Genomic DNA, 108,665 nt, shown 5'->3' with positions numbered 1-108,665 from the left:
CTCCATGACGAGGGTTGTTCCCGAGGGTTCACCTTGCAGGTGACACATCGGGAGCATCCGTTCATGCGGTGACAATGCTGGGGGAGCGGGACGGGGGGGATCCCAGCAGAGGAAGTTTCACCTCTCTGCCGAGCGTGGGAGAGTGAAAACGAGCACAGAGCTTTGCACATGGCCAGGAACCGCAAACCTCTGGCTGAGGTTTTACCTCAGCCCCTTCTCGAGCGAGAACGGAAACGTGATACTGGAGCATTGCCCCGTCAGGCAGGGAAGGCTCTGCCTCTGTGTCCTCTGAGCTCAGCACAGGCATCTGGGGTGCAAAAAGTCCTTGTCCAGCGCCTTTGGGAGCTGACAGCTCGGGAGGGAGCAGGGCTGCCCAGCTGCAGGCTGCTTTGGGGCTGAACAGTCAACTGAACAGTGGGAAAAGCCCACCCCAAGGTGTGGGGTCCCTGCATCTGCCCCAATAGTCCCAAGTGAAACCCTCCCAAAAGTCCCAGCTGAGACAGTCAGAAGAGTTCCAAGCAAAATCAACCTTTGCTTGAAGTCTCCCACGTAGCTACAGCCCCAACGTGGAGTGAATAATGCCCAGAGAAGCAGATAGTCGGGAATGCAATTACTCAAGCGTGTTTCCTGATCTCTTTGGATCAGAGCCATGGTGATTTTTGTACTTGGCTCTCACAAAGTCAATGTTGCCCTCCCCAGTTCTCTCCCCAGGTACTTGTGGTAGCGTGGAGCTGGCCAGGGCACCTGCTGGTGGTCAATCCGGCTTGACTATTAGCCAGAATCCATTAGCACCTAATGGGAAAAGCCTCAGGAACACGGCCTCAATAAACCTTGACATATTTGAGGTCAATATAATCCTTAGGAAAATTTGCCCAGGTAATTAAAGCCAGACAAGGAGTTGCCTGTCCCAGAAATATTTACCAAGCTTTACCAAAGGCAATAAAATGAAGGCAGGGAGTTTTATAACCAATCCATGCCAGTCTCCCTTGTTGTGTTTAGTGCTGCTCCTCGCTGTGCTGTCCATTTGGCTGCTCAGCAAGTGGGTGCCACAGGGGAAGGCAAAGCTCCCTCGCGGGAGGTCAAATCCAGAGGTTGAGGCCGTGCTGTCCAACCTCCAGGCCCGAGTTTGGGGTGCTCGTGTGTCCCCAAACTGATGTGGCCAAAGTGCAGCACCCACCGTTTTCCTGGTTTCCCCTCGCAGCCCCTGCGGTGAGGCTGACGCCGTGCGGCACCAGCCACAGCTGGTTTTTGCAAAAGGATGTGTCCTTCTGTCTGGGAGAGGAGATGGAAAGAGGATCTGAAGGCAGCAAAGAAACAGAACTCAAGCGACTTTCAAGCCCATGTTGTAATTTTTTTAAAAGTTTGGTGGAGTCAACTCTGACAAACTCACTCCTTGGTTCCCTTTAGCTTCCCTGGTCCCCTTTGTTTCCCCTGTCCTTTTTCACTCCCTGGTTCCCTTTTCCCTCCCTTGTCTCCTTTTGAACCCCGGGTCCCTTTTCTCTCTCCGATCTCCTTTTCTCTCCCTGGTCCCCTTTTTCACTGCCTGGTCCCATTTTCCCTCCCGGCTCCTCCTCTCTCTCCCTGCTGCTCTCACTGCCCTGCTCCTGCTCCTTCTCCCGTTGGATCCGGGATGTCGGGAACCAGACCTCAGCCTCGGTGGGCTCTGCCTCCCCCTGCCTTTGCGGAGAGATGCCTCAGGTACCTGCCAGGTGCACTGGGCGCTCTCCCGTTCCCATTCCCTGCCTTGCCATGGGGATGCCGGCGCCGCTCCTGCCTCGGGCACATCCCTCTCTGGGCGACGGGGGGGGCGCAGCGCCGCTTCCCCGCGTCCGGGCCGTTCTTAGAAAAGGGAAGGCGTCCTCAGGAAAGGGGAAGCGATCGTGTTTCGCAAGGCCGGCCAGGGGCACGCCGAGGGCCGCGGGTCCGTCCCGGGGGCGGCGGGGCCAGCGCGGCCCCCGCGTTCCCATGGCGACCGCGCCCCGCCCCGCCCCGCCCTCACCAACCATGGCCGCCGCGCCGCCCTCACGCCGCCGCGCTGCGCATGCGCCGCTCGGCGCCGCTAATCAGCGCCGGCCACACCCCGGCGGAGGGGGCGTGGCCTGGCGCGAGGGGGGGCCGGCGGCCAATCAGCGCCGGCGAGGAGGGCGGGGCTTCGCTGGAACCGGGCGCCGCCGCCGCCGCCGCCACCGCCCACGGCCGCCGCCGCCGCCGCCCTGCCCGGCCCGGCCCGGCCCGGAGCGCCCTCAGCCCGGTCCCCTCCAGGGCCGCGGCCCCGGTGCCGGACGGGCCCCGCGGGCCGGCTGTGGGCGCCCCCATGTCGGCGCCGCTGAAGAAGGGCCCCGGCGGGCTCATCGGGCTGATGAAGGACGCGTTCCAGCCGCACCACCACCACCTCGGGCCGCACCAGCCCGGCGCCGTGGACAAGAAGATGGTGGAGAAGTGCTGGAAGCTCATGGATAAGGTGGGGAGGGCGGTGGGATGGAAGCGGCCGTGGGAGGCTGGGGTGGCTGTGGGCTAGAGGTGGCCCGGGGGGTTTGGGGACTCTGGGATCCGAGGGGATGTGGGATGAGCCTGGAGCTGTGGGGCCGGCGGGGACAGAGAGGGGTCTGTGGCTCCAGGGGAAAGACTCGGGGGCTGAGGGGTGTGCGGGCACAGGATGGGGTACAGCGCTGTGGGGGAAGGATGTGGTGAGCATGGAGTGACAGGACCACGGGGAACGGCTTCACACTGATGGAAGGCAGGGTTAGATGGGATATTGGGAAGGAATTGTTCCCTGGGAGGGTGGGCAGGCCCTGGCACAGGGTACCCAGAGAAGCTGTGGCTGCCCCTGGATCCCTGGAAGTGTCCAAGGCCAGGTTGGACAGGGCTTGGAGCAGCCTGGGACAGTGGGAGATGTCCCTGCCAGGGATTGGGACAAGATGGACTTTAAGGTCTTTCCAACCCCAACCATTCTGTGATTCCATGTGGAATTTGGTGGGGAGGTGAATGGTGGAGGAGAGACCAGAGGCAGGAATGGGATGCAAAGATGGGAAGGTATAAAGGCAGATCAGCAGCTCTGCAAAGAACAGGGGGTAGAAAGAGGGGACAGTTTGGAATGGAGGATTTAGGATTGCCTTAGGGGATCTGGGATGTTTCCCCAGGCCAGTGGTCACAGCCCTAAGGCTGCCAGAGCTCAGCACTTGGACAACACTCTCAGGAACAGGGTGGGATTGTTGGGCTGTCCTGTGCAAGGCCAGGAGTTGCACTGGATGATCCTTGTGGGTCCCCTCCAAGCCAGGATATTCTGTGATATCTGTATTAATCATATAGATGTAGAGATAATGCCAATCCTGTAGGTGCTGGGAATGGGTAGGGGCCGGTGGGGAGCTGCAGGTGGTGACAGCAGCGGGATAAGGGAGAAATCTGGGATTTGCTCCTTGGAAGGTGTGCCTTGGCCTGTGCTAGAGCCTGGTGTGTGGGTAGTGGCTGGTGAAGCTTCGTGGCAGGTCAGGCTATTCCTTTTGGAATGAACAGGAACGTGTTGCTGCGCTCAGGGCAAAACCTTTTCCTTGAAACTGGGAGCTGAGGAAAAAACTCTAAAAGCCTGGACAAACCCTTTTGCAATAAGTACGTGTAGTTACAGAAAGATAAAGTATCAAGTGATGTTAAACAAGAAAAACTTGTGGCGTGGGAGTCGGAAAGGCCTTTTTCCAGTCCCACACCTTTAGGAGGGGCACGGCTCTCTGGGGTCATTAAGACTCTCCTCTCCTCCTCCTCCTCCTTTTAAAATGCCGGGAAATGGCTCTTGCTGGGGGCAGGACACCAGACCTTTTGGCCTGTTGCTGTGATGGGATATTTGATTTACTGGCCTGGCTAGGTGTGCTGGTCAGTGCAGTGTTTTCAGAGATCACAGGGAGTTGTCAGGGAATGATCAAGAGAGCGAGTGCAGGCACACAGAAATAGGCACATAATAAAAATCCACCATTTTTGTGGAGTTTTCATTGATAATTGCTGTTCAACCCTCAAGTCAAGGCTACGCTTGGCCTGTTGCAGTCTGAAATGTGCAGGGCATTTTGTGACACTGAGTTGAGGGCCCTGAAAATAGTGCAGGGTCAGAGCATCACCCAGGTTGCCCCCAGGCCTTGGGGACTTTCACCTGGCCACCTCCTTCCCCTCTGGGAGCAGAGCAGGCAGGGATTTGGGGCATCCCTCATCCGATTGCCCCTCAGGCTGGTGCATTTTCCTTCTCTTTCCCCTGCATTGTTTATCCATGCAGTGTCTGAACCTCCTGCAGTAAGTGCTAAAAGCAGGCAGAGCGAATGACTTCTTTAAAGGCGTATTAAATTATATTCCTGCCAAGAAATCACTCTGTGTTGGCTGGCTCAACAAAAGCCACGGTTTATAGTTGTGCCTTGCTGTGCCTGTGATGAGCTTGGATCACCTACAGCGAGGCTGGGGCGAAGGAAAAAAACCCTTTTGGGAAGTGCCATTGGCTCTGTTACAGACACTGAGGGCCAGGCACAAGTGCTGATGTGGGAAAGGCACTTTGGGCATGGAAACAGGAGCCTAAATCAGTGTGACCTGTAAGAATGCACACCTTCATGTGTAGGATATGTTGATCTGGATGGCAACTTGTGTTTGGCCTCATTACCTGCTCTGTTTGAGGGAAAAGGCTAGCCTAGGAAAAAGCTGGTGATCACAGCGTTTTAAAATGCAGCGGGACGTTTCTTGGGGGGAAATTTCACAGCTTTAGGTCTTTGTAACAGGTTGGATGTGTTCTCTCTCCACTGACAGAAAAGCCAAGGCTGCTGCTGTATTTGTCACAAGTTACATCAACCTCTTTTGACTCCAGGTTTACTCACAGGCAGCATCCAGAAGCTCTCAGGCTTGAAGTCTTGCTCAGTCTGATTGGTACAAACAGAGAGATCTGGCTCTGAAAAGCCTTTCAGATTTCAGTTAGATTTCAGCTGTACTTATGCACCCTCAAGAGAACACATCTGAATTAAAATCTTTTTAGTGGCGTGGCAAAAACCCAGAGAGGCTCACGGTGAGAAGAGCTAAAGGAAGGGAAGGTGCTGAGAATGGGTTAGATTTCTGGGCCAAGAACATGAAATTCCAGGTGCAGATAAAAAACCTGCCTGTGTGCATGTTTAATAGATGATGTTTTTGCCTCTCAGAGCTGCGTGCTGTGTCTGTGTGGGTACACTCCACTCACGACCTCGTTTGTTAGTCTGCATAATTAGCTGGTGTTGTCAAAGCATCTCTGCTTTCGGATGTGACTGATGAATTTCCTATGCAAGTTGATTCTTGTCCAAATATTTTCCCTGTAATGCTCTCCATAAGCTGCCTGACATATTTATATCTTTCAGATTCTTTCATTTGAAGCCCCAAATTGTTGTTTTTTGGGTTTTTTTTTTTTTGTCAGTGCCATTCCTCCCGCAGCTACACGTGGTCACCCAGAGCATGGACATTAAACAGCCCTTTCCATCCCCGTTGGATGTTCCCCTTCAGCTGAACGAGGTGATATTTATGCATTTCTCTGCAGGCCAGAGCTGAAATGCAGCCCCCTGGAGTTCACTGCTGTGGGTGGTATTTGAGGAATAGGTGGGTTAGTCATGAGCTGCTTGGGATGGAGCAGAGCAGAATAAATGTGGGAAGGCACAGAGGAGGAAGAGGAGCTTTGAGATAAAGCTTCTCTAAAGGGTTTCCTGATACCATTCAGTTCCTAGAACTGATAGAGGGAAGTGCCACTGCAGGTCACCTTCATTGTGGGTAGAAGAAAAGCCAAACACAAATTTAGCAGGAGATAAGAGATGTTTGAGTAGGTTTTGTTTGGCTGTTGGCTTATGCTGGAATGGGGTGTGATATCAGTACAGCTGGCTGTTCAGCTGCTAAAGGAAGGAAAAAAAAGAGTTTTCAGAACTGCCCTGAGAGGGAAAATCTTACCTGGGAGTAACCCCTGGATGCTCATCAGGCCTGGGACTCTTAAATCCAGAATTAGTCAAGGCAAGCTGCAGATTGTTGAGGGGGAAGATTCAATTCCAGGCCTCGAAGATCTAGAGGAGATGATTTTTCCTGGAATGAGTAGATAACAGATTCTTTCCTTAAAACTCAGTTGGGGAAACTGGTTTTTGATTATTTTCTCCTCTTGCATTTGGAAAATGGATATGGATGAAGTCACTTTTCAGGTTCTTCACCAGGCCTACCTCTCTTCATGTTGAACTTTATTGCTGTGTCTAAAAACCCAAAAATGTCTCCCTAAAAGGTTTGTTCCTCCGAGAACACAACATAAACCAGGCAAACTTCTGGAAGATAATTTAAAACCACGGATTGCTTCTCTTTGTTGTCATCACACCTAAACAACGACAGCAAAAAAATACATTTTTCTGCTTTTTGCTCAATTTCCTTCCCCGTTGCTGGTCCCTGTGGAAAGCTGCTGAGGGGCAGCTGTTCCCAGGGCTGGGAACATTCCTTTGGATGTTGTCATGATGCTGCAAGTGCACACTTAGAGAAACAAGGAAAATGCCACTGCTTTTGTTGCTGCTGTGTTATAAAAGCACCGAGGAGGCAGCAGTTCCTGGTTATGCAGTGTTGTTTGACTGCTCATTTTAGCTAATTTTGGTCTGCTTGGTAAATAAAGAAGCTGATTTGATAATAAAATATCAGCAGTTTTGACCTCTCCGTTAACTGTTTGAGGTTCCTGCTTCTTGGGAAGCATTTTACAGGGGCTCTGAGAATGAGCAGTTTGCAGAACTCTCTGCTGCTGGGGGGGAATTGTTCTAATTGATATCGAAGGCTGAAATGCAGCAGGTCTGCTGCTCCCGTGGCTGGGTGTTTTCAAAGGGTAAGAGTCAAATTGTTCTCTATTTCCAGCTGGCTGAGGGAAGTGCAGACTCTGCTTGCTTAATGTGGCTTCCTCCTCAGAGCTGACTGCGTTTGTTAAGGTTTTAAACCCACTGGATAATAAACAATTTCTGCTGAAGAAAAGGTTTTGCTGCCCGGAGCACAGCTCAGCTGGGTCTGAGGAGCATATTTAGAACCTATTCATGCTCATAGTGAAACTATTTTATTTTTTTTTTTTTATTTCTGGGGAACAAATGTGTTGACTCAATTTGTTGGTGTGGTTCACTGTACAATGTTCACAGGCTCCAAGGAAGCAGCAGTTGAGGCATCAGCATCAATTGTCTGCCCATCCATCTCTTTATCTGAACACCTTGGCAGCCTCCTCAAGATGGAGGGAAAGCTCTGGTAGTTTGTTTTGGTAGTTTGTTTTCCCCATGAATTCTTGCAGAGGCTTTTTTAGGTGTTTATTTTTATTTTATTTTATTTTTTTTTTCTGACAGCAGTCTGATTTTTTTTTTTTTCTGGCTTGAGTTTTGATACACTGTGTGCATTTCTCTTGGCCGAAATTGAACCTTGCTCAGGTCAGCTCTCGGTACAGGCACTGCTCTTAGTCAGATAAAATTGGAGGTGTCACTTCTCAAGGTTGCTTTTTTTGCACGTACCCTAAATGGCAAAGTGAAGTGCTAAAGCACTGTGTTCAGAAGGAATGACTCTGTTTACCGTCCATGTTTAAGGGAAGTAGGTATTTAAGTGTGCACTGGAGGGAACTGCTCAATTCCTCTTGAAGGTTTCACAAGGTTTTGTGGAAATGAGGTACTGCAAAAGGATGTTAAATTGTTCTTTTGCTTTTTCTTGTGCACTTTACTTGCATTCTGCATTTTTTTGCCATCTGTAATTCCCTCATACCTGGCAGTGTCATGAGTTTAGACCTCATTTATATGCTGGGTGTTGAGCAGCCAGATAATATTAATTATAGGGAAGAGCTTTAGGGAAGTGAAGCTACATTTTGTGCTCGAGTTTGCTGGAAATCACAGAATATAGCAGGGTTAGACTGCTGCTTCTTACCTTGTAAACTTGATCTAAAACTCACCTCACAACTCTAATTCCAGCCTTTTCTCTAACTGGAAGTTCACTGCTCAATTTTTCAAATGGTTGCTTTGCCATCAACTCTCCCTTTAATTCTCTCAGTTTAGATAATGGAAAAAATTGGCTATGTTGGATGGTGGAGTGGCTTCCTTTCCCCTCCCCTGTCACAGAAATTTATTATCATGAGTTTCATCAGTCCACATGCACTTCAGCCCAGACATTGCATTCTTTTATGGTGGCTGGGCTCACTATCTGGAGAAAATAGCCTGGAGAAAAGGAGGCTCAGGGGAGACCTTATCACTCTAAAACTCCCTGAAAGAAAGTTGTAGTGAGCTGGGGGTTGGGCTGTGCTCCCAGGCAAGCAGTGACAGGACAAGAGGAAATGACCTCAAGCAGCACCAGGGAAGGTTCAGGTGAGACATCAGGAGGAGTTTTTCCATGGAAGGGATGGTCAGGCTTTGGAAGGTGGTGGAGGTGTCCAAGGAACTCCTGGATGTGACAGTCAGTGCTCTGGTCTGATTGGTGAGGTGGGGACCAGGCTGAGCTCCATCTCAGAGGTCTTTTCCAGCCTCAGTGATTCTGGGATTCCACCAGGACTTGACCACCAGATGGGATTTATCGCGACGAGCGTTTCTTGCGCTTTGAACCCCTTGTCGCGCTCCTCTCCTTGAGTTTTCACCAAACTGCTTTTCTCCATGACCCACAGGTGGTACGTCTGTGTCAAAACCCCAAACTGGCCCTGAAGAACAGCCCTCCCTACATCCTGGACCTGCTGCCTGACACCTACCAGCACCTGCGCACCATCCTGTCCCGCTACGAGGGCAAGATGGAGACCCTGGGCGAGAACGAGTATTTCCGGGTCTTCATGGAGAACCTGATGAAAAAAACCAAGCAGACCATCAGCCTCTTCAAGGAAGGGAAGGAAAGGATGTACGAGGAGAACTCCCAGCCTAGGTAATGGGGAGAGATGCTTTCTGGTGTTTGTTGCAGGAATTAAACCAGTCGGAAGGTTTGTGTTGAAGGTGGATCGGTTGTTAGCTCGTCTTTCGTTTTCTGAGGTCAAGGGATGTCTTCAAGGGGAGCAGCACTTAAAAAAAGGATAGGTGGAGGGAGAAACTGCATTTTGCTGAATGTAAGGCTCTCTTGAGCAAAATAGTATGAATTTAATATACCTTGAGAAGGTGTTTCCTCATCCAGCTTTAAGGAAAGGAAAGACAAAGTGATTTCAGTGTAAACTCTTGGAAAGATGAATCTTACACGTTTGTGCAAGGTTTGACAGGCAGAGATGTACAAGGCATACTAAACACTAAACTCATTTCACGTTTTTGAAGTAGATGTTGAATTAAAAAAAAAAAAAAAAAAAAATGGAAAAAAACCCTGAAAACCGCCCAGTGGCTGAACATAATTGCCCTGGGGAGAATGTGGTTAACAGCCTGGCAGCAGTTGGAGTTACTGGAGGGGGGAGAAGTGCTGGCACATGTTTCTGGTTTAATACTGAACTCTGTGTAGCATATCCCATGATATTGAGCTCCAATCAAAGGCTGTGACAGTGGCTCCAGGAGGGATTGCTGGTGCTGCTTGTGGCTGTGTTGAAGAATGGATTAAGAAATGGAAGTTTCTTTCTGGAGTGTTGTTAACTGTGTGGGGCATCAATCTGGAACATCTGATGAGTAGAGTGTCAGTCATGAATCCAAAATCCCACCTCCAGTGCCTTGGTCTTTCAGAGAGGAGCAAAGAGGAGTAATTCCAGGGAGTTAATCAGCCTAGTTGGTTTGTAATCCAACTAATTGACTGGAGGGAGCAGGGGAAATCCAGATTGATAGATGTGAATGTCAGGACTGCAGCAGAGGCTGCTGTTCTCACAGCAGGCATGGCAGTCCTGGGGGAATTGCTAATTGTCCCATTTATGAATAAACAGCTTTAGCAGGGAAGGAACTGTGGGGAGATTTGTGTTAAACACAAGCATTAAACCAACATCACATCCTGACCACTCTCATGGCATCTTCCTCTGCCTCTGCACAGCCCAGGAAACAGCAGGGACTGTTTGGTCCTAAAGGGGTGACACCAGAGAGCCTTTTCCTGGTGCTGCTGCTGCTGAGCCTGGCAGCATTCTCAGCTCTTTAATTTGTCACAAAAGAGGATGAGATTAGAGCACTCAGACCGTGTGATTCCTGCAGCAGTTCGAGAGATGCCTACACAAAGAATGAGGGTTTTGGGGTTGGGGAATTCTGTTAAATCTGACCAGTGTCAGATTCCATGGTTGTGGGAGCTCTTGGAACCCACTCACTTCAGTGCTATTTGTTAATTAAATTAAGTGAATTTCTGCTAGAAATGCACCTATAGATATAAATTATGCATACTAATCTAAGGTGAAGAAACTGAAATTTCCTCACCTTGCTAGGAGCTGAAGAAAAATACTGATCTTTTTTAGTAAGAAGTAATAAATCAATACATTCGAAATTTGTTATAATTTATAATAATTTATTCATAGATTAATAAATTCAGATTCTCCAAGGTAGGAGAGGCTTTCTGGAAGATGGTCAGCAGTCTGTAAAGCAAACAAATAGAACCTAAATCTAGTATTCACTGGGAATGAACTCATGGCAGTGTGTATATGTGCACACACACATATATATATATATAAAATCCAGTTTGCTCTTGATCTCATGCAGGTTTGTGGCCATTAATCTGCAGTGTTTTGAGAGCAGGACTTCAGAAGTTTAATAAATGTCTTGTTTTGACTTTTCTGACTTTTTTGTTTCCCTGTTGTTCTTGAAGCTTTCTTCCTCCTCTCTTCCAGCCTTCACATTCATTTTGCTTCCTGTTGTGTGTGACCTTTATTTTCTCCCCCAAATGGCTCCTGGTGTAGAGCAAAAGGCACAATTCTGACATTTGCAGGAGCAGTGTGAAAGCTGCAGTTTGCTCCTACAGACCAGTCATGAAAAACGACTGAAGTGGGATCACAACTGCCCTGATCATCTAAGCATCACCCTTCTATTCTTATTATTTCCAGTTTTCTCTCTGTTTGTTTCCTCTCAGACGTTTGGGAGGTCTCTGGAGCTCTGTGGTTGTGGCTCAGACTATAAATACATAAATTAACCATGGTCATACCTCTCCTGCCTTAAACTCACGCTGTGATTTTTGTGAGGAGAACTCACTTGTTTTGTTAGGGGAGCTTTCAAGGTGCTATTTCAATTCTGCTTTAGCTCCCTTCCATGTCTGTTTAAAAATTCATGCTGCTTTTAAAGCTCTGTGTGCACTTCCTGACTGATAGGTACGAGCAGCAACTGTTTAAAACTGAATTTTAGGGAGCAGATCAGATGCAACTTGGTGATTTTTTATTAGAGATTCTGTGTTGCTCCTCTGAGTTTTGATACTAAAAGTCACATCTGCAGGCTTGGCATCAAATAGCATTTCCGGGGTTAATAATTTTGGATATTTTGTTGCATGTTTGTAATAAGGTAAAGGCAAATCATCCAGGGATTGGTTGGCTGTGGGCAGTAATCAGGAATTCTTGAGGCTGAGCACATTTCCAGAGGTGCTGCTTCCTTTCCTTTATAGATCCAGGGGTAAATAAGTGACTTCTCTATTGTGAACTTCTTGACTTCCCTTTTTTACAATAAAAAAGGATGAAATAAGCATATTTTTCCCTGCAGTGTGATGGTTCTGCTGCATAACAGTGCCATTCTTACTCTGAACACGCTGAACCTGCCTCAGATCTCGATTTCAGTTTCATTTAGAGGCTTGGTGGTTTTGCTGGACTTTTTTTTTTTTTTCTGTTTCCATTGCAGAAATGTTTTACTTGTCAGCCCTCTTGCTTGCACAGAGGAGCTGTAATTTGTCAGCTTTCCACACTACATAAATTACTTCTTGCAGCAGTGGTTTTGCAGTTGTGTAAATAGATTATACTTGACATGGCAGGAGTGAAAAATAACTTGCTGATCAGGAGACAGGTAGAGGAATTGTCTGTTCCTTGGGAAGGGATTAATTAGGCTGAAGAATCCATTTTTCACCAAAGAATCAAATTTACTAATCGTTTTAAAGCAGTCTATAACGAGGGAAAATTCAGAGAGGTTATTTTCTAAATAAAATCAGAGCACTGCAAATGTTTCCACATTAGAACGCAGCTATGGGAGCTGCAGGGTGAGTGAGGAGGAATAATTTTTCAGGATGTCGACGGGATGTTTAAGGAATAGAGCAAGTTATTTTTCTAGTTCAAATGTGGGAAACAAACTGTTAACAAAGCCAGTTAAAAAAAACCAAATATATCTGCAGAGAAAATGGGGTTAAGCAGGGAATATAATAAACTTTTTCCATAGAGCATGGAGGTGAAAAAAAGCTTTGGGAAGCTGATCCATGTTTAATTGTTCTTTTGACAACAGCTTAGGGGATGCTGGCTCAGCAGGATTTCAGATTCTTCTCCAGCTCCAATGTTAAGACTCACTAATTTCCACAGGAAAACGCTAGCAGTGTTTAATGTCTCCTGGAAATGAGCGTGCAGATCTCTGAAGGGGAAGGAAGTGCATGAAGAATGACTTGAAGGAAAAAATAAATTAAAAAAAAAAATAAAAATAGGTTGGAATTTAAAGAGGAAAAAGTTGGAGAACGCTTGTGTTAAAGCCTGAAGCAGAAAACCCTCTGGGAGGAGGGGGGTTGGTGCTCTCATCTCATCTTTGAGACCTCTTGCACACATCCCTGCCCAGGGAAAACGAGATAGTGCAAAATGTGGAACTCAGAATGGAGTGTGTGAGTCCTCTTTCTGTCACTTCCTTCTAACACAGCAGCACTTTTTTTTTTCTTTCTTTCCTTTTTTTTTTTTTTTTTTTTTAAAAAAAACCCACTAGTGTGAAGTCTACATCTGCATTTAAATTAGAACATCTTAAAGAAAAGAACAGGCTCCAAAGCTGCCCACAAGAAAGGTTTCCTTGCCAGGCTCCAGCATATGAACACTAACTAACTGCTTATTACCCAAGAAGAAATTCATTATCATGTAAATGTTGTTGGAGGGGAGGAATGTCAATTATTTCTTCCTAATTCGGTTTTAAATTGCAGTTTAGGTGATAGTTTTGGAACTTAAGTAACACTTAGCATAATTGGCTTAAGCTTGCATTCATTACAGTTTTCTTTCTGTCTAAAATTGGACCACTGTCTTGAAAATCAATTTGTGGACAAATGCAAGATTTGAGACGATTGCATAATAAGGAAGGAAGATTTTTATCCTTCTTTCCTCTCAGAGCCTATAAAATTGGGGAGTTTTACGAGAGCCTGTGGACTTGCTGTTGTGGGTGGAATTACAAGCATCTTGGTTCATTTGTAGCAATTATCGTTGGGAATGTGATGGATTTCTCCATGCTGGCAAAAATGTGCTGCTGCTGCTGCTACTTGGCAAAGTGTCTCGTGTCTCTGGGGTGCTTGGCTGGGGTGTTCAGGGCTGGCATGGCACGTTTGGGATTTTTAGGGTTGGATTTTTGCCCGTCCCACCTCCTGCCATGGGTGGGGACATCCTGCTGCTGTCCCAGGTTGTTCCAGCTTGGCTTTGGGCATTCCCAGGGATGGAGCAGCCACAGCTTCCCTGGGCAGCTCTGCCAGGGCCTGCCCACCCTTACGATAAAGAACTTTTTTAATACCTACCCTGAACCTGCACTTTGTCATTCCCATTTGGTATCCAAGACAGTTTTGAGGTGGCTGAAGAGGGATCACGAAATGTGGGATCTTCCTTGAGTTGGAGATGCCTTTTGTGATCTGTTTTTAAATATTGCAAATAGCCCCTGAAATGCAAATTTTGATTCCAGTGCAGAGAGGCCCAAATTAGGTATAATGAGAAGTGTCCTGAGCAATATGTTTGTTGTGTAATCCCCTGGAATCTGGTAAAATTAATTAATCCGTTACCTAAGTGAGAGTTTTATCCTTTACCTTGTCAGTCCTCTGAATATCTGTTGAGCCCTTTAAAGGCCATTAATAATATCAAATGTATTCCTCTCTTTAAAGCATTTTCTCTAGAACTTAAAATTTAAAAGTGGATTTTCAGCTTCTTAACAGTGAAAAAAAAAATGTAACATCAACACTTGTGCCTAAAGCAACAAGTCCAGATCCTTTAAAGGTCAGTTGGTTTGGTCCTTGTGGTCAGCACAGTGGCCTGATGTCCTTTCTGCTTCCCATCACTCACAGCCATTTGCATACTGACAGGAATATGTAACATTTTGGGGTGATTTGTGGCCTGCAGTGTATTTTGTGTGACCTTTTGAAGTGCTGGCCAGGCTCTGCTCACAAAACTCAAGGTGTAAAAACATATTTATGTCACCTGAAAATTGCCAGGGCTCAGCAGAGCGTAAGGAAACCGCCCTGCAATACCTAAAGCACTGAAAAAAAAGGAGCTGATGGTGAAAAATTCTACAGAACAAGCAACAAATTTCATATTAATCTATTCTTTTAGTTACTCTGAGGAAATCCTGTAGCTGTTACAGAGCCTGACTGTGTAAGGTGCCTGCTGTTGAGCCAGCAATAGTTAAGTGGAATTTCATTCACTTCCTGTGTTGCAAGTTTTGTTGAAAGTAGTTCCGCTGTTTCTATTTTTAACCCCCATCTCCGCGTGGAGAGGACGCCTCAGGGTTACAAAAGACAGCTCAGGATCACCTCGAGCATTTCCACTCCCTGCTCCTGTGACCATGGACACACTGAAAACTGCTTTTTTTTGAAGCCAGGCACATCAAACTCTCTGCTGAAATCCAAGTGCTCGTGCCTGGTGCATCTGGAAGCCCCTGTGACATGAAAACCTCAGAGCTCTGTGGTTTCTGAAAGGTGCATTTGACTTGTTGGAGTCGTTAAAAGAACTGTTTGGTTGGAGGTTTTTTTTCTTTTTTTTTTTTTTTCTTTTTTTTAGCTCTTCAAGTATAAAATTGTGAGATGTAGTTACAGGAAAAAAGAAAAAAAAACAACAACCAAAAACCTGTGGGTTTGTGGTTTGTGTTTTCATAAGTAGTGGAGCTTGCACTTACATCCAGTGGATGCTAACCCTGAACAGAATCTGGTGGTGAGAGTGTAAGAATAAGAAATAAGGACACTAATTACAGAGGAATGAAGCATTTTGAGGTTTGGTTCCTTGTGCTGCAGCTCATCATCCCTCTGTGTTTGTGACATGCCTTCAGCAGGATGAGCTTTACAGACACGCCAGTGTGTGCACGTCAAATGATGGCATGTGAGCACAATATTGTGACTAAAGCAGCCTGTGCAGCTGATCCTTGCTACGTGTGAGGAGCTAAATTATACCGTGTCAGCTGGGTGGCTCTGAAGGAGGTGAGAAATGCTGGAAGAAAAATGAAAAAAATCGTAGCTGGCAGTGGCAGAAATGGTTGTGCCACGTTAATATTGCCTTGAGGGGAAAAGGCATTTAGTCAGGAAACGCATTAATTTAACTAATTGTGTCAACGTGGCTGAGAGAGACATCCCTGATTAAACCATCCTCTGCCCTTAATGGCTTTCCAAGACAGAGCCCGTGCACTGGAAAAACACTTTGGTCCAGGAAACTGGGAATGAAAAATCTGCTGAGGGTCTGGGGGGGACCTCAGCACCCCCAGCTGGGGCTGGCACTGGGGACCTGCACCTGGAAGTTTCTCCTCAGCCCCTTGAATTCCCCAGAAACGTGTGGAGCAAACCCACCCTGAGACAGGCAGGAAGGAGCAGAGCCTCAGTGGAGGGAGCTGAGAGCAGGAATAGGGGGAACCTGGCCTTGGGCACGGGGTAAACTGGGGAAACACTCTGCCTTCGTGCTGGTTTCGGTTCCCCAAAATTGTGTTTGACAGCAAGAACTGTGTCTGGGTTGGTACAGAAACAATTCTCAGCTCACTCTCTGTGCACAAAGACTGATCCCTCCACGCTCCAGCTGCACTGTTCCTCACGAGCGAAACACTTGGTTACTGTATACAGTGAAAAAACAAAATATATTTGGCTTTTTACCTTTTTGCTCGTAGCTGCTTCATTGTTTCTCACCGGTTTAAACCGAAAGCTTTGCACACATGGGTGTGAAAGCTCAGGGAGGTGAAACCCCACCTCAGCTGTTGCAGTGAGCACAGAACACAACTGTGGTTCTTTGAAGCTGGCCCAGGTGTTGCCTGCAGCTGCCTGCACACGCTGGGGACACTCCACTGATGTGGCCTCAGCTCCTGGGGAACGTTTTCAGCTTTTGGGGGGCAGCTGGTTCAAACTCCCCAGCAGCAGGAGTTAGGTGCTGCAGTCAGCTCTTCCCAAACTGGCCTTGGCATTTCGTTCTTGAACTCGTAAGGTTTAGTTTTCATTAATTCTTGTGGAAGATTTCGTTTTAACTTGTAAGATTGAGTTGTTTAACTTGTCTCTGGTGGAGCCCTTGGTGGTGGTTTTGTGTGGATTACTGTGTTTAGGTAAAATTATGGAAAATGGCCATCATGGGACATTTTTGTAGGCTAAAACTGTTTGGGATTCTCCAGTCTAAGACCCATAAATGTTCTTTAAATATATATTCCCCTTTCTCTGCAAATCCATTCCCATCTGTTTAGTTGAAGCAATAAGGACAATAAGGACAATAAGGACAATAAGGACAGTTCTGATGTTACTAAAAATAAGACACAATCCTCAGTAAGCTTTGATATCCCAATAAAAATATTCTCTATAATTGCAAATGTTTATTTGGTCTATATAAATTTACAAAGATGTAAATTGTTAAAAAAAAAGAAAATATTTGTCCTTTTAGCATAGGATTGGTAACTGCTGAATGTAAAAGCCACCAACACAAACTATTCTGCAGTTTGCTGTGTGTTCACTTCCTGTGGTTTTTCCTGTTATTTATCTACAATATAGCTGAATATTTATCAAAAACGATGATAACCTTGAGAATTTAAAATGGTTTGGGAAACTGAGTCCTTCAACGTGTGTGTGTGTGTAAAACCATGTGTTTATCCATCCTTAAGCCTGAGGAAGTTCTTACTTCTCTCATTAACTGCTGTGCTCAGCTGAGTGCAAGCACTTCCTGGAGCTCAGCTAAGGCAGAAGAGATAAACAGCTGCCCACAGGAATATTCCCTGGCTTCTTGAAGTGTTTTGTTTAAGCCACGCACTTGTCCAGGGTCAGAAATGCATCAAAGTGCTCGTCTCTCGTACCCAGATTTCCCCACGTTGTGCTGGGCAGCGATAGGAGAGTACAAAAGCATCAGCAGGTTTATTAAAGCCTCTCCTTTTATAAAGTCAGTTAAAAAAAAAAGCCCCTGATTTTTGGCTTGGGCTGTAGATGGATTAAATGATTGATTACAGCCTGGTGTTTGCTTTTTTTGTCTTGAGTTAACACAAACTGTCCTTTTTTTTTTTCTTTTTTTTTGCCATTTTAGGAGAGTGAAAGCTTTCAGAAGCCCACAGCTCCCAACCTCTGATTTGCAATTTTTCTAGTGTTTATCAGACATTGCAGGGGCACAGTGGGAATCTCCATGAGGAAGGGATGTGAATTCCCACCAGGGTGTGAATTTACAGTTAAATCATCTTCCCTGTACCACGAGCTCCGAATCTGAGCCTTCCCCTTGACGATGCAAAGAGAAATTCAGGGCTTTGAACAACTCAATGTGCCAAAGCCAATCCATAGAACTGCTTGAAAATGCCCAGTTTGAGTGTGTAGCACATCCAGAGGCAGCTGGGGAATGGGACAGCTCATGGAGGAGCAGCTGGAGGCTTCTCCTGGGGTTAATCCCAAGCACCTGCTGTTGTTGGACACGTATAAAATACCAAAATCCAGAATTCCGTGTGTAGATTTGGGTGGTTTTCGTCGCTGCACACAAATTAAAATGTAGCTGAATAAAGAAGGTGGAAGAGAGAACTGCTGTCAGAGAAAATTTATGAGTTTTTTGGGTCCTTCTCATCTACCCAGACTGTCAGGGTATGGGGAGAGAGCTCGTGAGGGATGAGTAAATGCTAGAATATGATGTCAAGCAATGTGGTCCCTTTTAATAGAGTCTAGACCCCGTGAAAATATGGGAAATGTCCCAAATGTCCAGGGAATTTGTGTGGAAAGGCTGGGGGTCAGTTCTGCAATCAGGCCCATTGACAGGGTGAGTCCTTCAGGTAGGAACAGCATGTTTGGAGCAAGTGGTGTCAGAAAAACATCCAGGATGAAGTGAACGGGAGCCAATCCAAGCAGAACACCAGAACCTGGTGAAAAGCTGGAGCCTGGGGGAGTGCAGTTTGCTGCCAAACACAAATGTCTCCTGCAACAGCAGCAGACTCAGGGAGAGAGATGGGAAAAACAAGAAAATCCAATGTGGCTGGGGCTGTTCCCTCACTCTGGGGCTGAATATTAAATAATCAGTGCCATAAGTGAGTCTGTGCCGTGCCTGGGGTGGTGGATGCAGTTTTCTGACCAGCTCTCCTGGGCTGGGCACAGCTCACAAGTTGTTCTTTCCCACATGATGCCAGTTCCTTTTACCTTCAAGCACATGATGTGAGGGGTGAAATAAAACCCCTCTGGCCTAGAAATATCCCTGTCTCTTTTCAGGAAGTTTTCCTAGCTGTGGAGTGAAGAGAGGCATCCTTTATTTGGATAAAGGAGTGAAAGAAAGAGGTGCCACTGGTGAATAGAATAGCAGAAAATATCTATTCTCTTCTCCAGCTTAAAGAAGGGCATATCCTGTGGGACAGAGCACTCCTGATGTCTCAGTGTCATCAGGCACAGAAGGGACTTGAGGAACCAGCTGTAATTCAAATTGGATAATTAAACACAATATATTTGAGAGCCCTGACCATGGAGCTTTTGTGTGTAAGCTGTTACCATTTCAGGAAAAACCTGCAGGTGTTTTTTGCATTCCCTTGGGCCTGTTATGATCAGTCAGATATTCCCTGAGCAAATCTATTGTGTTGGGAGCCTCTGGAGAGCTGGGAAGACGTTCAGCTTCCATTGTCTGGGGCAGGAGTAGTTTTATGTGCTCTCAGAAGGAGTTTTCAGACTCAAAGCTGATGAGGTTTTGTCTGCAATACTCACTAGGTGAGGTCTGAGTAGTGGTTTTGCACCTTTTTTGTGAATGTGTTTTTTTTCCATGGGAGGATTTTTTGCCTGCCCACCTTTAAGAGATCTCATACAGAGTTTGTCATTGTGGAAAATGTCTTGACAAACACAGATCTTGCTGGTAGTTCCCATGTTTGGGGTGTTCTGAATGCTGAGGAAACACCTGAAAGAGAGCCCCAAATAAGAGCTCTGCACACTGGGATCATTCTTGAATTGTGCTGCTTCTACTTTGCTCACAGTGCTAAACTCTTTTTTTTTTTTTTTTTTTCCCTGAAATAAACAGTTTTTGTCATCCTTTGCAGGAGGAACCTGACCAAATTGTCCCTTATATTCAGCCACATGCTGGCAGAACTCAAAGGGATTTTCCCCAGTGGCCTCTTCCAGGGGGACACGTTCCGGATCACCAAGGCAGATGCTGCAGAATTTTGGAGAAAAGCTTTTGGTGAAAAGTAAGTTTCTAACTGTGCTTAGAAATGGAGGTGTGGGAGCTAACTGCACACAGTGGTCTTTTTAAGAATTCAGTTTGGTTATTCAGAAAAGACTTTGTCAGGTTAAAGTAAATGATGGGAGAGACCTGCTGGTCATTTGATCCATCTCTGGGCTGAGGAATTATTAATATTATATTAATATATGAGGAAATATTAATATATAATAATAAGGAATTATTCCTACATTAAATTTCCCAGGTTTTGTCCTCTCTGGTTTTAAATGTGTCAAGTGATGAATCTTTCCCCAGTTTCCCCAGGAGACTCTTGTATTGTCACAGAGTTTCCCTTGATTATTCAGCTGAAATTTTCCTCTCCTTGGTTTAATTCTTTAACTTGTAAGTAAGCTCTACAAGCTGTGCAAAATAATCCTTTCTTCTTCCAAAGGTTACCTTGCCCCCAACGTGGGTTGTTCTTTAGCTAAGCCATAATATTATATTCTTTTCATCTTCCCTCCAATTAGTCTTTCCAATCATTTACTCACCTCTCTTCTTCTCCGAATTTCTGTTTGCAAAATGGCTTTGCTAAGAGTGAAGGGGGCAAGGGGAAATGCAACAGTCTCTGTGTGCAGGCTGCTGCAATGTCAGGTTTAATTTCTGTATCTAATGAAACACTGGCTAAATGAACCGTGGAGGTGTTCACAGCAATGTTTGGGGATTAAAGTTAATGGATTGGGTGCTGCTTTCAAACTGAGGGAACTGAGGTACTTCACCTAAAGAGGTTAATTAGTAGCTGTCAGGACAAAAAGCCATAATGTATTTACTCATGAATAGCACAGTTGTCTGAAGTGAGGCATTTTCTTTCTGTGTTTCTCTGCCACTTGATATATTGGAAAAAGGAAAATATTCCTTTAAACAGGAGCCTGTGTTTTGGCTTCTGATTATCTTCCTTCTCCAGTTAATCCCTCTTCAGAGAATTGTTTGCAGCTTTTTTTTGAACCATCTAGAGTTCTTCTCTACCAGCTGCAACATCGTGAAATTATTATCAAGTGAGGCTGTGGTAGGACTGCAGAAAGAGGGAAAAGAGAAACCAGAGGACTCCTAATTCCAAAATTCTGCATGTGCATAGAAAATAGTCTTAAATTCATTTGGCTGCCAGTTTCCTGCAGCACCCAGCAATCTGTGTTGGTGTGACGTGACTGAATCTCCTGTGGCTGGTTTTGATTTTCCTCTGTTCTGTTACCACACCGTGGCTGCTCACAGGGGTAACGTGGAGGTGTGGGCGTGCTGGTGGTGTTCCTCAGCTGCTGGTGGTGTTCCTCAGCCCTTTCCCATTCCCTGCTTTTCCCCAGGACCATTGTTCCTTGGAAAAGCTTCCGCCAGGCCCTGCACGAGGTGCATCCCATCAGCTCGGGGCTGGAGGCCATGGCCCTCAAGTCAACCATCGACCTGACCTGCAACGACTACATTTCAGTGTTTGAGTTTGACATCTTCACACGCCTCTTCCAGGTAAGGATTGAGTCACTTGAAGTGTCTCTGTGCTTCAGGTTTTACCTTTTTTTTTTTTTTTTAACCAAGCCAATATTTTATATGCATTATTTCTATGGGATTTGCTTGTCTTGTCCTCCATCCCTTAAGGAGTAATGCTTAAGACCCCCACGTTTACTTTTTATTGCAGTAGAAGTGGGTGATATTTCTGGCTGTAGAATTAAAAAAAAAAAAATCCCAAAATACACATTGCAACTCCCAGGCACATTCAGCATCCTGCCATGAATCAGGTTTTCTCTTTCAAAGGTCACTTTGAGACTGAAGCTCTGACACAGCTTCTGCAAGCCAGGAAATGTGAAGCTCAGTTTATCACTCCGTCTTCCCTCATCCCTTTCTTTATTGTCAGATTTGTTTTCCATGGAAGGGGGGGGGTTGGTTGTTCAGGATGGAGCTCAAGCATGGAAATTTGGGCTTCCTATCTTTTGAACTGACCCAGGCAGGATGTTGTGAACGTGTCTGTGTGTGTGAGAAATCTCTGTATCACTGAAGGGATATTAATAGTAGGTAAAGTCCTTCCCCACAGTCTCTAATAGTGCCAAACTCAAAAACACGGCTTCTGATGGCACAATTGGGTATTTACAAGAACAATCACTTACTTCTTTGGCTCTGACTTGCCTTTTCCCATGTGATGGGGTGGGTTGTAATTAAGATATGACTAGATGAAAAATTCCCATGTTTGGTGTTGCAATGTAGCTGATCTCATTCAGCACTTTTCCCAAGTGTTGTACAGAAAGAGCAAGTCAAGAGCTGCTGCAGATTCCAGGGGATGCAGAGTTCTTAGGGAATGCTGATACCTTCTTAGATGGGTTAAGAAATGTGAAAAAATCAGGTGAGATTTACACACCCAAGCCCTTCACAGGGTTGAGAGATCTCAGATGGTTGTTATGACTTTTGGGGCATCATTTTAAGCCATGTTTGAGATGTGTGTGCTGAGTTCTTTATTCAGACCTGAGACCAGCCACACCCCGGTGAGGTTGGGCTGGTGAGGAAGAGTCACAAGTTACAGACAGTGAAACTGAGGCACAGAGGGGAGGTCACTGTCCCCAGGCCATGCAGGAAGCTGGAGAGCAGACCAGTCATGGTTCCTGGGCCTGTGCATAATCAGGGATCTCATTAAACTCCTGCCTTTATCCCTGTCTGGGGAATGAGTCATTTTCTCTGCAGAAGCAGCACAGTTGATGGCTATTCTTAAGCTGTGACCTCAGTGACTTCTTTTTGTATTTATTAAAGGAGTTTTGATTAAGGTCTGTCTTAGGTGATGTTTTTATCCCCAACAAGCGAGAAACTCAAATGCCGAGCGCTGCGTGGGAATGAAGGTTTTGCTTTCTCTGCTGGATTTGTGGTGGAACAGAAACAGGTTTCTCTCCAAGTGAAGAACCCTTTGATTCAGGAATATTGATCCTCTGCAGAAGTGTGTGGTTAATTTGTTTCTTTGGTGCTTCCCCAGCCCTGGTCGTCTTTGCTGAGGAACTGGAACAGCCTGGCCGTGACTCACCCCGGGTATATGGCATTCCTCACCTATGACGAGGTGAAGGCCCGGCTTCAGAAATTCATTCACAAACCTGGCAGGTGAGAGGGAGCTCAGCCAGCAGGGCCCTGCTGGCAGCTTCTGGCTGCCACCACTGACTGCAGCAGGCCTGACACATGAGCTGTGTTCCTTTCTGCAGCTGGTGGGGTTGCTTCTGGGCTGCTTTTAAACCTGGAAACCTCCCGTGGTCTCTTCGTTTGTTGGCTTTTGTGAAAGTTGGTTCGGGACAAATGATTTTAAGGATGTTAACTTCTCCTGCTCTGGATTCTGGGTTTAATTTCACCTGGAGGCCAGTGCTTGGATCCTTCTCTCATTTTGTATCATATTGCAAAGTTCCCCTTTGAACTGCCTGGGGGTCGATTGAGGAAAGCTGCTACAAATCATCAAATTCTTCCTACTAATTTCATTTGCTGTCTCGATATGGGCAGACAAAGGCTGCCTACTTGTCATTTAATCTTTTCTGTCTGTCCCAAGCTGAAGTTTCTTTTCCTTTGTGTGTTTTCAGTTACATTTTCCGACTGAGCTGTACCCGCCTGGGTCAGTGGGCCATCGGCTACGTCACTGCAGATGGGAACATTCTCCAGACAATCCCCCACAACAAACCCCTTTTCCAAGCACTGATTGATGGCTTCAGGGAAGGCTTGTAAGTGACTTTATAAAAATCAGGACAACAAAGCAGTTAAATTTCGAGCATTCAGATTTTGAATAGTCCCATTGCTGTCAGTGGAATAACTCACTGCTGAACTATTTTGGCACTCAGGAGTTACTGACAGCTGTCTGTGCACTGGACAGCTGTGCAGTAGCAGATGATAAATGTGCCCCAGTGTTTCCCTTCTCATAAATCTTTTTTTTTTTTTGTCAAACCCTTAATTTGAACCAATACTTTTAAAAATAACGCGTTTAATTTTGGTCCAATCATAAAATTCTTCCAGAATTTAGAATACCTTAAATTCCCACCCCTTGCTTCTCACCTTCATTCTTTTTTCCTTTCCCACCTCCAAAAGAAACCTTAGCTATGTGTGTGTGTGTACAGGCACATCTTGAGATTTTTTTTTTTTTCCCCAATTTCTCCCAGTTATTTATTTCCCGATGGCCGGAATCAGAATCCTGACTTGACTGGCTTGTGTGAGCCCACACCTCAGGACCACATTAAAGTTACACAGGTGGGTAAAATATCCCACTCCATCAAACTCTCTGCCTTTTTCTCCCTGATTTCTACCCTCCTTAGCTGTTCACCCACTTCTGTCACACGTGGTATTCCCAAGCCTTGTTTTCAGGCCTGCAGTATTTTACAGGAATTAAAGAAATGTCTGCAGGATAAGGATGGGCAGATGAGATTGCAAGGACAGATTTTAAGGGTTTGTTTTTAGAATATTCTGCCAACTTTGATGCTTTTGTGCCATACAACATGTCTTGAACTCTGCTTTTCTTGGCACGCTTAAATGAAAGTTATTGTATAATTTGAATTCCACCTTTTTCAGAGCTTGATAGATGCATCTAGCACGTAAAATGATAGTGAAATCATTGGATATTTCTGTTCCCTCTGTGATTTCTGCTGTCTTTCCCTCAGGAACAATATGAGCTGTACTGTGAGATGGGCTCCACCTTCCAGCTGTGTAAAATCTGTGCTGAGAACGACAAGGACGTGAAGATTGAACCTTGTGGGCACCTGATGTGCACCTCCTGTCTCACAGCCTGGCAGGTGAGCCTCGGCCTCTCCTTTATCTCTCTCTGAGGGCAGCTGCTTCATCTTTGACAGATCTCCTCAGAACTGTTCAGGTGTGGAGAGAAGGTAGCAGAAACATTTTCTCACAGTGTCACTGCATCAGAAGCTCTTTAGACGCCTCATCTCTTCATATGGAATAAGGAATAAACTGTGAAAGCTTCCTGAAGTGCTGTTTTTCCTACTTCAAGGAGAAAATATCCCACATTTCTAACCCAGTTTGCCTTTGTCTTCCTCTCAGCTGAAAGCTGCCTGCCAAAAAAGCAGGTTAAAAGCTGATCGTTCCTGAAGCGGGTGATAATTTGTGCAGCCCGAGGGCTGCAGTGACAGGTCTCTTGTGTCCCCTGCAGGAATCAGAAGGCCAAGGTTGTCCTTTCTGCCGCTGTGAGATCAAAGGCACCGAGCCCATCGTGGTGGATCCCTTTGATCCCCGAGGAGGAGGAGGATTGTCCAGGCAAGGGGCAGAAGGAACCCCCTCTCCCAATTACGACGATGATGACGATGACAAAGCCGACGATTCCCTCTTCATGATGAAAGAACTCGCTGGTACCAAAGTAAGGTCACTGGGGTGGCTGCTGGGAAACGTGGCACTGCTTTTTCCTCCAGCAGTTTTCTCTCAGTGCTTTGTGCCCCTGAGGGTTGTCAGACTGTGTCACAGTAAAGATCCTGCTCCCGATGGAAAACAGGGATTTAGGTCCAGTTTTGTGAGCTCGATTCACACTGTCAGCTTGGGATCACACTTCAAAGCCTTTCATCTTTTGTTTGTTGTCTTGGAGGAATCCCCAGAGGGGTGGAAAAGCTGGCCTGACCTGTTGGAATGGATGATCTGGGTTTGGAGCACTCCTCTGTGTGTTAGATTTTGATTTCCTAGCCAGAATTCACCCAGATGAGCAGAAATTCATCCGTTTTTTTCCCCAGTGATGGATACAGGCAGGCAGGTACAGCCTTCCCAAGGTCCTGATGAGTAACAGGGTAGAGGGCAGGCTGTTCTGCTGAGGAACTCATGTTGCCTGTCATCTTTTGACATGGTGGCTGATAAATCTGTCTAATAAAGGTGTGATAACTCTGCCTTTAGTGCTGCTTCCCTCCAGGAGCTGTGTACAGGCATTCCTTGTGGATCCCTGCGTGGCTTTTTCACCTCATTTTCATTTCTCATTTCAAAATCTGATTGCTGCTCTTGCATTTTTTTTAACTGCATAGGGAAGTGGGTTTGAATTTGGCTAATTTTTAATAGCTGAATCAGGTAAAATAAGCTGCATTTCCTGGTCAGAAAGAATCTTCACCTCTGGTTTACCTGGAGTCTTATTTCCCTTTATCTTCCAATGTACTAATCAGTAAACACAATTCCTGGAGGGCTTTTTATACATATTTTGGGGCAGCAAAGCAATTTTCTTGGTGTGACATCCTGTCAGTGCTGGTATTTTGTTGGCTTTGGTGAGCTCAAACATACATGAAGCTTTTCAAAATTAAACAGCACTAGCTTTGATTGTAAAAAAAGAGAAAATAAAGAGAATAACAGGCACTGTGCTGCTTTGTTAAGTGGAAAACCAGCTTTCCAGAGACAAAAAATGGAGGGTTTGGTGCACACCAGTGCTCTGTAGTGAAAGCAGTGTGCACAGGGAACAGGAGGCTTTGCAGCAGATCGTGCCCTCTGGCGTTGAAAAGCTTGAAAAAGCACTTTTTAAATCTGTCCCTGCTCAGGGCCCGCTGAGGCAGGTTTGTTGCTCCATCAGAAGAGCTCTGTGTTTCTAGGTGTGCATTTCATTGGCGTCTCCCAGCTCAGCCTGGATCTCTCCACGGCTCCATCCCTGGAGGATAGCTGTTACTCACTGCGATTTGTCACAGCTGGAGAACCTCTGCAGAGGCCAGGAGCCGTGTGGGTTGAGCCCTGTGCTGATTGTGCTGATGTTGTCCCCTCCCCTGGCAGGTGGAACGTCCTCCCTCGCCGTTCTCGGTGGCTCCTCAGGCCGCGCTCCCTCCCGTGCCGCCCCGCCTGGACCTGCTGCAGCAGCGAGTGGCCAACCCTCCCGGGGCCTCCAGCCCGGGCACCTCCTCCAAGGTCAGACACTCCTCCTTCCCCTCCTGCTCTGGTCTGCGTGGGGCAGAACCATTTGGCACCGCAACACGTTCTCTCTGACATCCCCAAGTGCTTCATTCCTTTTCTGTCTGGCCTCCTGAGCCGCCAAGTTATTGTTTCTGCCATCACGTTCTTTGGTTTGCAGCTTCAATCCCTGCTCCCTTTAGATTTTCATTTTGTTCTAGATGGTAGAAAAGGTGTCACGTTCCTCTCCCAACTTTTCTGCGCTCATTTTTATGTCAAGCATTTGTTTTTGATAAAAATGAAAAAAAAGAATTCAATGTGTGTGACTGGGAGAAATGAACTGGCTTTCTGACTGATGAGCAGAAGGCAGTAGGATGATCTTGGTGGAGTTAAATTAATGGTTCTTGAGATGCAGCAGCAGTTCTTCATCTGGTTTGGATGAAATAATAATATTAGGAAAGTTCAGGCAGAAGAAAATACCCGTTTCTGTGAATACTCATCACTGACTGATAAATGTTAACTTGTACAAATAACCCACAATCGAATCATTTTTTTAAATGGTGGGGAGGCTCTGTTTGGAATCCGAGCTAAGGCTGCTCTAAGCTCATGTTTTCCCTCCAGAAGAGGAATCTGGGTGTTCAGAGCCTGGCTGGAGTGCACGTAGCTCCTGTGTTATCTCCTCAAGCCTGTGCAGAGGGCGTGGAGACATCTCCGAATTCTCGGAGATAATCCCTTATAAAAACAGCTAAAACCACCCCAAAACTCTGCCTGCCGCCCTCACCTCCCTCCTGTTTATCTTTCCCTGGCTGAGCTGCCTGTGTTTCAAGCCTTGTTTTGCATTCCTCCTCCCCGCAGGCCGCCCCCGGTGCTCTGCACAAGGACAAACCTCTGCCGATCCCACCCACGCTCCGGGACCTGCCGCCGCCTCCTCCCCCGGACCGCCCGCACTCACTGGGCACCGAGAGCCGCCCGCAGCGCCGGCCCCTGCCCTGCACCCCGGGCGATTGTCCCAGCAGGGACAAGCCACCCCCGCTGCCCTCCAGCCGGCAGGGTGACCTGTGGCCGGCCAGAGCCGTCCCCAAAGCGCCGGGCGTGGCTGTGAGCGCCGAGCCCTGGGCTGGCAGGGAGCTCTCCAACCGGCACTCGCTGCCCTTCTCGCTGCCCTCCCAGGTGGAATCCAGGGCTGAGAGCCTGAGGCTCGGCAGCACGCTCAGCCTGGACAACCCCGGGGTGAGTAGCTGGGGAAAGCTGGGAGATGAGGCAGCCACTTCTCGTACTGAGAGATGGGATGTTGTCCTGGGAAAAATGGAAAGAAACTGGTGGATTCTCCAAGCGAGGGAAATGGTTTCATTCCTCTCGGGAATAAGGTTGAAATCCCAGTTGCAGCAGTCATGAGCTACTAATTGGCTGATCGTTGTTCACCTTTCCTTGTTCACCTTTCCTTGTACACCTTTCCTTGTACACCTTTCCTTGTTCACCTTTCCTTATACACCTTTCCTTGTACACCTTTCAGTGTTGAAAAGCTGAGAATTCTGAGTTTTCTCAGTTTTTTACTGAAGAGCTGAGTTTTGTGTTGTCGTCTGAAAAAGTCTGGTTTGCTCTGCTGGCTTTTCAGCCCTGAGAAAACCTGTACACATCAGCTGTGAGGAGTTTGACTGAGTAAAATCTGAGTTCTATTTGGCTCTGTTCACCTGCAGGACACAGTTACCAGTGAACTGAGTAGTCCAACGTTTTGTTCTCCAAAAGAAACTGCAGGCAGTTTTGCTTTCCTTGATTCCATTTCCTTCATTTTTCCTTCTAATGCTTCCAGCTTTCTAAAATTAAAAGCAAGCACATTTTTAGCCAGATTTTCTAAGAAAATGGCACGTGCATTGTTGTCATCATGTCTCCAAATGTGTGTGCTTGTCTGCATCCTTTTCCTCTTGGCTCCCATTTTGGCCCGTTTCAGCTGAATTTCTCAAGGCCATTGGAATCTCAAAGCATTTGAAGTTCTTCCTGCAGGAAAACCCCTGCAATGTCCTCACTGTGGGAAAGCTCTCAGAGAATTCCTAGATTTCTGAGGTGTGAGTAAATTCTGTGCCATAAATGAGGGTTCTTCATTCCCACGGAGGCTGTTGAATGAGTGGCTTTGCAGCTACACTGGGACACGCGTTGTTTCTGATTCCTGGTTTGGAATTTTGTCTTCCAGAGCTCCACCAGTGGTCCAGCAGCAACCTCAGAGTGTGAACACCCCAAAATCAAACCCTCCTCGTCTGCCAATGCCATCTACTCCCTAGCTGCCAGGTCTGTTGGGATGTTTTATACCTTCCAGAGTGGGAATTGCAGGGTGCTGGTGCCACGGGCAGAGCTGGTACAACTCTTCCAGTCTTAGTTTTAAACTCTGTGAGATTCAAAACACAATTTGGAGAAAGCAGCTGAAATCAGCTTCCCAAAGAGCTGTGGGCAGTGGTGGGAGCTCCCCTGGGCTGTGGCAGCAGGAATCAGGCTCCAGTTGCCACCAGCTCTTGAATAAATTCACTTTTGAGTGGGGCTTTGTGTGATGTCGATGTGCATGATGTTGTCACTTCCTTTTGCATCACGACCTTGTGCTGGTGTGACCTTGTGGGCTGCATCCTGAAAACCAAATGATTTCTTTAGCCAGTCTTGCTGTGAAGTGACTGTGGATTTTAAAGGGCACCTTGGTATTAATTAGATCTGCTGTAAATGTTTTATATCTTCTTCCTCCTGCCTCCAGACCACTGCCTGTACCAAAACTGCCTCCTGGGGAGCAGTCTGAGAGCGATGAGGACACTGAATACATGTCACCATCCTCTCTGCCTGTGGTGCCTCCAGGTCCTGCTGTGCAAAAACCAGAGCTCAAAATGCCTTTGGAAATGACTCAGAGTTTACGGTGAGATTCTGCCTGGTTCTGCACTTCCTCCTCCCACCTCTGGGGCAGCACATTTGGGACAGCAGGGTGGGAATTTTGCTTGCTCAGATTTCTGAATTCCCCCAGTGATATTCATCAGATATTTATTTGACTAAAATAGCAATGAAGGAAATGTGACCATTGCTCTTGTGCAGAGTCCTTGTACAGTATTAAAGGACTCAGATATCTCCTTCTTCCTGCTCTCTCTGCCAAGAACCTTTTGAGAGCAGAAACAAATTTTGAAATACAAAACTCCTGTTAAAATGTCATTTTTGGTGGTATCAGTTTCTGTGGTATCATTTTAACTCTTTTAAGCTGGAGTGCTGAACTGCCGTAAACACTCATAGAGCGTTTTCTAGAACAAATACTGCACAGAGCAGTGGTGATTTCACCTTGAAACAAGAAGCTGTGCACAAACTCTGTCACAGAGGCAGGGTGGTCACCTGTGTGAAGGGGAATGTGTTCTCTCCCTCAGAGTTTTGGACTGTGACCAGCAGCCCGAGGGCTCCATGTATGAAGCAATGTACAACATTCACTCCCAAGCAGCATCCTCTGCTTTCGAGGCTGTCAGCACTTCTGGTGAGTGGGTGTGCTAAAAAGCAGCTGAGGAGCTGGGGTACAATGAATTGCTCCCAGTGGAACAGCATTTTAGGCTGATAAAAAGGAATTGCATTTGGTTTTGTTGTTAAAATAACTGGGATGTATGTAGAAGTATGAGTCTGTGCGTGCACACTGCATCTATCAAGTATTTTTAACCTAATCTTCCCTTCTGGCAAGAGCTGCCATTCAGTGTGAGGTTTTAGCAGCAAAAACTTTAGTTGTGTGTCCTGTCAGTGCTTGGAAGAGGGGGTGTAGGGATGCATTTCCACCACCCAGCAAGTGTTTTCCATACAGGGAAAAGTTTAAGGCTCACCCCTAAAGGTAAAGAACCCAGAAACTTCCATACCCTGCTGACAGCCAGCACAGGGGCATGGATTGGGCTCTGAGATTTGTGTTTGGATTTATATCTCAAAGCCTGTTAATTTAATTGGCAGCAGGCCAGGTTGTCCCTCCTAAAACATTCAGTGTTTAGGAAGGAGCAGAAAAGAAAAGAGAGGCTTTTTGGAGTGTTTTTAGCAGAGTGCCTGAGGTTTTCTCGGACACCCGCAGGCGGCTTATCTTTTATTTTCTGTAACCTTTGTTACTTTGTTATTTCTCCTGATAAATAACTAAATCTTTTACTTTTCAAAACACCTCTGAAGAGGAGTCTGGCTGATTAAAGTAACCACTTCTTTGCCAAGGCTGGACCCTCAGAAATTGATATTTTTACACTCGGTTCATTACACTGTGAGCAGATGCTAACCTGTATCAATGTGGGAGCAGAGTCTGCCTTGAGACACAGCTCAGTCCCAGAGCTCAGAACATGCCTCCTCTTGCAGATGAAGGGAACCTGGCAGCAGCCCCTGCCAGCAATGGCCCTGAGGAGCCAGAGAATGAAGAGGATGGTTACGATGTCCCCAAGCCGCCAGTCCCCGTTGCCAACGCTCGTCGCACACTGTCTGATATCTCCAATGCCACTCCTGCCTTCAGCCGAATGTCCTTGGAAAACGACCCTGTCACAGGTCAGAGAGCTCCTGTGCCTCCTCTCAGTGCTGCTGCCTGCCTCTGCAGCTTTGAAACTTGTGTCACTCGATGAACGTTTTGGATGTAAGGTGTAAAATCAGAGTTAGGAGGCAGAATTGCACTGGTACTTAGGTGTTGGGTTTGTTTTAGCTGGTGTTTGATTTATAGCTTGGAATGTGCTGCCTTGGTCATTTAATCCCTGAGCTTGCAAATCACAGTTAGGAAAAGCTTTATTTCAGCTTGAAGTATATTCCTTAAACCATTGTTTCCTACAGGGCATAGAATATTTTTATACCAGGATGTACCGGGGTGTGAGACAGGATTTCCCATTCCTGAAAGGGACCAAACCAGCTTGGATTTGAGGTTGGAGCGCCCTGAGATAATGGGAAGTGTGGAAAGGGAGTGGAAGGAGATGAGCTTTGGGGTCCCTTCCAACCCAAACCGTTCAGGGGTTGTGTCCCTGTTGCAGGTGGAAGAGGCAGGGCAGGCCTGGCAGGGTTTGTGGCTCTGCCAGAGCCTGCAGATGGCACAAGTGTTCTGCTGGATGCTCTCAGCTCCTCTGAGCAGGCACCAGTGCCTCAGCAAGGTCAGCTTTTTGTCCCTGGGGAATAGAGGACGTCATGTCCTTCTGGCTGCAAGGCACATTCTCTGAGGGGAAAAACTAAAGCCTCGTGTCTCCAAGAGCCTTTCTGAATAATGATTGACTTATTCCCTGCTCAGCAGCTCTTAAGGGAGCTCTGGAACTCTTCCTGTGGGGGGTTTTCAGGCTGAATGTGCTGGGGATTTGCCAAGGAGAAGGAATGAATTTCTTATTCCTTCTAGAGACAGAACCTGCTGTACCCAGAACCCCTTCCCCCAGTGAGCCTTCTCTTTTCCTGCTTCACCATTCCACTTCCCTGACCTTCTTTAGCACAGGGAAGAGTTTCCTAGTGCAGAAAAGTTCATTCTTTTTGCCCCACCTCCCTGTTTCACTTTTTAAATCTGTCCCTGTGTCTGTAGAATTTGGCTGAACGGGATGAAAAAGGAGCAGAGCGAGTCCCACCCCCTCTCCCAGATGAAGTACTGAGCTTAATCATTGACACTTTGTTTCTGCAGCCCTGAAATAACACTGCTGTTGTCCTGCTTTAGGGGTAGGAAAATGGAAAATGTGGAAAAAGCTGATTGTTGCTGCTGTGGGAAGCAAGGCACTGGTGCAGGCAAGCCAGACTGCTGTGGGATTCATCTTGGCAGATTTATGCTCTCAGGAGCTGGAGCCTGCAGTTTTAATTAATGATTTACCAAAATAACTGTCTTAGTAGTTGTCCTTTCAGACTGACCCATGGTCTCTGAAACTTGATCCAGCTCAGGCTGAAACAGCTATTCCAGAAGGCACTTTGGGGCAGAGGAGTGGGCAGACCTTTCTCTCACACGTACAAAAAGCTTTTTATGTGTGAGAAAGTTGAATTCTGAAGATGAGGGAGCTGGACTGAGCTGTGGTCACTGAGGAAGCTTCAGGGGATCTGATTCCTGAAGAGCCTTCTCTGTCTTAGGGCTTTTGGTGCAAGTTTTTCAGAAAGGCCCCACAATGCTGCTTCTCTGAGCAGGCTGCAGTGCTCACTCTTAAAAAGGAATTGTGTGGACATGATTTGTCTCCTGTACTCCGGTTCTGCTGCCAGAAAACTCTGTGGAGTGCCCTGAGGACTTTTTCCAGGAGACAAATAAATCTTTCTTTAAGGTGATGTCAAACATCCACGCAGAAAAGTTTCCTGTGATTGGCAAGAAATGCTTTCTGCGATGATACAGGAGGTTAAAACTCAGAAATGATCAGATGCTGGATGAGCACATTGAACAATGTGTTTTTTTCCTTGGAGAATTTGGTGACTTGTTTGGTTTACTGGCTATTGTTTCCTCTTCCCAGCAGTGCATGATGTGGCTGCAGGGCAGTGTCACATCAGAATGACTCAGGGAAAAGCAGAACAGGCTGAGCTTTATTGATCTGCCATTAGGCAGGGAGAGCTTCAGCAGAGGAAGAGGAGAACATAATTCAGTTGCTGACCCTTCAGAGAGCATAATTCAGCTGCTGAAGCAGTTGTGGTGGCTGAGCTGGGACTGAGTCTGTGCACACAGAGAGCAGGGAGCAGCCTCTGGGCAGTTAAACTGGGGGGTTCTGTCTGCTTCTGGGAGGAAGTGGGATGTCTGGCGAATTGAATATTCACTGTGTCATTTTTTTCTGCTTCCAAGGCTGATACCTGAGCTCTGCTTACACACATAGATCCTATGTCGGTTTTTATATGGTTTTATCATAATAATTGAGCCTGATGAGCCCTGCTAATTAAGAAAAACCTCCACAGCTGTTTTTGCACACAGGTGGGGAAGCTGAGAGGGTTGGGAAGGAGGATAAAAGGCTTGGAGAAAACGGCAGAGCTCAGCGACAGCTTTTTGAAGTGCCATTTATCCCCCAGATGTCACCTCAGCTTTCTTCCAAGCAAAATTTCCACATCTTTCCCGTCGAAGTGATGCACTTGTTTCTCCTCCTTGCAGGTTTTCAGGACAGCTCCCAAGTCCCCGAGCGGCCGCCCAAGCCGCTGCCCCGGCGGATAAATTCCGAGCGGAAAGCCGGGAGCTGCCAAGCAGGAGGAGCCAGCAGCGGGGCCAGCTCCTCCCTGCAGCTCTCCAGCGAGATCGAGAACCTCATGAGCCAAGGCTACTCATATCAGGACATTCAGAAAGCTCTGGTCATTGCACATAACAATATTGAGATGGCCAAGAATATTCTGCGGGAGTTCGTGTCCATCTCCTCCCCGGCGCACGTGGCCACATAGCACACGAGCACCTCCACACCTGAGCTGCTGTGGACCAACTGCCTGGGCAGCTGCTGCCCAGCTGTGCACCAAAGGGGAAGGGGGTTCCTTTAGAGACTTCGTGCTGAGGTCAGTCCTGCCTCTTTAAAGAGAATCAGTTATCAGGTTTTCGTGGTTCCAGATTTCAAAGCAGTGGGATGAAACGGAGCGGAGCGGTGTTTTATACAGTGTATGTCTTGGAGTCCTTTACCCCTACCTCTTGTCTGAGAGAACAGATTTATTGCCAGGGTGTTGGTAGAGAAAGGTATCGTGACAAGGGATCCCCGAGCCGATGCCCTGGAGGCTGGGGGGAGTTGTTTTGTGCTGTGAATTTTAAGTGGATGCTCGGAGAAACAAAGTCTCGAGGTCGGTGTGGTGTGTCCTGTGGTTCATGGTACTAGGTTTGGATCTGTTCGCTGCTGTGTGTCTGGCTCAGGCTTTTTAGAGAAGCTGGGAGGTCACTTTATGCTGGGAGACCTTGGAAGAATCATTTGGTTGCTTCCTGTTGGCCGTGGTGTGTCCCTCTCACCTGTAATAATAGCAGTTATTGCTTCTGACTCCAGTCCTCCCTTGCTGCCTGGAGACAGCAGGACGAGCTCCTGTCAGGGATTTTGATCCTGGCAGTGCTGGCAGTTGGATTTCTCTCCTGTGTGTGTGTGCTCTTGCACTGGCAGCCCCAGATTCCAGCAGTTTGGGGAGCTTGGTGAGGTTTTGAGGGGTTGGAGAGGGGGCAAGGAATTCGAGCAGGAGCAAAGAACTGGGGCTGCAGCTTCTCCTCTCTTAGCCTTGAGCATTTTGTGCTTCAGTGCTCAAATTTGATTTGTGGCCCTGCTGGGCTGGAGCAGCCGTCGCTGGACGCTCCCATTGCTCTTCCCTAGGAATGTTGCACCTGGTAAATAGGATGTTTTATTTCTCTTCATTGCATGGTGGCTGTTGCAGACTAGTGGCCTTCACACACATTCCTCCAGGGAGCTTTGGCAGGAGCCATCGTCGTGCCCAGGGTGTTTTGTGGAATTGGTAGATGCAGCTGATGTGTTTGTGGGAGTCTCACCTGCTTTGCAGTCACAGAAGTGCAGCAGCTCTCTGCATGGCTGTCCAAACATGAGGGCTCTCCCTTCCATTCCCATTTCTCTAAGGTATCGCCAGGTCTGGTGTTAAAACTGCCCTGGGGAGCAAATTCTGTATTTGTGAAGTGATCACGTAGTTTTAAAGGTCAGAACTCAGCTGTTGCATTGGAAGAACCTGACTTGCCTACTCAGCTACTTAACTCTGTTCCTACTGGAGGAGTGGATGGTTCCTTTGGAGAGGATTTAGATCCAGAAGGCACAGACAGATCACAGCCTGACAGCTTGAGAGGCTCTTGGCCTTTGGAGCATGTCCAGCATTATTTGCACCTCCCTGAGGTCAGCAGAGGTCACCAGGCTAAGGGCTGCAGCTCGGAATATTGCTGGAGTGATTCTGGCAGCGAGGTGCAGTTTGGCCTTTTGAGGAATCCAGAGGCTGGGCCAGATGGCTGCAGTTGGCAGAGAGGCCTTCCCGAGTGTTAGCAGAGCAGAAAGTTGACTTTTTAATTAAAGCAGAGGTTTCTCTCTAGAACCTGCAGCTTTCTGAATTGTTGCAGTGGCTTCCATGAATTCTCTCTTTACTCCCCTCCTTTCTGTAGTGGAGGAAAAGCTCTCAGACAGCGTGGGGAGATCTCCCACCCTGTGCTGTCGGGGTCAGGGCAGGGGGCTCTGCAGGGGCTCAGCCCAGCCCTGGGGAAGGTGAGCTCAGTGCCTGGGGGCAGAAAAAGGGGAAGAAGAGCTGCTCTTTGTCCTGTGGCCCTCCTGAGCCTCGGGAGGAGCAAGGCCAGCGCTGGTGCTGCTGAGGCAGGAGCAGGGGACAGCTGTGAGGAGCCTGAGCAGCCAAACAGCCCCTTATCCTGCAGATCCAGGTGCAAACCCTTTAGTGAGGGGTTCGTGTCCCTGTTTTTCACACTCCCCCTCGGCTCTGTGTTGGTTTGGAGCCCTTGGTGTCTGCCCTGCTGTGTGAGCTCAGTGTGTCCAGCCTGACTCCTGCCGTGGCTGAGCCAGGCCTGAGTCCAGCCTTAACTCTTGTCCTGCCCAGTGTGTGTGACCAGAGCAGTGACCCCTGTCCCCTCCAGGCCCCTCAGGGCAGGCTGGCTGTCATTTCCATGAAATCCTGCTTGGCAGAGCTGTTCCAGGCCTGTCTTTGGGGTCTATGTGCCAAGAGATGTTCCTGTGGGTGTTGTTCCGGGTATTAGAGATTAGAGAGAGCAATCTTTGTGGCATGTATCACTGATTTCTCTGCATGTGTCCTTTCTGTGCACTTGTTTATGTCTCAAACTGATTTAAGAAACTTTAAGTCTTGCCTTTTTCTTCCTTAGACACGTTAAGAATTTGCTGGTGCCACTGAGGGCAGCAGAGTGCTGGCCATGTCTTGTGGCTGTGCTCTGCCAGCTCAGTCCAGGCACTGCCCAGTGGATATTCCTTGTTCTTTCTGAGCCCAAGATTGACTGTTCTTCTTTCCCTTCACCTCCCTCTTCTTTATTCTTAAGAAAATTTACTTTCTGATGCTACTTTGAAAAGGAAGAACAACCCAAATGCCTAGTGCCTTTCTGAAGGGGATGCTGCATGGCCAGGCTGGATCCGAGAATCCCCTCTGGGAAAAGGAGCAGAGCTGGACAAGCAGCACCAAAACTGCTTTGGGAAGGGGTGAAAAGGAGGAGCAGGAGACATGGGGCAGTGCTCCCTTGGACTCTGACACTGTGTTCTGTAGCATTTCAGCCGTGGAGCTGCCGGGCCCGGGCTGCTGTTGTGCCCACGAGTCAGGACCCTGGGGCCATGGGGTAAAACTGTGCTGGGCTTGTCCTCCAGCTGTCCCCAAAGGAGCAGAAAACACTCCCCAAAAGGAGTGGGAAACATTCCCAAAAGGATTTGGAAACACTTCCTTAAAGGAGTGGGAAACATTCCCAAAAAGAGTGGGAAACACTCCCTTAAAGGAATGGGAAACACTCCCTTAAAGGAATGGGAAACACTCCCTTAAAGGAGTGGGAAACATTCCCAAAAGGAGTGGGAAACACTCCCCTAAAGGAGTGGGACACACTCCCTTAAAGGAATGGGAAACACTCCCCAAAGGAGCAGAGCTGCGGGAAGCAGGATCCAGGTGATTTCCTGTGTCCAGCACCACCAGAGCCCGGCAGGAATCCCGAATTTTCCCCTTTTTTTGTGCATGTCCCTGCCCCAGCCCTGCCCCGGGGCCAGGCAGGGCCCAGCATGTGGCCTCCTGCCCCAGCCTGGTGACTTTACTGTAGCTAATCCCGAGGCAGGCTCCTTACTGTAAATGTGGTTTGATTGGTTGGTTTGTTGAGATTTTGTTGGTTTTTTTGGGGTTTGGTTTTTTTTTTTTAATTTTATTTTTTTTTCAGTTGAGCAAGAAAAAATGCAACTCCCAGGGCAACCTCCTCAAAGGTGCCACTTTAAAGATTAGCGGGGAATAAGGACATTTATTTTTAAAGTTCCTCCTAGAAATCTTTTTTTGTTTGGAATTCCCAGTGGAGGGAGAACTGCTGTTACTGTCGTTCTTCCTCACGGATGACAAATACCGATTTGTAAAATATCAGTGTTAAAAAAAAAAAAAAAGTTGAGATTTTCACGAGATATTTTAAAAGAAAAAAAAATAAGTATAATAGTGTCATTAATATAAAATTATAATAGCAGTATTTAATCCTTTCAGATCTGTAAAGAATAAGGAAAAAAAAAACAGAAGGTAAATATTCTTACAGAGAGTAGCTGAGCTTTAAGGTTCACTTGGTTTAAAGTCCTCATTTTGTTTGCAGATGCATTGTTAATGTTTAGAGGTTATACTAATGTTATTTATTAATTGTTTCCATCCTTGTATGCTGCCCACTAAGAGCTTCTTTGTTTGGGATTTCATTCACCTGTGTCAGTAAGAAAGAAAACAAAACAAAGTTTTATTTTTAAATAAAATTTTCCTTTGTTGTAGCAGATGGTGTGTGTGTGTGTCGTGGTGCTTCTGTGAGTGCTGGGAAAAGAATCTTGGAGGATTTCGATCTCCTGGATCCTTTACAGATTGACTTTGGAGTTATTTTATAATTATTGCCACAATTATCTGTTAAATTCAGATTTACATTCTAGCCCCTGACAGAGGCCAGGAAAGATTTATATAAAGATTATAATAATTAAAGATATTCTGAGAAACTCAATGAATGAAGGCTCTAATCCACCAGGACCAAGAAGGACGTGAAGTTCCCACCCAAGAGGAGAATCCAAGGGAATCCATGGGAATATTCTGCAGACTTTTAAAGTTCGTGCATCGAAATTATAAAAATAAATAACGAAATCTCTCACACAAATCTAGAATTACATGTATCTGTATCACTCTTCTGGAATTATTAGAATATATTATGTATTAGTAATAGAGACAGGAAAATCGATTCTATATCTTGGAATGTATTAATTGAACACTAATTGATATCTGTTCATGTGTCTCAATACAGGAATATTTTCCATGTTGAGTAGATAGAATAAATCCAGGTTCTGCCACACTCCAACAGTCCAGAGCCAGGAGTGGCCCAGGAATGAACAGAGACACGCGGGGGGACATTTGGGGGACAGCTCTGGGGACAAAGGGGGAGCCACAAACTGCTCAGTGAGGGTGACGTGGGGATAGGGGGACTTGGGGGACAACTGGCACTGTGCAGTCAGGGTGGGAAATGAGGACACGGGGTTACTTGGGGTCGTCTGAGTCTCTGTTCGGGGTTATTTCAGGTCATTGGGGTCGTTCGAGGTCATTTGAGACCCTGCTCGGGGTTACTTTAGGTCATAGAGGTCATTTGAGGTCATTTGAGACCCTGCTCGGGGTTACTTTAGGTCATAGAGGTCATTTGACTCGGGTTACTTTAGGTCATAGGGGTCATTTGAGGTCATTTGAGACCCTGCTGGGGGTTACTTTAGGTCATAGAGGTCATTTGAGGTCATTTCAGGCTCTGATCCAGAATACTTCAAGTCATGGGGTTACTTTAGGTCATTTGAGACCCTGTTTGGGGTTACTTTAGGTCATTTGAGACCCTGTTCGGGGTTACTTTAGGTCATAGGGGTCATTTGAGGTCATTTGAGGGCCTGCTCGGGGTTACTTTAGGTCATAGGGGTCATTTGAGGTCATTTGAGGGTCTGCTCAGGGTTACTTTAGGTCATAGGGGTCATTTGAGGTCATTTGAGGGCCTCCTCGGGGTTATCTTAGGTCATAGGGGTCATTAGAGGCTCTGATTTGGGTTGCTCTAGGTTATTGCTATTAGCCATAATTATCAATATATTCTAATATTAACTTCTACTGACAATAGTATCTTTAAGTGGTACAACCACCTATTACAGCCTGAAACTAGGATTCTTCATTAACAGATTTATTAGCACTGGGAGAAATCAGTGTCTCATTAGCAGCCACAGGGGCATAAACGGGTCCTGTTGGATTAATCTGTGGGATTATGGACTGCCCTTCCCACCCTTCTCGCTTTGGGAACAAACTCCAACCACTCAGCTTTGAATCCGTACTTTATTTTCACATACATATATATATATAAAAAAAAAACAAACAAAAAAACCTTGCAAGTATCGGACAGAAAAATAAACAAAACCCAAAAAAAAAAGAAAAAAAAAATCAATAAACCAAAACTCCTGGAAATGTACACACAATCCAACAAAAATATATATATAAACCAAAGCTTTTTGCTCGGACACCACGTGTAGCAGGCGGGGACGGCTCCCCTCTGGTCAGGGCTGGGGACAAAGGGGACAAAGTGGCCAGCAGAGCTCAGAGGATGTGATTTGTCGGCGGCAGGAGGGGCTAATCCCTCTGGGCTGAGGCAGGGGAGGGTTGGGACAGCAGCTGGTGGCAGGTTCTTGCCCATCTCCCCTCCTGAGCGTGGAGCCAGAGAAGCACAGGGAGGAGTTTGACCTGGGGCTGGCAATGGCTGAGCACAAAAAAACCCCTGAGACGTCACTGACTGGCCCTGTCTGATACTGAATTTAAACCTGGGGGAGCTCTGGGTGCTCGGAAATAACCCAAACTGAGAGGGGAGCCCTGCCCCTCGGGTCAGCACAGCTCCAAACCAGACACCCCAAAACCTTTCTGGAGACTCCAGCCCTTCCTTGCCCTGCCAGGTCCTCTCCTCCTCCTGTGGGATCACCGCTGGGATAAAGTGACCCAGGAACGGTTCAAAGACAAAACAAAACGCTCAGAATCTCTTCAGGAGCTGCAAACATCTCCCTAACACACCCCCCTTCCGCTTCTCTCTCCTCCAGCCTGCTAAGGTGCCTCACACATCCCAAAACCCACATTTCACCAGCCTCTCTGAGCAAGGTCAGGGCAAAAAAAACAACGCATCAAAACCTTCCCGACAACGTGTACAGAACAGATTACCTGAAAGAGCCTCAAATCCTTCCACCAAGTAGGGATTAATGGGGTATAGTTCTTCCTAATATTGCCGTGGCTTCTCTGGAGTAGTAAAGCGAGTCCAGCTTTGCTGCTAAGGCAACACCTGCAAGCCCAGGGCTGAGGTAAAGGCCAGGTGAGGCAGGGAGGTGTCCCCTGCACGCCCAGCACGGTGACACACGGCGGCTCTCTGGCCGTGCTCCCCAGGGGCTGGAGCAGGGGTGGGACAAGGCAATCCAAGAGCAGGAAAGGTTTGAAGGAAGAAAGCACTTAGTAGGTTTCCTCGCTAGTTTCTCAGATCGATGTATTTCTCGCTCTTCACGTGCCGCGGAAAGAGAAAGGGAGAGAGGGGAAACGCACGGTTAGGGATGAGCACAAACCACATCCTCTGCTGCAGCTGTGGGGGTGACACACACAGCGGGGTGGGGGACAGCTGGGGCACCCCAGGGTGGGGACTGGGAGCTGTGCAGAGCCAGGCAGGGACTCTCTCCTGGCAAATAAAACCGCGGTGGGCTCAGGGGCTGCATCCTGTGGCCGCCGTGGACAGCGGTGGCCCAGCAGTGACGCTGTGAAAAGCTGCTGCATCCCAGGCGAGGGCAAAGCACACGTCCCAAAAAAACTCGTCCCAAAGATCTCTGGCTCAGAGGACCCATTCCTGCAGCCTCTGCTCTGACTTCTGGCCAGAGATCTTTGCAAGATCTTTGCTTTTAGTTCCTTCTCCCCAAAGGCCCCTGGGGAGCCTGGCCGCCGCTCCACGGAAAGAGGCAGAGCCAAGCAGGACAGGCAGAGCTTTGTCCCCACGCAGAATTGTCCCCTCCCCTCCATCCCAGAGCCCCCCCGAGCGCTGCTGATGGCTGATGGAGGGTGGGCAAAGCATTACCTGGGGCAGCCCCGGCCCGGCGCGGGGAGGACGGTGCCCGGAGCTCTGTCCTACCTGGTCAGCTGCGGCTCTCCTCTCGCCGTTGGCGCCCTGCAGGAGCCCCGCCTCTTCGGAAAGTTTATCTGACTTAACTTCAACTACAATCTTGTCTTTACGGGCCTCTGGCTTTGTGCTAGGGGGAGGGAGGTGACAATTTTTGAGATGCGTTGGTGATGCCAGGGAGGGGCACGTGGCCGGCCGAGCCCTGGGGCTCCATCTCGGGGAGACACTGCAGTGGGACCGGGGCTGAGAGCTGGGGACAGAGACTCCAGCTCACAGAAAGCTTTGGGCTGCCAGGGAGGGGGCCCTTGGCTGCTCTACCACTCTGCTGTCTCAGGCAGCGCCCTGTGAGAAGCGGGAAAAGCCGCGGTGCCCCCGAGGCCATGCTCCGTGCCGGGCAGGGAGCAGCTGGAGCGGTGGGATGGGATGGGATGGGAAGCATGAGTGATATCAAGCACCCCCAGCCCCACGGGCCCCTGGGGGACAGGAGGCACTGCTTACATGTCCTGCTTCCCGGCACGGCCACACGGGATCTTGCCTTTCTTGTGCAGGAAGTAGATGACGGCGCCCAGCACAGCCACCACGAGGATGGCCACGATGATGGCCACGATGATCACCCCTTGGCTCTCTGCTGTTGACTTTTGATCTAAACACAACGGGGAGAGGAAGAAATTAGTGTCTGTGACCCCCTCCAGCTTTCCTTCTGTGTTGGGAAAGGGTCCCTTCTCCCAAAAAAGCTCCAGTGCTTCCCCAGCTGCCTGCAGGAAATCTGCAGGATGCAGATTTCGCTTCAGAAATGCTCTGTTGGAGCAGTTTCTGTAGGAGCACAGAAAATCTGCTCTGGGCTGCCATGCCCCGTGTGCCACAGGAGGGTAGATAACAGGAATTGCTGCAGGCCATCCCTCTGCTCCCTTGCCCAGCAGGTTTGGGCTACAAGAAGCTGCACTCGGTGGCCTCGCTGAGGATGAGCCCGCAGCTTTCCACCCCTGGGGACAGAGCCTGTGCCTCCCTCCTGGCTGGGCAGGGAGAGAAGCAGCCAGAGGAGCAGCACAGAGGCAGCAGCCAGGCTTGAGGTGAGCACAACTCATGTCCTGACAGACACCATCAGCAGACTGACCTCTCCTGATGGAATCCTCTGGAAGAGCAGGAAGGGGAGGGAAAGACACGGAGCTCAGCCACCCCACGGCAGCACGGCACAGGGGGGACTGCCACTGCTGGGGGGGCTCCCAGGACAGAAAGCAGTGCCTGACACTCACCCACCAGCTGGATGTGCTTCTCACTGACACCCAGCTTGTTGAACACCCGGCACATGGCTCCATCCTGCAGCAGGTCGTGGCTCACCCGCACCGTCAGGTTGCTGGCGACGTGCTGGTTGTCCATGTACTCGTGAGCCTGGGCAGGGTGGGCAGGGCAGGACTCAGCACCCGGGCAGCCCCTGGGCCAGCCCAGCCCGGCCCCTCCCGGCTCTCACCGTGCCGTTGATGCTCCACTGGACCGTGGGCCGGGGGAAGGCGATGGCCTTGCAGGTCAGGTTGATCACCTCGTCCTGGCGCACGTACAGCGGGGAGCTGATGGCCACGATCCTGGGCTTCCCTGTGGGCAGGGGACATCAGCACCCACAGCTCCCAGGGGGTGGGTGTTGGGTGGGCAGGGGTCACTGTGTACCCACAGGTCACAGATGAATGGGTAGGGAGTAGGCAGGGGTCACTCTGTACCCACAGATCCCAAAGGAATGGGTGCTGGGCAGGCAGGGGTCACTCTGCACCCACAGGTCACAGGGGGATGGGTGCTGGGCAGGCAGGGGTCACTCTGTACCCACAGGTCCCTTAGGGAATGGGTGCTGGGCAGGCAGGGGTCACTCTGCACGCACAGGTCACAGGGGAATGGGTGCTGGGCAGGCAGGGGTCACTCTGCACCCACAGGTCACAGGGGAATGGGTGCTGGGCAGGCAGGGGTCACTCTGCACCCACAGATCCCAAAGGAATGGGTGCTGGGCAGGCAGGGGTCACTCTGCACCCACAGGTCACAGGGGAATGGGTGCTGGGCAGGCAGGGGTCACTCTGTACCCACAGGCCACAGGGGGATGGGTAGGGAGTAGACAGGGGTCACTCTGCACCCAGCCCACGCCTTACCCTCCACAGCCAGGGACACCTTCTTGCTCTGCTCCAGCCCCGGCACGCTCGGGGCCATCACCCTGCAGCTGAAGGTGTTGGACTTCTCGAAGGTGAGGTTGCTCACGAAGAGCTGGTTCCCTTCCTTCAGCTTCGTGCCCTGTTGGGAAGGAACGGCCCCAGCAATGAGCCCTCTGTGCCCAAAGGGGTTCACACCTCCCACGCACAGCTTTGCAAGCACAGGACGTCCCTGCAGTACTGGCCAGGAGGTGACAATATTGGGGTGGACAATGCAGGTCCAGGAATCCTTTCCCTGGCCTCTCAGGAGAGATGGAGCAAGATCCTGACTCTGCTTAATTTGCTGCACAGCCCAGGCTGAGCCTGAGCACGACAGGACCGGGATGTCTACTCACGTTCTCATCCCTCCACTGGTACGTCAGGTCCACGGGGCTGTGGGCGTCACAGCTCAGGGTCACGCTCTGCCCTTCGAGAAGGGTTGAGGACGGCTCCATCTTCACATTGACCCCTTCAATGTCTAGGAGAGGGGTGGAGACCAGGGCAGGGTGAGCAGGAGGGACACAGCACCCACCATGAGGTCCACAGGGCCCAGTCCCCTCTCTCTTACAGTTCACGACAAGATCCACATCCTCCTCTATCTGGGACATGTCGTCCAGGTCCAGGGACTGGCACATGTACTTGCCACTGCTGCTCTTGTCCACATTGTGCAGGGTCAGGACCCCGCCCTGGGGGTCTGTCGGCGACGACACGTCCTGCCACTCATTCAGCTCCTGACAGTGGGCACAAAATCGAGCTTTAGCCCCACACAGGCCCCCTCCCACCCAGCCACTGCATCCCCCTCCGCAGCACCCTCCAGAGGGGACGAGGAGCAACCAGGAGATGTTTGCCAAGAGAGAGGTGCCTCAGTCCCCTCCAAGCCTCACATTTTTTTTATAGAAGGTGAAGACAGGCGGTGGGTTCCCATCAGACTCGCAGACCAGCGTCACATTGTCCCCTTCCTTCACCAGTGCCGAGGACGGCACCACCTGCAGCGTCAAGTGCTCGGCGGGGTCTGGGGACAGCCACGGGGCAGAGTCAGTGCCCTGCCCCGCTGCAGGGGCACCAGCACGGCCTCACCCCGGCCCCAAACTCACAGAAGATGTTGACCTTGACCCCCCGTGACTGCAGGGCCTGGCTGTGTCCCGGCAGGTTGTAGTGCACGGTGCAGTGGTAGCTGGAGAGGCGGTCCTGGCGAGTGACGGGCGCGTACAGCGTGCTGCTCACCGTGTACAGCCCGCTCGACTCCCGCGTCAGCGTCGACTGGATGGTCACATCTGCAGGGGACACAGCCACACAGGAGGGCTCCCTCTGGGGTCTTTGGGATGCCCCTGCTGAGCTGGCCGCCCGCCCCCACCCAGCTCACTGTTCTCCTGCGGGTGCAGCTGCTCCCCGTTCTTGTGCCAGGTGATGCTGGGAGGTGGGAGGCTGTTTCTGCTCACGCACCTGGCGATCTGTGGTGGCAGAGACAGGTGTGAGCACAGGTAAGGGTCATCAGGGTAATTCCCCGTCCCCTGCGTGCACACTCACCTCTGGGATTTTATTGCTGTGCACAGAGATGCCTCCTGAGCTGGGCTCGATCTCAGGGGTCTTGGGGACCTCTGGAAAGAGAAGGCACCCCACAGGTATTAATTAGGAGGGATGGGTTGGGATGGGAAGCCCGCCAGCCCCGCGGAGCAGCTGCCCAGCCCTGCTGTGTCACTCACTGTAGACGCTGAGCTCGGTGCTGTTCTCGCCCACGCCGTGGCTGCCAGCTCCCACCTGGCACACGAAGGTCCTGGCGTCCTGCACTGTCACTGCGCTGATGGACAGGGACTTGTCCTCCCCCAGTGACAGCCGCTGCTTGTACTCCGTGTCGTCCTCCAGGACCCCGTTGGCCGTGATGTGGTACAGCCTCACCTGCCTGTTGCTGCGGTCCACCTGCAAGGTGAGGGGCCAGGCTGGGCTGGGGAGCCCGGCACGGAGCCCTGGGCTGGTTTCCAGCCCAGCCCACCAGGCCGAGCTGCTCTGCCAGGCCAGCACTCACGTAGAACCAGTCGATGTAGGTGTAGGAAGCGTTTTCAGGGATGTAGAAGTTGCACTCGATCCTGGCTGTGTCCCCGACCTCCACTTCCACCGTGGCTGGCATGGAGATCTCCAGCTTGCTGGCTGCAGCTGTGGGACAGAATTTGCTGTTAGGGGCAGGAAGGATAGGGAATAATGGGCTGTTCAAGGTGCCCATCTCCATCCCTCAAAAGCTGTGGGGCAGAGCTGTGCCCTGTGCTCTACAGTGTCCCAGCCCAGCAGGAGTGACAGCCAGGGCCACACTGCCTTCAGCATTTACTCACTGCCTTGAGCTCAGGCCAGCGATCCTGTTCCCAAAGAGGGGACATGGCATGTCGTGCCCCTACCAGCTGTGTCCCCAGGACACCGTTGGGAGGCAGCATGTCCCCAGCCACCACAGCCCTGGCACAGCCAGCACTCCCAGGTCCCTCCACAAGCTCCGATCCTGCAGCCCCAGCAGGAACCCAGCAGTCAAAGCATCCATCCCTGCAGCATTCCTGAGGCTCTGCTCTGCTGCTCCGCTCCCTGCCCAGCTCTGCCCACTGACAGCACCCCAGTGAGCAGAGCTTGCCCATCCCTGCACCCCACCTTCCTGCCAGCCCAGCCAGCTGCAGCAGTAATGGAGCTGCTGGCCCTGCTCCAGAGAGGATGGGAAAGGTAATGGCTATCGATCCAGGACAGGGCACGGAGCGGCTTCCCAAGGGATTGGGAGCAGAGCAGCCCCAGCCAGGCAGAGCAGAGACAAGGGCGGCATCACAGCAAGGCTGGGAGCGTCACTGCTGCCATCCCTGCCACAGCAAAGCGGGGTCTGCACGCCCTGGGCTGGCACAGGGCCCTGCAGAGGGGACAACAACCTGTCCCCAAGCAACAGAGCCAGGCCAGGTACAGGAGCTGGGGACAAGAGGCTTGGAGGAAGCAGCTGTGTCAACATCTCCCTTGATAGCGCCCGCTCCGTAACAGCCACCGCCGAGGCGACTTCAAAGGGCAGCGCCGTGCCCACAAAATGCTCTTTGTTTGGAGTGGGGATGTGGTGGCACAAAGCCAAAAGGCAGCCAGGGCCCTTTCTGCCACAGCAAAGGCCCCGACACGCAGGAGCTGCCACCTCAGAGTTTCCCAACGCACGGGTTTGGCCCTCGCCCATCCCGTCAGCGTGTTACAGTTGGCACTGGGCAAAGGGGGATGAACAAATCACGGCACAGCAAAGAAGGTGCTGGAAAAACAGGTGAAAGTCCCAGAGATAAGCACAAAGCAGCGGCAGGAAACTGGCTGAGAATGCAAAGGAAAAGATAACTCTGCACAGCAGGCAGCTGCCCACCTGCACGGCCACCACTTGGCTGCCTGCTGCAGGAGGGCACCTGCACATCTGGGCGAGCCTGGGGCTGGGCTGTGTCCCTGCAGCCTCCCCGGAGCCCTGGCACTCTGGACTGCGGGCAGCCAAGCCAGGCTTCGCCTCTCCATCATTTTGAGACCTTCGGCGAGGGCCCCAGGCAGAGCCAGCCCCCGGGAGAGCAGCTGGCCCTCCCCCTGACCCGCTCGGCATGAGAGCCCTCGACCAGGCAGCGGAGCAAGCGAAACCATGAGCTCAGAGCTGGAGAATGGCTGGCATCCGGGGCTGGCATGAGGAACACAACCCTCCCAGCCATCCACTGCCCTTGAGGAGGCTGACATGGTCGCTGCAGCCCCCACCCCACCTGGAAAAAGGGCTCACTGCTCCCCACCTCCTCCCGGACGGGCTGGAAGAGGGACACAAGGGGACACTCACAAGGTCCCTCACAACTCTGGGGACACAAGGCTTCCTTCTCCGGCTCCAAGACCTTTTGCTATGTGCGTGGGCAGGCTAAAGAGGCACTGGGCACAGCCAGCCTGGCACAGCAGGCTCCGGGGATTTGGCCATCCTCCCTTGTGCCCAGAGCAGCTGCAGGTTTGGTGATGGACCCTGGGGTGATCCATCAGCCACGCGTGGAACGGCCCAGCTGCGGCAGCGAGCTCCATCCACCCCGAGCGCCTGGCACAGCTCCAGGCAGAGACCTCGAGCTCTGGAGAGGGCGTCTGCAGGGAGCGAGCAGGGAAGGAAGGAGAGCCCCCGTGCCTTTTCCATCTGGCTGGCGGACAGCCGGCCGGCAGCCAGAGCTCCACAAGAACAAAGATTTGCTTTTAGAGCTGGGGAAGGGGGTGGGGAGCAGCAGAGTCCCTCGCCAGCCTCCTGCGGAGCCGAGGTGTGCGGGGAGACGGCGAGAAGTGCGGCTGCGTTGGCGGCCCCCGGCGCTGAGCCCCCGGCCCGCAGCAAGAGGAGGGGCACCACGGGGGTCTGGAGACACACGTGGGACTCCTGAGGTTTCCGTGGGTTTGCGCTCCCCGCTCAGAGAAACCAGCTGCGGCCAGATCCCGCCTGCTCCCGGCACAGCCACACACGCTGCCCTCCTGTTCCCAGATCCCCGAGCCGGGGTGCCCCAGCTCACACGGGACAGCATCACCCACACCCTGCCTTCTTCACAGAGAGAGGAGAGAGGGTGGCAGAGCCCAGCCCCGCAAGGAGCAGCAGGAGCAGCACCCAACACCTCCGCCCAGCCCTATCCACCCAGCCCACACCCCGCCGGGGATGGGGATGGATCCGGGGCTCTGCTGCAGCGGGGACCAACACCTTGCGCCCCCAAACAACCCCACCGCCCTGTCAGGACCCCGTCCTGTGCTCCCGGAGCGGCAAAGCTCTCAACGCCACCCCGCAGCTCGGTGACAACACGCAGACACCTCTCTAACAGCCAGACCGCGGTGCACAAAGGGATGGGGCGGCTCAGGCAGCCCCGGGGTGGGCTCAGCCCCCAGTTCCAGCAGCGCTGGAACTGGCCTGGGAATGTCTTGGCCGTCGCCCCTTGTGCTTCTGGGAAGCATCAAGCCTTTCACGTGGCTGGGCTTCCAAATACACCGACGCCGCCAACCATTGAGAGACTCCTGGCTCGACACATGTGCTGTGGGAAGGGGATCCCGGCACGGGCCGGGGGTGGGAGCAGCCTGCTCTAGACTCCGGTCTGAGCCTGACTTTGGCTCCGACACCTCGGCCTGGGCAGGTTCCCAGCGCCGGGGCCACCTCCGCAGCGCACCGGGACCGCTCCCGGGCCCCCGGCGAGGAGAGGGCGGGATGCGGGGAGCGGGGCAGGGCAGGAAGCGCAGCCACCCCCCGAGGGTGAAAATGGACTGGAAAGTGGATAAAAAAAGAAAGCGCGAAAAAAAAACAAAAGCCAAGAGAAACACAGCGCTCAGGGGAAAAAACTCCTTAGAAGGAAAGGGGTGGATGCTTCCTAACAACAACCAGTTCACCCCGGTGCGCGCTGAGCGCACGTGGGTCACCCCACAACCTGCCCTGCCCTGGGGGGCTGCAGAGGGGCCCCGAGAGCGGGACGGGGCACACCCGGACCCTCCCCGGATCGCGGGGCCATCCGGGCGGGGACACGCTGTGGGAAGAGCCGGTCCCACCTGGGCTGCCCCGACCCCGCGATCCGAGCATTCCCGGCGCCGCGCCAGGCACCGCCCGAGGGGCGCAGCGCTCCCGCCTGCCCGCGCTGGCCCCGCCGCGCCTCTGCGGGGACACCCCTGGGGCTGCCACCTCGGGGAGCTGCGCAGGGGCAAAACCCAGCCCCGCACCCCCGCCGCAGCCCGCTGTCCCCCGGGGAGAAGGACATCTCCGGCAGGGCTCCGCGGGACCCCGCGCCGCGCCCCGGAGCGCTCCGCAGGTGCGCGCGTCCTCCCGCCCCGCACCGCCCCGCACCGCCCCGCACCGCCCCGCACAGCACAGCACAGCACAGCCCGGCCCTTCCCGCAGCCACTCACCGCAGCAGAGCAGGAGGCAGCAGCCCCAGCCCAGGGCGAGCCCCGCCGGCCGCCGCCCCCCAGCCATGCCCGCCGCCGGCAGCCCGAGACTGAGCGGGGCAGCGGGCTGACGTCAGGCGGAGGAGGAGGAGGAGAAGAGGAGGAGGAGGAGGAGGAGGAAGGCGCGGTGCCTGCCCACCGCCCGCAGCCGCTTATCACCCCCGGCAGCAGCAGCCGGGAGGGCGCCGTCGCCGCCCAGCCCCGCAGCGCCGTGTCCGGCCCCGCACGGCCGCGGGCAGCGCTCGGGCCGCCCCCAGCTCGGCCCCCGCCGTTCCCGTTCCCAGCTGCGCCCGAGGGGCTCGCAGCGCTGCCAGCTCCTGCCTGTCCGGGCGTGCACGGGCAGACAGCCGGGCGCTGGAGGTGGAATCGCTCCCAGAGCCGGAGAAGGGGGCTGAAGCGTGGGATGTGTTTTTCAGAGTGTTTGGGGAACGGCCGGCCACGGCGACGGCGGCTGAGAGTCCAGTTTGCAGGTAGCAGTGGCGATAATCAGCAGTGACCTACTGCCCTGCTCGACCCCAGCCCCACACTGCCCCAAAGCCCAGCAGCAGCTGCCGGGTGACCTTTGAACCCACGCCAAACAAGGACAGACTCAAACCGGAGAGGCAAAACACTCTTTGTCATTGTCTGCGCTCCCCCGGACACCTGGGGGCAGTTTGGACTGCGGGGCGGAGCAAAGCCGTGTCCCCGGGGTCTGCAGGGTTGGCACCCCAGCCCTGCCGAGCCTCGGTGTCCCCCGGCCCCTCCGGGAGCCCCGTGCTGTCCCCGAGGAGCGGCCCCAGGTCACCGCAGCGACCCTCGGCCAGAGCCCCGAGCAGCTGCTGTTGAATGGGGCGGCTGTTGGTGGAGAAGCTGCTCCCTGCGGCGGCCGGGGCAGCAGGCTGGCCGGGGGCCGGCCCGGGGGCGGCGGGGCTGCACAAGGCTCCCATTATCCAGGGGTAATCGCCCAGCCCAACACGGCCCGGCCCCTCCGGCAGCCCGGGCCAGAGCCGGGAGGAGCACGACAAACCCCGCCAGGTGCTGCGGGTTGCCCACGGGCAGCCACGCGGCACAGCCGGCCCCAGGGTCACTGCCCTGTCACAGCCTGCCTCCGTGCCTCAGTTTCCCCCGGGTCAATCACTCAGAGGACAAAGGTTTTCTTCCCCTCCAGAACCTTTTCGCTTCCCCATTGACAGAACTGCCCAAACTCGCTGATTCAGGTTCATCACACACGAGGACAGAGCTAGGGGCTTCCCAAACCCCCGGGAGCTGTGACAGTGCCCTCCTCCCGCTCTCAGCCCGGAGACTCTGAACTTCGGCACGTCCTTTTCTCTCCTCCACTTGCTTTCCCCGCCGCATTCCTGTTCCCCGGCAGTGGGGGCTGCAGCCCTCCGACACGCCCTGAGCCACTCGAGGGCTGGGCCGCAGGTTCCCCTGAGCCACAGCATTCCTCCTGGGAATGCCCGAGCGCCTCTCCCACCTCCAGCCCCCTGTGCTGGCCCCTGGCTGGTGCCATGCTGCGGCCCTTCCCATGCCCTCCTCCTCCTCCTCCTCCTCCTCTGCACGCCTGACCAGCAGTTCCCCCCACCAAGAGTTTCCCAGCCAAATACATTCAATGATTCATCGGAAATGATTAAGTATTTTTTTTTTCCCCAGGAGATCAGTTGCTTAAAATGGCAATGCTGGGCAGCGATAAGGCTCAGAGCCTCCGCTGGACGAGGGAGGCCTCCTCCCTTGGCTGGGAAGAACAAGTGCAAGGGAGCTGTGCCATCATCCACGGGATGCTCAGGAGCCGCTCTCTGGCCTCCCAGCCGCAGTTTTGGGATGCTCTCACACCTCACGGCAGGAGCTCCCTGTCTGTGGTGGGAAAATCCACCCCCCGAGTGGGTGCTCCAGGCTCAGGGACTCCGTGACAATGTTGTCCCCTCTTCCCCTCCTTCCAAAGGGCAGGATGCAGCACCGGAGGAGCCTCAGGCTCTGCTCTGCTTGGAGCAGGGAAAGGGATGTTCCACTTGGCACAAAATACCCTACAAATGCCACCCCGAGAGGGAAGGAGGCCCACGGGAAATCATCCACCAAAGTCAAACAAACAAAGCGGGAGGACTCGGCTGACACGCCCCTGGATGCGTTTTGTTCCGGGGCTAACTTTTATTCCGCGTTAAAAATAAAGCAGAACGTTGCTAAGAAAACCTCTGCAGAAAAAAAATTTCCCAGCAGTTGGAAAGGGCACTGCCACTCCCTGGGGAAAACAGGCTGGGGAGCGTGCCACCCTCAGAACCCCCTGCTCTCACTGCAGGGCTCTGCCTCCACTTGGTCAGGCTTCATCCTGCTTAACTTTGAAGAAAACTGGTGCTTTTTTTTTCCTCCCCCGACAGACGAATGGTTCTGGGGAAGAGGAGCAGGGTTTGAAAGCACGGCATGAACAGAAGGCATGAAATCACCCCGCTGCGCTGTGTGTGGCACCCAGCGGGCTCGGGGACTCTGCGTGGGGAGCGTGGCAGGCTGGCCACCTTCATCTTGCCTCCCTGCTGCCTGAGCTCACGCCTTCTTGTTTATCTGCTCGCTTAATGGATTTGGCTGCGGGCCCCACTCTCAGCGAGGCACACAAACTGTGCGTGAGGCTCCCGCGTCGCAGTCCCACGCGCACAGCTGCGGTGGGCAAGGCAGGAAACAGAGGTCTGCCTCCACCTGAGGCACAGAGCAGCTCCCACAGCTCTGAAATCCCCGGCAGTGGAGGGAATATTGGTGCCTGGGCCCCCGCAGCTACCATCACTCTCCTGCTCCATCCCTCCTGCCACCTCTCAGGTGAGGCCGTGCCTGGGCAGGCAGCTCTGCCCCTGGCAGCGGTGGGGCTTTGCCAGTCCCTGGCACGGCTGCTGGAAAGCTGGGATCCACAGGACGCTGCCCAGGGCAGGGCTGGCTTCCCAGCATTATCTGAGCATCGCAGGTTGCAGGAACGATCTGGAATTGTGCAATTGCATTTGCCTCCCTCCTCTGCCTCCCGCTGGGTTTGGCTTTCTGCAGCCGGAGGGGAGCGACGGCCAGCACGGAGCCAGGCCTGGGGCTGCGCATCCCAGCACACACAGCAGCCCCTTCCACCTTTTCCTGCACTGCCAGACAGATCCCTGCCGATACGGGGACCTTGGGATGCTGCCAGAGGGGGCTGGCCCGGCGTGGGCTGTGCCTGTGCCTGTCCCGACACGCGGATCGGCGTGTCCCAGGTGGGACGGGGGGCCCTGTGCCTTCCCCAAGCCCAGAGGGGCCCAGAGAGGCTGGGATGGGCTCTGGGGTGTTCAGCTGGCCCCCCATCAATCAGCTCTGGTGCTGAGGGCTGGGGCTGGCACAGCTCTGGTGCTGAGGGCTGGCACAGCTCCGGTGCCAATGGGCTGAGACTGGCACAGCTCTGGTGCTGAGGGCTGGCACAGCTCTGGTGCCAATGGGCTGGGGCTGGCCCAGCTCTGGTGCTGAGGGCTGGGGCTGGCCCAGCTCTGGTGCCAATGGGCTGGGACTGGCACAGCTCTGGTACCGATGGGCTGGCACAGCTCTGGTACCGATGGGCTGGCCTGGCTCCCTGCCGGTCTCCGGGGTGGACACAGAGCAGCCATCCTGGGAGGAAACCTCTGGCTGTGTCCACCCAGGCCTGCACCTCTTCACACAACACCGTCAGGGCCGAGAGCAGCCCTGCTCCCCAGGGAAGGGATGGGATGGGATGGGATGCAGGCCAGCACTGAGCTTTCCCACACTGCCCAGGACAGCTGCTCCCCTGCCCCTGCTCCCCGCACCCTCGGGGCACCGTCTGCCAGTCCCTGCTGCTGCATTTTGGGGGGCTCTGGGGCTCACACAAGGCTTTGCCCTCTGGGGACCCTCCTGGGCAATCCAGCCTTTGGTTCTCTGCCCCCTGAGTGCCATGAGGTCACTTTGGGGTACCCCTGCCCCATCTGTACCCACCCCTGGGAGCCATCTTCATGGCCCTGTCCTCCAGCTCAGGAAAACTCCTCCTTCCAATTCCAACCCCCTTCCTCGGCTTGGCTCCCAGCGGCTCCTTTGTGTCTCCCCTCTCCTTCCTCTGCTCTTGTGCAGGGCCTTTCTGCGGGGATTATTAACCATGGCTACGGGGCCTTTGTTCAGGAGGGGCCACAGGAGCCGGGAGGGTGGAGGAAGGAAGGACAGGGGCGGAAGGGGGGAAGGAAGGTGGGGAGGGGAAGGAAGGTGACATCTGGATTTCTGCCGTGGAGGAGTGGGGTTTTGGGAGCAGCTGTGCGGCGATGGCCGGGGCTCAGCGGATGCGGAGCAGTGGCAAAGCCCCAAAAAGGAGCTGAGCTGGCAAGGGTCACTCACCCCGCCCAGTGCAGAGAGCTCAGCAAACTGCCCTGCTGATGGGGCTGCTGAGAGAGGACAGAAGGGCTTCAGGACTGATTTTGAGGACTGCTTTGTGGTGCACAGGGCTGGCAGGGAAGGCTGTAGAGCCGTGCAGCCATTCCCTTGCTCCCTGCCTCGGGAGCTGCGTGCGGGGCGGATGGACAAGGACAGCTGGAACACGCCTGGGAGAACCTTATCCAGCTGAGAGCCACTGCCAAGGCAGGGGGAGAAGGAGCCCTCGGCCCAGGGCTGTCACTCGACATCCTGGGGGTACAGGAGCCCCACGGGCTGGAGCAGGTGCAGCCCCGGGACAGGGTGTGACAGCCACGTCCTGCCCCGGCTCACACACGTTCAGCTGGGCTGGTCACGTCCGTGCCCCTCTCCCAGCCTGGGAGCACCGTGGGCATGGAGCAAGGAGCAGGACCTGGGGATGAGCACTGACGGGGTGGCTTGGGGAATCCAGGAGCTATTTATAAACCTTTTCCTTGGGAGCACTTCCGAGTCCATGTCCCCCAGCGCCGGCAGGAAAAAGGCCCCATTGTCTGGCGCTGGCTGGGACAGGGCTGGGCAGGGACAGGGCTGGACAAGGACAGGGCTGGGTGCCCAACCACAGAGTGGGGCAGATGATGGGTCTGGCTGTGGGGTCCTGCCTGGGCTGCACAGGGGACACCGAGGGGTCCTGGCCACACTCATCCACCGCTCCCCAAGGCCACCACAGGTGCCCACAGGAGCGGACAGAGGGAACATCCCTGCCCTGTGCTCCCTGGCAGGCGGCTTTTCCGGCTCCCTGCTGCCAAGGAAGGGAGGAGAAGGCAGGATGGGGACACAGCATCACTCCCTGGGTTTGCCCGCAGGGATCTCTCCCTCCCGGCGTTGTCTGCAGGGCTCCCCCAGGACGGCTCAATAGCATCATCTGTGAGAAAGCCGAATGAGAGATCAGCCCCGGACAGACCCGGCTTTGGGGAGCCCCTCTTGCAGGGGATCCCTCTGGAGATCCTTGGAGAAGGTTCCTTGTGGAGAGGGGAGGGGACAGCCAAGGAATGACTGGGATAAGGCAGCAAGCAGGGCACAGTCCTCGTGTGACATCCGCACGGCACTGGGGACACACTGGAGCCCCAGAGCCCAGGGGAACGGTGGGGCTGGGCTGGCCAAAGAGGAATTTCTTCTCGCAGGACTTTCCCATGCAAGAGGACTTGCCTTTCCCAGGGCTGTCTGGCCAGGCTCCAGGAGGAGACAGATATCCCAGCTCCCATCGTGGGGAGCCCTCCAGAAACACGGCGAGCAGCCCGGGAGCTCCTGCTCCTGCCCTGAGCTGCAGGGTGAGCGAAGGCAGGGACGGCCGTGATTGCTGGGGACACAGGGCTGGGCTCCCTGCAGCTCCGGAGCCTTCCTGAGGACTGTCCCCAGCAGCCTGGGGCTGTTCCCTGCCCGCGGGGTACGTGCCACGGGGGACTCCATCACCTGCCCGTCCAAGGGCAGAGGAAGAGCGAGGCACAGCATCCTGGAGCGGGGCCGGAGCGGGGCCGGGGGATTTCCCGGAGCGGATGCAGCCCAATGAGCCATTGTTCCCGCCTGGGCTGGAGCACGGGGCTGCAGCGCCCGGCCCCGGCCGCCCAGCGCTGCGCGGGGCTGTCCTCAGGGGACCCCAGGGGACGCTGCTGGCAGTGCCCAGCACGACCCTGCTGCCTGCCCTGGCCCGGCCCTCGGGGCTGCCCCACGGCCTGGATCCGCACGGGAGGGCACCTGGGGACGGTCCCCGCAGCTGGGAGCACCCTGGGAGTGCTGGAGTGATGCCGGCAGGACCCACAGCCGAGAAATTCCCTCAGCGTGTGCCCAAGGAGCAAGGGAGGCAGGACAAGGTGCTGCAGAGAACCCCTCGAGCACGGGGACAGCCAGGCCTGGAGCTGTTGCCTGTCTCCCTCTGCTTCCAGAGAAATCCAGAAAGACTCGGCACCTGCCAGAGCTGAGGCGCTCCCTGGAGCCGGCGTCCTCTGGCTGCTGTTTTTGTGGAATGCGGGGTGAGCTCAGCAGCGGGGAGGCGGCTGGAGCCGTGATGCAGCAGCAGCCCCGTGGCCGGGCTCGGTGCCAGCACAGTCGGTGCTCCTTTCTCGGGGCTCCTGCCTGGCTGCCCGGGGTGTGGTGCCTCCCTCCTTGGCCCCACTGGCCGGAGCCTCCCGGGCTGCACACGGCTTTCCTGTGGGTCATCATCCACTGCATCACCCTCTCCTTCCTTAAAAAGCCTTGGGCTTCAAGGCTGCATTTTCCTGAACTTGTCATCCGCTTCAGGGCAGCAGGGCTGGGCCATCCCCTGGGGCAGGGCAGAGCAAAGGGCCGAGGCTCTGACAGCCCCACGCCCTGGCTGGGATCCAGCAGGGAGAGCAGGACCTGCTCCAGGTTACCTTGATCTGGACCACAGTCACGGATTTATTTTTGGATCTCTTGCAGGAAACTGCCTGGTGGGGTGAGAACAGCTCTGCCCTGGGCTGACTCTGTCCCAGATAGGCCCAGGGGATTCTGCTGACAAGTGCACACCTTCCCTGTGCTGTCCATCCTGTGCACTCTGCCTGCCCTGTCGTACCTCCTGAACCCCATCCCTCCATCTCTTGTACAAAATCCAGCTCTGCTGGAGCCTCTTTAGGTACTGGAAAGGACTCCAAGGTCTCCTCCTTCGCTTCTCCAAGCTGGACAGCCCCAGCTCTCCCAGCCTGGCTCCAGAGCAGAGCTGCTGCATCCCCTGAGCATCCCTGTGCCCTTCTCTGGGAGTGAGGGCACGGTGAAATGTGATAACAGGAAGAAATTCCTCCCTGTGAGGGTGGGGAGGCCCTGGCAGACGCTGCCCAGAGGAGCTGTGGCTGCCCTGTTCCGGGAAGTGTCCAAGGCCAGCTTGGGCTGGGCTTCCTGGGATATTGGAAGTGTCCCTCCACCACCAGCATTACCTCTCACTGTAGTGGTCAGGCAGATCCACTTCTACAGAGAGATCACGGTACATCTCAATATTATAATAATGATTTTCTCTAAATATATTAATTCCTTTATCATTATAATATAACAGGATATATTTAAATAAGAGCATAATAATATAAGTAATATTCATTAATAAAATCTATATTAATACCATTCAACACGAACAAATACTTCATCTCCTGTCCAAAAAAACCTGCCAAAACCCGACGGCGAGCGCGGAGAAAGCGGAGCTGCCGCGGGACAGCGAGCGCCGCTGGCACTTTAAAACGAGCGACAACGGGTGTCACCTCTCCCGACAGCCACTCCCCGGCCACCTCCTGCCCCTCGGCCGTCCCCAGCACCCATCCGGAGACGCCCATCGCGGAAGAGGCTCCGGGGCCGAGCCGGCGGCCGGGACCACGCAGGGACCATGGAGGTGCAGCCGGAGCTGCGGCGGGGGCTGCGCCTGCTGCGGGACTTGGCGCTGCTGCTGCTCGACCTCAGCTTCTCGCTGTGCTCCTGGCTGCTGGCCGCGCTGCCGTGCCTGCTGGCCACCGCCGCCGCGCTGCCGTGCCTGCTGGCCACCGCCGCCGCGGCGTGCCGGGCTGCGCTGGAGCTGCTGCGCGGGGGCTGCGAGGGCGCGGAGCGGCTGCCGGGGCTCCCGGGGCTCTCGGAGCTCCCGGGGGTCTCGGGGCTCTCGGAGCTGTCGGAGCTCCCGGGGCTCTCGGAGCTCCCGGGGGTCTCGGGGCTCTCGGGGCTCTCGGAGCTCCCGGGGGTCTCGGGGGTCCCGGTCCCGGCACAGCGCGGGCAGGTGCCGAGTGTCGGCAGCCGGCTGCTGACAGAACGGGGCAAAGTGTGTCTGGCTGGCACACGGAGCCTCTTCACGCTGCTCGGCGCCCTCTGGGGCTCGCTGCTTGGGTCTGTCCTCGTGGTCGGCAAAGTGCTGGCCGCGCTCCTGTTGCCCGTGACCAGCAGAGCCACTGCCGTGTCCATCCGGCTTTGGCTGCGCTGCCAGCTGGCCTTCAAGCTCCTCTGGTCCGCCACTGTGGTCTTCCTCAGCGTTTACTTCCTGGTGTCCAGCCTGGCTGTTGTGTGTCACAGCGGCGCCCGGAGCCTCGGCACACCCGTGGTCACCCTCTGGGACTCACTCACCAGTCTGGTTTTCGGGGTCACTGACCTGCTGGCAGCGTTCCTAGCACGTGTGTCCGGTGGTGCCATCGCCGTGTCCGTGTCGCTCTGGTGGCTCTGCCAGGTGGCCTCTGAGCTCCTGTGCTCCATCACCAAGGTCTTCATGAGCATCTGCTTCCTGGTCGGCAGCGTGGTCCAGAGCCTGCTGAGCCTGTGTCTGACGGGCGGTCAGTACCTCTCCATGCTGCTGGCCGTCCTCTGGGAGTTGCTGTCCACCCTGATTCTTGGGGTCACCAACACGCTGGTGATGGTCCCGGTGTACCTCTTCAGGGCCCTGCTTATCCTGCTCTGGTTGCCCTTCCAGGTGGCCCTCCTGCTCCTCTCCTTGGTCACACAGGTCTTCACCACCATCATCTTCGTCGTCCTTCACACCCTGGGCTTGCTCTTGCGCATTGCGTTTCTCGTTGTCTTTTTCAGTGTCATTTACATCAATCAGGAGGTGCTGGAGGTGCTGAAGGGACACGTGCTGGGCTCCTCCCGCCGCTGGCAGCCGGTCCTGCGGCGGCTCTGCCAGGTGGCCGTGGTGACCTGGCGCAGGGCCACCACCTCCCAGCCCTGGCGCAGGCTGGTGGGCTGGGTTCTGCGGGTGACCAAGAGCAGCCAAGCAGGCAGGAGGATGAACCAGGGAAGGGAGCAGCTGGATGCAGGGCCGAGGACACAGTCACGGCCTGCCCTGAGCCGTGCTGGGGCAGGACAGCATCACCAGACCCCCAGGGAGGAGCCGGGCACATCCTGGTGGAAAGCTCCCAGGAAGCAGCAGCTGAACGCCGGGAACGCTGAGGGAAGCCCCGACAACGACCCCTGGGTGCTGCTGAAAGAGCAAGAGGAGCGTAAGAAATGTGTCATCTGCCAGGACCAGACCAAGACAGTGCTGCTGCTGCCCTGCAGGCACCTGTGCCTGTGCCAGGAGTGCACCGAGGTGCTCCTGCAGCAGGACATCTACCAGCGCAACTGCCCCCTGTGCCGCCAGGTGATCCTGCAGACCCTCAACGTGTACCTGTGAGCCCACGGGGGGCTTGGGCTCTTTGTTTTCCCGGGAGGTCAAGGGCACCCCTGTCTGCACTTCCCAGGGCTGCCAGGAGCAGCTTCCAAAGAACTGTGGATGGTGCTGGAAGGGCAGAACGCTGTGGGGTGTCTGCTGGTTGCTACGTAACTAATTGTAGCTCTTGCTAGCAAGCACAATACTGATGTCTGCAGCAGGCTGAAAGAGTTACCTGTGGTTTTCTTGACAATTTTGTGGTTCAAAGGCCTGTTGGTTCCCTTGAGCCTGCAGCAGCCTGAGATCCACAGCACAACAAAAAGGAGGTCTGGTGCCTGCTACCCACCTCATCCAGCTGGGAGCCTCTGCCAGGGCACAGGGGGACAGAGCCCTCTGCGGGCTCCCAAGATTTGGAAATGGGCTGGGACGGAGTGGCTCGGGGAATCCAGGAGCTATTTATAAACCTTTTCCTTGGGAGCACTTCCGAGTCCATGTCCCCCAGCGTTGACAGGAAAAAGGGCCCATTGTGCTGGCGCCAGCTGGGACAGGGCTGGACAAGGACAGGGCTGGGTGCCCAACCACACAGTGGGGCAGAGAATGGGTCTGGCTGTGGGGTCTGACCCACAATGGGGCAGATGATGGGTCTGGCTGTGGGGTCTGATCCAGAATGGGACAGATGATGGGTCTGGCTGTGGGGTCTGACCCACAGTGGGGCAGATGATGGGTCTGGCTGTGAGGTCTGACCCACAGTGGGGCAGAGGATGGGTCTGCCTGGGGACACTGAGGTCCTGGGGTCCTGCCTGGGCTGCCAAGGGGACACCGAGGGGTCCTGGCCACACTCATCCAGCACTCCCCAAGGCCACAGGTGCCCACAGGAGCGGGCAGAGGGAACATCCCTGCCCTGTGCTCCCTGGCAGCCGGCTTTTCCGACTCCCTGCTGCCAAGGAAGGGAGGAGAAGGCAGGATGGGGACACAGCACCACTCCCTGGGTTTGCCTGCAGGGATCTCTCCCTCCCAGCGTTGTCTGCAGGGCTCCCCCAGGACGGCTCAATAGCATCATCTGTGAGAAAGACTAATGAGAGATCAGCCCCGGACAGACCCGGCTTTGGGGGAGCCCCTCTTACAGGGGATCCCTCTGGAGATCCTTGGAGAAGGTTCCTTGTGGAGAGGGGAGGGGACAGCCAAGGAGTGCCTGGGATAAGGCAGCAAGCAGGGCACAGTCCTCGTGTCACCTCCGCACGGCCCTGGGGACACACTGGAGCCCCAGAGCCCAGGGGAACGGTGGGGCTGGGCTGGCCAAAGAGGAATTTCTTCTCGCAGCACTTTCCCATGCAAGAGGACTTGCCTTTCCCAGGGCTGTCTGGCCAGGCTCCAGGAGGAGACAGATATCCCAGCTCCCATCGTGGGGAACCCTCCAGAAACACGGCGAGCAGCCCTGGAGCTCCTGCTCCTGCCCTGAGCTGCAGGGTGAGCGAAGGCAGGGACGGCCGTGATTGCTGGGGACACAGGGCTGGGCTCCCTGCAGCTCCTAACTATGTTAGGCACAGTGGTAGTAGTGATATAATATGCTTTAAGTGTCTGTTTGGCCGAGATAACATCCAGGGAACATGGAAAGAAGTCTCTGCTGTTGATACACCAACTATCAGCATCTCCCATCTGAAGAAAGCATGGACCAAGGACCAATCTGGAGGTGATGATGAGGACACAGCCCAGAAACACGCAGCTCTAAAAAGGTGGACCCAAGGAGGGGCCATGCAAAACAGTCCCTGGAATATGGAAACTAGTTTATGGAAAAATATGAATATTCATCAGACTGCTACAATAGAAAGAGTATTTAAAGAAAGCCTGTGAAATAGCAATTTGTGGACTTGGCTAAATGCCAAGTCACCCAGCCGGCCGTACTTTGCTTTTTTTTCCCTTATCTCCTAATTGTCTTATCTTTTATTAAAACCTATTTCTTAAAATCTACCAAAAAAAATTGAATCTCATTTTTCACACCCTCCAAAGCCCCCGGTCTCCTCCAGCCAAATCACTGTCCCAACCTGAACTGCTACCAGGTGTTCCCAGCCCCCTGCAGCCCTCCTCATCCCTGTGCCTCTCTCCTGCAGGTCTGACCGCCCTGGAGCTGGACATCCTACCGGAATGAGAGCGGGCAGAGCTCCCCTCCATCCCGCGGAGCACGGAGAAGCCCTGCTATGGAGCCACGACCTCTGAACGCTGCAGCCGCTGCACCCCCGGCCCGGCGGCGGGGAGCCCCCCACGGCAGGCACCGGGAGCAGGGAGGGTGGGGCAGGTGCACAGCCGGAGGCAGGGAACGAGTGGAGCACACCCAGCCCTTGGCTCTCTTTTCGCTTCTCCTGTTTGGGAAAGCGATGAGAAATCCAAACATTACCATAAATGCTGAAAGCATCCTGACTCCGTCACTCCCTGGGGATCCAGGCGCCCGCTGCCTCGGAGCCACAGGGACAGGGCTGGCCAGACAGCGGGACAGAGCCCAGGCAGGGACAGACACGATGTGCCACCTCGTCCCCTGGCCAGCTCAGGGAGACATCTGCATCACGGTGACCCCAGATCCCTGTGGGGCTCCTGCCTGGCTGCCCGGGGTGTGGTGCCTCCCTCCTTGGCCCCACTGGCCGGAGCCTCCTGGGCTGCACACGGCTTTCCTGTGGGTCATCATCCACTGCATCACCCTCTCCTTCCTTAAAAAGCCTTGGGCTTCAAGGCTGCATTTTCCTGAACTTGTCATCTCCTTCAGGGCAGCTGGGCTGGACCGTCCCCTGGGGCAGGGCAGAGCAAAGGGCCGAGGCTCTGACAGCCCCACGCCCTGGCTGGGATCCAGCAGGGAGAGCAGGACCTTGGTCTGAGCCACAGCCACGGCTTTATGTTCAAACATCCTGCAGGAAACTGCTTGGCAGGGTGACCCTGGGCTGACTCTGTCCCAAACAGGCCCAGGGGATCCTGCTGGCAAGTGCACACCTTCCCTGTGCCAGGGCTGAGGCACAAACTCAGCACCTGCAGGGACACTGCGGGTGCTGGGTGTCCCCTGTGCTGTTTGGGACCAGCCTGAAGGGGTGATGTCAAGCCCTGTCCATCCTGTGCACTCTGCCTGCCCTGTCCTGCCTCCTGAACCCCATCCCTCCATCTCTTGTACAAAATCCCTCTGCAGCTCTGCTGGAGTCCCTTTAGGTACCAGAAGGGGCTCCAAGGTCTCCTCCTCCTTCTCTTCTCCAAGCTGGACAGCCCCAGCTCTCCCAGCCTGGCTCCAGAGCAGAGCTGCTGCATCCCCTGAGCATCCCTGTGCCCTCCTCTGGGAGTTCTGGGACAAAGAGCAATGGCTTCACACTAACAGGGGGCAGAGCAAGATGGGATATCGGGAAGAAATTCCTCCCTGTGAGGGTGGGGAGGCCCTGGCACAGGCTGCCCAGCGGAGCTGTGGCTGCCCCATCCCTTGAAGTGTCCAAGGCCAGCTTGGGCTGGGTTTGGATCAGTCTGGGATATTGGAAGATGTCCCTATGCCACGAGCTTTTCCTCTTACTGTAGCGGTCGGGCAGACCTACTACCACAAAGAGATAGGGAATTACCTCGATTGTGTTCATTTCCGCTGTTAAAAAACTGCAAAAACCGATGTCGCGCGTGGTGCAAAGAACGGTCCGGGCTAACGGGAGCTACCGGCCCTTTAAATGAGCGGCAATGGGCGTGGCCAAGCCCGCCCCTCTGCTGGAAGCCACGCCCCCGCCGCATCCTGCGAACCGACCAATGGGGAGCGAACCCCGGCGGAGCCCCCGCCGCTGATTGGCCGAGCACCGCACGGCGGCGGGGGCCAAGATGGCTGCGCCCGTGTCGGAGGGGCCCCGCGGCTGATCTGCCGTACGGGCCCCGCGGGGACCATGGACGTGCTGTTCGCGCTGCTCCGCGGGCTGCGCCTGCTGCTCGACCTGCTGCTGCTGGTGCTCGACCTCAACTTCTTCCTGGTGTCCTCGCTGGTGTCCGCGCTGCTGTGGCTGCTGGCCGCGGCCTCCAGCCTGCCCGCGGCCGCGGCCGCCGCGGCGGTGGCGTGCTGGGATGCGCTGGTGCTGCTGCGCGGGTGCTGCGGGGCCATGGAGGGCATGCGGGCGGCCGGGCACCTGGTGTCGCACCTGGTGTCACACGTGGCGCTGCGGGCCCGGGAGCTGGCGCAGCGAGGGCTGGGAGCCGTGCTGGGCTGCGGGCAGGCGCTGTGCCGGCAGCTGTGCGAGGCGCTGGCCATCGGCACCAGCCTGCTGATGTACCTGGTCAACAGCCTGGTCAACGTGTGTCTCATCGGCGCGCAGAACCTCTTCACGCTGCTCGGCGCCCTCTGGGACTCGCTGGCCGGGCCCGTCATTCGGGTCACCGACCTGCTGGCCGCCTTCCTGGCGCACGTGTCCAGCGGTGCCATCGCCGTGTCCATCCTGCTGTGGTCGCCCTGCCAGATGGCCTTCGAGCTGCTCTGCTCCGCCACCGACCTCTTCATCAGCGTCTTCTTCGTGAACATCTACGGCCTGGGCTTGCTGCTGCTCATCGTGGTGGTCGGTGCCTTCGTGTTCAACCCCGGGCTGCTGTGGACGCTGACGGGATACCTGCTGGGCTATTTCCACGCGCTGCCCTCCGTCCGCCGCCTGCAGCGGGACGTGTGGCGCCTCTACCAGGTGGCCGCGCTGACCCTGGGCGTGGCCATGACCTCCCAGCCCTGGCGCAGGCTGGTGGACTGGATCCTGCAGGTGACCGACTGGAGCCTGCAGGTGACCAACTGGAGCCGGGGAGGCAGGATGGTGAACCAGGGCAGTGAGCAGCGCCGGGCCGTGGCTGCCCCCAGAGCCCCGGCCGCCGGCAGGGTGACCCTGGGCCAGCAGCCGGCCGAGCAGGAGGGACAGCTGGATGCAGAGCAGGGGCCACAGCCACGGCCTGCCCTGAGCCGTGCTGGGACAGGACAGCGTCACCAGACCCCCAGGGAGGAGCCGGGCACATCCTGGTGGAAAGCTCCCAGGAAGCAGCAGCTGAACGCCGGGAATGCTGAGGGAAGCCCCGACAACGACCCCTGGGTGCTGCTGAAAGAGCAAGAGGAGCGTAAGAAGTGTGTCATCTGCCAGGACCAGACCAAGACAGTGCTGCTGCTGCCCTGCAGGCACCTGTGCCTGTGCCAGGAGTGCACCGAGGTGCTCCTGCAGCAGGACATCTACCAGCGCAACTGCCCCCTGTGCCGCCAGGTGATCCTGCAGACCCTCAACGTGTACCTGTGAGCCCACGGGGGGCTTGGGCTCTTTGTTTTCCCAGGAGGTCAAGGGCACCCCTGTCTGCACTTCCCAGGGCTGCCAGGAGCAGCTTCCAAAGAACCGTGGATGGTGCTGGAAGGGCAGAACGCTGTGGGGTGTCTGCTGGTCACATTTGCTGCCTAACTAGGATGTAGCTCTTGCTAGCAAGCACAATACTGATCTCTGCAGCAGGCTGGAAGAGTTACCTGTGGTTTTTTGTTGACAACTTTTGCTGTTTCAGGGCCTGTTGCCTCAAGCCTGCAGCAGCCTGAGATCCAAAGCAGAGCGCAGAAAAGTGCTCTGGTCTCTCCTAGCCAAAGCTGATGGGAAGGTTAAAGGCTGTGCCAATCACAGGGGCTGGTGCAAGGCAAGGGAATTGTTTTTTCCCCCGAGGAAAATTGCAGGCAGGCTGCATCCAGGCCTGTTTCCTCCTCCCACCACCAAAGTGGAGGAGCTCCATGGGAAAAGGGAAGAGTGCCCTGTTTGCAAGGCCCGGGGAGAGCAAGGAGCACACTTGAGTTTTTTTAGTGTTTGCTGAACTTGGCTCTCAGCTGGAGAACAGGCTCTCTGGGGTACTTCACCACCTCAGTGGCTTTGCTTTTTGAGGGATCTCTCTTGCCAGGGCAGCGTGGGGCTGTGATGAACCCGGGCTCCCTGCAGAGCTCAGTGTTGCTGCTGCTTCCACGCATCACCTATGCAAGGCCAGTGAGCACACGTCAGGTTACCTGCACAGCCAGGCTTGGGGGAGCCACTCCTTCTGCAGGGCTGCTGCTGCTGCTGCTGCTTGGGGAACTCGAGGAGTGGCCCCCTCAGCCAGTGCTTCCACCCTGGCAGCAGCAGCAGCCCAGATTTGAGCCAAGGCTGGAGAATCCTCTCCAAAAAAACCCACACATTTGCAGGCTAAGAGTGCCATGGAACAGGGAGGGTCGCTCCAGAACTTGCTGGCTCCTTCCCAGAATGGGCTGGCTTGAGGGAAGGACTCTTTGGGAGGAAAGGGAGCACCCCAGAGCTCCTGGGAGCTCACAGACATTCCAGCTCCAGGCACAGTTTCTGCACATCCCTGCTGCAGTTGTGTGCGTGGAGCAGCACCAGGACCACGGATATCTTGGATCAGGGCAGGGCTGTACTGTTGTTTTGTCTCCTTGTCTGTCACCAGTGTAGCTACTGTCATTCAGAAGTGTCCCCTGAAGTCCAGTGAGGGCATCCCATGCTGGCTGGGGGAGGCCTGGGATGGCTCATCCCAGCTTGGGCAACCAGCACCATTCCAAGAAAATGCTGGGCTGCAAGAGGGCCTTGCACCAAACAGCTTTTCCTTTCCCAGCTGCTTGCCTGAGGTCAGCCACACGCCACAGCCAATTTTGGCTGGAGCTAGACCAGAGAGAGTCTTGACTCTGGACTGCAAGCCAAGAGCCTGAGGGCAGCTGGCATGGATTCCCTTCTATTTTCCTTCTTGATTAGCAATTTAAGCCAAAACAGAGGCAGCAGAGAGGCCAGGCTGTGCTGGGAGATGCCTCTGAGCTGTAAAGCTGAGCTCCAGCAAGGGACTATCTCCTTGTTGAGTGGCTTTGCTGGGAAAGGCACTGCCAGGGCTGGCTGCTCCCACATTTCCTGGGAGCTGGAAGGATTCCCTGGGCCAAGCCAAGCTCCTGAGCACTGATGGGTGTCAGAAGGGCTCTAAGCTGCTTCTACTTCATTTCAAAGAGATGCAAAATTCCCCATTGCTCAACCTCTTGTCCCTGTGCCTCCCCACACACGTCCCTTGTTCATGTTGGCTCTCTGCAGCCAGCAGCACTTGGGAGCAGCCAGACCCTGCCCAGAGCAGTGAGTGAGAGCCCAGGCACCTGCACAGGAGTCAGGGAGCTGCACCTGGAGTCACCCAGGAGTGGGATTGTGGCCCTGCTTCTGGCCACAGGCAGCAGCATTCCCATGGGACCAGCTCGTGTGTCAGGGAATGCAACATTCCCTACATGAGTTACAGGGTGGGAGGGAAGGGACACCTCCCCAAAACTGCAGTTTGTTCCCTTAACCCCTTTTTTTTTTTTTTAATTATTGTTGTTATTATAGCAGTCACGCTTCTTTGTTTAGGGCCTGTTTGCTGTTTATAAGAGAAGGCTTTGCCTTAAGTTTAACTCTTTGCACTATGGACTAGGTACTGAGCAGATTAAAATCTCCTTTACCAAAAGCTGGGCGCTGCCTCCTTCTTGGGAAGGTTTTTTTGGTTTTTTTTTTTTGGAGGGGAAATTTGTGTTTGGATCTCCTTTATCCAGCCCTGGACTCCAGGGAAAGCTCATCCCACCTGACAAAGGGTCAGCCTGCAGGTTTAGGGGTGTTTTCCTCCAGAAAAGCAGTGCTGTGGGATACCCTGGGGCCAGGCTGCTGCACTGAAAACCCAGCAGCCAGGAGATGAATTGACACCCAAACCCACCCTGGGTGGGCTTTTCAGATGAATTTACACCCAAACCCACCCCGGGTGGGCTTTTCAGATGAATTTACACCCAAACCCACCCTGGATGAGTTTTTGAGATGATTTTACACCCAAACCCACCCTGGGTGGGCTTTTCAGATGATTTTACACCCAAACCCATTCTGGGTGGGCTTTTCAGAGCTGGCAGCCCCCAGCTCTTGCTCTGCCAACTCACAGTGAGGGGAGGTGGTTGTGGATATCCCACACCAGGGGACAGGGAGGAGAGGCTGGGGTTTCCCAGCGTGTCCCAGGCTGACAAGAACGTGTTCATTCCTGTCCCTGCACCTCTCTGGTGCCTCAGTGTCCTGTGGCAGACTGTCCCTGCGATGGAGGCAGCACAGGGCTGGGCCTTGCAGGAAGGCTGTGGCAGGCTCAGGGTTACTGTGAGCAGATGCATTTGCTGCACAAGGAGCCGTTCCCTGGCTCGGATCTCAGCTCCTGGCAGGTTGCTTTGTGCTTTTAAGCGCTCTCTGCTTCCCCAGCATCCTCATAAATTGTTTGGAAGAATGGCTCAGGACCCTGATGGGCAGAGACTCCAGCAGTCCTGGTTTGCCCTGCCCTGGCAGGACCATGCCAGCAGAGTGGCTCATTTTAATCCGGGTGGAAAGCAAGAGAGGGGAGGTGGGAGCTGCTGGGAGGCCAGAAAGAGGCAGATACCAGCTCAGGCACCGGGGGGAGGGCAGTGCTGGCAGATGGGTCATAAACGGGGAAACTGAGGCACTTCTCTTGCTCCCAGGCTGTCACCCGAGGCTGGCTGGGCAGGCTGCAGAGGGGACAGGAGGGTGGGCTCAGCAGGGGAGTGTCGCCATGCCCTGCACAGGCAGGATGCTCCCAGCCCAGCAGTGGATGGGAAGGGTTTCAGGCACCTCAGGCCACCGTGGCCGAGCTTTCCCAGAGAGGACAGGATGTGCAGGACACAGCCCTCGCTCCCCCGGGAGCCGTCCTGCACACTCTTGGCTCAATCTCTGCTCGAGCAGCCAGCAATGGCAGGAGGAAGGTGCAACCACCTCACCACCTCCCTGCTAAGGGACAAGGTCCGTGAGCCCTGCCTGCCCTGGCACTTTGGTTTTTGGGGCAGGGCTGCGCAGCACACACACGCTCACAAACCGCCCCAGGGCAGATTTGAAGTCCTCGGGGTATTCCCTGCTCCAGAACGTGCTTGGGAAGCTCCCACATGAGCCAAGCGGGCTGTTCCCGGCTCATCAAAGCGCCGAGACCCTTCCCCAAGGAGGGAGGAACGTGCTGCTGCCGGCCGGGCGCAGTTTAGGAGCTCTGCGGTGGTCGGCTCTGGCAGCGTGTTGAAAGCAGGAGCCCCCAGGCGCTGGGGAAATCCCTTTGTCAGCCCAGCTGCAGCTCCCCCGCCCTAACGAAGGGCTGGTCACAGCCCGGGGACAAGGGACACGGTCCGGCCGGCAGCGGGGAGCGCAGATGTGGCCCAGCAGGAGCGGGGAATGATCCCCGGCCCGCAGGGAGGGAGCAGGTGAGCATCAGCCGCACAACCGCGGGGAGCCTTTGGGCTGCCGCCGGCACCAGCCTGGGCTCTCATTAGTGCCCAACACAGGGAGCCTCAGCAGCGATCCCGGGCCAGCCTCGGGGACACGGAGGGGCTGAGCCTGGCGGGGACACTGAGGTCACCCAGCCTAGAGCAGCTTGCGGGGTTCTGAGGACAGCGGGGTTCCGAATATCTCGGTGTGGGGTGACACTCCTGCCTCTCTGAGCAGGGTTTGGTCAGCACAGAGCTGCCACCTCTCACCCTTGAGTTTGGAGGAACTGATCCTTCATCCTCTTGGACGTGGGGTTCTTGTCCTCCAGGACACTCCAGGATTCTCCCAAGGACATCCTGAAGGAGCCAGTGTCTGCTCTCCTCAAATCCAGGCTCTCGGTCCTGTTCTTGCCCGCCCCGCCCCCGTGTGAGCAGGACGGTCCCCTCCCCTGCCATTCCCAGGTGAAAGGTCTCCTTACCGGGTCAGCGGTCCTGAAGGTGGCTGGGAGTGTCTCCTGCACCTCGATAACGATGAGGCCTCTGAACGGGCCATAACCAAACGCTTGGGTGGAGCAGGAGCCATCCTGCTGCTGCCAGCAGTCACCAGGCCACCCTTGAGCACTGGGGACATTTCCACGCTCTGACACCACGAGCACTGTGCAGCCGTAGGGGCTCAGAAACGATCCAGTTGATCTCTTTGATCTCTGCTGCCTGCCGACCTCCTCAGGTCACCTTGGAGTGCCAAAGACACCAGTGCTGCTCTGAAAAGCGGCGCCGACGTTTATTTTTGTTTCTAAAAACCCCACGAAGCCACCACAAAAACCTCAAAAGAAACAACAGAACTGCCCAGCTGCTGCTGCCTCTGTCAGCTGTACTGCAGCACCTGGGGGCTCAGCCTGCCTCTTATATAGGCTTCTCTCTTGCCCTGGCTGAGGGCTGCTGGCCCCTCCCTAACCTGGGCTCAGCTGGAACGGGGGCTCCAAGCTCTCCTAAAAGCAGCTGGAGCTTGCTAGGAACTTGTCAAACGCTCCTGTGCCTCTCCTTCCCTTTTCCTTTTCCTTGCCTTGCCCTCATCCTCATCCTCCCTGGGCAGCAGCAGACACCCTCGTGTTCTCACAGGGGTCCCCCTGATCCCAAAGCGTCCACACAACCAAGAGCATCCCGAAGGAAGCAGGGCCCACAAACTGCTGTGCCAAGCACCGTGGCTGCCAGCGCTGACCGTGCTCCCCACATCGTGACAGGCACTCGGGAATGCTCCCAGCCCCCAGGCACCTCGTCCAGAAAATTCCCTCTCCTCCTCCCAGAATAGCCATCGATCCGTTCTGCGGCGCTGTGTGCCCCCTGAGCAGCTCTGCTTACAGAAAAAGCCGGCTCCAACCCAAACAGAGGCTTCTGCTGCAACCCGACCCCGGCGCTGGCTGAGGGGCCGGGGGGTGGCTCCAGCAGAGCCCCTCTGTCCCCCGAAGGGGCACGAGGTGTCACCCCTGCTCCCAGCACCCCGCAGGTCCCCACGGGTGGCACAGGCAGGCTGCAGTGATGTGCCCAGGGTCCTGGAGCGGGGGTTCCCCTTGGGGGTGGCACTGGCGCTGAACAGGGGCACACGGGTGTCCCCACTGCTGCCAGCCTGGGCAGGTTCGGTCACCCCCATGGGCACAGCTGTAGTCCTGGGGTCCAGCGGGCACAGATAGGGGGCACGGGGCAGGGCAGGGGGGACTGTCCGGCTGTGTGCGGGGTTCCTGGGCTGGGGAGCGCTGCAAGGTCCCGCTGGCACTGCCAGGAGAAGGGCCGGTCCCAGCTGGCACCCTGCAGCCGGGCGGGGCAGCGTCCCAAGCCCATTAAGAGGTCCGGCCGCTGGCCAAGAGCCCCTTCCCCGGCTGCTCCCCTCAGGGACCTATTTTGGGCAAGGAATGAGGAAACTTTTCATTCCCCTGCTAAAAATAGCGACCTTTCCCAGCGGCGGGTCAGCGCTCTCTCACTGGGGCGGGCTCGGGGGGCTCCGCAAGCCCCTTCAGGGCCACCCCCGGAGCCGTGGCTCTGCTCTCCCCGGACAATCCGCTCCCCTCGGGGTGACCCTGCCGGCATCGGGACCCTCCCATCCGGCGGGGTTCGCTCCTCGGGGGGATCCCGGGGCTGCTCCCGCCGCTCCCGAGCCTTGGGGAGGTACCGCGGGCTGGCGCAGCGCTGCGCTCACGGCTCAAAGACGCCGATGCCACCATCTAGTGGCTCTCGCTGGCCTTGCGGGGACATCCCGACACGGAACCCTCGGGCAGGGCTGCAGAGCCCCTTCCCCATGGCGGGTCCGGGCACGGGCAGAGGGGCGCACAGGCAGGCGGCACACGCGGAGCTCAGCAGCCCTTTATTGAGGGGAGGGATGGCACAGGAGCCTCGGGACGGGCTCCTGGCCCCTCAGCCCGCCTTGCCCTGCCCTGGGTGCCCGATAAAACCGCGAGCTCCGGCACAGCGCTGCTCCAGGGGTTCTCCCAGCCATGGCACGGGGAAGGTTTCTGTGCCCTGAGCAGGGCAGGGTCCCGCTGGCGCGGCTCCCAGCACGCTGCTGGCCGGGGAGAGGCTCCCGGCCGGCCCCACCGCAGCCCAGGGCGGGCTCAGGCGAACACGGCCGAGTTTTGCCAGTAGGAGTAGACGAGGAAACCGGTGAAGGTGCTGTCCGTCTTGACGCTGGCGTAGAAGCCGATGTAGTCCCCCACTCCCACCTGCACCCACACCTCGTCCTCGGGCTCCAGGCGGACCAGGGCGCCCCCGGACAGCGAGGTGGGCTTGGGCCAGTTGCCGTAGTACTGGAAGAAGGAGGCGATGGAGTGGCCGTTCTTCATGATGTCGAACTGCAGGCTGGCGCGGTACACGGTGGCGTGCACGGCGAAGTAATAGAGCCCCGGCACCTCGCAGGTGAACTTGCCCGTGGCCGGGTCGTAGTGGCCCTGCTCGTTGATGAGCACCACGTCGAAGAGGATGGGCTGGTCGGCCAGCGGAGGGCTGCGGGACTCGGAGAGCTTGGCGCTGAAGGCGGAGCGAGGAGCCACGGCGCACTCGCCCTGAGCCCCTTTCTCGCCGTGCAGCCCGTCCACGCCGGGGCTGCCCACCTCCCCGCGGGGACCGGGCACTCCTGGGGAGGCAGGAGGGGACAGGGTCACCTCTAAGCCACCAACACGGCTTCCTCCACCCCTCCTGCCCAGTCCCAATCCCACCAGGGGTTCTCTGCCACGGGCCTGGGGCAGCAGCACAAGTGGGGAGGGCTGGCTGTGTAATTAAAAAAAAAAACCTCACAGGCTGGGGGAAAGCCTGGCCCAGGAGCCAGTGGTCCCTCCTAAAGCAGGGCTGGAAGAGAGGGGTGGCATCGGAGATGGGGACAAAGGCAGCTTTACCGGGGGCAGCGAGCTGCTGCCTTTTACAGGAGCGCAGGGGCACCACAGGCAAGGCCAAAGGGGTGGCGGTGGCACGGGAGGGACGCTTCTGCAGGATTCATTCTCCCTTCGGCAATTTGTGCCAACATGAAGGACTCACCCCCTGGCATGAGGGTGTTCCCCACGGGCAGGGAACCGCAAATCCCCGTCCCCAGCTGGGATCTCTCCTTCCTTACCAGGAGGGCCCATGTCACCCTTCTCCCCTGGCATGCCCGTGGCTCCATCGCGGCCGTCTCGTCCGTCTCTGCCCGGCAAACCCTGGCCCCCATGCAGGCCCGGCGTTCCTGGGATGCCTGGCTGCCCTGAGCACAGCCCAGGGATCTTGTTGTCTTCGATCTGCAAGGACCTGCTGATGAGCCCCAGGAGGAAGAGGAGGAAGAGCTGCTTCATCTTGTCCTGGAGGGGCTGGAAGGGGGCAGAGAAGGATCACAGCTCTGGGGAGCACAGTGAAGAGGGTAGGGAGGAGTGCGTGGGGTCAGCAGGGGACATTCACCCCCTTCTTTTCCCTTTACCTTTTGGGCTGCTCCCCTCAGCCAGGCCCCGGTGCTGCCTGCACCTGCCACAGCATCCCCACGGCCCGTGTGCCACCACATCACCCTGCAGCCGTGGGACAGCTCAGGATGCCTGTGGGGTGTGGGTTTCGGGGCTGTGGCAGTGCCTCTGTGTGTGTGTGTGTGGCCGGGGGCTCTTTGGGGTGGGCTCTGCCCCCATCGTGCCCAACTATGAGAGAGCGGGCGAGGGGATTTAGAGCTGTCAGCTGAGCTCTGAGCGTGCCTGGCCTGGGGTTGTCACCTCTGGGGTCTGCGTGGAGGGGCGGCACTCGGGGAACGCGGGGCCGTGCCGTGGCCCTGCCCTTGGCAGCATCCCGGCTGCCGGCGGCTCCGCTCCAGCCCCGGCCGGCTCCCCGGGGCTGCAGCATCCCCGGCCGTGCCGGACCACCCCCCTGCCCGGGCTGCCCCCGGCCCTTCCCGACAGCAGCGCAAGCCGGGCTCAGCCCCAGGGCCAGCGCTGTCCCCCTGCCGGTGGCCTTGACCCAGAAAAGCCGCTCTCTCTCCCCCCTCCACGACGGCAACAAAGAGGAAAAGGAGGAGAAAAGCGTCTCTCCTCCGCGCAGGCGGCGGGGGCAGGGAGCCAGGGAGTCCCGGCTGCCCCCGGCCGGGTGTCCCCACTCACCGCCGCTCCTGTCCCGGGACGTCGCCGCTCGCTGCTGGGGAAGGGCCGCCGCTCTTCCTGGCCACTTGGCTCTGACGAAGGCCCGAAGAGAGGCAGCCTCTCCACCCCCCTCCTCCCCGCGTCTCTCCTCCCAAACTCCAAAGGAAATCAAGGGCCTTGGGAGCCAAAAGCTACAAGACAAGGGGAAAAAGAAAAATAATCCCATGATGTCGGAAGTGCTGTGAGCAGGGGGAAGGGAGAGCGCTGCAAAGAGCCGGCAGAGGGAGAGGAGGCACAGGCTGTGAACCTCCTCAGCTGGACACGGCTGGGCACACGGGCAGCGGGATGGAGGCGAGGAAAACAGGGAAAACAGGCAGCAGAAGGGAAGAAAACAAAATAAAGGCTGAGGGGGAGGAAATACAGCAAGGCACAGAGAGATGGAGTAGCAGGAAAGAAGAGGGAGCTGTCGGGGTGTGGACGGCAGAACGCACAGAGCCTGGCAGTGCCAGCCCTGGGAGCATCCAGGGGAAGCCGCGGGATCTGTCTGGGCAGCCCCAGGACATCGGGCTGAGTGTGCAGGGCAGGTGGCAGCGCAGGCGGCGCCGGGCTGTGCCCGGGCCAGGAGGCAGGGCTGGCCCCGGGGACCGCGCAACACGCCGAGAAGCTTTCGAGGCGCTCCCGGCTCGCCTTCGACTCCTTCCAGCGCCGAGTGCGTCCAAGGGACACGGTCACACGCTGGCCAGCGGGGCGGGCCTGTGCCGGGGGGATGTCCCCGTGCCGGGCAGCGGCGGGGAGGGACACGCAGGGGTGGGCTCAAAGCCCCTGAGCTGGGTGGGAGAGGCGGTGCCCTGCTGGGGACAGGGACAGAGCGGTGCTGGCATCAGTGGGTCCTGATCCCAGTGACCCCAGCCAGGCTGGGAACTTCCCCACACGCTCAGGGCAGTGGGAAACACGATGGCACTGCTGGCTGTCTCCTCCCCGTGCCAGAGTGGAGCTGGTGACATTGGCAAATGTTCCTTCCAGACCCGGATACCCATGGCCAGGCTGGGCGGTGGCAGAGAGCCGCCTTGTCTCCTCTCCCCCAAGGTGTGAAGGGACTGTTGTTTTTGGCCAGCTGGACGCTGGTTTGTGGCCATGGGAGTTGCCAGGCCTGTGGTTACCAGGGTGGCCTTCAGCCAGCACAGCCGGCTCAGCCAGCAGGGCCACTGCTCGTGGTGGGGCAGGATCCCTTCTCTGCACCGTGGGGACACCAAGTGAACACCCGCTGAGACCCATCCATGTCGCTGGGACCCTGCAAGCCCCCAGCCCAGTGAGGGCTCACTGTCCTCAGTGACAGCCAGCTGCTCACTGTCCCCTGTGCCCCTCCATCCCTGCTCAGACCCCCCACCCCATCCCTGCCTTCCCTCCCTCACCATTCCTCAGTTTCCCCGAGGATCTGGCAGCGCCCACAGACAGCCCCCAAGTGAGTCACCTGCTCCACTGCGTTTGTCAGCTGCTCACGCTGTTTATTCTGCTGCCTTTGGGGCTGTGGGACACGGGCAGCCCTGGGCTCTTGTGCCTGGCTCACCTCTGCCAGCCTTGCTCCGTTTGGGGAGCGTTAGCCCTTCCCCTCGTGCCCCTCCAGCACGAGCCTGTCCCTGTGTCACCAGCTCTCCAGGGAAAAGGAGCTGCGGGCAAGCCCGTGGCACCCAGGCTCCGAGCCAGGCACTGGGCAGAGGGGCTGACCCCAAGGCAGTGAGGGGCCACCCCAACAGCTGGGTATTTACAGCAGGAAGAGCACGGCAGGGACATTTAGGGTGGGCAGGGTGGCTCCTCTCCTCCCGCCGGCTCAGGGCTGGAAACACTCTACGGGGTCGTTGGAGTCGGGCAGGATGTTGCAGTTGATGGGCCAGAGGATGCCGAGGAGGCCGAGGGATTGCTGGCAGCGCAGCTCCGCCGCCAGGCACACGGCTCGGCAGGGCTGCAGCACTCCGCCCTCCGGGGTGCACTTGGGCACGAAGAGGCTGCAGATGAGCAGGCGGAGGTGCTGGTAACACGCCAGCTCCATCAGCGTCTGCGGGACAGCGGCACAGCGGCGTGAGGCGGGCGGAGAGCGGCCCCGCGGGCAGCCCCCGGACCGGGCCAGCTCACCTGGTAGTCCTGCAGCACCTCGGCGGCTCCCTGCTGGTCCGGGATGGCCAGCCAGATGTTGGGGAAGGAGGTGGCGTTGTAGCCCAGCCCCAGGCACATCTCCACTTCCACGGGCTCGCAGACTGAGCCTGCCACGGGGAGGAGAAGGGGTTCACTTGTGCCAGCTGGGCTCAGGAGGGGCTGGGCGCTGGGCGGGGTGACACTCACCGAAGGCCGGGTAGGACACCCCGGTGCAGTTGAGCTCGTCGGTGCCATCGGGGCAGTCGTGCCAGCCGTCACACACAGACTCCAGCGCCCGGCACTCGCCGTTCCCGCAGGAAAACTCGGCGGGGCTGCAGGTCTCTGGCAGGGGACAGGGCAGGGCATGGCCGGGAATCAGCAGGTCCCCGTGCCGACCACCCCTGTCCGCTCCTCTTGGTCACTGGCCGGGGGGTCTGGCAGATCCAGCTTAGGGACATCCCAAATTCCCTGGGTTATTTTGGGGAAGCCCTCAAGCCCCATGCCTCCATGCCCGTGAGTCCTTGCAGGTCACATCCCCATGGCTATAAGGTTATAGAATAAAAAGGGGCCCCGAGGGTTTCTTGCTCCAGACAGGGTCAGCTGTGGAACAAGCGCTGTTTTCCCCAGGTTTTTATCCCGCCTGGCCTTGAGGCTGCCTAAGGATGGAGGCGACACAACCCACCCTGAGCAGGCTGTGCCCCCGCCGGGCTACCTACTCTCTGTGGCATTGCGGGCTTGATAGGTGGCAAAGAACCCGTCATCTGCAACTCCCTCGTCGGCCACGAAGAGGACGGTCATGACATGCCGCGAGGAGGTCAGGGTGGGTGGCAGCTGGTGGCCACAGAACCTACCGAGATCGTGGGACCGGAGTTTGGGTCAGGGGGCTGACCAGGACCTCCCCAAACCCCGCCTTGTGGTGGCTCTCCCCACCAGCCCGCGCCGTGCCTCAGTTTCCCCAGGTGAGCCGTGGCCCCTGTGGTGCCAGGGTGGCCCGGGGGTGTCGCGTACCTGCCCATGAGGCTGGCGGTGCCCGTGCCCGCGCTGTCGTGCACCTCCACGAAGTCGAAGCTGCAATCCTCGTGCGACTCCAGGCTGAAGTTGTGGAAGTGCAGGTCGATGACGTGGCCCAGCGGCACGGAGATCTGCCAGAGGCACAACTGCGGGGCAGGGATGGGGAGGGGGCAGCCGGCGACACCCGTGAAGCCGGGCAGGGGCATCCTCCAACTCTCCCCGGGACGGGGGCTGCCTTCCTCCCTGCCCGCCCTCATCCTCACCGCGCTCCGGCGGGAGCCCTTCTCTCACCTGCTGGTGTGGGTATGGCTGCGGGTGGTTCGGGGTGGACAAGTGCCCCTCCAAGGCGGTCAGCGGCCCCCCACATTCTGGAGGGACAGACACACACAGATTTACCGCTGCCCCTCTCCTTCCCTCCATCTTCTCACCCACCCCCGGGTGCAGCGGGGGCTGGGGGCTGCAGGTGAGGCTCTGTCCCGCCCACCTTTGTGTTTCAGGCTGCAGTTGGCCTCGTCGCTCTTGTCCGCGCAGTCGTGGAAGCCGTCGCACACGAAGCCCAGCTGGAGGCACAGCCCCCGGTCACACAAGTGCTCGTCCCAGGCGCAGCTCTCTGCACGCAGCCACAGACACTCGGGCTGGTGGGGGGCTTCCAGCGGGGACCCTGCCCTCCCCGCTGGCTGTCCCCACCGCCCGCCAGCCCTGCGGGACCCTGGGGACTCACTCTCGGCGGGGATCACGGCGCGGTAGCGGGCGCTGAAGCCCTGGGCGCCCACGCTGCTGTCGGACACGAAGGTGACCCGCAGGCGGTTGGAATCCGTGTTGAAGGTCGGGGGGGGCACGTTGCCGCAAAACCTGGGGGCACGGCAAGGGCTGGCACCGCCGGCTGCCCCCGCCCCGCTGCGCTGCAGCGCTCCCCAGGTGCGAGGAGCCCTACCTGGCCGGGCTGCCCCGAGCTGGGGCAGGGGCTGTGCCGCCCGTGCCTTGCTCCTCGTAGAGCTCCACGCGGTCGAAGAGGCAGGAGGCCGTGCCCTCCACGCTGAACGTCTCCATCCTCAGCTGGATGGCCAGGCCGGATCCCACCTCGATGCGCCAGATGCAGAGGGCGTTGGGGGGGTACGCGCCGGGGAAGTTGGGGGAGCTGAAGGAGCCCTCGGCGCCCCGCAGGGTCCCTCCGCAGGCTGAACGAGGCAAAACAGCGTGGGCATGAGCCGGAGCAGGGCAGCCCCATCCCAAAACACCGCCCCGCTCGGGACTTACCCGGTGCTGCGGTGCGGGCCGTGGGCGGCCAGCTCTCGGTTGGGGTGGCGGCAGTTTTGGGGGCCGGGGGGTCCCTTCGGATGGGTGCTGTGGTGGTGGTGGCGGTGCCACGGGCGGGCAGGGCCGTGGCTGTGGCGCCGGGTGAATGCGGGGATGTCAGCTCTGTGCCCAGGGAAGAGCAGGGAGCGCTCAGGCCCGGCGGGGAGGGGTGGCTGCGGGGCGGGGAAGGGGCGCAGGAAGCCCACCCAGCCCTGATCCCACCCGGCTTTCAGGGGACAGTGACACTGCCGCATCCCATGGACATGGAAACCCCCGCTGCTCCTGTGGGCTCGCCCTCTCCCCACAGCGGCCAGACCCCTGGGTGCCCCTCTCCCACCCTGAGCCGGTTCTGTGTCCCCCGCCCCACTCACAGCCACTCCCAGCTCGGAACTCACGGTGGATGACGATGCCGAGCAGGAGGGCGATGAGGAAGAGCAGGATGATGCTCATCAGAGCCACGCAGAGCCAGGTGAACTTGCAGTCGGCGCGGTACCTCCAGCCCACCTGCGCCCAGAGCTGCTGGCCTGGAGGCGAGGACAGCGGGCAGTGCTGCTGAGCCTGTCCCCACCTCCCTGCCCCGCTGGCTCAGCGTCCCCCCGGCTTGTCCCCGCGGCGCCGATGTGTCCCCGAGCAGCCCCCGAGCCCAGCAGCCCCTCCTGCAGCCCCAGGGGGTGTGTACAAACCCCCAGGCGGTACCGAGGCCGTCCCGGCGCGGTGCGGGGCCGGTCCCATCCTTGTCCGGCGGGTGCTCCACGCCCGGTGCCGCCCGCGGCTCCTCGCCCTCAAAAACCGGGTTGCAGAACTCGGTCTGTGGGACAGCGAGCGCGGGTGGCACCCTAGGGACCCGCGGGTGGCACCCTGAGGACCATCAGCAGCACCCACAGCCCCAGCCCTACCTTGCTGCCGTCCAGCGCCTCGGGGCAGAGAGTGATTTCGGTGAAGTCTTTCATGGCAGCGGGCGGTTCCCGGCGCAGCCTGGCTAAAATCCCCCGCAGCGCCCTGTGCCCCCCAGCCCCACGGCCAGCTCCTCCCCAGCTGCCCCCATGGGCCCCGGGCCGCCGTGGGGACCCCTGCTCCGCGCTCCGGGCCGGGGCTGGTGGCAGTGCCAGCTCTAGAGGTGGCAGCTCAGCCCCGGAGGCCAGCCGAGGGCCATGCCCGCCGTGCCGGGAGTGCGGGGAGCCCCGGCAGGCTGCAGCCCCAGTCCCCTGGGCAGGCCCCTTCCCCCTCGCCCCGTTAATCCAGCTCAGCTGAGGATGCCGAGGTCAGGCTCTGGCACGGAGAACCAGCGTCTTAAAGGGGAATGAGTGTTCGCACCCGTCCCGCTGCGAGCCCGGCCCCAAGGGACACTGCTGGAGGGGTCCCCACTCGGGGTCTCGGTTTTCCAGCTGCCTCCAGGCTCCTCATGGCCAGGGCGGCACTGGAGGGGCTGTGCTGGGCCCCCCGGGCTGAGCGTGTCCCTCCTGCCCTCGCTGGCTGCCGGGGCCCTGCCACCGGCATTCCCGCTGCCCCTTAATGCCCGTCTCCGTCCCTAAGCAGGGGAGAAAGGGACCATTGTTCAGGGGTTTGGAGGGAAGAGTGGGGAGCTCCGTGGGGCTGGAAAGGCTCCTGCTGCCTACAAGCACTGCCACCTGCACCCACATCTCCTGGGGCTCCCTGGCTCCGGGTGACCCCCAGTCCATGGGTGGTCCTGGGGCTCCACCGGCGGCAGCTCCCCACCCTCTGCCGCAGCACCCAGAGACAAAACACACGCACCCCAAACGCCCTGTTCAAGCTCAGATTTATTCCTGCGCGAGTCTCCCTTGTATGAGACACTTCCCACCCGCCTTGCTTACACAGTAAACAAGCCACCTGCCGAGCAGCATCGCTGCCCCAGGCCGGCTCCTGCCGCGGGCAGCCCCTTTTCCCCATCCTGCCCCCCCTGAGCCCCGCTGGGATGCCCCAGGCTGGGCAGGGTGCCGGTGCCGGCGCTCAACCCGTGCCCGCAGGGCAGCGAGGGCGAAGCCGGCCGGGTGTGGGGCGGATGGAGCTGCCTCGAGGGCTGGGATGGTGCCCGTGTCTCCTCCCGCTGCACCTCGGGCAAGGCAGGACGGGCAGGAGAATAAATTAAAGGCTTAAAAAGGCCACTGGCATTTGCTAGCTGGAGGACAGAGCAGCAGGGCGGGTCCCCGGGCACCCAGCGGGGGCTCCTGATCATAGGGAGGAAACAAAAAAAAAAAAAAAGCCCCGATTGCAGGTGGTCCCGGAAAGCCACTGTCCTCCCCTTCCTCTCCCGCACAGGTTCCTGTGCGACCCCCACGGCCCCCCGCTCCCCTAAATGGTTTAAGGCACCGTCGTATGAGGAGGCAGGTAAAAACCTACCCGGAGCAACCCCGGCACAAGTCCCTGGAGAGGCAGGAAGCGGCGGGGGGAGCTCCAGGTTGAAGCGAAGTCCACTATAAATACATATAAATTCCACAAAACGTTTTCCTCCCTCCTGTCCGTGAGTCTGGGCCTGGGCTCAGGCTGCTTTGAGGAGTGTGTGTGGGGCAGCTGCAGGGGATGTGCTGCCTGAGACGGGATAGAGGCCACCGGAGGGCTGGAGTCCTTTGCCAGGAGGTTTGGAAGTGCTGGGAGGAGGTCGGGAGCAGTTCACGAATCCTCTGGGATGGCCAAGCAGATACAGGAGTGGCGAGAGGCCAGGAGGGATGTCTCAGGCTCTCCTGGGTCCCCAGCTCTGGGTGCTGTCCCAGGGGAGCAGAGGTCCTGGTTGAGTCAGTGGGACAGGTGGCCCCATTCCTGAAGAGTCCCTTGCTCAGGATTTTTATTACACACCAGAAAAAAAAAAAATAAAAAAAAAAAAAAAAAACAAAAAAACAAAAAAAATAAAAAAAAAATTAAAAAAAAAAAAAAATAAAAAAAAAGAGAAAAAAAATAAAAGAAACTTAAAACCCCGAGGTAAAACCCAAATGCCAGCAATCAGAAGGTGCCTGAGCTGCCTGAGCCCTGTGCTGTCAGGAGCTGCCCTCCTCAGTCCGGAGCTGGGATGTCCTTGCCCGGGCTCTGATCCTGGCTGTCCCCTGCTCCCTCCTCAGCCACCTCGGGGGTGTCTCCTCTTTGCTGCCTCGTGTTCTGGGGGGTCCGAGCGCCCCAACCCCGGCGGAGCCGGCTCTGAGGGGTGGCACGGGGGGTCCCCACGGGGCCGGGCTGGCTACATGCGGGAGGACGGGCTGGCCAGCTCGTAGAAGAGCAGGTAGGCATCGCTGCTGCGCACGTGGCTCGAGGACATGGGGGTGACACTGCAGAGAGGGGAACAGGAGAGCTGTGAGCAGAGGGGATGGATGGGTGGATACCCTGAGCGTCATTTGTCCCACCCCAGGCTCACCGGGAGTCGTTGAAGGTGTGCCACTCGCTGGACACGGGGCTCTTGCAGTAGGCTGTGTAGTGTCCCCCCATGGTGGTGCCCGAGTGGTTGGAGACGGCGTAGAGGTTGTAAACGGCGTGGTCTGCGGGGAGCAGGGGAGCTGCTCAGCCCCACAAAGTGCCAGCAGCTCCGGCAGCCTGGATTCCGTGCCTCCCACCCCTCACACCTCTGCCCCCCACCAGCTGGGGGACACAAGGAGTCCCCAGGAGTCCCCAGGAGTCCCCAGGAGCTCAGGGCTGGGATCAGAGGCGTGCAGGGGCTGGGACTCACTGCAGCTCTGCGAGGCGAATTCCCGGAGGTCCAGGTCCTTCAGAGGGAAGTTGACGAAGGTGGTGAGTTTGCTGCTTCGTATCCTGGCCTCGGAGAAGCGCTTCAGGTCTGCAGGGTCACGTCAAGGAGCCAAAGGGACAAAGGGGAGCCTGCACAAACCCATCTCTCCCCACCACGACAGCCCCTGTCCCCATCCCGCTGCCCAAAGGATACGAAGCACCAGGATCTTGGGGAACTTCTGGATGCTGAATTTTTTTGTGCACCTTGTCCTGGCTTTGCAGCGACAACACGTCTGTGGGAGGCAAAGAGCACAGGCAGGAGGGTGAGGGCACTGCCCACAGTCCTGACAACACAAGCTCAGAGGGGAAGGGGCCCAGCCCGCCCCAGGGAGCCCCCAGCCCCGTACCGGTTTCTCATCCCCATCCAGCACGTCCTCTTTGGTGAAGAGCCGGAGACAATCCATGAGCGTCACCTCCCCGTAGCCTTTCTGTGGGAGCGCAGTGACGGTTAGGGACAGGGAGTGTGGGACAGGGAATGGGGGATCCTTAGGGATTGCCCCTCACCTTGGGGATGGGCAGGGACAGGTCCCAGAAGGGGTCGAAGGCTGTGGAGCAGTAGCCGCACTCGCTGCAGGTCAGAGAACTCTTCAGCTGCCCAACGAAGAGGTCTGGTGGGGTGGGACAGAGCAGAGTGAGGCCCCTGGTCCCCTGCCCTGTCCCCAGCCCAGCCCTGTCCTCCCCTGCCCAGCCCTGCTCACCGCTGATGCGGCTGTCCTCCCTCTCCTGGTACCTCCTCCACATCTGCCGGCTCTTCTCGTCGTCACTGCAGGGACGGGGACACAGCAGGGCGCTGAGCACGGCCTGGGGGACACCAGCCCTGCCACCCAGCCCAGAGGGAGCCGTGTGCTCGCTGTCCCCGGGCTGGCCCTGCGGGCAGTGAACCCTTCTGGAGCTCATACTTACGGCAGGTGATCCAGGGTGTCGGTGCTGGCCCGCGGCCGCACCAGCACACGGTTCACCTCGCTGTGCAGCCCGTCCAGCAGGAACCGCAGGAATTCCTGTGCATCCTGCTGGCTGCAAGACACGGGGCACGGCCAGTGAGAGGCTGCAGGGGGCTCAGCTGCCCCCACCACCCTGCACACACACCCCTCCTCACTTGTAGCCGACGAAGCGGGGGGCGTATCTCTGGATCTGCGTCTTGAACTCGGAGGGGCTCACGCTCTCGTTGGGGGAAGAGGTCCAGAGCAGCTGAATCAGCTTTGCAAACTCTGCAGGTAGAGAGGCAGGTCAGCGGCCGAGGTGGCACGGCCACACCCCCAAGGGGACAGCTCAGGGTCACACTCTGGGGTCCCAGGGCCTGATCCTCCTCTGGCTGGGCAGCCCAACGAGGAGCATAGGGCTCCGTGGAGGGGTCCCGCAGGACGTGGGGTGTCCCAGCGATGTGCTGCAGGAATTGCTGCAGGAATTGCTGCAGGGAAGCCCCCGCAGCCCCCAGGGCCCGGGGATGGGCAGTTACCTGACATGAGCGCCGTGCGCATGCGGCTGTTGTTGTTGAGGTCCCGCAGGTACTGGTTCTGCAGGCAGTAATCCCGCAGCTCCTTGGTGTTGCTCAGGCACTGCAGGATGGAGTTCATGAAGCACTGGGGGAGGCAGAAGAGAAAACCATGGCAACGGGAAGCAGAGGGAGGCAGGCCGTGGCAGGGGGACACCTGGGGCGGGCGGGCACAGGACAGGGATGAAGCCCTGAGGAGCAGGGGAAGCTCTTCCTCAGGCAGCACTGAGGGGAGAGGGGTGCAGGGAGCTGCCAGGGTGAGGGTGCAGGTGTTGGGGCGAGGTGAAGGGACAGGGTTCCCCCTGCCCCACAGCTGTGCCACAGGCCTGGGGACGCACTCACCGTGTTGCCGAGGTTCCGCAGGCCGGTCAGCCCCTGCACGGCCTTGGAGCTCTGCAGAGAGAGGGAAGAGGGCTGGGAGGGTGGCGGGCTGGCCATGCCTGTGGGCAGCCCAGCGAGGCCATGGTGCCACCGCCCTGCCCGTGGAGCAGACCCTCAGGTGCAAGCAGAGGCCCCATCCCGCTGTGACATCATGGGCACAGCCAGCGCTGAGCAGCTCTCTGAGCCAAGGGCCTGGTGACAAACCACGGCTGGCCCCGGGCAACACACGGGGCTCAAAGTTCTCCCTGCCTGGCAACACTTGTGCCCCGTGCCCAGGATTGCAGGTCAGGCCAGCAGCCCAGGCTGCCTCCCCCGGGGACACGGGCATGGCAGGGCCCTGCTCCTGCCCCACGCTGCAGAAGGAGCACAGTGCCCTGGCACTGCCTGCCTGGTTCATGCCAGGTGTCCATCCCCTCCAGGGCACCCCGCACAAGTGCGGCCCAGACTTTGGCACAGCTGTTTTGCAGGATAAAGTCCACCTGGGAAAATGCAAGCCCAGCCCTTGCGACAGCCAGCCCGGGGAACAGGGCTGTGTGCCCAGTGGTGCCTTCCCAGCCCCTCGCTGCCCTGGCTGTGCTGCACCTGTGCCGTGGCAATTCCAGGTGCTCCAGGAATTTTCCCTGAGCCGGGAAAAGCAAAGATGGGCATGGGCAGCTGGGGCTGGGAAGCATCATCACTCTTTGCTGGAGAGACCGAGAGCACAGAGGGGTTTAGGGGTGTCACCACCCAGGATGCTGGTGGGGGGTCCTGCTCCCAGCCCTGCACAGGGGAGCAGCAGGATGAACTTCCGTGGGGCAGGGTGAGGGTCTGACAGGGCCTGCAGGCTCACACTGCTGATGGTGCTCCCCCAGATGCCCAGGATTTCAGGAGCCTCCGGCAAACGCCCCAGCTGCCCACCTCAGGCTTGAGGAGGAGGAGAGGAGGCGAGAGGAGGGGAGGGGGCCCAGCAGCTCCGAAATAGCAGCAGCTGGTGTGTGTGTGGGAGGTGCTGAGCACCCAGCCCTGACAGCAGCCCAAAATAACCCAGATCCAGTTACACGTGCTCCTTAGCGACAGCACAGGCATCACCCACCGCGGCAGGACCGACACCAGCGGGCACTCGGCTGCCCTGTGTGGGCACACGTGGCTCTGCCACACTGACCGGCTGCCCTCCGTGCCCCCACGGTGCCCAGAGCACGGGGCTGTCCCCAGATGTGGCTGCCTATGGCTCTCAGTGCCGGGGAGTTGCTGTCCAAAAGTGCCAGGCAACTCCCCGGTGCTGTCTTGGGCTGGGGGCAGGCTCAGCTGGGCACAGGGTGCCAGCAGGATGGCACTGGTCAGTGCCACACCACGGCTGGAGGAGCTGGCCTGGCTCTGGCCCCTGAGCAGAGGGTGGCAGGAGAGGTGGGCCTGTGCCCCGACAACCTACATCCATCCCCTGGAGGATCCGAACCCCAAGGGCCCGCTCGTGTCCCCACACCTACCCCAGGGAAGGTCACGGTGCCAGGGGTGAGCAGCAACCCCGGGGAGCTGCCCCAGTGTGCCCCAGCCATCCCACCAGGACGGGCTCGTCCAGTTGTCCTGGTTGGGCAGCTCCCGCCGTGTGCCAGGAGGGACCGGCCAGTCCTGCCCATGTGGGTGCAAAGCTCCCCACAGATCCTGCATTCCCCCACAGCCAGGTGCCAGGCTGCCCTCCCAGAGCCTGGAACAACCCCAGGGGAGGGCTGGAGCTGAGGAGGGGGTGTCAGGTGCTCCCCCAGAGTGGCACAAGGCACAAGCCCTGTGTGCTCCGAGGTGTTATTTCCCCCTCCTGGATTTCCCTCCCCTGGGTGACTCAACTCCAGCTAATCCCCCTCTCCCGTACAGGGCTTTATCTAGGACACGACATGCTCAGAGGCAGTGAAGGAGAGCTGGCTCACGCGGCGCGGCTGGGGACTCCCCGAGGCTGCACCGCAGGACGGGGACAAGGGACAGGCGATGGGGACAAGGGGCAAGATCCGGACCGTCCTGCCCCATCCAGCTCCGCATGCCCGGAGCCTGTTGGGGCAGCAGGAGAACCAGAGCAGCCAGACTTACATAAGTGCCCAGACCCTGCCCTCCTTGCCCCTTGCTCTGCCATCGCTGCAGGAGAGATCTGTCCCGGCACCGTGGCTCTGGGGACAGCCAAGTTCACTCCGATGTCACTGCCAAGGGGCTCGGCGTGGCCACCAGACCCTGCCTTGTGGTGGGACACGGGGACCCCGCCAAGGTCACCGCAAGGGCAGGGCTGGGAGAGGAACCCAGGTGTCCTGACACGTGCGGTTCACCTGCTCCCTGTCACCCTGCGGGACACCGGGACACGCCGTCCCCGCGGGCGGCTGGGAGGGCACCCACCCGCGGGCACCCCATCCTCGGGCACGGGGGATGGCACCGGGCACCCCACGCTCCCCAGCGAGGGCAGGGGCTGCCCCCTTCTCTGCCCCCAAGGCGGGGGACGGCGGCTGCGGGCATCTCGTACCTTGGTCTTGTTGAGGACGAGCCCGACGAAGGTGGAGACCAGCAGCGACCCCGGCATGGAGGCGCGGGGCCGCAGGTCCTTGTGAAGGTCGGGGAGCGCGGGGGGCTCCTCGGGCAGCGTCACCGTGTAGGAATCCCTCATGGTGGCCCCGGCGGGCACAGCAGGACGGCGGGGAGCAGCCGGGGGCGGCGGGGTGCGGGGGGACACCGGGCGGGCTGCCCTCGCCCGGGGCCGGCTGCGGCGGGGGGCGCGGGGTCAGGCTCGGAGCCCCCCGTGCTGGGCGAGCGGGGCCGGAGCCGGTGCCGCCTGCGGGGCTGACGGCACCTGAGCGCCTCTGACATCAAATGGGTGGAGAGGCGGCAGCCGGGCTCGGTGACGGCTCGGTGACGGCTCGGTGACGGCCAGCCCCCGCGCACCGCGTGGTACAGCGCGCCGGGAGCCAGGGGGGCCCGCGAGGGGCGGCTCTGCCCCGGGGACGAGCTCCGGAACCGGCCGGCGACACCTCCCCGGCTCCGGGGGGTTTGCGGGGGACCGCGGTGACCCCTCGGCATCTCTCTGAGCGGGGCTCCCCGCGCTCCAGCACCCCAACACCGGCACCGTGCGCGCACCGCGGGGGCGATGGGGAACCGGGGAGAGGCGGCAGCCGGACCAGCGCCGGTCCCCCCTGTGCTCCCCCCGTGCTCCCAGGGCTGGTGACACCGGCTGTCCGGCCCCGGGCACGTTGGGCTCTGGGCAGGCACCGGGAGCAGGGAGCGGGGCTCCCCAACTGCGGGTTACTCGCCAAAATTGCCTTGGTAAAAGTGGGGCAGTCCCACAACATGTGGGTACAGGAGGTGTCTGTACCCACAGAGGGGCTGCGGGCTGCCAGACAGAGCTGTGGGACCCCCGGGCATGTGCCTTTCCTGCAGTGCGAATGGGGTTCCCGGGCAGTGACATTTTGGGGGAACCCCCCTCTTTGGGGGATGCATTAGCGCTGAGCTCAGAGCGTATTTCGGTGCCTTGCGCTGGGGAAAAACTCCCCGCAATTCCTACATGGAGCAAAGACCCCACCTGGTGTCTCCCCTCGGTAAACTGAGGCACGGCACGGGCAGGGCTCCAGCTCTTCTCCTGCAGCAAGGGCAGATGCGGAGACTGGCAGCGAGCCCGGCTGTCCTGCGTCCTAGTCCTGCGTCTCCCGCTGCTTTCACCCCTCTGACCGCGGCAGGACGAGCGCCGGAGCCCTGCGCCTGCTGTGCGTGCCCAGGTGTTCCTCTGCCTGCTCAGGGAAATTTCCACGGGCATCCAGGGCAGGGAGTGCGGTCTGGGCTGCTCTGACAGAGCCACGGCCTCCAACCTCACCGAGAGGGCTCTAAGCAGAGCCTCCTTTCCTCCTCTGGAGCCCCCAAAACGCCCCCATCCTGAGGCAGGGGCTGCTGAATCCCGGTGGCTGCAGATGCAGCCTTCCCTGTGGAGCAGAGCTCGGCACAGCCAGCCGAGGGGCTGGCTGGGGACTGGCAGGGGAGGGAGGAAGGGAAGGAGACTATTTTTGGCACCGGCAAAAATATCTGAGGAGGCATCTTGCAGCGTTATTCATCTGCAGGGCCGAGGGCTCCTTTGCATCACAAGAGGAGGCCTGTCGTAACCGGGGCCTGTGCGTGCTCACACGTGTGTACATGTACACACCCCGTGCTGTGTACGGCGTACACACACACGGGGACACGGTGTGCACGCCGGGGCACACACCCCTCCGCTCTCCTGCAGCCTGCCTGGGTGCCCTGCCGTGCCCAGGGGCACAGCCTGGCTCTGGGACAGCTCCCCAAAAATCCAGGGCTCCTGCCACCCCGCCCGGCAGCGCGGGTGGGTACGGCGGGGTCAGGATGGGCACTGGAGCACGGCCAGCCCCGGGTGCTGTGCAGGGAGCTGGCACAGCTCTCCCTCCCCGTGGGGCTGCACCGTGCTGGCTGAGCCGGTTCCACGGCGAGAGGGCGGCTCAGCCACATCCCGTGTGGAACCTCGTGGCCCGGTGACATGGAGCTGCCCGGGCCGGGGACTGAATTCCCTCCAGCCAGAGAGCAGCACGCAGGCTCTGAGGGCGAGGCTGGAGAGAGAAGGGGACACCCGGTGGGACGGCACCACGCAGAGCCAGGTCCCTGCCCTCAGCTGGCCCCTCCGCAGCGGTGACCTTCTGCCAGGGGCAGAGGTTGCCACAGGCCCGGTTGGCAGCTCGGCTGCAGGCAGGGCCAGCCAGCGCTGGCTGCGGGCCAGGGACGTCAGCTGCTCAGGATGGGACTGCAGGGAGAGCTGCCGGCGGTTTTGTGGGTGGCCCTGGCCTCCTGACCCTATGTACACCCGGGGTGGTTAATGGGCCGGCACAGCTCCGGTCCTGCCCCACTCCAGACTGCCCTTCCCGGGAGCCAGCACGGCCCTGCAGCTCCGCGGGCACAGCGCCTCGCTCAAACCGCGCCTTCACACACCTCCCTTTGCCCACGGGGCGGTAAACTGAGGCACGAGGTGATGGCGAGGGTGAGGACACAGGGAGACACCCTCAATCCCGGCTGCTAACCCCTCTGGGCTCCTGAGGCACAGAGGCAGGAGGCGGCGGTGGAAAAAGGGATGGGAGGAGGCGCGGGGCCAGTCCCGCTGTCGCCTGGCTGCGTCAGGAGCGGGTGCTGCTGACACTGCCCTCGGGGCTGGGCAATGGGGCAGAACCGATGGCAGCTCCGGGGCTGCAGCCTGCGCTTGTTTCCGGCATCTGGCACGGCCGCAGGCAGCCGAGTCTGCTTTACGATCGGGACATTTGCTTCCCGGCTTGGGAAAGGGAGGGAATAAACCACGGCAGTGGAAAATAGCAGGTGTGCCCATCAAAGCACCAAGGAAACCGAAGCCAGTGTCACTGACCCTGCCTGCCCTGGCATGGGTCTCTGTCCCAGTGCCCCGTGCCACCTTTGCCACCTATCAGCCCAGGCTGTGTCCACGTGCAGACCACCTTGGGGACCTGCACAGCCCCTGCTGCCCCGCAGGCATCCCATGGGAGCAGGCTGGCACCCCACCACAGCACTGGGTGGGCACATGGGGCAGCTTTTGTGAGAGCCAGCGGCTGCAGCAGCCCCTGGATCCCCCCTTGGTCCCCCCCACCAGGGCCTGCTGTGGGAGGGGGAGGCAGGAATTCCCTTCCACGGCACTGATCCTCCACTGCCCTGACTCCCCAGCCTGCTCCCTCACCCCAGGGCTGGGGGCCGGGCGTGAGGCAGGTGGGCACAGGGGGTCCCACACCACCGCTGAAGGTGGTTCTGTGAGGGAAGGCACCGGGGAAGGGGCACAGGGAGGGATGTGGGGCCTTCCAAGGGAAGGATTGCTGGGGGTTTCTTTTCTGCTCCCCTGCGAGCAGGACAGGAATTCTCACAGCTCGGCGGGTGGCGCGGGGACAGAGGCTCAGGGAAGCAAAGGGCAGGTCAGACCATGGGTGAATGGAGGGTGACTGGAATGACAGCGGGAGACAATGCAGGCAGAGCCTGGTCAGATCTTGGAAGGAAACCTGAGTGGAAAATTACCAGGCTGCTCCCCTGCACGGGCGGCGTGTGCGGTGCCTGCTCCCGGCCCGGGCTGGGGCTCTGGGGACGCTGCAGCACCGACGGGGACGTGGGGCACCGGGCACCTGCCAACACGCGTGGTGCTGCCATGGGGAACCCCCTGCTGCCACACAGGCCACAGGGCCACAAACACACTGACAGCAGTGGATGGTGCCAGGGGACTGGCATCGCTGGGCATCGAGTCACTGTGGCAAAGCCATCACCAGACAAACCAGCTGTGCCAGCAGGATGAGTGCCCAGCCTGCTCATGTCACCTTCCCTATCTGCGATGAGGCAGCAGGAAATCCTCGTCAGCCCCACACGGGGCCAGAGCCATCACCTGCTGTCACATGCATGCAGAGGGCACAATCCTGGGCACAGGCCGGTCCTGGCTCCTTGGGGACTGTCCCCTGCCAGCACAGCCCCTCCGAGGACACCCATCCGCCCTCACACGGCTGCCTCAGCAGCTCAGCCGGGACTGCTGTGCCAGCAAGGGCATCTCAGAGGATCAAACCGAGGCACGGAGCAGCACGCTCAGGTTCCCAGGCAGAGTGTGGGTGCTTCTGGCTCCTCCACTCACCACAAACACAACCCACATCCCCTCCCAGCACAGCTCTGACCCCCAGCCCAGCCCGCCCCACGTACCGTGGGCTCCTGTGCGGACACGTCGCAGTGGTCATCGCTCCTCTCGCAGGGCTGGCTGGCACAGCGGGTGCCCGAGGGTGGCAGCGTGGCCTGAGAGGGGCTGAGGTGGCCGCTGGAGAAGCCGCCGTGGTGGCTTTTCCTCTCCAGGTAGCCACGGACATACTCGGAGTGAGTGGCAGCCTGGTAGAGGCCCTGCAGGTTGCCGAGCTCCGGGCGGCTGCGGGTGCTGAGCGCGCCGGCCGCGGGCAGGTAGGTGCTGTCGGAGGTGTGCAGCGCCGAGAACTCCCGCGCCAGGTCCGAGTGGCTGATGGATTTGTGGCGGCTGAGGGGCGCTGCGGAGGGCAGGTAGCCCGTGGGGCTGCCGCTGAAGGTGTAGCAGGCACCTCCGCTGAGCCCGGCGCCGGGCGGCCGCGGCTGTGCGCGGATGTACGAGGGGCTCAGACGGATGCTGGGGTCGGGGTACAGCCGGCTGCTGTCATAGCCACCCGTGGGGGACAGCCCCCCAGCGTGGTGGTAGCGAGGAGAGGGCAGGTAGCTGGCTTTGAAGCCGATTTTGTCGGGGTCTGCGTAGGGGGCGGACAGGGCGGTGCCATAGGAGCTGTAGGAGCTGTAGCCGCCGGGCACTTTGCTGTAGGTGGTCTCGGTGTAGCGGGAGGAGTCCACGTATCGCCTCAGGGTGGAGGAGAGCTGGGACATGCTGCAGGCTGGGGCTCAGCAGGTTGTCCTGGAGGCATCTGCTGCAAGGGAAGAGCCCAGGGATGAGCCTCCACAGGCCCTGGCCAGCTCAACAAGGCACCCACCGGCTCCCACCCAGTTCCTGCCTCTCCTGGAGACCCTGGGAGACACACAGGGCTCTCAGCTGGTCACACTGTGGCCATGGCTCCTGCCACCTGCCAGCTTTCCTGGAGGGCCTGGGACAGCAGGACACAGCTGGCATTGCCACCCCATGTCCCCAGGCACCTCACAGCAGAGAAGAGAGCCCCAGGGCACAGCCAGACGTACCCAATATCCCCAGAGACACCAAGGAACTGCAGCAGTCACCTCTGCCCCAGCCCTGGCACCCCAGCCATGCCATCTGTCCCACTCCTGGGGCTGGAGGGATATCCCCAGTGCCTCCTCCAGGTCACAGGACGATGCTCAGGCCCAGCTCTGGCTGAAACAGATGGGATGGACCAATCCAGGCAGCCCAGCATCTTCCCATGGTTACTCACAGGGAGCACCGGGGTTCGGCAAGGGGCTGGCATTGCAGTGAGAGGGAAACTGAGGCAAGGTCATCTTCTGTGCCACTTTCCTATGTCCCTGCCATGGCCCCGTGAGCCCCCAACAGCAATTCAAGCTGAGTCCCCCTGGTGAGGAGGCAGCCGTGGCCCTGCCAGCTGGGCAGAGCCAGCACTTGGTCCCCACAGAGAGCTGGTGGCAGGAGAGGAGCACACAGAGACAGGGACAGAGGCCCCCAGAGCACACACAGGGCCAACCCCAAGCAGGGACAGGGCAGGGTGGCGGCCAGCAGTCCCCAAACACGGGCTGTCAGGAGCTGGAGGGGAGTTTGCCCTCAGCACCCACTCTGGGCAGGCTGACGGCTGGATCCCTACCTGTGCTGGGGCTGTGGGTGGCACCGGGGCCGGCAGGAGCCCAGCCGAGCTCCTCTGCCCTGCCGCTGCTGGTGCTCAGCTCCCGGGGTGACTGCTGTCCCTTCCCTGGCAGGACAGTGGCTCATGTGGCTCTGAGAGTCTCCAGTCACCCGGGAGATGACCCTGATTCAAAGGCTTTTCCCAGCCCAGCCGGGGCGGGCTCTGGCCCGGCTCCAAGCCAGGAGGTGCCGGAGCCTGTGCCCGGCCCGGCCCTTGCACGGCCCCGGCAGCACCGAGGGTGCACCCGGCCTTGGGGACGGGCGCTGGATCCCGGCAGAGCGTGTCACTCCCCGCCTGGCCCTGCGGGGACACAGCCGCCTGCTCAGTGTCCAAACTCCCCGGGAATGCTTTTAGGAGAAGGTGGTGAGAGACAGCAGGCAGCAGCCCCCGTGGGCTCCTGGCTGCCAGCCTGCCTTTGCAGCCAGCCGCCGGCATCCCTGCGCTGCTGCGATCGGCCAGGGAACAGCATCCCACAGCGGACAGGGAAATATTTACAAGCGGCAGGGAGGTGGAGCGCGCAGACCTGTTTGGGGACGGAGGCTGGAGGGTGAATAATCTGCTCCCAGGCAAGAGCTCCATGGAACGCCCGGCTCTTCCCAGCCTGGCTGCGGCCGCCCTCCCCAGGAGCGCGGGATTGGCCACAGACAATGGGGAATTTCGCTCGGAGGGAGTGGGACCCCAGCCAAGGGACTGGCACTGAGTGCCAGGGTGAGAGTGACGGAGCCCCTGGGCTCCCAGGGAGCACATGCCTGGCTGCCTGCCCTGCCGGGGCACGGAGCGGCCTGGCACAGGGACTGCCTCTGCTCCCCATCGCGTCGCCAGCAGAGATGAGCTTGGCTGGGGACAGTGCCAGGGCAGCCCCACGCCATCGGCCCCTGCCAGGTACCCACGCTCTCTCCTGGCACCAGCAGCACCAGCAGAGCACCAGTTCAGGAACAGGAGGGCAGCAGGTGCCCCTGGCAGCAGGACAGGTCTCCCAAGGCGGCACCTGCCCTGGGGATGCGGAGGAGCCGATGGAGGGATGCAGGGTCCGCACGGGCACCGGCCCCAGACACGGGAGCTACCCCATTCCTTGGGAAGAGAGCCCTTACCATGGAGGAATGTCACATCTGCCAGCTTTGCCTGCGCTTCCAAGTCCCCGTGTCACATCCGAGCGGACCCCAGGGCGGCGGGAGAGCGGAGCGTGCCAGGAGCCCAGAGGAGCTGAGGGGGTGTGAGAAAAGCCCGGTTCCTCCCAGCGCTTCCTGGGCTGCCTGGCCCCTCCCTGCCCGTCATTGTGCTGAGCTTTCCTGCTGCCTGGCAAAGCCCTGCGGCCGCCACGGCTGACTCAGGCCTCCTGCACCCTCATCATCCTCGCGGGCTGTCAGGGGAAGCTGAGGCACAGGAATGTCCGGTCTGCGCTCACGTTGCCAGACAGGAGCAGCGCCGCGACATGGGAGCGGGACACCGTGGGGCTGCTCAGGCTGCTGGCGGGTCCTGCCCTGGCCTCCAGCTCCAGCAGCCTTCCCGGCGGGAAGCTCAGCTCAAAGTGAGGAGGCAGAACCATCACTCTGGAGGCAGGACAGAGCCCCAGCTCTGTCCGCAGCTGCTGTCCTGCCCGTGCCCGGTGGCAGGTGTCCCCTCTGTCCTGCCCGTGTCCGGTGGCAGCTGTCCTCCCTGTCCTGCTCGTGCCCGGTGGCAGGTGTCCCCTCTGTCCTGCCCGTGCCCGGTGGCAGGTGTCCCCCCTGTCCTGCCCGTGCCCGGTGGCAGCTGTCCCCCTCGGTGGCCACGGAGCCCCAGGGCGGGCTCAGCTCAGCTTACACCGCGCTGGCTCCGTCCTGGGTGTCACAGCGCAGCTGCTTCTCGCTTACGCAGGCTCGGAGCTGTGTCCCCTGTCCCCTGAGACACAATGTCCCAGCCTGGAGGTTACGTGGGAGCTCCCAGGACTCTGCGGTGGTGGCGGCAGAGAGGGGACCCTGTGTGAGGCACTTTGCACGCTCCAGAGTACGAGTGGTTTGGGGATTGAGCGTGCCAGCGAGCAGGGACAGCCTCCCGCCCGTTCCCCCAGGGAAACAAGGCACAGAACCCCTCCAGGTATCCATTTCCCTCCAGGAAGGGTGACCCCGGGTGACATTCCGGGGGGAATGTGCTGCAAAGTGTTTGGGACTGGAGTCACCCTTGTCGATAGGTGGGGACTGCAGTGCCTCTGTCACAGCCCGGCTCCGGCGCTGCCCCCCACCACTCCCACCCCCCAAAGGGACAGGCCCTGCCCAAGGTGACTCATCCAGCCGGGACCAGCCCGGCCAGGGCCAGCCCTGGGCCCGAGAACCCTCCGAGCTCACCCCACATGGCCGGGAGTCATCGCCCCGGCCTCGCTCCGTGCTGCTGACACATCCCCACGCTGCTGCACAACCTGCTGCTCCCGGGCCACCCCCCGAACCCACGGGGGGACCCTGACCTAACACCCGGGGCATGAGTTACTGCTTTGACATCTGTGGGTGGCAAAAAATAAAAGAAGGGACCCTCGGGCTTTGCCCACGCCGGGGGACGAGGAGGGTGCCGGGGGGGCGGCTGAGAGCCAAGGATTTTGTGTGTCAACTCTGAAGCAGCTCCCCGGAGAGAAACCTCTCCGCCGTGGTTTTATCCAGCTGAAGGAAGAGAGGGGCAGTTTTGCCCGTGTCCGTGTCCCCCTCCCCGAGGCGGTGTCCCCACGGCACCCCCTGCACTCACCTGCATGTGGCTGCTCAGGGCACGGCGAGGGGCCACCAGGCAGGTATCTGGTGATGCCCTCGGGGTTGCTCCTGCCTCCTCGGGGAGCTCGCCCTGGCACCGCAGACGGGCGAGGTGGAGATGGGCAGCAGCCGGACCCTCCGCAGGGCTCAGGACACCCCCGGCTCAGCCCCTCCAGCCTGGGAGGGAGCGCAGTGGCCGGAGGGGGCCGAGCTCGAGGGCTGTGGGGCCGCGTAAAAAACACCACCGCAGAAATTCAGGGCTCAGGTTACCGGCCAGATAAATATAGTGTCTCTATCTGACCTCACAGGGCGCTGAAACGCTCCTCTCGCATTCCAGCCTGGGGAGGCTTAAAGGGGACGTGAACCGAGGGGGATGGTGGCCCACGGCAAGCGGGGACAGGAGGGGAGGCTGCGGGGGCAGCGGGGGCTGGCGGCGTGGAGGAGGAGGACTGAGAGTAAGCGTGAGGAGGGGAGAGATTTGGGGAGGGAGGTCGAGGTCCAGGAGGGAGAGGATAGAGGGAGAGTTAAGGGAGGGAGCGAGGGGAGACACACAGCTTGGTGTGGGGTGGGGTAAGGGGGCGCAAAAGAAGGGGTGGTCGTGGCTGCCAGCAAGATCCGGAGTAGAGAATCAAGGTGACTGGGTTTTGCCCCCCTTGGGGTGAGCTGTAAGGAGAAGAGCCCCCTGAACCTTCAGCAAAGGTGGGCGTGGGGCAGCCGGGGTGGCGTGGCCACCCCTCGGGGATCCGTGGGGGCACCGGGGCTCCGCTCCGGGACGCCTGACCCGCCCAGGGTACGGCACCTGCGTGGCCGTGACTCAGGCAGCACCTGCCGAGGATAATGGGGAGGGATGTAATTAGGGTGGCATCTTCCTCCCTCCCGCCTGGCTCCAGCCCTTAAACAGGGAGGGACGCGTCTGGGCGTCACTGGGAGGTGGCGCAGGGTCACCAATGGTGTTAGGGGGTGGTGGCAGGAGCCTGCTGGTGGCTCTTGGTGCCAAGGAGGCAATCCTGACCCTGGGCAGGGCAGTGTAGGGCTGCTCCAGAGGAGCCCTTGGCAGCCCCCCAGGCAGCGTGTGGGCACAGGGGCTCCCGCAGGACCCCGGTGTGCCAGGCACAGCGGCTTTGGGACACGTGCACACCCAGCCCCGATCCCATCCCTGGCAATTCCCTCCCCGGAGGATGGATGGGCCAGGACTAGAACTCGTCCCCTGCTTTGCCTCCCTGCCACCACCGCGGGCAGTAGGTGACCTCTGGGATGGTTTAGGGACAGAGATGGGGATGGGGACAAAGGGTCTGGGTGCATGGGGTCGTGCTCCGGGTGGGCAGGAGTGGGTTACCCTGCCCAGGAAAGTCGGGTGCTTCTCTTCCACAGGCATTGGGGCGCTGGAGGCACAGGGGGCTGTACCCCACAGCAGGGTCCTGGAGCCCCTGTCCCCACACAGCCCCTGTCCCCAGCACCGCACACACGGGCACCCATGGCTCCAACACACAACCTAGGTAGGGTTTTATTGTGCAGACAGAGGAACACTCCTGGATGATAAGGTTTGGTTGTTCTTTTTTCCTGTTGTCCTTGTTGTTGCTTTTCATAGGGTTATTTTTTTTTTTTCCCCCGTGTTTTTTTTTTGTTTTTGTTTTTGTTTTTTTGGTTTTTGTTTTGTTTATTTCTTTTTTTTTTTCCTTTTTCCCTTAACAGAATTTCTTTGACGACAAGCTGTGGAAACAACTACAAATGTTCACCAAAAAATGAGACTCGAGCCGCGTCCGCGCTCTGCCGCTGGGCTCTGCGCCTGCCCCGGCGCTCACCAGCACGCCCAGGGGAGCTGGGCACAGCCAGGCCTCAGCTGGGCACGGCCTCAGCAGCACTAGACAGCAAGCAAGCAGGCAGGGATGGGCAGGGGACGGGCACGGGGAGGAGAGGGAGCAGCTCTGGAGAAGGGCAAGGAGTGGGGAGCAGCTGCTGTGTATTGCTCTCAGCCGTGGGTGGCACAGCTGGGGTTCACCCCGTGCACCTGGATGCTCCTGCCTTGCCTCTTCTTTTCCCTGTGCCCTCCCCCTGGGTGAGGCTCCTCGGGGTCCCCCTGGGCTGGCAGATCTGAGCTGTGCTGGCCATCCCCGTCCCTGCTCTCGCCAACCCCTGGCACCATCCTGGCCTTACCGAGGGGGTGGGCTGCCCTTAGATCCTTTGCTGCTCTTGAAGGGAGACAGGGAAATGCTGAGAGGGAGGAGGGAGAAGGGAGGGGGGCACAGGGGCTCCTCCCAGGAGCACGGCGGGATTTGAGGAAGACTGCTCTGCCTCTCCATGAGGAAGGACTGGGGTCCCCAGATGTTCCTTTAGGGGAAACAAGGTGCTGGTGCAGAGGAGTCCCAGCAGAGACCCTGCGGTCACACTCCCAGAGTGTGGAACCCCCTCCCCACCAGCCAGCCTGGGTGCAGCTCTGAGGGCCCTGGGGAGGGCAGTGGGGCTGTGGCTAGCTCAGAGAGGCTCTGCTTGCCTCCACTGGTGCTGGCAGCAATTCTCTCGTCACAGCTAAGGGCTGGTCCCCGGGGAGAGCGAGTGGTGTCTCTGGCTCGGGCAGCCCAAAGGTACAAGATGGTGTCTGGAGGAGGCCTCACTTCCAGCTCAGCTGTAAGAAACAGATTAGGAAAAACTTGTTGCCGAGGCATATTTGCACTGAGCCCGTTCCCAGGGCCCCAGAGGAGCCCTAAGGAGGCACGGGGGGTTCATGGTGTCTCCTAGACCTGCTCCCCTCTCTCCTCCCAGCCTGCCAGGCCCAGCAGCATCCCACGGCTCCCCTGTTCACCGAGACGGGAGTCATTTGGTGCCCTCTCCCAGCCGTGGCAGCTCAGGGTGAGAGGAGCAGGGCGAGGAGTCAATCACCTGGGTGGCAGGCAGGGCTGGTGGGGACACCAAGAGCCCTGTCACCTCCAGGGGCCACGGGCACAGCACCCACCACGGGCACCCTGCGCACGCTCTCGCATCACCCCTCTCTCTTACCTGCCAATCCAGCTGTCTTTCCCCAGTTGAGAACAGGCAAACCCCAAGAGTTAAAGGGATGGGACAAGCGAGGCTGAGGCCTCCAGTGCTCCCAGCACAAGCAAACCAGCCAGCCTACGGAGCGGGGAGGCGCCATGGGAAGAAGCAGCGCTGCCTAGCAGAGCCCCCATGCTTCGGAGCGGGGCTGTGAGTGCGTGGGATGGTGGGCGTCGGCACGGGGCGGTGCTTAGCGTTAGATATACGGCTAAATAGAGATAACACAGAGAGGTTTCACGGCTTCCAGACGCTTCAGCTTCTCTTTCCAGGGGCTGCGAGGAAGGCGGGGTGGCTGGGGTGCTCGGCGTGTGCGTGCGTGTGTGTGCGAGCGCTGTGTGTGTGTGTGTGTGTGTTCGTGTGTGCTTGGCCTGTCACAGGGACACGAAGTCCACGGCTTGCAGGAGAGGCAGGGAAAGGAGCAGCAGCAGGAGCCACGAGGTGTTCTGGATCAAGAGGCTGAAGCCGGCGCATTTCTCCAGTTTGTCTGTGAGGAGAAGGAATGGGGAGGGAGAGAAGAGAGGCGATGAAATCCCTCGGGAACGAGGCTCAGGCTGGGTGTTCTAATGGGACTGGAACAGAGCTCCTGGCCTTTGCTCTGTCACGTCCCATCCTGCCCTGTTTCCCTCCCAAAGTGTAGTAGCAAAAAGCTTTTGGGACCCTGAGAAGCGTAACCCTTCCTGTGCCTGACGGAGGTGACAAATGGATGGGCACCGGGTCTCTGCATCTGGAGGGCTGCTCCTGTGGGATGTGGGTGTGGAGGATCCCCACTGTCCTCGCTATGGGAGGATATCAAGGCAATGCGCCTGGGGTGGGACCCGAGAGGCAGGAAAAGCAGTGTGGGATGGGGTGGAATAGCCCATCTGTGGGATGAAGCCCACCTGAAGGGCAGGTAAGGCTCGGGACACACTTCTGGAGCTCAGGGAGGATCTGGGGACACCACAGGGAGTTGTGGCGCTCTCTGCCGGCCCTGCCAAGCCAAGCAGCAGGTGGGAAGGGCTGAGGCCAGGTGCCACGGCCTGTCTCACCTTTGATAACGGTGATGTTCTTTATCTGGTTGCCGGTGTAGTCGTTGGTGGCCTTCAGCTCGCACATGTAGATGCCCTCATCGCTGGTGGTGAAGCTCTGCAGGTGGAGGCACACCAGGTTCTTGTGCATGGTGACGTTGGCTCGGCTCCGGTAGATGTTCTCGGAGACGCTGATGGTGCTGTGGATGACGTGCTTCCTGTTGTCCTTGGTGATGCTGAACTCGTAGGTCAGGGGGTTGTCGGTTTTGTTCTCATAGCGACAGTCCACGCGCAGGTTCTGGCCCAGCAGGCAGGCACTCAGGTCCTTGATCATCTGGCACTGGGCAGCCTGGAGGACTGGGAGAGCCAGGAGGGGGTTGGAGAGGGAGCAGAGAGCTCTGGGGACGCCCATACAGCCTCCAGGCTGCTCTGGGCCGGGCAGGGGGCAGGGAGGGATGTACCTGTCAGGATGACAGCGATGCCCACGGTGGGGTTCATCTTGCTGCTGAGGGGCCCGGTGGGGCTGTCTCTGACAGGGGAACCTGGGCAGGGGGAGAGAGAGGCACTCAGCCAGGCCACTGCCCCGTGGATGTGGGCTCTCGGTGGTGCAGGCCGCCCTTCTTGCACAAACGATGCTCTAGAGCCTGCTCCTTCTCACCAGCATCAGATTCACTGCACAGAGCCTGGCTGGGACTGCACCCAGCTGGGGAATCGGGCACTGTGTCTGTCACCTTGTCACATCCCCGGGCAATGCCCCGTCCACGCTTTGTTTTCCCTGTCCAGATCCCCCCAGCAGACATTAAATGAGCGTGGCCAGACCTGCAGCAAGGCCTGTATGTCCTGCTCCTCCCCCTTTTGCCCCACGGCCAGCCAAGGTTGGGACGGGTGAGACCAGGCTGCACCCCAGTGCCTGCACACCTTGGCCAGAGGTCTGTGGCTCACGGCGAGGGGGCTGCCAGGTGAGGGACCCTCTCCTGGGGCCGGTGGGTGCCCGCTCTGCCAGTCCTCCCGCAGCTCCAGCGGGTGAGCTCAGCAAGGATGAGTCATTGCGATGCAGTGAGGGAAAGGGGCCAAGAGCAGCGAGGCAGAGGGACACAGCAGCTGGACAGGGAGCCAAGCCCACTGAAGGATGGCACGAAGCCTCCAGGAGCTGAGCTCAGCCTGCCTGACCTCGGGGAGGAAAGGGTTTGGGTGGCAGCATCCCCTTCCTGGGTCCCTGCCCGGTGCCTGTCTCTCTCCAGGCTGTGTGTGTGGGTTAAGGGGCCTGTGATGTGCCATCCAAACAGCAGGGCTGCCGATTCCAGCTGGCCCAATGCAGCCACAAGGAATCAATTAAAGGTTTGCAGCCTGGCCAAGCAGCCTCGTGGGGAATCCAGCCGCAGACATGCGGAATGGAGGGACGGGGTGGGGGAGCAGTGAGGCAGACACGGGCTGAAGGACACACCAAGCACCCTGCAGTCAGCCCTCCAGGCTGCCCACGTACGGCCAGGTCCAAGAGGGGGAGCCGATAAACCAGCCCTTCGGCACTCCAGGCTGGCAGAGGGGACAACAGACTCTCAGTTCGCTCCCTCTGAGCCTGACAAAGCATCCAGGGAAGAGCAAGGAATTGCCTGTACCACAGCCAGCTGCAGTTTTCTGTTTCGCAATTTTTCGGGTTTTGCATACAACGTTCTGAAAGGAAATACCAAACCCATTTGCTCACCCTGAAGCCCTGAAAAATCTCTTTATCCAGAACCCTAAACCTTGGCCAGGAAGAAAAATTTCCTTCTGTTTGATCTTGACAACCAAGAGGTCGCCAATGGAGTAAATGCTTGAACCTCTGGGGTCCTAGAAACTGTCCTCCCATCCCATTTCCCAGCACCAACCTGCTCCTTTTTGAATGTCCTGGGACACTATCTAGGTCATAGCCTGGCTTTCCTGCAGAAAATCAGCGCAAAGAAGCTCCCAGAGAAGGGATCTTCCTCCCATCTCTGTGCCCAAACACTCAGATATTCTAGGCTCTGTGTCGATAGCCCTTGGACCTCTTTTCTCCTGACAGCAGTGCTGGGAGCAGAGCAAGCCAGGTAACTCTCACTGCTCCATGATCCCAGCGGTTTGGCGTAGGGACAGGGCTCAGGAGGACGCTGGCATTCGAGGGGCTCCAGCTCCTGCTGGGCAAAGCCCTGGCGCAATCCCCACCTGCTCGTGGTGACACCATGGCGGTACCTACCCTGCCCCGGTGCCCACCAGCGTGACGGGCTCCTGGTGACAATCGAGCCGCGGGGATGGGGACGGGGGCGTGCAGAGGCAGGCTGGCGGGCTGGGGGAAAGGCAAAGCCGCAGGAACCTGGCGGCTGGCTGCCGGGCAAAGGGGATGCCCAGGGACGCAGTGCGCAGGGAAGAGCGATGGGGCGAGCCCCGAGAGGGGCAGGCGGGCTCGGGCTGGGCGAGCTCCCCCCCTGCAGCAGCAGCAGCAGCAGCGCGGAGCGGGAGCGCGGCTGCGGTGCGGGCGTGCGCACGGGCGGGCGCGCCCACCGGGAATGCCGCAGTCCCGAGCCGAGGGTGCGGGGCAGCGGCACGGGGGCCACAAGCGATGCCCGTCCCGTCCTCCAGCGCGCTCCGGCCGGCCGAGCATCCCTCGAGCGAGATGCTCCCGGTGCCACCGCGGCGCCCGACGGCTGCGGACCCTCGCCCGCAGCCCCGCGCGGTGCCCCGAGCGCAGCGGCCGCTCCCGGCGCGGGGAGCGCTGCCGCCGCTGGTGCCTACCTGCGGGCGCTGTCCGGTGCTGCCCGCCGCCTGCGGGGCTGCCGGCGCTGTCCGGGGCTGCCCGGCGGGCTGTGGGCGAGGCGCTCCCGCAGTCTGGGCAGGGCTGGGCGGGCGGACCCAGCGAATGGGGACCGGGAGGCGTCACTGAGGCTCGGCCCCCGGCCCTGCGGCGGGGGGCGGTGCGGGGGGGCCCTGCCTCTGCGGGACTCGGACGCCCCCGCCCCGGACAAGGGGCGCGCACCGATGCGGAAGGTGCGGTTCGCCCCCGTTATGTTCCTCGGGAAGGGCGACGCATCCCCATTGCCATGGGAACGTCGTTTTTTGCGGAAGAGCTGCCAGCCTTCATCCTCCCCGGCAGCGTGGGAGGTGTTTTGCTGGGAAAGGAGGATGGTCGGGAAGGGGAAAAGGAGCTTGGCGTGGGTTTTGCTGAGGAGGGAGCAGGTATTAGCCTTTGCCACCAAACGAGTTCAGCTCAGGTGCTCCAAGAGGCCACTCTGCACCAAATCACCGAGGGCTGTGTCACGGGTCTCCTCCATGTGGGAAATCATTGTGGGAATGGCAGGACGCTCAGCTGAATCAAAGAATCACAATCATTTAATTTGGGAAAGACAATTAAGACCATCAAATCCAACCGCTAACCCAGCACTGCCAACCCCACCACTAGGCCATGGCCCCTGTCACATCTACAGGCTCTGTCTGGGATGTCACTGGACACAGACCTTCAGTTTTAGGCCCAGCCCTGGTGACAATGAGGACACACCAAGGTTTTGCTCCCCACAGGCTCCTATCAGCATGTTTGGGAAGGGGATGAGCAGAGCTGCTGCTGCACAGGCAAAATGGCTTTGGATGCAGAAAGCAGCCTGGGACGAGACCTCTTCCCTGCTCCTTGGCAAGGCCATGACAGGAGAGGGGGCAGCATCAGGGAGCTGTTTTCCCTGGGAGTTTGGGTCCAGAGGCATCCCAGGAAGGCACAGAGACACACAGGAGGGCCTGCCCTGCCCTCGCCTTCTCTCACACCCCTGGCTGGGCTCTGCTAAAAGGGCTGACACCGGGAAAGTTGATATAAGTCATGTTCTCCTCCAGCAGAACCTGATCCCAGCTGACACTGGAGTGCTGAGGTTTTGCAAGCTGGCTGTGCAGGGGGTTTTGCTAATCCTACAGAATCTTGGCTCTGGCTGCTCGCTCACTGCATGGGCTGCAGGTGTACTGGCCCAAACAGGACAGCCACTCAAGCTGGCCAGGGGGCTAGTGGGAGTGTTCAGCAGGGCCCCAGAGTGGTGTCAGAGGTCAGGCAAAGGCCTGACCCCTGTGGCAGCACAATGACACACCACGCTGCTGGCTCAGGCTGGCTCAGGCTGGCAGGGCTGGCTATGGATGGGAGGAGAGGCATAGCAGAACAACAGGAAAAGATACTGACAGTGGGAGCAGATGGATGCAAGGCAAAGAGGCAGACATGAGGCACGCTGCAATGTTGTCAGAGGGGGAAATTGCAAGCACAAGGTGCATATCCAAACACAGCTGTGATGTGGGGCAGCACACACAACCACACACATGGGTCCTTTTCACATTTAGGCTCAGATCTCCACAAGCTGTGTCTCCTCCACATGCCCACCCTCAGCCCAGCTATCACACAGGGAACCAGGGAATTCAAGCTCCAGCGACTGGCTTTTAGAAGAATGCAATCCCACTGTGAGAGATTAAGGCTTCTTTACAGTCCCTGGCTGTGGTGCTGTGGAGGCAGGTGTGAGTGTGCAGTTTCTGGGCACTGCTGGCAGCCACTGTCCTGCCTAGGTATTTGCAGGAGGCTCCTTGCAGATCTTTCCCCTCTGGATAGTCCTTTTGCTGCAGATTGCAGCCTGGCTGCTGTCCATAAACCAGAGAAAAGCACCGAAGTCACACCTAATGCAGGGGCCTCCGGATAGCAGCCAGAGGAAAGGGGTGGGGAGGAGAAAACCTGATAGTGACAGAGCAGTGGAGAGGGAGGCAGGCAGTGTGTGCAGTGGCAGGTGCCAGTCAGGGAGACAGACAGCGAGAGGGACAAGCAGGCAGCCAAACAGGCACAGCGCAGCACAGCAGTGCAGGCGCCAGCAGCAGCGAGTGGATGCGGCAGGACAGACAGACCAGCGGGCAGAGGCAGGGCACAGACAGCTCCCCTGGGAGCTCAGAGCAGCCAAACTGCCCCTGGATCCTCTCTGGAGAGAGCCAGGGCATGTGGGGGTCCCTGGGGGGGAATTCACTGCTCCCAATAGCTCAGCAGCTGCAGGAGGCAGGCTGGGAGCAGAGGCTCTGAGGGGCACCATGACTCCGGTGTCTGGTGATGCTGCAGCAATTAAATCCTGGCCTTGCCCAAGGACACTCTGCTGCAGGATTCACCCTTCTAGGAGAAAGGGGAATGCACACTGAAATGCATCTTCCCCAAGAGGAACATCTCTGCCCTGCCCTCAGCCTATCCCAAACACAGGAATTAGAAAATCTCTCCCTTTCCCTCCTGCTCATGAATCACAGCACAGCAGCACACCCTGGGCCCTGCTCAAAACAATGCCCACGCAGCAACCATTTGCTGGGGAGAGGTGATATAAGGGCATGGACAACAGGACCTGGGGCAGCTGTGCTGTGGAGAGACCCCTGACACCCTCCCCAAGGCCATTAGAGCTGGGGAGCTGCAACATGGAGGAGTAAGGGAGGGTATTTGGGAATCAAGTGGTGGAGCTGCAGAGATCACAGCCCAAGGAGTGAGTGATGCTCACCCACCCCACAGCTCAGCCCCTGCCCCAGAGACAGGGGAGCTGCAAAGGGTTTACTCCTCACTGCACTAAGCCAAACCCAGGCCCTTCCCACCCCATCTCTGAGGGACAAGGAAGGGAGGCTGCAGAAGAGCTGTGCCCTTGATTGGAGGGACAGAATGGCCCTCGGGAGCCCAGCGAGGCCCCACAGATGCTAAATGGAGCACGGCCCAGATATGAAACCCCTGGGCTTTGTGGCAGTGCTGCACAGAGCAGGGGTGGAGGAGACTCTGCTCCCCTGCTTCCTGCAGGCAGCACAGAGCCAGGGAAAACAGGGGCAGGCAGGACTCCTGCTGCAGCACTGGCCTGGGGTCACAGCAGCCTGGCAAAGGAGATGGCTGGCACAGAGCCCCAGCCTTGGTAGCCTGTACCTGCTTCGTGCCTGTGTCCTGCATAAAGAGAAGCCCCAGAGAGTGAAGATTTCCAGCAGTGATCAGGGCTAGGGAGTGCCTGTGAGCAATCAGCTCCAGCCCTGCACTGACACATTTACCAGCAGGAACATCCCTCCCTTCCCTCCGTTCCTCCCTGTTTGCTGCACACTGTCCTGGAGCTGCCTTGTAGCTCCTGGCTCTGTGCTCACAACCAGTCCCACGAGTGCCCCAAAATGGAAATGTTGTCGAAGGGGCTTCTCTGGGGGGCTGCCAGCACTGAGCATTCACTACAGTGTAGGATCCTCCCCAGTAAATCCCAGCTTCACCTGCACGGCTTTCCCAGCCTGCTGGGATCCAGCAGACAAGAGCCCAGCAGTGGGCTGTCCTGCCCAAGCAGAGCAGAGCCATGTCCCTGCAGCCTGACACACATCTGGAGGAGTGGGTGACTATCTCTGTCTGCCTCCAGCCCAAGATCACTAAAATCTCTTTGTGTCTTGTGGGAATCCTTGTGGGAGCCAGCCAGGACATGAGGAGCCAGCTCAGCCTGGAAGAGGAGGTTGACTGAGGTAGAGAGCTCTCCGTTTGCTCCATCTGGTCTCCAGACTGAGTGGGCAGGGTGCTTGGCTGCCTGCTCCAGCCTCCTCCTCGCCGCCTCCCATTGCATCCTGTTAGTTCTTGGCAGGGTCTGGTTTTTTTGGAGAGCTGCTTTCTGCACCGTGCCCTGCAAACCTGATCTCTGCTGAGCTGCGAGGGAGACTCATCCCTGGGGGCAGGAGAGGCGTCTCTGCCAGCTGAGCCCGGCAGGTTTGGCAGGCAACTCCTGGCTCAGTTTGCGGACCTGTTTCTTACCTCCAGGGTCACTGTATTCCAAAGCTCTGCAAGGTGCCACATCCCACGGGCTCTTTGGAGGGCAGCAAACATGGACAGAGTTGGAATTGGGAAAAGCTACCACTTCAGATGGTGAAACTGCCCTCCACCACCTGCTGAGCACCTGTGACACCTCCACCCTCACTCCCTTTAAAATGGGGAGTGTCTGTGGGGGCTGATGCAGGATGTGCAGCACTTGAGGCCTCAAGAGGGAACTGATTCTCAGATAAACGCCTTTGTTTTAGGGAAACTCACCCATGTTGGAAAGGAAAAGCTGCTGGGGGCCTCCCAGGAGGTGCTGGACAGAAAAAGAGGTGTAGAGCACAGCACCATTCCTGCTGCCCATCCACAGCCAAGCTTTCCCCTGTCTCAGGAGAGATGACTAATGCAAGTTACAGAAAGTGGAAATAGCTTCCTTGATTATTCTCTTCCTATCTGCTGGGCCTTAAGGAATAGAAAGTATTTATTAACATTCCTTATTTATGAGGGAAGCATTAGGCCAGGGTGGTTAACTCCCACCACACAGGTTCCTAGGGACAGCACCAGAGAGGAACCACAAGAAGAAGCTGTCTGCAGGGTCTCCCTGTGCTCTGAGCCAGCTGGGAAGCCCCAGACTCTGGAGAGAGGCAGGTTAAATAGAGTCTACAGTTAAATACAGTCTGCAACTTCCTCCTGAGGGGCAGCAGTGATCTCTGCTCTTTGGGACAGTACGTGAGGGAAGGGCTGGGGCTGTGCCAGGGGAGATTTAGGTTGGATATTAGGAAAAGAGGGTGCACTGACCAGGCTCTCCAGGGAATGGTCCCAGCCCCAGGGCTGCCAGAGCTCCAGGAGCGTTTGGACAACGCTCTCAGGGATGCCCAGGGTGGGATTGTTGGGGCTGTGCTGTGGGGACTCACTGACCCCTCCCAAGTCAGGACAATGCATGATTCCACGAAAAATAAAGGCAGTTTTGCCCCTTTTTAGCACTGCACAGGGCTCAGTCCTACCCTGAGGCTGTCAGGAGCCCCGGCCGGGCCCCGGGCATTGCTGGCAGGGCCGCGCCAGTGGCTGCACACACACAGAGCCTCCCTTGAGCAGCCACCAGCTGCTCCCGCCCTGGGCTTTGTGTCACCAGCTCCAGCGCTCCCTCCTCTCCCCATTGTTAGCAGGGACAATGGCACATGCGGGGGCTCAGCGAGAAAGGGTTTCCCCGGCTCTGAGGAGCCCTCCTGCCCCAGCCCAGGGCCGGGAAGGGGAGGAGGCAGTCCGGGCTGCGGCTCCTCCAGGCACCCGGCCAGTCCCCGCTGTTTCCCTGCTCGGCATCACACCCCAAACAGCAGCAGCGCTCAGCCGCATCAACCTCCTCTGCTGCGCACGGTCACTCAGGGACTGCTCTCAGTCCATAACGACAAAATGTTTGGAGCAAAGGGGGATTTTTAAGTGCTTCCCAGGCAGCTCAATACCCATTTGTAGTCTCCTTCTCTTAGGCTGGAGAACCCACGAGTGTCTGGGCTCTCACAGCAGAGCTGGGAGCCCAAATCCCCCATCCTTCTACTGTTGCCTTCAGGGACAGCAAGTGGGTCACTTCACATCCCCGGGGAGCAGTTTTGCCACAGAAAAACACACCCTTAAAAAATTCCTTCCTTTTTTTTTTTTTATTTTAGTCCAGGCTAACCCTCTGCTTTGAAATATTAGTGTAGGAGAGTTTGTGGATTTAGACAGCAGTGTCATAAAGAAGCCCTGAGCTTCAGAAAGGAGAATCCCAAAGATAGAAAAAAGTTAGAAACTAAAGGGAAAAGGATTCAGGATTGTAGCAATGAGAACTTACTGTGGCACACAAAGAACTGTGCTGGTAAGTGCTCATCTCTCTGAGCTATTACTTATCCATTATCATTAAATATTTACCTATTATCATTATAAATTACTTACCTTTTGATTAGTTGTTATTATTACCTACAGTACCTAAAGCCCAGCACAAATGGAGGCCTTGGCACTTGGAGAATTCTTTAAGTTTGGCCAAGCAGCACAACGCACAGGAGTAAAACCAGATTTTGCTGAGGTTGCTCTCCTGTTGCTGAGGAATTCACAGCTGGCAACCCCAGGAATAAACAGGAAAAGGCAACACATAGGATCAATAAATCTCCCTTAAATGTTGAAGTCTTGGTTGCAAAGAGCAAACACCTCCAATCTTGTATTCAAGGGATGAAAAGTCTCCCTGTGGCTGAGGGAGCTGGAGCATGTTCCAAAGCAGAAGCTACACAGCATCTGGTGTAACATTTATGCCTAAGGGGTTTGAGATCCTGCCAGCCAGCACTTGATTACAACTCACTCTCGTATTCTTCACAGATAATTCACAGAAATATGCATAGAAGGTGTCAGCTGTAGCAGGGTAATGGCACCTACCTGGACACCAAAACATGGTAACAAATCTGAATTTAGGAGCAACAGAGATGGACAAAAACCTTATGATGTAACAATCTGCAGATGCAGAGGAAAACGTTAAAGAAAGATAGCAGAAGTGGAAAAGCATGAGAGAGGAAAGTGTATGAAAAATTGCAAACCACACATAGAAAAAGCATTTTATTGATGGAAAAGAGGATGGAGGAACAGAAAAAGCAGAAGTCATTGCTGCGGTTCCTGGAGAGGGGAAAAAAAATTTCTCAGAATGCTAATTAAAGAGGTTTAGAGGGGGTAAAACGTTAGAGCCGTTATAGAGTATAACGGCTCTAAGAAACAAAAAACAGGTTAAAAGACAAGACCACAAAAACCTCTCTACAAATAGGCAAAAAACACTAAAGGAGAGGGGCAAACCGAGAGAAAAACAATTAATCAGCCCATGAAACCCCATAACCCACATGGGCAAGGCTGGGGCAGAAAGAAACTGTTGTGGAAGTTCCACATGGAAAATTCTTGTCCCCAACTACCCCCAGCACCCCAGAACTCTCCCAGCACAGGCTGCCTCACCCCAGCACCATCCACTGCAGGGCCCTCCACTGGTGGCATGGAAACAGCGGCCAAAGAGGCTGCACCCCTGCTTACAGGGCGCTGGAGCTGCTGCCTGGGACTCTTGGCCACTGGCCCCAAAAGCTCCTGTCTCCCATTTGGGGACACCCTGCCCTGCTCCCCGCTAACGGAGGGGTCACCCTGCACAGGCTGAGGGAGCACAAAGGCTCCCAGACCCACACCCTGCTTACAGCAGCCACAACACTTGGCCTTCCGCCCTGCAGGAACAGGACTGAGACTCGACAGCCAGGCAGTCGAGCTCAGGGCTTATGCTGGAGACACGGGCACAGCCCCGAAGGCGGAAAGCTGCTGGGGATGGGGAAAGGCTCTGCCCTGCTTACAGCTGGAGCTGCTGCCTGCTCTGAGGACAGGCCAGGCACGCTGGCAGGGCAGCAGGACAGGCAGCCCTGAAGCACAGGCACACCCCCAGGCCCTGGCTACAGGCAGGTCTCTGTGCCCACGCTGCCACTGAGCGGCTTCGCTCTGTCCTCAGGAGCACGGGGCCAGGCCTGGCTCTGCCTGCCGCTGGACAGGGCACCCCTGGCTGAGTCACAGAGCTCCTCTCCCCCTCCTGGGAAGCCTGAGCTCCTCTGCTCTGGTTCTAAGGGGTACACACACACACACTGCCTCGCTCACACTGACGGGCACACAGGAGGGCAGGTGCCAGGAGAAGGAAAAAGCCCTGTGCCATGGCCTGGGAGGGGCTTTGCCTGCTGCAGAGCAGGACACGAGAGCTGCAGGCCTGCCCCGGGGGGCTGCAGGGGTGCCACAAGGTGAACCTGCTGAGCGGTGGCCAAGGGACAAATGACTGTGATGAGCCCTGAGTACAGGGGGTCATGCTGCACAAAGCCATTCAGGGGAAAATGCCCTGCTGTGCTTACAGAGGGGCCTGGGGGAGGCTGCATTTCCCTCCTCGTGTTTGGAGACAGAGGCTCTCACCCTCCTTACAGGGTCACCCCTCTCTCCAGGCAGCCAAAGCAGCACAATGGCAAAAGGCCAAAGGCACCAAAGCAAACACCCAGCCCTGCTTACAGAGAGGTCGCCCAGCAGAAAATGTGCCAAGGCACCCTGAAGGTGCCCACCAGACTCCCAGCAATGTGTGCCCTGGAAAGGCCAGGGATGCCATTTGCCCAGAGGGTCTCACGTGCCACCTCTTGACCTCAAAGGTGCTGATCCTCCTGTTTTGTCTTGCCTCACCATCCCTTACAATGTCTGTTCTTTCCTCCTCGATGGCTTCTACCAAGCAAGGACACAGATGGCTTCTTTAAAAGGAGGGCCCAGTTAGGGCTGTGTGCACTTAGCACTGCTTGTGGTACAACTGACTCTTGCAACACTTCTTCTATTACCCTTTTTTCATTGTTGATCACTACCTACCATCAATTCTAGGTTTTGTTTTCTGCCTCTTCTTCCCTATATTTTCTCCCTTTTCAGCCTTCCACCCTATTAATTGGTAGAAAGTCACGGCCTCTGCCTCCTTGTCCTTTATGGCCTGCAGTGAAACTTGTGGTACCTGATTCTCCCTCAGTGTAACACAGGGCATCTCATACTGAATCCCGTGCACAGTTACTCAGCTTTTCCCTACAAGAACTTCATACTGCCCCTCACAATTTACCTCCGATTTTACCTTAATCATCCCTTCGCCTCT

The 108,665-nt window shown here is 57.2% G+C and overlaps 8 protein-coding genes across 13 annotated transcripts; 3 read left to right on the top strand and 5 right to left on the bottom strand.

Annotated features, from left to right (window-relative positions):
• The first annotated feature begins 2,180 nt into the window (after positions 1 to 2,180).
• On the top strand, positions 2,181 to 37,521 carry CBL (Cbl proto-oncogene). 2 transcript variants are annotated; one of them, XM_066334668.1, is made up of 17 exons: positions 2,181 to 2,461; positions 8,615 to 8,862; positions 19,224 to 19,370; positions 20,698 to 20,854; positions 22,341 to 22,462; positions 22,927 to 23,064; positions 23,497 to 23,584; positions 23,992 to 24,123; positions 24,495 to 24,698; positions 26,072 to 26,203; positions 27,041 to 27,415; positions 28,374 to 28,468; positions 28,920 to 29,075; positions 29,569 to 29,672; positions 30,512 to 30,694; positions 33,216 to 36,427; positions 36,565 to 37,521. In XM_066334668.1, the coding sequence occupies exons 1-16, from the start codon at positions 2,315 to 2,317 to the stop codon at positions 33,494 to 33,496; spliced, it is 2,709 nt and encodes a 902-aa protein (XP_066190765.1). In that variant the 5' UTR covers positions 2,181 to 2,314; the 3' UTR covers positions 33,497 to 36,427; positions 36,565 to 37,521. The 2 variants fall into 2 exon arrangements, with proteins under 2 accessions (XP_066190765.1, XP_066190764.1); XM_066334667.1 differs by having other exon boundaries at positions 36,474 to 37,521.
• A 1,545-nt stretch (positions 37,522 to 39,066) lies between these two features.
• MCAM (melanoma cell adhesion molecule) lies at positions 39,067 to 49,047 on the bottom strand. 3 transcript variants are annotated; one of them, XM_066334944.1, is made up of 16 exons: positions 48,917 to 49,047; positions 45,075 to 45,202; positions 44,755 to 44,968; positions 44,579 to 44,649; positions 44,415 to 44,502; positions 44,146 to 44,325; positions 43,936 to 44,063; positions 43,620 to 43,782; positions 43,408 to 43,529; positions 43,016 to 43,154; positions 42,355 to 42,476; positions 42,140 to 42,275; positions 42,001 to 42,018; positions 41,385 to 41,529; positions 40,899 to 41,016; positions 39,067 to 40,280 (listed from the first exon to the last, which is right to left on the bottom strand). In XM_066334944.1, the coding sequence occupies exons 1-16, from the start codon at positions 48,981 to 48,983 to the stop codon at positions 40,251 to 40,253; spliced, it is 1,869 nt and encodes a 622-aa protein (XP_066191041.1). In that variant the 5' UTR covers positions 48,984 to 49,047; the 3' UTR covers positions 39,067 to 40,250. The 3 variants fall into 3 exon arrangements, with proteins under 3 accessions (XP_066191041.1, XP_066191042.1, XP_066191044.1); XM_066334945.1 differs by lacking the exon at positions 42,001 to 42,018; XM_066334947.1 differs by lacking the exons at positions 40,899 to 41,016; positions 42,001 to 42,018.
• Positions 49,048 to 56,616: 7,569 nt separating this feature from the next.
• LOC136370936 (E3 ubiquitin-protein ligase RNF26-like) lies at positions 56,617 to 58,880 on the top strand. The gene has a single exon (XM_066334636.1). The coding sequence runs from the start codon at positions 56,664 to 56,666 to the stop codon at positions 58,422 to 58,424; it is 1,761 nt and encodes a 586-aa protein (XP_066190733.1). The 5' UTR covers positions 56,617 to 56,663; the 3' UTR covers positions 58,425 to 58,880.
• Positions 58,881 to 62,217: 3,337 nt separating this feature from the next.
• On the top strand, positions 62,218 to 65,852 carry RNF26 (ring finger protein 26). Its single transcript, XM_066334643.1, has one exon. The coding sequence runs from the start codon at positions 62,288 to 62,290 to the stop codon at positions 63,656 to 63,658; it is 1,371 nt and encodes a 456-aa protein (XP_066190740.1). The 5' UTR covers positions 62,218 to 62,287; the 3' UTR covers positions 63,659 to 65,852.
• Positions 65,853 to 70,203: 4,351 nt separating this feature from the next.
• Positions 70,204 to 71,437, bottom strand: C1QTNF5 (C1q and TNF related 5). Its single transcript, XM_066334943.1, has 2 exons — positions 71,213 to 71,437; positions 70,204 to 70,738 (listed from the first exon to the last, which is right to left on the bottom strand). The coding sequence occupies exons 1-2, from the start codon at positions 71,424 to 71,426 to the stop codon at positions 70,221 to 70,223; spliced, it is 732 nt and encodes a 243-aa protein (XP_066191040.1). The 5' UTR covers positions 71,427 to 71,437; the 3' UTR covers positions 70,204 to 70,220.
• A 2,564-nt stretch (positions 71,438 to 74,001) lies between these two features.
• On the bottom strand, positions 74,002 to 77,629 carry MFRP (membrane frizzled-related protein). The gene is made up of 13 exons (XM_066334993.1): positions 77,522 to 77,629; positions 77,322 to 77,433; positions 77,021 to 77,149; positions 76,587 to 76,748; positions 76,264 to 76,507; positions 76,051 to 76,181; positions 75,814 to 75,939; positions 75,621 to 75,697; positions 75,327 to 75,475; positions 75,035 to 75,165; positions 74,526 to 74,660; positions 74,319 to 74,446; positions 74,002 to 74,241 (listed from the first exon to the last, which is right to left on the bottom strand). The coding sequence occupies exons 1-13, from the start codon at positions 77,573 to 77,575 to the stop codon at positions 74,017 to 74,019; spliced, it is 1,803 nt and encodes a 600-aa protein (XP_066191090.1). The 5' UTR covers positions 77,576 to 77,629; the 3' UTR covers positions 74,002 to 74,016.
• Positions 77,630 to 79,672: 2,043 nt separating this feature from the next.
• Positions 79,673 to 93,460, bottom strand: USP2 (ubiquitin specific peptidase 2). Of its 2 annotated transcripts, XM_066334958.1 has the most exons (13): positions 93,237 to 93,460; positions 88,897 to 89,633; positions 82,189 to 82,239; positions 81,811 to 81,934; positions 81,451 to 81,562; positions 81,258 to 81,368; positions 81,053 to 81,117; positions 80,859 to 80,962; positions 80,702 to 80,782; positions 80,509 to 80,587; positions 80,296 to 80,403; positions 79,987 to 80,107; positions 79,673 to 79,900 (listed from the first exon to the last, which is right to left on the bottom strand). In XM_066334958.1, the coding sequence occupies exons 2-13, from the start codon at positions 89,590 to 89,592 to the stop codon at positions 79,813 to 79,815; spliced, it is 1,740 nt and encodes a 579-aa protein (XP_066191055.1). In that variant the 5' UTR covers positions 89,593 to 89,633; positions 93,237 to 93,460; the 3' UTR covers positions 79,673 to 79,812. The 2 variants fall into 2 exon arrangements, with proteins under 2 accessions (XP_066191055.1, XP_066191056.1); XM_066334959.1 differs by lacking the exons at positions 88,897 to 89,633; positions 93,237 to 93,460 and adding an exon at positions 84,704 to 84,992.
• A 1,761-nt stretch (positions 93,461 to 95,221) lies between these two features.
• Positions 95,222 to 100,143, bottom strand: THY1 (Thy-1 cell surface antigen). 2 transcript variants are annotated; one of them, XR_010745274.1, is made up of 5 exons: positions 100,018 to 100,143; positions 97,734 to 97,814; positions 97,294 to 97,629; positions 96,233 to 96,752; positions 95,222 to 95,861 (listed from the first exon to the last, which is right to left on the bottom strand). XR_010745274.1 is itself a non-coding variant. In XM_066334957.1 (4 exons), exons 2-4 carry the CDS (start codon positions 97,768 to 97,770, stop codon positions 96,640 to 96,642), a joined length of 486 nt encoding a protein of 161 aa, XP_066191054.1. In that variant the 5' UTR covers positions 97,771 to 97,814; positions 100,018 to 100,143; the 3' UTR covers positions 95,222 to 96,639. The 2 variants fall into 2 exon arrangements, 1 of the variants encoding a protein (XP_066191054.1); XM_066334957.1 differs by having other exon boundaries at positions 95,222 to 96,752.
• Between the last annotated feature and the right edge of the window lie 8,522 nt (positions 100,144 to 108,665).

This window comes from Sylvia atricapilla, chromosome 23 (assembly GCF_009819655.1).
Source record: "Sylvia atricapilla isolate bSylAtr1 chromosome 23, bSylAtr1.pri, whole genome shotgun sequence".
Taxonomy (NCBI): domain Eukaryota; kingdom Metazoa; phylum Chordata; class Aves; order Passeriformes; family Sylviidae; genus Sylvia; species Sylvia atricapilla.
Note: the sequence above shows the minus strand (reverse complement) of the source record. Positions and strands in the feature narration are given on the sequence as shown.

Coding starts and splice junctions, on each gene's coding strand:
- CBL (XM_066334668.1), top strand. CDS start 2,315: ATGTCGGCGCCGCTGAAGAAGGGCCCCGGCGGGCTCATCGGGCTGATG. Junction 2,462..8,614: donor GCTGGAAGCTCATGGATAAG/GTGGGGAGGGCG, acceptor CATGACCCACAG/GTGGTACGTCTGTGTCAAAA. Junction 22,463..22,926: donor TTCATTCACAAACCTGGCAG/GTGAGAGGGAGC, acceptor GTGTGTTTTCAG/TTACATTTTCCGACTGAGCT.
- MCAM (XM_066334944.1), bottom strand. CDS start 48,983: ATGGCTGGGGGGCGGCGGCCGGCGGGGCTCGCCCTGGGCTGGGGCTGC. Junction 43,783..43,935: donor TCACCTTCTATAAAAAAAAT/GTGAGGCTTGGA, acceptor GCCCACTGTCAG/GAGCTGAATGAGTGGCAGGA. Junction 43,530..43,619: donor TGTGGATCTTGTCGTGAACT/GTAAGAGAGAGG, acceptor CCCCTCTCCTAG/ACATTGAAGGGGTCAATGTG.
- LOC136370936 (XM_066334636.1), top strand. CDS start 56,664: ATGGAGGTGCAGCCGGAGCTGCGGCGGGGGCTGCGCCTGCTGCGGGAC.
- RNF26 (XM_066334643.1), top strand. CDS start 62,288: ATGGACGTGCTGTTCGCGCTGCTCCGCGGGCTGCGCCTGCTGCTCGAC.
- C1QTNF5 (XM_066334943.1), bottom strand. CDS start 71,426: ATGAAGCAGCTCTTCCTCCTCTTCCTCCTGGGGCTCATCAGCAGGTCC. Junction 70,739..71,212: donor GGGTGACATGGGCCCTCCTG/GTAAGGAAGGAG, acceptor CTGCCTCCCCAG/GAGTGCCCGGTCCCCGCGGG.
- MFRP (XM_066334993.1), bottom strand. CDS start 77,575: ATGAAAGACTTCACCGAAATCACTCTCTGCCCCGAGGCGCTGGACGGC. Junction 75,698..75,813: donor CTGCAGCCTGAAACACAAAG/GTGGGCGGGACA, acceptor CTGTCCCTCCAG/AATGTGGGGGGCCGCTGACC. Junction 74,242..74,318: donor AGGTGCTGCAGGACTACCAG/GTGAGCTGGCCC, acceptor GCTGTCCCGCAG/ACGCTGATGGAGCTGGCGTG.
- USP2 (XM_066334958.1), bottom strand. CDS start 89,592: ATGTCCCAGCTCTCCTCCACCCTGAGGCGATACGTGGACTCCTCCCGC. Junction 82,240..88,896: donor TGTCCGCACAGGAGCCCACG/GTACGTGGGGCG, acceptor CTCTCTCTGCAG/AGCTCCAAGGCCGTGCAGGG. Junction 80,783..80,858: donor TGTCCCTGCCCATCCCCAAG/GTGAGGGGCAAT, acceptor GCGCTCCCACAG/AAAGGCTACGGGGAGGTGAC.
- THY1 (XM_066334957.1), bottom strand. CDS start 97,770: ATGAACCCCACCGTGGGCATCGCTGTCATCCTGACAG. Junction 97,630..97,733: donor CATCGCTGTCATCCTGACAG/GTACATCCCTCC, acceptor TGGCTCTCCCAG/TCCTCCAGGCTGCCCAGTGC. Junction 96,753..97,293: donor GAACATCACCGTTATCAAAG/GTGAGACAGGCC, acceptor TTCTCCTCACAG/ACAAACTGGAGAAATGCGCC.